Source organism: Leuresthes tenuis, unplaced genomic scaffold, assembly GCF_036924035.1.
Source record: "Leuresthes tenuis unplaced genomic scaffold, fLeuTen1.0.hap1 SCAF_6, whole genome shotgun sequence".
NCBI lineage: Eukaryota > Metazoa > Chordata > Actinopteri > Atheriniformes > Atherinopsidae > Leuresthes > Leuresthes tenuis.
This window is the reverse complement of record NW_027325360.1, coordinates 26,601,043-26,725,796: the sequence shown is the minus strand read 5'-3', so window position 1 is coordinate 26,725,796 and position 124,754 is coordinate 26,601,043. Positions and strand designations below refer to the sequence as shown.

General features: G+C 40.1%; 2 protein-coding genes across 5 annotated transcripts; both read right to left on the bottom strand.

The window, feature by feature from the left end:
• Positions 1 to 13,205: 13,205 nt before the first annotated feature.
• cdca2 (cell division cycle associated 2) lies at positions 13,206 to 25,496 on the bottom strand. 3 transcript variants are annotated; one of them, XM_072388488.1, is made up of 14 exons: positions 25,387 to 25,496; positions 24,721 to 24,955; positions 24,392 to 24,528; positions 20,403 to 20,568; positions 19,881 to 20,032; positions 19,039 to 19,147; positions 18,033 to 18,361; positions 17,690 to 17,741; positions 17,517 to 17,591; positions 16,726 to 16,859; positions 16,524 to 16,586; positions 16,264 to 16,335; positions 14,805 to 14,964; positions 13,206 to 14,680 (listed from the first exon to the last, which is right to left on the bottom strand). In XM_072388488.1, the coding sequence occupies exons 2-14, from the start codon at positions 24,908 to 24,910 to the stop codon at positions 13,776 to 13,778; spliced, it is 2,544 nt and encodes an 847-aa protein (XP_072244589.1). In that variant the 5' UTR covers positions 24,911 to 24,955; positions 25,387 to 25,496; the 3' UTR covers positions 13,206 to 13,775. The 3 variants fall into 3 exon arrangements, with proteins under 3 accessions (XP_072244589.1, XP_072244590.1, XP_072244591.1); XM_072388489.1 differs by having other exon boundaries at positions 16,264 to 16,332; XM_072388490.1 differs by lacking the exons at positions 24,392 to 24,528; positions 24,721 to 24,955; positions 25,387 to 25,496 and adding an exon at positions 20,850 to 21,052.
• A 2,530-nt stretch (positions 25,497 to 28,026) lies between these two features.
• Positions 28,027 to 118,274, bottom strand: sema4c (sema domain, immunoglobulin domain (Ig), transmembrane domain (TM) and short cytoplasmic domain, (semaphorin) 4C). 2 transcript variants are annotated; one of them, XM_072388486.1, is made up of 17 exons: positions 117,710 to 118,274; positions 88,550 to 88,676; positions 70,452 to 70,663; positions 56,626 to 56,780; positions 52,570 to 52,632; positions 49,849 to 49,947; positions 49,421 to 49,517; positions 48,938 to 49,057; positions 44,377 to 44,528; positions 41,141 to 41,316; positions 39,260 to 39,404; positions 38,607 to 38,820; positions 35,584 to 35,699; positions 34,008 to 34,165; positions 33,382 to 33,473; positions 30,644 to 33,121; positions 28,027 to 28,929 (listed from the first exon to the last, which is right to left on the bottom strand). In XM_072388486.1, exons 3-16 carry the CDS (start codon positions 70,561 to 70,563, stop codon positions 32,226 to 32,228), a joined length of 2,595 nt encoding a protein of 864 aa, XP_072244587.1. In that variant the 5' UTR covers positions 70,564 to 70,663; positions 88,550 to 88,676; positions 117,710 to 118,274; the 3' UTR covers positions 28,027 to 28,929; positions 30,644 to 32,225. The 2 variants fall into 2 exon arrangements, with proteins under 2 accessions (XP_072244587.1, XP_072244588.1); XM_072388487.1 differs by lacking the exon at positions 88,550 to 88,676.
• Between the last annotated feature and the right edge of the window lie 6,480 nt (positions 118,275 to 124,754).

The window sequence follows — 124,754 nt, the reverse complement described above, 5'->3', positions numbered from 1 at the left end:
TCTCATAATTTATTACAGGAAAAAAAGACATTTTGCAGCTCTTTGTGCAACATCAATTATGACATCTGGTGACATGGAAGCAACATGATGTAAAGGAACGATATTAATCTTGCTGTGAATGTGCACTTGTTATACTTTGAATCCTTCTGTTTCACAAAATGAAACACTCAAACAGTAAAAAAGAGAGATTGTTATCTATAAACAAAGCTGAGCCATGATTTATGACTCTGACGTTGGGAATTTCTTTGGAAAAGCGTCATTACAACCTTCTATGTATCCAAATAAAAACAATCAATTGAAGAATTTTGCGGCTTCAATTTCACGATGATCCTGGTACAGCGGCACTTTTTTCTTGTCTTTTTTTTCCAAATCTGGCAGCAATCTTCCTTATCTATTACAGCATAATAGCGAAAGCTCCCTGAGTGGAAATTAAATTATCTGGAGGTTTGTGTAAAATGATTTGTACAGCAGTCCTCAGAGACAGATTACAGTGTCTTATAGGGAGCAATTAGACATGATGTTTTCCCATGTTAGGGGTGTCTTATAAGAGGGTGAACTGCTGTCAGCACATTGGTGATCAAATAAAACCAGTAAGGTCACACTTTACTCGCTGTTTATCTTGCACTTCTTCAGGGACAGATAAATCACATTTCACTGACGGGGCACTAATTATAATTAACGGTACTGTTATTACAGGGATAAGTAGTGTGAAGCGTTAACACATGCAGGGCTATTAGTACACCTCCTGAGGACTCATATTACATTAGTGTGTACAGTAGGCTAGCTAACAGATGGACAATACTCAGGAGAAGCGTGCACCACATCTATGGTTACTGGCCATGAATAAATAATGCTGTGTACCATGATCCACAGCAGAGGCCATGTTCACCATGCACAAGAGATGCCCGCTAACCAGGGGGAGGTATGAGGGTTGAGGCGTTTTTGATTTTAATAAGATCATCGGGATTTTCAGATAGGCCTACCTATCCCAAATGAGCACCTGACGTGATGAAAGGCTGGGATGTTGAGGTCCTCAATCCCTGAAATAAGCCAATTCCCATAAAAAGTTGGCATGCTGTGTTAAATGTAAATAACAGAACAACTGATTTGAAAATGATGTGAAATACCTAAGAATAGTAAAAAAGAAAAGGTATCAAGTATTTAAACTGAGAAAATATTTGCTGATTTTTGCAAATTCTAAGCTAATTTCAAATGTCATTCCAGCAACATGTTTTAAAAAGCTGAAAAAGGGACAAATACTGGGGAAAATAAAAACAAAAAAAGCTGTTTTTTGGGCCACGTCTCAAATTATTGGTTTGTTGGTAAATGGTCAGTACAAAATAGGTATCCCCCAGAGGATGACAGTTTTACAGGGAAAAGTGGGAATAGGGTTACCACTCTGCGAGGAAAAGTGTGGGCAAACAGTTCAACAATTAAAGAATAGAGTTTCTCAATCAAAAACAAAGACATCTACAGAGCAGAATTTGTAAGGAGATTCAAGGAATCCTGAGAAATCCCAAAGCTTAACACAATGAAAACCAATAATTAATGAACGTGATCTTTGAGCCCTCACATAGCACTGCGCTGAAAGTAAATACTTCTCTGTATTAGAATTATCTGCATTAGCTCAGGTTTACTCCTGAAAATCGTTGCCAGTGAACATCGTTTTCACAAGAAATGCAGGGAAACTTTTGCATGGACTGAAAAATCCGTTCATCCATTTCCTGTACTTCTGTTCTATCCTTTTTCTCCTGTTCAGGGTTACAGGTCGGACTAGATTCAATCCCAGTTGTCACAGGGTGAGAGGAGGGGTGCAGCTTGGCCCAACTGCCAGTCTATTACAGGTTGAAAAAACAGACAAACGAGCCTATGTCCAATCACACTAACACCTGCGATCAATATTGAATCACCAATGTACCTAGCTTGCGTGTTTTTAGACCATGGCAGGAAGCCAAAGTACCCAGAGAAAATCCACCAAGGCACAGGGAGAACATGCAAACTCCGCACAGAGAGGCCATATCCAGAACCTTGGTGTGAGTGCTGGACTGATATATAAAGGGAACTGATATCCCTTTTCCAAATCATGAACTAAAAGGAGATGGTGCGTCCAGTTTAAAATGAAAACGCATCAGAACATGTGGTGGCGTAGCGGCCCTTAGCGTACATAGCATTGGTAAGGTTCATTACACACGAATATGCAGATTGTCTCCACCTGGGCTGACAGGAACATGGTCAAGCAAGAGGAAAATTTAGAAAAGGTTTTTGGATTTGGGATATATTTCCTACTTTAAGTAGATCATGTAATCTAAACAAGGATAGGTTAACTGATAGTAAAATACATGTTAGTATCACATTTTATTTATGTTTAAACCCACAACATTATTTTTCTATAAAGTTGATGTTAATGTTATATTTTGACTTGTGGCCTGTTTGCTACATTGCATGTAGAAAATTCTAACAAACGTCCATATGAAAGTAATTTTGCCTCCACCACAGAATGGAAACTTATGGGTTGTTTTCATTTTTTGGTGCAGAGAAGGAGACGTGTAAACCTTAGTTTCTTTTCATCTCCTTAATCCTTCTTGAAAAAAAGAAAAAAAACTATTCTCTGAGCATCCACCTGCTAGGAGCCTTGAGCCCCAAGCAAGCCTCACCACTGCCCACCTGCTTCAGGGTTTCCCCTTCACTGCACACACATAAACACACATATCCCATCCACCTGATGCTTAGCAGCACCTTCTGTTTCTTCTTTCCTCCACTGGTTTAAAAGCTGGACTTTTGCCAAGCCAAATAAACTTTCAACATTGTCTTGGTAAGAAAAAAAACCTTCTAATTATTGTGCTTGTTTTATTGTTGTTGCTGTAGTTTTTAATTATGAGTTGGCTGCACTGCCTATGAATAGGGTTTGTTGTTGATTTTACTCCAAGTCCTTTTTAAGAGACATGGCAGAAACCGTACTCTGAATGCACATGAAATTTGGTCTCACTGATTTTCTGTGTAGGCTTAGTAAATGAGAATGTATACACACATTGCTCCCAAATCGACAAGCCACTTGACACATGACTAAATCAATATTAACCCACACTGAATCTATTGCAGTTTTGACAGCTGGCAGTTACCTCTGTATATTGGAAAAGTGTTTAATAGGGTAAATAAATCAGGCCTGAAGAATCAGCCATTATAAAATTATGTCTGGATGTAATCTGACCAAAAGGAAATACATTTTCTCTGTCCTCTCTGTGCGCTTGCCTTCTACTTTGTCATAATAAAAAAAGGGAAATATGAGTTTTGGAGTGCAGCTGTAAGTAAGCAGCAGTCAGTCGGTGACACCAACCGTGGAGCCCACATTTATAAGTTCCTGCTTTTTGGGTGATGACTGGAGTGCGGCTCTCAGATAGCAGGGCAGTGTCCACGGCTACTCTTTTTTCCATGTGAAACAAGCAAAAGTTTCCTGCTGTGACTGGCTGGTTGCCAAGTCCCCAGACCCCAATCCAACTATTCCACCCCCCCACCCCCAAAGAAAACTCCAACCCAAACTCCAAACCCCACCCATCCTGAAAAGAATTGAAATGTACAACGGAAATTTCCATCCCCCTTCCACCCATCCTCTGCGACCACCACCTCCTCCTTCCTCTCTCCCTCCCTCCCTGTGGCCCATTCTCTCCCCCTTCATGAATCTAAAGGGACAGAGAGCAGCTGGGAGGTGAAGTGCAGCTTGTTGGCGTTGAGCTGAAAGTCAAGCCAGACATCCCCTGTCTGAAATTTTCCTGAAAACACCAACTCCTTCTCCCAAACCCAGAGGTCCTTAAGAAAGCTGACGAGTACACTTAACTGCTGGGCCTCAGCAGCAGAGAGACGGGAAGGGAAATGTAGAAGGATACTATCACTGCCAAATCAATTGTTCTCCTGTGGTTCACTGTTGTTTTAAGTGTACACAGATTTGACAACTGGGCCTTGAAAGAAGGCCATTAACACGCTCAGCTCAAATAGCTCTGACTATTAAGTACTGCTGAGGAGGAAACAGTTGTGGTAATAGATAGAACCGACAAAGGAAACATCCCAGACACATCTGCTTCTTACTTTTAGAAGCAGTAGTCATAAGTTAATCTGAACCCTTGTCAGACATGCAATATGAACCATGTGTAGAATTCATGAAATGGTTGTTTTGTGTCAATAAATGATGGATGACACATTTAAACCCAAATCAAAAGTAACATATCTTAAAGTTATATAGCCATAATATGTATATCTAAGGCAAAGTAATCATTAAAAGGTGACCCTTTAGTTACAAGATTTTTGTCAGAAATGTTTGAAAAGTACACCTAATGTGCCAAGTAAACAATGCAATATCTATAATACCTTAATAAAGCAACATAGACAATGTCATGTCTATAAAGAATTAAGTACAACTTTTTGATGCACAGAGCTCATATGTCATACAAAAGGTTGAAATATTATTTTAATTCCATACAGGAGGGCCACTTCTGTTTTCATTCGTTGAGGCACATCAAATTGTATTATTTGTATAAAGATTTTCATTTAATCAAATGTAAATGTAAAAGAAAAAATAAGAAAAAGACAACTAACAGCAAAATATGGGCCGAGAATAGAGCAGAAACAAAGCCCCGTTAGTTACCATCGTTCATACTGAGAGATCGTTTTGGTCTAAAGGTTTATTGTTAAAGGAATAGTCTGACATTTTGGGAGAGTCAGTTTCACTCACATGCTGAGAAAAAGAAGCCGGACAAAGATAAATAATGCATGTTTAATCGAGGTAAATTGAGTTCCGTATCAGTGAATTTAATCCTCCAAATCTGGGTGTGGATTCTTAGACCACAGAGATGCAAACATCAGCTGACTATTCGATCTCATTCAGTGGGTTTCAGCCTTGTGGTGCTAGCTGCCAGCTCAGTTTAGATAGTAACTGATGAAGTTAGCTGCTAGGTTAGACACATGAGTGGTCTCCCTCTCACTCCCACCTTCAGTCTAACATTTACCAGCACCGGCCTGCCGTTGGCCAGATCAGTAGCTGGCATTGCCAAGTCTAGTCTCAACTGTCCCCTCCCAGCTTGTGTTTTTCAGGAAATTCGACATTTGCTAGAGCAACCAGCACTTTGCCAGTATTTTAAGACTATAAATGCAGATAAAAATTTGAATAGAAAATATCTGTAATAAGAGAGCTATTCTGCCTTTTTGTCTGTCCAGATGACTGTTTACTTGCACACGACTAAAGCTCACGCAAACATTGTTGGTCTCTAAAATCCCAAACGATCTGCATGAAAATCAGAAAGCTTTCAGTACCAAAGTTTTTTTTGCATTGTCAGCAAAAAATACATCATCTATATCCAGACATTAAAAGCTGTCACCGGAATCCAGTCAGCTTAACTTAACACAGAAACTGGAAACAGAAGAGAACAGCTAACATAGCTCTGCCCAGTGAAAACACACCATATTCAGCTCGTTAATTATTATATAATCATTTTTTAATACGTTAAAAAAAAAATTACTATAAGCAACAAGTTACATATGGCAAAGATCCACTCAAATATAGAGTGGTATTTTCTTAGCCCTTAGCATAATTCCTCAAATGATAAAAATCAATACCAGTAGATGTTTCCCGTTTTGGAATTCTGGATTACAGGGTTTCAGATTCCTCTCTCTCTCTTTCTGTCTCCAACAACTCCTTCTTCCCTTCCCTTCCCCCCTTTTCTTTTCTTTTTTTTAACAGTCCTGATCACGTCTGCAGTAACATGAGACACTGCTTTGTTATTATTCCCTAATGCTCAGTATGGCAGCCTCATTCACCTTGGTATTTCTTGGCACTGCCAGCAGAAGTTTTGGCAAAATTGCCCACGAACCAGACAAGTCTCGAGGCACAAAGCACAGAGAACACACGCAATCAAAATTAAACATGGAAAGTGGAAAGAAAGACGATAGAAATGAGGGTGGCTAAAAGACAGTGATGGATAGGTTACAGCCTTTCAGTTGGTATTACGTTAAACTTTGTTAGATGACATACAAAACTTTTTTTTCCTTGTTGGGAAGTTCATCTGTTACTAAACAACTGCATCACAGAGGGTTTTCTTTGCTTTCACACAACAAACAGCAGCTATATCACACGATGGCTTGTTTGGTTCTCAAGACCTCCCACATTACAAGCTGCTTCCCAAGTCCGAGCCCCCGAGTCTTGGAATATAGCAGCTCTGCAGTGTTTGCAGAGCAGGATGGACCTCAGACAACAATACAGCCTCCAGGACTCTCTCTCACACACACATTCCTGCAGGCCTGGTGGTGTTTAGTGGTGGTGGTGGCGGTGGTGGGGGTTCTAACCTCTGGAGCTCAGCAGGCTTTGTCTACTTCTCCCCCCACCTTCATGCTACCCCGACCTTTCTGCGCTCATTTACTTAGACAACGAGCCTTTCTCACACCAGAACATCAAGACCTCTTCAATCAGTTCCATTAGTAGTCAGGAACAAGATTTATGTCAAAAAGGATATGTTGGTTAATGGGTGGGTGAAAGCAAACGATGCGTGATTCCTTTATCTAATCAGTGTAATATATATTAAAATCCATTCACTTCACAGTCATTCATATTAATGATACCACTTGCAGATTACTGCTGGGTAATGGGATCAAAAAGTGTACATGCCCATGAATGATGAACCCTGCTTGGTTGTACTAAATTGCATTACAGAGGCAGTAATGATCAGCGTCGTTATTATGTAAACTGTGATAAATAAGACCATTCAATACTGTCCCTAACTGAATAATTAGATTTGTGTGTGTGTGTGTAAAGATTGGTATGTTTGTCTCCCCCTCTGTGCTAAAGTAACAAGAGGCAACAGATGGAGCATCTTATCTAATCATGTTGGTGTAAATGAAAATTGCAGATTATCCAAACAGACATGTAATAAGGTGACATGCTCATACAGATCCTGCTGGAGGCGATAAATACTTCAGGTGCCTCTGGATAACTCTATCTCGTCCAGGTGACAAAGACAGAGGGCTCGCCGTGTGTCATATGGAGAAAAACAACAAAAACCGCTGCGGAGAGAGTGATGATACGATCACATCTCATCCATCCCGGATTTTCAAGCACACATTTGCTGCCTGGAAACAGTACGGAGCACCAGATGAACTCAGCTCGAGGAAGTTTTCAGCTTTTATGTTTGAGGAAAACATTTTAGCCACAGTTTAGTGTGGAGTTGTATGTATGCTTTTAACATGTTTTATTTCCATTTGCATTTCTTCTTCTTCTCCTTTGTGTTGTTAGGCTTATATTACAGATATTTCTGTGCTAGCAAAACGGCCCGGCAGATGGCTTGGCCGATCCACCGTGGTTCCGACTCACATTTTTGACACACAGCAACAAAATCTTGTGCACAGATATGTGGTACCAAGAGGATAAATGATAAATTTGAGTTATTTTCTGGAGTTGCTATGCGTTAGAACACATAAATCTACAACATTTGGTAGTGTTACTCTGTCTCCCTTAATATTAAGTGCACCCTTGCCCCTTAAAAGTGAGTTACTGGGAGAGGTGAATTTTATGATACTTACATGTGCAAGGAACTCCCACACATAAGGTTTGAAAGGGTGGAATAACTTGAACATTTTCTCACATACTCTACAGCTAATCTCTTCTCATTTAGTGCCACCATATGGTGTAAAACTGAGGTTTTTAAATGGAATATCTCACTATATGTATATATTTAATAAAATTGATAATGAACCAGTTTCCTTTTGGAATCCCCCATTTGTGGCAGTGAGTTGAACTTATCAGGAAGATAAATTACGATAAAAATGAGTCAAACCTTTGTTAATCCCCTAATGTTTCCTTCATTGCCATCCTGATCACATTGATTTATGAGGTATAATGTGTCAAATGAGCAGCTTCACCTGTAGTTTGTGATAAGTGGACAGTATGCTTAAATGTTGAACTACAACAAATGACAGCGGATGGGAGACACTGCTCAAAGTTAGCTTGCCAAGATTAGTGTTTATTAGCTGTGTACAGCTTTTGATCGTATCGATTCGCTTCACCTTTGCTTGCTCAAACTTCAAAGGTTCTGTATGCTGTGGTAAATCTAGGGTTCTACAAGACAGCACTGACTTGATTTTTTTTTCAAATGATCTTGACTTGAAACAAGCAGGATTCCTTAAACCCGTGTAGCTCAAAGATAAGATTTTGTTAAAAGATTACGACCAGGCTTCATGACAAGGGCTAATGCTGGAATTCCCTTCAGGAACAAACTTGTTAGGACCAATAAGGAGAATCTCAGATCTGTATGAGTTTGGCTGAAGGAAAGTGAATAATGTTAATCCCCTACTAGCATCCATGTAATTATATTGGGTAGCAGCCCTTTCCCCCACTGTTTCTGGAATTCGATTTTCTGGTGACAGACAATCCTGCAGTCAGATCTGCTGTACTTCACAGTAAGCTAGCTCTATTTCTAAGCATATGGTTAAATAACATGGACAAACTGTGCGTATATCGTCCTTGCTTTGTATTTAACTTTACAGATCTCTTAAGGCATCATTTCACATCATTTGATAGCATATACTTTGCAAGCAAATGATATCTTTGTTTCTTTGATACCAATCAGCACGACTGTAAACACAGCTGAGTCGTAGTATTGTTAGATACTAGTATGATGTAGTATCTAACTTTCTCTGTTGGAAATCATCGCACATGTGTGTACAGCTGAATTCACTGCACAGATGTCGTCTTTCAGCTGCCTGACTGATGACTTTGTCCGGTGATGCTGCAGTTATAAAACCAACATTTTATTAGAGCAGAGTGACAGTCTGGAAATGACTTAATTTTTGTCTTAACAGGGTGATTTTCAGTCAGTTTCCGACGCGTTTATCCGCCTGGCTAACCAAGCATATGTGAAGAAAAATATATGAATGAGAGGAGCTTTACTGAAAATGTGGCCATTTAATATACACTTAAACTTAACTGTTTCTACGAAAAATTACAAAAAGATGGAACTTTTGAGCACATGAGGAGCATTTTGGCCATTTGAGTCTGGTTGAGTGTAGATATGCAAAGTGAGGTATTGAAAAAGCGTAATTTTACGGTGGACTAACACAATAATTCCTTTTTTAATGCAGTCATGTAAACATACTTATTAACATGTGGGCTCACCACATCATTGCTGTTTCTTAAGATTAGAAAGCAGAAAAGGATCTGCCCTAACTATCATGGCAGGATCAGGTCACAGCCAGTCTTCATGGAGGTGATCACAGAGCTCCAGTGCCAGTGAACTTCCTGCTCTGGGGTCATCAGTCTAAGCGAGTCAACTTAACCTCCCAAGGCTGCGGGTCCTTCCCTGACCTACAAAAATCACAACACAACAAACTCTTTTTACTGCAGAAGGGGCCTGGAAGTCTTCACTGATACTGGCAACACTCAGGGAGCTCAGAGGTCATCAATAATGACTCCATTTACTTAACACCGACCCAAACACCTGCTCATTTATCATGGCTGACACATGTCAGCCTGGCTCATTTCTCACACAGGAGCAAGTCTGAAAATGCAGATCTTGATCGGGTCACCTCCAGCACAGAGAGGGCTTCAGCGAGTGGATAAATACACAGAAAATACACAGTTAGAAGCAAGTAACTACACTGTAGTACTTCTGCCACAGCTGGCTTTTTGTTGTGGAATTCCCAAAGTGTGTGCATGGGTGTTAGAAACTCAAAACGTCCTGACCACTTCATTACTCACTGGGATTGCAGCTTGACAGGAAATTTACATACTTGTTACCTGTTTTTAAATTGAAAAAAAGAAAAATGCGCAAAAGAAGCCTTTGTTGTCCTTTGACAGCTTTTGTTCAACATCTGTTGAGATTCCTCTTTCTCTGCCAATTGTCACAAACAGAAGGAAACACTGAATAAATGTTAGAAGAACATTTCAAATTCACAGAGCATGAGGGCTGACTAGCATGAAAGCTATATGCCTTTAGAGTCCAATTCATGACCTCAGAGGGTGAGAATTTGCACTTTCAGACCGCGGCATCATTCTCACAGCTTTTCTGACTTTGACAGATATCACATCTTTTTCACAAGCTAAGGTCAATCGTATGTTTTGGGAAGCTGACCTTTTATAGCTCCTCACTCAGTATAGAATCTCTAAATGCATATATGGGCCAATCAGCCAGTCTTTTCCTAATTGTACTGTCTAACTGAGGCCTGTAGAGTCTGAGATGTAGCTTTATTTTGCAAGGTCTGACCTCAGGTGAACTTGCTGGGACACACACCTGAATGCTCCAGATCAGAAAAGTGCATAAACTGTTACACTCTTAAGTCCAATGGAAGCAGTGAGGGTCTTTTTTTTTTTTTTGTCTTGACACACTTTTTGCATTTTGGCTTTGTTTCTGTTAAATGAACGGTAAGACGGAACGATCCATCATGTCATATGCAGATACTTACAATTGATATACATGACTGTATATTGCGCTACCTCAGCATAAAAAAAAAAAAAAACTACACTTGGTTGAAACATTCATTGAAAAGAATTTAACTTTAGGGGACGTCATTGCATACTCACTCTACTATCCACTGAAAAAAAAAACTTCAGCATGTCACCATCTGTCTCGGGAAAAGATTTCGACTCTACTGTAAATTTATGACGGTTGACTGCAGTGTGGCGCTTTGTTCCGTCTGTGTTTTCCATTTCGGCGTACGATGCTTTTCCCAGCGTGCAACAAGCAGATGGAAGGGAAGCACCATCGGGTCGTGACACTGCTGTGCAATGAAAAGACAAAGATGGATAACTCGTATTCAACGCCCAGAAACTGCTCGTGTCTGCAGCGGGGTGAGGAACTGAGGGTGTGGGTTAGACTGAAATTCAGTGGATTCAAACCAGCAGGACATCTGTGATTTGAGGTAAGTGTTCATCCTGCACTGCACCAACCTGCTATTATGCGTCAGGTTACAGAAACATCTCACCAAATTTGGGGGAAAACTGATGTAAAACAGCCACATCATCACATCTGAAGATGACATTTCCTTTTCATTTAACACTGAAGGTTATATCCAGCAAAGTCACCACTGAAGCTCCCTGATAAGAATTCTGTACTCCTACAAAACAGAGAACAGCCAATAATTCAGTGGATTAGATTTTTTTTCCCCTCCTGCTACTGCTGCTCATCTGTGACAGTCGGGAGCAAAGGGACTCCAGACATGTCCAGACATAAGGCATATTTGTGCTGGTATGCCACTGGTCACTCTGTACTTAACTCAAACCATACGGTTTACGTCCTGGCTTTCAGTATTTCCATCCACAGACTATCTCAATGCATCTTCATATATTCAGTATTAGAAATTTAAGCTCAAGCTCCAAGACATCTTGGCAGCCAACAAAACTGCCAGCTTAACAAAAAAAAAAAAGCTCCAATACAGCGTGAACGTGCCCGGTGGCTTCTGCGAGATACAGACTTCTTTCCCAGTAAACTATGCTGATTTTTGGTTGGTTTAAATATGAGAAAACCCATTGTACACTTTGTTGTCTGAGTGCTGCATGCAGAGGCAGCTGTCTGAAGCAGGTTTGAACCAGTCACAGCTGTAGCATGCAGACGCAGTGTGACAGCAAACCAAACCGAGGAGCTCGAGGGTCTCTTGTTGTTGTGCTGCCTTTGTTTTGTTGCCCTCCTCCTGCTGTCTTACACTCTGTAGGAGAGCTGTGTTGGGCTTAGAGATCCTGCCTCTCAGCATCAATAATAGAAGCTCACAAAACCGAGCACAGAAAGGGCCAAGGCAGCGGGACAACTTAATACCATTCAGCTACTAATTAACTAATTGAAAGACGAAAGTCTCTAAATCTGGAGGTATAAATGACTCATTATGCCTCTTTGTGTCTTTGCAGAAAGTGTTCATCCGTTTTAAAATGAGGCGTAAAATCAAGTGTACAGTGAGTGTGAAATCTGGCGGCTCAGCCCCATATTTGTCAATCGGCTCAATGCTTTCTCATTACTGACAGCAACAAGAGCCTATAAAGAACTGATTTATTGTTGCTTTTTCTTTTTTTTTGCTTTCGTTTTTGTATACAGGAGCCAGAGGTGGAGAGTCAAGTCCATAAGGTCAATCACATGAAGCTGTAAAGAGAGATGTTCCCCACATTCATAAGGGCCAAGTGCAGAGGAGGACAGGAAGAAGAGGCAAAAGATATAGAGCAGGACAGCTTCAGCGGAAAGAAATAGACTCCATTTTTTATAAGTCCTCCCCTCCAGCTGTCACCCCACTCTCCGTCCCATGGGGGGTTGCCACGGTGACAGGAGGCCACATGTCTTGGGGGCGTCGTTTTGGTCAAAGGACCCCATTGTTCTTGTGTTAAGCCGTCTTCACTATGCCCGTCTGCCAGGGACAAGGGCTTCACACCACTTACACACACACACTTTCCCGCGTCTTTTCCCACACACCCAACACCCACTTGTATAGAGGTGCAGCAGTTTGGCTGCCAACTCAAAACAAAAGTACCTAGGCACAGAAGATGGTCCAAGTTTAAAATGAGAATTTGTCAAACAGGGGCACGCAGTCATAACTCCAACAATTATGGAAAAAAAAAGCAAAAAAAAAAAAAAAGTCCGAAAGCAACTTTTACAAAGGAAAAAACACAAAAATATTTTTGCTCAACTCTCAGAACAGTTCCCGTGACTTCTTTCGAATCATCGTTGTTGATATAGTTGACAAACGAGTACCTGGTTACATGCAACTCTTTCAAGCTGCCACCAGATGGCAGCGTATCCCCACTGCTTCAACTCACCACATCACTGGTTATGAGTTTGTCCATCCATCTTGCAGTGAAGATACAGACCTTGGCAGACAGTTGGGAGCCAGAAACCTCTCATGTCCTTCAGCCAAGTGATGGACTTGATGTACCGGGAGGTAGTCAATAATCCAGCGGTGGATAGATTACAGTCATGCATCATTCTGGGAGCCAATTTTCCAATGTGAACTGAATTTGAAACTCAATTTGTTTCTGCTCTCTCTGTTCTGCTCTGACAGACGGATTGAGGAAGTAAAGAGCAGCTGATTTAAATCTATAACTGGTGGAATGAGAGGTTGAAGGTCAATTTACTTGCGTCTGGATGTGCTCAAAATGTAAATCAGAATGGTCATACACACAGCAATTTATTCAGTTAGGTTCTGTGAGAGCTGCTGTACTTGAACTAAAGCGACCACACAGCTGGAACCACATGGAAGGAGAGTGGCCGTTTATTGTTTGGATGAATTCTTTGAAATGAGACTAAATCATCTGGTTAAATGAACACAGTTTGGTTTAATGGGCTGTCTTTACACACACAACCAAAGCATTTAATCACAAGTGGAGCTTAGCAAGGTGCATTTTCACATTTCATTACTCTGAAAATACATTAAGCCACCTGTTCAGACTAGAAAACTAACCACCACAACAATTTGAGTGTATTAAGCAGTACAGCCATCTTTATATATCCACTGAAGTAGATATTGACTTGAAGAAGCTTGATCTTGTGACTTTGGAGGGGAGCGCTGAACATACACTGTGATTTCCAGCCGAGTGGTGGGATATTGATTAGAAGGTGGTCAGCAGAGATGATTGGGCTCTCAGTGTATTGACTGGCAAGGTTTCAAGAGGGAAAATGGTTAGAAATTACTGGTCAGCACCAATAATTCAGTGACCAAAAGCATCAATTTTTTAGCTAATGGAAAACAATTGGTCTCTTTGGAAAATCAAACCATTTGACTTTAGGAAAACAACTCAGGGAAGTGTAGGAGGGGATAAGGAATTATTAGTCATCACCATTTACTATTAGTTCATTTAATGAGGCATCTTGCGTCCCCTCGGGGACAGGCAGAGCAGCACTGAGCCGGCGTCCGCGGGTCCTCCTGCGAGCCTCTTTAATGGACTCAGGGGAGGTGCGAGGCAGCCAGGCGAGTCCCGCACTCTTGCTGGAGTGCTCTGTGTTGCTCCTGTTCCTCAAGCTGCGGCGAACTGAGCGCTGCCCTCTAGTGGCGACAGGTTGGAACACATCCTCAAAATTAAAGTCAGCCTGCCAAGGAGCAAGGTCCACATAGGACACCCCCACTTCTTCCAGGCTGGCAGAACTTGACTGGATTTTCTGGTCCTGGCCATCTGCTTGGTCTCCCGGTCCATTCCCGTCCACATCACAGCTGCTCTGGTGTTCCTCTGTGTACTTTTGCTGCTCATGTAGAGCGGAGCGCCTTCTGCCACGTCCGACTTTCTTCAGCACTGGCTCCGTCTTCCTGGACTCCTCAGCTGCAGGTGGGCAGTCCGAGGTGGATACTTCCAGATTAACACAATCCGATTTCCTTGGTTCGGTGCTGGAGGCGCCTGCAGAAATCTGGATACAAAGTTCTTTAACATCAACTTCTCTGGTCAATGGGTCGCCACTTGAAACCTCAAGGCTGAAAGTGGTTTGATCTTCAAAATGCTCCTCTGTCTGCCCCCCCGCCTGGTCCAGAAGCTCCTCACTGTCAACAGCGCTGACGTTTTTCTTCAGTCCTCTTTTTCGGACCGTTGACCCAAGCAGCCGGTTCCCCTTTGCGTCACTAGAACTGAGAGACGCGACAGGAACTCCTGACGGGTTTTCCGGGGCTTTTGTCACAGCAGGATCACTTGTTGCTCCAGTGTCCTCTGCCATGTCAGCGATGTCGACAGATTCTTGCTTTGGGGCTGATAAGAAAAAAATAAAACAATAAAAATTTGTTTCACAGATGGAAAAATTCTTCAGAAAACGGTTATTTATGGGCCTTAAAAAACCAGCTGGGCTTAGAGCGTTACGGCCAGCACATTTTACCTGTGCAGCTTACAGCCTGGCGTGCTGCTGGAGACTGGCTGCTGAGGCACAGCCGCTCTGTGATGGGGCTCAGCGTTGGATTCTTGGAGGCGTACGCACGTAAGCCGTACAGAGAGCGGTCCACGTCTTTGTTCCATCGTCGATTGGCTGTGGAAGTCCCCTGCAGAGCGCCGCATAAAAGACATTTCAACTGACGCATCACCCCAAATTTCTGTTACTGGCTGGCAATTGTCCATTTATTTATATGGACCATCATTCATTTTAAAAAGGGACGGGAACTAATTCTCATCTACAACTTTGTTTTTGTCCTCAAACACTAAAACATCTACATATAGAGTAAAGAACATTTGCTGTAAAATGTTTAGGTGGACAGCTACTGTCAAAAGCAGTGTTCATTCCCTTTACTTGTCAGTGTTTTTGTGCTTCAGCTGACAATTACTGCAGTGGACATCCACAGCAGGAAAATGGCGAGAGCTTTCATTCAATCTCCATTTAATCTAATATGTGGAAAGGCGCCATTCATTCATTTGAGTTCATAGTTTGCTCACTCAGACCAGAAACACCACGTAAGTCACTTCATTTTTTAATCTTTGCCAAGTCAGACATGATTCACAAAGCTTTTTTCAGTCCCACAAAAAAGGTGCATCAAGAGTTCTTTGAAGCAGACCAAAACCACCTTAAGTGAGCATATAAAATCTTTTTTCTATTAAGGGAGGATTTTTACCATGTCCATTAACCTTTCCCTGTTCACATCATTCAACTGCTCATCAAAAACAGTAAAGGAAACCTGGCTACTAACTGGTGGAAAAGTGAGAATTATGACTACTCAAAGGTCACTCTGAAGTTACGACGCTGAGATTTTGAGAAGTTAAGATGTTTGTGTGATAGGCTTGACATACATCAAGCCATGATATAAACTTCAAAACTTTGAATCTAGAATCGCTCTTGGCAAAATAAATGGTTGATAGGATCTTCAGATGAATGACACTTTGTGCTTCAGACAGGATTATACAGCACTGAGATCCCACTTTTAACACATTTCATCAGCTCTTCTCTCACTCGTTGGATAAGTAGACCAATGAGACATTCAGACAAATACATATTCATGAGGTAAAGCAGTTCTGTGCGAGACCTGCTATAACTTTGATTCTGCAACCTCATTACATTAAAAAGCAGTGTGATTTGTTCACAACAGGCAATTCTATGAATACAATATTATACGACTCAAAGAGAGCACAATCAGAAGGGGTGCATGCATGTCAGATCTGTGTAGGGATGCAATTTAAAACCCCAGGTAGGGGCAACACTTGGGTATATAAAGATATCTTTAACGCATGCAAACGACGTTGTAGTGAGATTGTGCAGACATCAGCTCCAGGACTGCCCTCAACAGACACACGCAGACTCCTCAGTGATGCGATGTAAAGAGAAATCAAATGAGCAGACTCGGCCAACTCACCTTCATCTTCCCACCGGCCGAGCTGGCAGCAGACCGTGTCGACCTCTTCACAGGTTCGCTCTCCTCTGGCTGCTGGAGGAACAGAGAGTTGGCCTGAGCATATATTAAGCAGACTGTCTCTCACATCCAGTGGAATTAAAAAGTAGATTAGATACCAACATGTTATGACCTCTAAATTATTAAAAAAGACCATCTTGTCTGGCAAATGGAGATTTCAACAAGTGAGATCAAGCTGAGAGGAGTCAGTGGTAATAGCAGACCTTTCTCCTCCGCTTGCTGGCGTGTGTTGGAGCCTCTCTGGTGAGTTCCTGTACCGGACTGGTCTGCAATTAGAGAAAGTGTTTGTTAACTTAAAATACTGTAAAAGGATTCTATAAATGACAGTACTAACTGAATGGAGCGAGGTGCTGTACATATCTTCAGAGAAAGTGTGTAAAAGAGAAATTCTTAACATGTGCAGACCTTTCTCTTCCTCCTGCTGCTGGAATGAGCTGAAGCTGGACTCTCAACACCTGCCTCGGGCTGCTCCTCTGGTGCTGATTCACACTCATCCAGGACATCCATCAGAGAGCTTTTACTGGGTTTGGTGTCCGACTCTGAGGAAAAAAAATACAGATTAACACAGGAGTTTATCCGCCTGAAAAGGCCAGTACTGTTTGATGTGTCGGATGTGGTGATGTTTACCAATCAAACAGAACAAAGCCAAGCTCAGTTACAAGTGCCGTAACAAAGGCTCTGAATAATTATATAAATGGGATATTCCATTTCTTATCTATTAGAAATTAAAACACTTTAACTAGTTTTTGAATTATCTTTGTGGAGTACTGTGTGAATATTGATGAGGAAACAACTGAATCCATTTTGAATTGAGCCTGATAACAATAAGTGGAAAAGCTGAAAGACTCCAGAAGCATTTCATATGGACTTTAAGCACCTTGAAATAAGAGACCTGGAGGGACTATTTCTCTAAGGTACAATAAGGGCAAAGCATTGGAAAAGAACACAACAACATTGTATCAAAAGAGCTCCAGTCAAAGCTGAAAACTGTGGAAATTATTTGTAAATACAGATAGAAATATTAAACCTCTGTTTGATTTATCCAACGTTCTTTTATACTGGTTGATAGAGGCAATTTAAACAAGAAAATGATGGTGTTAGTCTCAAATAATCCTAATGAGGCCATAATGTAATTAATTTGACTGAACTACCAACAGCAGAAAGCAGGAAGGAGGCAGAGTATGACAACAATTTACCTGTCAGAACATGACAAAGCGACTCCTCGTGGAAAGCAGAGTTTAAATTCAACGGCTGCATATCAAATAAACACTCTGAAAATGCAACAAATGGAAAGAGCGATTATCATACAGAGTGGGATTGGATTCCAGGGACAATCAACTCTCAGGATCAGTCAAATGTAACGGTCAACCTGCATCACATGTCACTGCAGAGTCAATCTCATCCATCGAGGGGAAAATGATCTAAGACCACAAAATAGAAAAACAATTTAGTCCTTAATAAAATACACAAAGTCTTAATGGTTCTTTCAAGAAACGGTTAATTTCTACTAAAAATTAAACACAAAGCACCAGCACTTTATTCCTTATATAAAGTGTCAGTTAACCTTAACATTTTGTTAGCAATATCAAGGACAAAAAGCTTGGCAGTGTAAACGTTCAGTGTTTTCATCACTTGACATGTGCAGTGTAACCTCCGTACTATTATTACATACACGTTGCCACTCGTAGAATAACCCACGGCCAGTTTTCTACCTCTCCATCCGTTCCTCCACCGTCTTCTCCCTCAGATGGCGTTCTGCGCTTGCAAGGCATCGCAAGCGTCGGGGAGGCACCAAAGTCAGCGGGGCTGCCAAGCTCAGCCTGTGATTGTGGCGTCTTGGATTCACTCCTCTGCGGCGTCTTCAGCACCGAGCGTAGCTGTAAGCTCCCACCTGGGGTGGGTGCTCGTGCCGGGGTGCCCCCCTTCTGTAATGGAGTGTTGGGGGGCAAGTTCTTATCAAAGAACTCAGGGGAGAGGGGACCTCCAAAGCGCACCTGCTTCTTTTTCTTAACCGCTGATGTTGTGGTGGAATCGTCTTCTCCTGCAAGACAGCAAAACCTTACATGCATGAATAAGTCTTTCACCTTTTATAACACAGTGTCGCCTGTCAGAAGCAAAGATATTTCAGTCATTCTTGCTTTTATAAAAACTATTCTTGTAAACTAGACACAAGACGATCTCTTTCACACATAAACAACATTTCAGCACTGGGGTAGCTGAATTTGGCACGCCAAGTTACAGCGATGGTCATTTAAAGCGCTGAAATTCCATTGTTTTTCATTTCATTCATCTTAAACTATCAGTGAAATAAAGACAGATAACGCCTTATTTAGAGGCTGCATCTTTTTTTCGCTGTTCACTCGTTATATGGATCCTAAGTTATCTAAATATCTTCGGAAGGACGCCGACTTTCGTGAAACTGTTCTCAGTGAGTAGATAAGGTCTAGGTTTAAAAATACCGGAGTTCCCCTTTAAGCATGCTGATCAACTGTCTGCTGATACTTTTATGTAGTTAACACCACGCTGCTACACAGAAACATGCATGACGTTCTTTAACAAAGAGAATTCAAATGCACTCGATCATGAGTGTTTTGAGTCCACAACAATGAAGCCTTGCAGTCCAAGTGAAAAAAAGCAGCACCATCAACGAGCCTCAAAGGGAAAGCTAAACCAAGATGAAAGGCCAGCGACCCCAGCAAGGCCACAGTGTGCGTTTACCTGGAGGTTTCATCTCTGCCAGAGGAGCAAGAGAGGGGGAGGACCGCTGGGGTCCTGCAGCATCACCACAGGGCGGGCGGCCGGGGCTTTGAGGTTTACAGATAGCCTCCTGTTTAAGAGAGAATACAGAAGAGGTTTCATTCTGTTGCACTAACATGAAAGCGTCAACATGCTGATCAGAGAGAGCGCTCTGAAGGTCAGCAACGACTGACCTCTATACGTTAACGGTTTAACTTGAATCACAGGTTTTTGAGGAAAAAAACCCACAGAAACCCACAACGGCCAGACATTCGCGTTTAAGTATAATTCAGTTACTGATTAACCTGAAAGGTTTATTAGCGGAAACGTTGTGGCAGCATGGTAACATTACCAAGGTTGCTACACATGTGTGTTTTCAGTATTTAGACCCAACTAGCATTTAATAAGGTGAAGAACACCTCTGCATGGAGCTGGCACCTCTAAGTGTTTGTGTCGTGCAGAAGGAACCAGACCAGAGAGTGACTGTTAAAATAGAACTTTCCTTTTTAAATTTTCTGACCGATGAAACAACAAAGGAACAAAAATGTTATTCGATTAATAAGCACCCATATGTTGGTCTTATTTCAGCACCAGTGGACTTGTTGTGTACTTGCAGAAACAACCCAAACGCAGCTTTGCTGAGTGCATTATTTTCTTGCTTTTTAGAGAGACTTGCAATCTTTCACATGTAGCACAGAGATCTGCCATGTACAGAAGAGTTCAAAGAAAAATGCATGTTTAATGGAAGCAAAGTAGACAGAAGTGAAACCTTTAGTTAAATTATTTACAGCAGTCAAGTAAGTGAGCGAATCTGAGTGACGAACCTCTTGCTCCTTCGAACTGGAGAGAGGGACAGGAAAGCTGGCCTCGCTAATCTCCACACTGCAGCTTTCGAGGGGGCCCATGCGCCTCCTCTTGCTGGGCGTGGGCGTTGTTGGAGGGTTGTTCTCCTTCCCGACACTACAGCTGATCGCATCTGATAGAAAGAAAAAACATCCGTCGAAAAGGGAAAATTCCATAAACATAATAAAAACAAACAAACATCACGGTTAAAGACATTTTAATATATCAAACACATCATAAAACAAACAAAAACAACTTATAAAGCCTTGATCAAAGGCCTGGAGATTAAGTCTCATTTCAGTTTGGAAAGTGGCCCATTTAAGAAGCGGACCAAGCTCAGAAGAAATGACGGCTGTAAGATGTTCTGAGTGAGGCTTATACTGCGAAATGTAATAATCCACTGCTTTTGAACGATGCCTCCAGACATCATAAAGACATCCTACTGGCATAGAGCCTCATGGACAAATTAAACTATTAATCTAGTGGCAATGAGGCTGTCTCACCAGAAAGATAATCTCCTGTCCTGATGCATCCTCCAGTGTTGGAGTCCTTCACTGGCATTGGATCACAGGCATCACTCTCCACAACATCCATCAGGCTCTGGAAAGAGGCCATCTTCTGCCTCAGTGTGGAGGCAACCCGAGGAAAGAAGGGGCTACTTCTAACAAGCTAGGAGTTGAGATGGCAAAAATAAACACATCTACTCAGTGATGCAGCTTGACAGGTCATAAACTTCTGAAATTACAAAAGTGGTATTACTGAAGAGAATCCATCTATCACACACAATTCAGGAGTGTATGGTTTGCTTAGATGAGCATCTTTCACCAGGCAATTTTACATAAAGCCACACGCTCGAGTATTATCATCATTACCTTGTACAAAGCATTAGTAAATAACATACATCATGGAAAATTAGAAAAATGTACTGCTTTATTAGCCGACTCACTCACCCCATGGAGATTTGAGAACTGGTAGATTTCACAGTCAAAAAAAGTACCCAAAGTACAAAGAAACTTCTTTAACCACTTCTCCAGCATGGTGTACTGTCCACTTTATGCCAATGTTCATGTTCCAAACATGCAGAAAGCTGCCAGACAACATTTGAAAAACACAACTTCCATTTCAATGCTTAGCACATAAGAGCTAGTGTGCAGTTTCCTACTGGCCTGTATTTATTTGAGCCCGCCTCCTGGCCCTGATTGGTCAGTAACAAGCAGTCTTCAACAAAGGTTGAGCTGAGACAGGAAACCTAAGCAGGTTCTAAACCGAAGACATTAAGCAACATCTTTTTGTTTAACAAATGTTAGTTAATTAACTTACATTATAACCCTAATTCTAACATTTTTATTATGGGAAATATTAAGACTAATGAAGGACAGTAGAAGACTATCAGTAAGCAGAAGTCTTCAATGATGTTAGTGGACTGTTTTATGTGTTTTATGCTTTGAAAACAACACGCTTGTTCACTACTGTGGACACGGGGAATTAAACTGCAAAGCATTTTGCAAGCCTAGAAGGCAAATATACTGTATTCAACATGTACATCTATTTTGAATAACTATTTTTATAGGACTTATAGAATTATCAAATCATTACAAGGCATGTAGCATAATAGTTAGTATAGTAATGTATGAAAGTCACCGGTGTCGGATCATCCTGTGTACTCCATCACACAAAGCCACAAAGAGAGATGTTATCTTCTTAATAACATTAAGCTTTTCACTGAACAAAAACGTTGTCCCAAACAGAAACGGGGTGTAAATACGACGTGCTGTATTACAGACGATCAACACATCAGGAGCAGCTGGTGCACTTACGGTCGCTACACGTGGATTCAAACTTCATTTCTGTAAACGACAGATTTATTTTACCCATCATGTTGGTCAAAACCCTTCCAAATGAGAGAGATTCCAGTGATGAAGAGTAGATATCATGTTCATGCAATATCACAATATGCATGTAACGATGTAAACACAAAGAAACCGCTTTAATAGATTAGAATTACTATTAAACAGGTTGATGATTAAATTGCTGTTTATTTTCTCAGTTGCTTGATTCAGATTCTCAGAAAATATCTGAGCCCATCGCAACGTTTGCAAAACTGATGAAAGAAATGGCAGCAAGTTGACACGTCAAAATATGGTTCAGCCAAATGTGGATATTTTAAAGAAAAAAATGGACTTCAATGATTACAATTGATTGTTTTTTTTTTTTAAATGTTTGAAGGATTATATTAAAGCACAGGCATTTCTGCCTGTCATAGTTTAGTGCTGTTAAAGTTTGGCATCACATCGTCTATCAGTTTGTTTCCCCCAAAATTAAGCAAAAAAAAAATCCCATTTTAAGCATTTATTTTAGAAAATCTTATTCTCTGGGATAATTCAGATTATCGATTTTGTGCTTCATACTTTGCTGAAACTGTTTGTGGCCACTTACAGGAAAAGAGCTGCACCAATTGCCATTTTACAGAGTGCTCCAATTTTTCTGTGTGCCCGCTTTAAGCACTTCTAGTTTAAACTCCGAACTTTTCACAAAACTGGTGCTTTCACGTTTTTCCTTACCCCCAGGCAATCAATCATATGGGCAGAAACTGTCACACTGCGAACCAGGAAAATGGAAGATAAATTTTTTTTTGCGCCATCCGTCTATCCAAAGTGGTCGGCTATGACATGTCAGGCAGAAATGATCAGAACAAAGGAAGGAAAACCTCATCGTTGGTACCAGATTGGCTGGACACTAAATGATAACTGTAATAATACGATAGCAACAAAGCTAAAACAGTCTGTTAAAGTGAAAATGACATACAGTGTGTCCCACAGGTAACAGCAGATTATACAGAAGCTCTGCAGCTGTAACCCTCTAAAAGGAGTCCTACATAAAACTGTCCCCAGTTTAACTTAAAACTGGCCTGGAACCTGGCTCCCAATAATAGCAGTACTTCCACAAGATAACAATATTCATCGTACTGCTGCCAGAGACGGACAGTGTTAGACACACTGCCAGAGAAAAGTGCTCTGCTAACATGCGGCCAAAAATAAGCTGTACAACCGATATCAAAAGAGGGTAACCCTGTGCAAGAGGGCGGCTGAGTGGAGTCCAGAAGCTCACTCCGCACATGAAAACAGGGATATGAAGCCATGGTTAAAAAGCAAGCTGTTGGGCTCCATTTCTCTAGTATTTTGACCAAAGCACGCCACAGACATTTCATTAATAAGGAAGTTGGGTCATGTTTCTTTTCAGACCACCTAATGGAAACTGAGCCATGTTGATGTTCACAAGAGAGGCAGAGTTGAGGTTTCAGTTGTCGTTATGTTAACATCTTTAGTAAATAACATCAAACTGATGTCAAATCAATCACATATCACAGGCTGCCAAGCTCTCCAGTGCCACAGTAATCCTTTATAAATAATATTCAAAAACCATTTGCCAGCTGTCATTTTGTCATTCATTCTGCACCGTAACAGCAGGTGGTCCAGCAGTTTCTCTTTTGCTCCATACATTAGCTGAATAGAGTTTCGTAGGATGATTATTACCGTACTGCTCACAGCAGCTCTTGTGTGTTTTTTGTTAAACAAGTTGGACATGATAGCACATCTGCCCTCAGGTCACGATATGTTAATTTCACTGAGGATGATGCGCGGTTCCACAACGGCAATGTTTATCATTGCCTCACACCGCAAATTACTGCTTTAATTATTAAATCAGGCATTGCTGATAAAGTGAGGCCAGTGCTAAGTCAACTGAAAAAAAAATTATATACTATATATATATATATATATATATATATATAGGCAGCCAATAATTCATTAAGATTTAAGTAGCTTATGCAATTGAACATTACCGAGTGGCACTGCATGTCAAGCATAAAAGGTCTTTAAAAGTCTGAAAAAGATTCATACTTCTTGTGATTGGGCCTGTCACAGTTCCTGTGTGAGTGGACTGAAAGGCATTATCTTAGAGTGTCACCATTTTTAATGAAATCTATCATCTTTTCCTTTCTCACATATAAAAACAGCAGTGCAAAACTTGGGAGATATTTCCCATTTCTGGCATCTCTTCCACTCCGACTCTGAGCAAACAAATCGATTCACCTAATGTGTATCCAGTGGCGCTAATCTTAAATTACATTTGATGAACATCTATTGACGTTAACATCACAGATAAAACTGCACATCTAAACATTTGGTTTTCAAGCCAAATGCAAAAGAGGAGCCCAACAACAAGGAGTAGGCGATTTGTTAAGTTTGCTGTAAAAGGTGGCACAACTCCATTAATACCAGATGTTAAGAAAACATACAGAAACACAAGAAAGGACAAGTTTGTTAATGTGATTATTTGTATAACAGTCATCAAATAAAATGTCATGACATATCATGGCGATCTTGGTACGGATTACAGAGGCCAAATCAAAAGCCACAGTAATCTAAACATCGCCTCATTGTCTAGTTTGATGCAATGCTGTGCCAGATTTGCAAGTTGAGCAGCCTCTCACCTGTGGAGTTTGTGAAGTTGGTGGGGTTTTCATCCTCTGCTGTGCCATGAAACGGATAAGGGAATTTGTCTCCGGGGATCCCCGGACACCAACGCTGGACCTTCGCCTTGCTTTTATCTGTGCAACCCGAGACTTATCTGCAGCAAGAGGGAACATAAAGCTGCTTTTGAAACACTAGATCTGTACTACATATACAAACTTTCTTAACACTTACTGCATTCGTTTGTCCACTTAAATGGTTTGAAATGCATTTTCAGATATTAAACAATCAATGTTGGCTGAACGAGTAAATACTTTCGTATGCAGGTAATGAGAATCAGTCTACTCACCTTTGGGGTTTGAGGATGATGTTGATGGGGTAAAACTCTCGACAGATATTCCAAACTGACTAGGTGTGAGCTCAGAGAAATTTAGGGGGACTGATGGTTCACTTAGAACAGAGGGTGTGGTATCCTTTGAGGGAGACATATTCACCTGATCTTCTTTAGTGTCACCAGTGAGAGTCTCTACTGTAGCCATCTGTCTTGACAATATGAACGCATCATACAATTCAAGAGCACGTTACTACAGGGAAACATGGATGACAAGAGAGCATTTTCATAAAAATGTACATTGTTCCAAGAAGTACAGACAAGGACAACTGACAGCAAATGTCATTCAACATTTACGTATAAATATAACATCGTGCCAAAGTGCATAAAGCATACAGAGACGTACTTTAGCAGTATGCTAACAAAGCTACTACTTGTAAACATAAGAGGACATTCTACCACTCATGTTACGTTAATGTACTCGAATAGTTCGCCAATGTTTTAGAAGCTGTAGCAACGTGTTTGCCAGAAACATAAAGTAATTACTACACAAAAGGAAAGCAAAATAGTCCTAACCGTTGCTAAATGCTAATGATGGAAGCCTGGGATGACACACGTACCATACTTATTGGCTAACAGTAGCAGCAAGTGTTAAAACTAACAGACATCAAGTTAAATTCTTACCTCGTACACTCGAGTTAAAATATATACACACTATCATAAAAGGCAAAAAGTTTATTTTACAATAAACGTTTGCGCAAAAATAAATATGCTTAAAAAAATAAGACTGGTGGAGTAAGTGATTCAAATCACCCTCCACACTTAAGCAGCAGTGTATATATCACTCCGCCAAAAACTCAGAAATACTTGCTTAAAAAAAACAACAACTTCAAAACTTAAAACGTACCATCTATTTTGCTGTCAATTATCCTCATATAAATTAAACGACAATATTATTTAAATAATGTAAATTAAACATATATATAAAAAAGTAAACTATCATAGGAACTAACTTCTGTTTGTTCAACGGCCTGAACGGAAACGGAACTCGTTTAATATGAATGGGCCAATAGAAATTAAGAGTCATGTACCACCTGACCAACAGTGTGGTCTGGTTCTCATAGACACGTAAATTTTGATATCTTTGTATGTCTTTGCTGGTTCTCGCTGCAGCGCGATCGACTTTTCCAAAGTTCAAATGAGTTTCTCCTACCACCTTTTCTCAACTACATGGCGTTTTCCTACGTAGTGAAGGAAAAATACCTGAAGAAAAGAAGGTAGAGGTTGATTTATGATTAAACCTAACCCCAATAAAAAGAAAAAAATAGATTTATTGACGTATTAAACCAGGAAGTTCCTTTTTCATTTAAGTTGATACAGAGCCAAACTTATACCCCAGAAGCTTGTAAAAACGAATGAATAGATACAGACGTAACATAAAAGCAATCTTTTTACAGTTATCCAGCTAAAATGGACTTGGTTTCCTTTACTCTAGGGCCCCATCTGCTGTGGGGTGTCTTGAATACAACCAGCTGGGGCTTGGTGGTTGATTACGAGCTGTTGTTGAAAGTTAAAGCCTGACAGGTAGCTATCAAACTTTGCATATATGATGTGTGATAGCAGTACACTCACATTATCTTTCTTTATTCTTTGGGGCAAAATGACAGCGGGACATTAAAGTTTTTGATCTCTGCTTTTGATTTTTGATAATGAAATTGCGGCATTAAAAAAAGCTTTAACGTTCAGTTGATTTTTTTTGTTGATTAACAGTAAAATAAGTAATGCATTTGATCATGAATTACAGCACACTTGTGTAAATTATACAATGGTTTCAAAGGAACTTCAGTTAGCCCAAACAAATCTGTGAAGCCAAACAGGTGGATGAACTGTGGCCTAGTCCTCCAAATCTCAGTTAACCCTTACCCACATTTGATCTCAAACAAACACAGACCTCCTCCTTTTGTGAGATCTGGGAGTCTGTTGTGCAGCTGAGTACACTGAGAACAGATGCGGCTGTGAGCCTCTTTCCACAGCTGGGACTGCAGACCACATGAAGCATGTGCCTTCTTGTGTTGAAACCAGGCGAGTTTGTCTTGTAGCACAGGCTGGAGCCATGAAACAGCCTGAAACAAAAAGAAATGAACTAACCCCGTACATGTCTCAGTCCAGATGAGATAAGACTCAAAAATGACAGCTATCATTTATTTGGCAATCATTAGTTGGGCTGAGAGTTATAGTTTATTTCCAGGTGCATGTTGTTGATTATGGTTGAAGTTGACATAAAACATTAATTCAGATGATTTAACAGGGCTGACAGAGTCATATTTTAGGGGCAACAGACATCGAGAAAACAGTGTGTTACTCCAGTGGTTCTGCTCTTCACAATCAATCTGGAGAAAAATTGAATCACTACTCATCTTGTTTGAAAGCCTTATTTAGAATAGTAATTTAATGCATTTCAGTGTCTCATCATGACGATGAAGATAATCAGTGGGCCTGAGTCAGTGTTTGTGCTACCACTTTGAATGGGAACCACTCTGTATTCTGTTCAGATGCTATACTTGTCTCAGGTTTGTTGGTTATTGCAACAGTAAAACTACTTTTTTAATATAGGTCTCAGGCTTGGTGAAAAGATCGATCCACTTTCCCTCTAAACTGTGTAATTACTCTTTGACTGTGGTGGTTGTACACGAGTTTGCAATCACCGGCTTAAAATGAAATGGGGTGAGGTTATTTATGACATATGGTACTGCATGCCCATAAAGTCATTATAACCTTTCTATCATGCAGCTCATGACCATTTTAAATCAGACTCACTGCCTTGTTATATGCCAATAAATGAAAAAGCTGCACAGACACAACAACTCAACTTTACAGATAAAGACGGCTAGAATATGATGAGCCTTATCAGAAGCGTTTTTTTTCTGAGGTGTCTTGGCTTCATTATCATCTATATCTGTAACTCCCCTTTTAAGAAAAAAAACCAAGCTCACACACCATGAATCATATCTCTATTTTTATTTGTGTATATATACACATATAAAAAATAAGGACATATGTACAGTGATAATAAATATCAACATGTTTGTACAAGTGAAATAAGTTACTGAACATATTTTCAAAACCAACAGACCAATAAAACAAAGGCAAAAATGGGGCAAAGTGAAATTAGAATAATACAAATAATAATGCAAGAAAACAGCAGAACTTAAAGCCTTGTGTGAGAGAAAATATTCTGAGCAGACAAAGAAAAAATGCAGAACTACACATAAGAAACATAACACATGCATTTTTCTTCAAGCTTGACACCTGTATTCCTCTAGAAGTTTTTGCAACATGATAAAATAGAAGCAAAGCCTGTTTGCAGAGGGGAGAAATGTTAAGACATAGTCAAGTACCAGTGTAAAGAGCTAATTTGTTTTTACCTTTCTGCCTCAGGGGATTTAAAACTATCAAGTGAACATTTAGTCAACGATCTGCTTCAAATCAGCAGCCATATATTTGGTTTTCAGGGGGTTGGAAAAAAATAAAAAGCATTATTTAGCTTTTTGTAATGTAGGAGGAGAATAAAAGCATGTATATGTAGGATAAGCAGATCACTACTGACATGTAAACAGGGCTGTTTTCGCCTTTTGCTCGAGGGGAAGTTTATCTGCAGATAAAAAATGCAGGAAGTTTGCCGGCATCAGCTCGCTGAAGCAACGTGGACGGATTGCTGAGACTTCAATATCCATTTGGAACCAAAAATAAATTAATTTAAAGAGAGAAAGCAACTGCAGTCGACTTTGGCTTTTCCAAAAGGTGAAGAGGCACAGAAAAAGTAAACAAGTTGAAATGCAGCCATGAAGTCCTGTACAACTTTAGAGCCATAAAATCAGACATCATTTATTTTTTTTGTCTTCTAAGAGAGCATTAGTGTTGCACAACATTAACATCTGAAAAAGTCCAAAAAAGAGCGATCAAAATGTTGCACTCGTACAAGGATGATCATATCAAAGATGTGCAGTCCACTTGCAGAGAGGCTCATGCAACACTAGGATGGAGTGCTGAAGGCTGACCACGTCCTCAGCTTTGTGATCGTTTTGATATTCTACATCTCCCTCAGCGCTCTGTACACAGTGGGAACAAAACAAGTTATTTATGTCACCGCCCTTCCTTCATGCTGTGCTCCTCTGGTCTCCAGAGCCATGTCACCAAAAGGTAAAAGCCTGCCTGATGGACCAAGTCCTGAAAGGGGAGAAAGATGTTTGAAGTTAGTAATAGTAAAAAGCTTAAAAAGCTCAAAAATACATAAAAAAGTTGTTCAGCCTTTTTTCCCCAGGTCAGACTGACCTATTGGAGGATTTTATAATAGGAGCTGCTCTTTGATGCAAAAATGATGATAAAAACAATATGTTTGGGTGACGAGAACTAGCAGACGCTGTACTGATGTTGTTAGATCTGTCACTTCATAGCAGAAGACTGGTATGAATCTTTGAAGTGAAGCACTGTTATTAAACGTTTGCTTCAGTCAGACAGAGGTCCTTTTTGGGTCACCTTATTTTGAAGCTTGTCAGACTGGAACTTTCGTTTTTAATAAAATCCTTTTCTTATCTTTTGCCAGGAAATCCCCTTTTCGGATGCTATAGACTATATACTATCTATGACACTGAGTCTGAAGGTCTTTCAGAGTTTTTCTGTGGAAATTGCCGTTTTTTGAGTTTTCTTCTTTACTGATTTTCAGTCCAGTCCTTGTAAGCTACTTAACACTGATCGATGAATCATTTAAGCATAAAATCTAAATCAAGGGATGAACCACGATAGACGACTTCTCAAAGTACCAGTTTTAAAGTGTGTCTTTAGGCACTTTGTTATGAGAAGCCTGTCACAAAAAACACATAATCTGTTCCCATTTATTTCGTTGCATCTGAAAGAACGCCAAAGATAAGACAGTTTGACAGATGTAAAATACTATTTTTGCACCAACAAGGTGATTCCAAAAGAGCTATTATCTGAAAACTTAACATATTTCAGCATGACAGGCAGTTTGTCCCTAAAACAAGAGGAAACTAGACAGGTGGAGGACAAAAGAAGAAGTGACAGGCCTGAAAAACTACCTACAGCTGACGAATAGGGATGTCCTTAAGAAACGAGGGAAAAAAGAAATCTAGCGATGACTTGACACACAATGTGAGATGAGCTTTTCAAGCTTTGGGAGGATTGAAAGCCAGCCACTATCAGCACAGCTGAGTTGAGCTACAGTTACAGCATGACTTGGCCATTTAACTGGACCTACTAACTAACTGGAAATAAGGAGAATTGACTTTTTTCTCCTTTAGTCTGATGCACATTCAAGGCATTTTGCCACGTCTAACTGGCTCTAGGGTGATGATCGTACATGTAAGTAAAGCTAAATTCACTGCACAGATGTTGCCTTTTAGTTACTCGAATGATAATTTCATCAGATGACACTGCATATAAAACTGGGATTTCATTAGAGCAGAGCAACCGGCCGGGAATGCTGTAAGTGGCACATAGTGTTAATGGGATGATTTTCAGCCATAGTTTCATCGCATTTAGCTATCTGACAAAAGAACGAAAGCACCTATATTGGGAATTTGAAAAGGATGCAAACAGATGGAGGTTCGGGGCGTGTGTGGAGCTCCTTGATCATTTTAATTTTAGGTGAGCATATACCACATTTTAAAAGTCCACTTTTGGTTTTCCTTGCGTTGTGTAAATGTACTTAGTCTTCAGGCTACGCTTAGCTAACCCGCTTTCTGGCTGCACCAACAGATATTGTAATAGTATCAAATTTTTCATCATCAAAAAGCAAACGATAATTTCCCACAGGAAGCTGTAACCTTACGCTGATCTGTAGTGATAGCAAAAAACTCTGTCAGAACAGCTTATAACTTTCCTGATATCTGTTTTCATGCAGTAAATCAAGTGGAAAATATACCTTTCCCCGTTCACGGCTGCTTCTCGCCTGGAGCCAGTCATTTGTCAGCAAGGCAGCAATCAGTCTGTCCGTCAGTTCGTTCTTTCTTCCGTCATCACTGTGTGTTCTTTTTGTGTCGGTGTGTTGTACAGTGCTCTTCCACAGTATATCCGGGTCAGGTTATGGGGTTTAAGGGTGGATCACAATCAGTCCGTAGTCCGGGATGGCTGGGATTCACAAGATTGTGAATGTGTGTGTGTGTGTGTGTGTGCACGCTGGAGTGGTAGTTTCCTTCTTGGCAGTGCAAGTTACCACCCTCACCAAACATAAAATATAAAGCACTTATTGAGACATCCACAGCGGTCACAACAATGAGGGTTCAACTACATTCTCTGTGCCTAATGTCTTTATGTCAGCTTCAATTTGGAATTAACTGTGCAATTATTGTTCTGCTGCCACGAGCTGAATGCAAATAGCCTTTTCTTTTCAAAGGAGATGAACAAGCGTCCAGAAGGTCTAAATCAAAACACCCATCTACTACGCACTCTAATAAATGTCATATGGAGTGCACTTGTAGTGTATTGGACTTGAAGGTCACTGTGCAGGACTGAGCAGGAGTAATGTAATGTTAAACGTGTTGCCCTCACATTGTCTTTCACAGAGGTGAGCCATTAGTCACTTGCTAACCGTTTGAACACTGCTGTAGTCCATAAAAGACAGAAAAAGAGCGTCAAGAAAAATCAAAGCAACCATCACATCAAATTAAAGTGGAAGAGATGGAGAATTTTCTCCAGCGGTAAATATGACACAGGGCAAGGGGAAATATAAATTAAGCAGAAAAAGTCTTGAGAGATTGTCCTTCATTTAGAAACACCCCTCTTGCGCCTTTCACTCCAGTTCACTTCATTTTCCATTTAATTTCCTCTCTTTTAGTCTCTGTCTCTCCTCTCTTTTCAATCCCACACAGAGCTCCTGCCACGGGGACATGATTGTCGTCTTGCTTGGAGATTAATTAGTCTTTTTATACTGTTCTCTCACTCCTGGCTCACAAGTACAAAAAAAGGGAAGACGTGCTTCCAGTTGTTAAGTGCAGTTAGCCGAAAAAGTCTCAAATGAATGCAAGCACAGAATTAGTTCAATATTTCCAGTTAGTTGCCCTTGTCATTGGCTGGTCTCTACATGGGGGCTAACCTCAATGTAACAGAAAAGCTCCCTCTCAGAGCAAATTTCGCCATTGTTGGATTTCCATGCTCGTGGCGGTCTCCTCTGTGTGCATCCTTTTTAAATACAAAATGTACACAAGTGTCAGTTGCACAGTGGAAGCAGAGAAAAGTCACAACCATGGGTGCATGTTGCCAAAAACACAGTAATCAAAGGAGCTCATGTTGGCGAACACGGTGTATGAGTCTGTATATTTAACATGCTGAGTGCTATAAATGTTTAGAGTGAACCAATCAGGCGTAGGCAGAGCAAGAGAGAGAGAGAGTATGGGAGTTAACAGCATGTTGCTGAGAAAGAGAGAGAACAGGCATCCTCAAAAGGAGGGAGGTAGGTTGGTTGTTTTGTTTTTCCACCTCATGGAACGGAGACAGAGGAGACAGGCCTAGACAGATGACTCCTCTGGGTTCGCGTCGGGCAGGACGCTCCTCTGCTGCAGGGTGCGTCTCAGCTCCTCCTTGAAAGGGCTGGAGTAGTCGTTCCCGCCCACGCTCAGGCCTCCCAGCCCACCGCCCCCAGCACCAGCCCCGCTAGCCCTCTCCTCCCCCGCTGTGCTCATGTTGAGGCGGATGTAGCCATTGCTACCAGAGCCTCGGATGTTGGTGAGGCTGAGCCGGCTGGGGGAGTGGATGGGCTGGCCGGGAATGGCGCTGGGTGACGCCGTGCTGCTGACGCTGCTGGGCCCCAGAGCGTGACCGGGAACGATCTTCAGCGAGCCGTCTGAGTAGTAGTAGTTGGCGCCAGTCTCCCAGAATCGGTCTTCATCGCTGGGCATCTTACTGGGCACAAAGGTGGGCGGCTCCTTGGGGAGGGTGATGGGGTAGACCAGAGTGCTCTCGAGAGGCTTCATGTCAGCTCCCTTTCCTAGTGCTAACTTCAGCCTCCTGCGCAGGTAAAGGGCAGCTACAAGGAGCAGCAGGCACGCCGCTCCGAGGGTGATAACGAGCACCCAGAAGAGGCCCATGCTGCTGTCTGGAGCCCGGGCTTCCATGAACACCGGAGCACTCGCAACCACGGCCACCTGGTAGCGCTCCGTCTGAAACTTGACCCCCTGCTCCTCAGAGTAGCAGATGTAGCGGCCCGCCTGCATCTGACTCGTTTCGGGAATGACGAGGGCTTTGAGGGCTCGGTCAAAGCGAGGCCCTCCAGCCTCCGGGTCGCCCAGCTGGAGCTCACGGTCGTTCAGAACCCAGCAAGGCTGAGCCAAGTTGGACACCAGCTGGCACGGCAGCACCATATCAGACCCCACAACCACAGTTACATTTCTCAGACGGGAGTGCTCTGCAGAGGGACAGAAAGGTTGGAGGAGGGGTGGAGAATGTGGAGAAGAGAACACAGGAGTGAGGGTTAAGCGCAGTCCATAAAATATCTAATAGATACTCAGCAATAGCCAGCTCTCTCTACTTAGTTCAGATATTCAGCTCAATCCAGATGTATTTGCCAACTCAACTCAATTGTCTTTTTTTACTACTAACTCACTACTGCACAGAGAGCAAACCCCCACAAGGGGCCACTGGTGAGGTGAGGGGCCCCATACTCACCAGGGCTGGGGATAGAGACTGGCTTATCAAACTTGGTTTTTCCGCGATTAAATCTCTCCAACATGAGGTCCTGCGAGAGGGAGGAGGTGGACCTGGAGACAAGTTGACAGACAGTGGAGAAGATTTAGAATAGTATGAGGATAGAACTGAGTGACATTTCTGTGCCCAGCACTATAATAATACTGGATGCAACCTCTGTTAATGCATTCTGGAGCAGATAGAGGGCGTAAGGTTAATTACACAAAGCAAGCGAATGTGAAAAATATATCAGACCTTATTCAGATTTTGACTTTTCAGTTACAAACTTAGACAGACAGACACAACAAACTTCAAAATAGATTTGTGTAAATGTCCTTCTTTCCTGTATATTGTGTTTAAAATGTGAAACAGGAGGGTTTTCCTCAATAACTTATCTGAAATCTGCCAGAAAACTTCCATAATCCTGCTTTTATGTATTCAACTAAAAGATGAGTATGGATGTCAAACTTTAAAGGGCACATAATACTCAAATGCTGTTTCAGAGCCTTGTCCAGGATCTGTATATCAGGGGCTTCTTTTACAGTAGCAACGCAAAGTCTCATCAAGCACAGAATAGATGCGTGGGGGCAAACCGGCACTCGTCTCACCCTCGGTGGAGGTCGATGCGGACGCAGGCCCGGCCCTCGTTGTCCCAAGCGCAGTAGGGGTCCCTGGCGAGAAGACAGTCTGGCTGAGACTGATAGCGGCTGCAGTTGGCCAACGGCAGCTGGAGAACCTCAGAATGAGAACCGATGTACAAGTACTTCTAGAGAGAGGATAAAGAAAGAAGAGGATAAAGAACAGAGCCAGCCGTACACCCAGAGACAGAAACCAGAGAGAGATCAGAAAGAACAGGAAAGATAAACAGAGAGAAGGGGAGAGTGACTGAGTTATGGGTTAGAGGAGATAATGGAATAATCGCTCTCAATTACAATAACACACGACCCTCTTCCAATCCAATCTGGTTTGTGCCCTTTTCGCAAAAGCTGTTATAAAATATGTCTGGTCGTGGCTAAGCCCGTATTAATGAGATAAGCAGTGGGCATTAGTGGTGAGAAAGCCTCATCAAAAGTGCATTGATTGGTGGACAGGACTTTGTAGATCCACTGGGACACGGTGGCGCACAGGCTCTGTTGATGTTGCGCAGCCTGAAAAAACAGCTGGGGCTGCGCTTCAGTTGTCAGCTGCTGTGGAGCTGTGCAATGACTTTGGATTCATGAGGCGACACCGTATCTCAAAAAGTCTTGATAAAAACATCTGCTTGGTGGTGAAGAATAGCACAGTACTGACCACCAGTCAGTTGTCACTGGATCTATGAATGTAAGCATCTGGCAAAATAAAGGCTTTACAGATGAACAAAAGCAGAGAACCGCTGCAACAAGAGAATACCAATGAGCAACAAATATGATGACAAAGAAAGCCAAAAGAACTCCTAAGCTCCACTCTAAAGGAATATGGTAAGATGACGCACAGCAATGTGCTAAATGTGCTGGCCAAGCAGATTACAGAAACAGCCAAAAGAGTTCATTTTTCACCCCGAGCGACCTTTAAGAAAATACTATTAACTAAGACAATACATCAGAGTCCATGATGACATAATGCACACGCTTCATCTTAGAGCAGCTGGAAGCTCATACTTGATAACATTTCACACACACTTCTGCCTCAGTTTCTGGTCTATTAACATGTTCTTCACAGAAGTGTGCACACATTGATGCTTTTCCTTTGTTGTAAATCACACTCTATTCAGAACTAAATGGATGGGAAGTGTTTCTAAGAGCCCTGCAGTAATTTCATTTGTTTCCAATTGAACAGCATTATAAGGGACAACATCATCAGACCCTGCCCCCTGTGGATGCCAATGAATAGCTCTCTTAAGGTCCCACCACAGCATTTCAGTCAAGTTGAGGTCTGGATCTTTACTGGACCATTGCAACACCTTGATTCTTCTCTTTTTCAGACCTTCTGTTGCAGATTTGCTGCTGTGTTTGGGATCATTGTCCTGTTGATGACCCAGTTTCAGCCCAGCTTTAGCTGTCAGACAGATGGCTTCACATCTGACTCTAGAATACTTTGGTATCCAGAGGAGGTCTTTTTTTTATTGTTCTGATATGTAAAACCTTAGATTTAAAAGTGGGTGTACTCTTATTATTCATATGACTGAATGTGTCAAACTTTTCTTACCTTGGAGTGGGAGATAGTCAGGGTGTCCACAGGCTGGGCTGTCTCAAACAGCTGGATCTCCTCTATCACGTGGGTCTCAGAGCCCAGGATCACCACTCTCTGCAGCCAGCCCTCCGCTGCAGCACAGTGAGGAAGGGGAAAGAGAGAATAAGCTCACTTTATTCCTGCCGTGTTCATTTACATATTAAATCTAAGTTCAAATCAGAACTATATACATTAATCACCCGCCATGGAATGCATTAATATTTCATGATATCCATCGGAATTTCTACGTTCAAGCAGATAGCACAAACCAGATAAACTCCCACCTCCCACAGCCAAACGACTCTTTTAAATATCATTGATATGATATTAGAAAAGATTTACCAACATTCCATACCCATTACAGCAAAGCAGTTAATTTGTATAATAATGATATTCTACAATAAATCTACCTGGCTGCATACCAGTCAGTTTAAATGTTAATCCTCCCTCTACAAACACCAGGAACTGCAAAATATTTCCCTTAAAAATTAATGATATCCTAATAAATTCACAAAGACACACCTGCTGCTGTAAAGGATTTCATTTACATATTAATGGTGAAACATGATTATATACAGACACTTTGCTTTGATGTTGACTCTTTAAATATTAAAGCAAAGGCTGAAAAACATCACCCATGCTTTAGTTACTGCCGCTTCATGAACCATGCTGAGGGCTGGCTGACTGTCTTTCCTCTGCATTTGCTCTTGGCTCATGCTGCTCCTTTCAGAGCCTAAAATTAACCTAAAGCTTTTTGACTTGTCACTGCAGGCAAAGCCCAGGTGAAACTAAACTAATAACATTTATTATATTTGGTAGCAAGGCCCTGAATCTGGAGCAACTAACTTGACTTAATCTTATTAATTATACCTGAAAAATAGGAAGAATAAATAAAAAAATGTCTGCTGAGAAAATCTGTACCAGTGCTATGTTAAATGGAGAGTGAACTTGCAGCCAACTGCAAATAACTGGTGTCATCAAGTTTTCTGTAGCTTTTAAAACTTTAATGTGAATGGTACTAAAATTTTATGCTACTGTGCAACTGTGAAAAAAAGAAAACATCCACTCAGAACATCTAGATTCTACCGAGCTCCTCAACAGCAGACTATATCCAAAGGTCATTGTAAAAGAATGGAGATGCTGTTCGTGGCCCTTAAGTACATTTGGAAGCAGTCATAGTGTGAGAAAAACTTGAAGACTTTTCAAGTGGTGCATAGGGAGGTGATGCTGGAGGCGGAGGAAGAGGAGATTTTTAGCTCCTTTCATGTAAGGCACCGTGAACAAGTTTAGATCCCTGGTGATGAAAGACGTCTCAGGCACAGCTGGTGGGGTGACCTTGGTGTTTGTCCGTGTCTGTGAGAGGAATGGTGTTATGTGCTGACATGCGCTGTCTTGTGTGGTCTTGACGATTAATAGACTGTCACGGAAAATATGAATAGCTAACCCGGCAGCCAAAGGGAGGCTTGAGATAAGCAAATGCACAAAAATGCACGTTGAGGCATAGAAAGCAGCAGGCGTATCATGGCACTTGCTTCTTCCTGCGTCAGGGACCAGTGTCGGCTAATCCCTCAATCCTGTAGCTCAGTTTTTAAAAAAAAAAAACAGTCTTGACAAGTCCTCCCCCCTTCTCTCTTTTCACATCAGCTGTCGCTGTGCTGCAGCTAATAGCTAATCAAGCCCGTGGCCCAACTGGCACTATCAACGCACGTCTGTCAAGGGTCCTGTTGAGTTTGTGCTGTGAAGCACAACTAGCTTGGATGACTGGGCTTGGCTCGGCGAGTGTAAGCGTGCATCTGTGTGTGTCAATTTGTAAGTGTGTTGTAGTGTCCACGTGTGTGCCTGAACCGTCTTCCCTGTTTGCCAGCAGAGAAGCCCAGAGTCCACTGTTGTCACACAGTCAGTGTTGCCCCAGTCACTCTGCCTCTGCAGTGATCTGAATGGTAAGTAGTCGAGCCTCTCCTCATCCATGGACTGCATTTAAATTCCCATTCCTTGCAATCCACCGTCGTAGCTGTGCTGTTCAGGATTAAGTGTCTGGGAGGATGAGCTAATTTCTGATTTATGCCAAAACATGACACCAGCATATGGGCCCTATGGCTACTGACTAGCGATATTAATTAAGTCGCACATACATGGATGCTTCCTTTGATGCATGAAGATAGATCTCGGCATGCTAATGAAGGCCTTAATTGAAACCCCGCTGAAGTCCAACCAGATGGTATGTTGTTTTCATGCCACCGTACCTAATGCCAGTACCTGTCTCTGTCTGCTGCCACGCTCTCATCTCTTTGTGGAATCCCTTAACACACACTGACAGGTGCACACTCATGCACAGGAACGTAATTCATATTACATGCCAAAAGACTGTGAGCTTAGTATGTATTTTCACTGGCATGGTTTAAACACCATAGGAGGTAAGTTAAGTAACGGGAATATTATACACAGTAATGCAATCCAGTATAATAACCACGCATAAAATACAAGCTTTATCCTGTAACATGTAAGGCTTCACTTATTCATTCACGCATTAAGGAGATGATTCAACATTATTGCCTTTTGTTTTTTCAAAGCTGGGGAACAGGATGTTCACTTGGCCTGCACTGCATTGCAAGATTGATTGGTAAATGGAAAAGGCTTATCAGTGTGTGTACCCTATTGCAGATGCAGCTTTAAAAACATGTCAAAATAGGGGAATGGGAGTTGCCTGCCTCTGCTGAGTTACAAATAGGCTTGTCTGACCCGAGAGCAGCTAAAATCAGCTGAGCTATAAAGACTGAAAGTTTGATCTCAAGTTTGAGCTTTGTAGGTATTTGCACTACCGTATGGAAGCAGTACTTAACATCCACAAGTGTAAGAGATCAAATCTGTGACCGCAGTCGAAATGTCATTATATTGTTCTATGAACCAAATGAAAAGTAAGAAATTCAAGGACTTTTTGTTGGCTTCAAAACAAATATCAGCTTTTTGAAATACATAAAATCACTTTTTGCAGTTTCTACCTGTGCCGATGAAGAGCATGTTGTATGCCCGCTGGTCCAGGGCGCTGACCCGGTCCACCGCCAGCCTTGTGAAGTTGACCCCCTTGGTTAGCAGCAGGGGGCGACCTAAAGCTTTGTCCTCCATCAGCGGGTGTTTCTTGGCAAAGTTGAGTGTGGCATCAGGCAGCTGAAGAGAGCTGTTGTAGCCATTCTCCCTGTCTGACTTAGTTATGCACTGCAGTGTAGAGAGACGGAGAGACAGGGGAAGGAAATGGGGCAAAGAAAAGAAGAAAGGAAAGTAAGAAGGGAACAGCGAGAGGGCCAGGAAGGAGAAGGAAGAAGAGGAGGCAACTTCTTAGGTGGAGCTGGTAAAGGTTGGTATGGTTAGTTGGCTTGGATATGGCTGCCCCCCCCCTCTTCCCTTCATTACACTCCTTCCTTTAGTTTCCTTTCTTTTGTTATGTCCTAAGCTTTTTGTGCCGTGCCAGCCTCCATTCTGCTGCACATCACCTACTATTTCTTATTTTACTTCCTCCCACATTGCTGCTCCATCCCACCTCTGCCATCACATCCCTCCCATCATTATGCATACTACTTTCTTGCTCTCTGAAGTTGCCTGAAAATTGCATTTATCAAGCATCACACAAGCCAGCACTGGGTTCTCAATTTCTTACCGATCCAGGCCGAGGGCTGGGGACAGGACCTGTGTAGCGTCCCCATCTCTGGGATACCTCCCTGTACTCCTTGTAGGACCCTTCAAACACCTTTTTCACATCGCTGATCTGGTACTGGCACACAGCTGACACATCGACATCACCCCTGAAACGTGGTAACAAGGTAGGGAGGGAATCAGTGATATGCGGCAGTAATAACTGAGAAATGACTTCCCTGTCTTCCACCTTCCCGTGGAATGTGACCTGAAAATCAACAGGCTAAGGCTGCCACGGTGAACAGATGTGCTTTAAACTGGATTCTCAGCTCAGTAATCTCATCGCTGCAAATACATAGAAATCCTGGAGCCTAAACTCTTCTACTGAGTGAGCTGTATAGACACATTTCTGCTCTTTCTGTAGCAAAAAGAAAAAGCTCATGTTCAAATTCATGTGCATGCAAATACACAAGTGAAAGCAATCAGCTGGTGTCAGGAAATGTATTTCACTTAATGGGAAGGCTGGGGGTGTGCAAGGTGATGACGGTTTTAAAATCCCATTTTCAGACCCAAAGCTGGGCTGAAATTGAGTACTGACACATGACTGAGTCACATTCAGTTATACTTGTAGCCCTCCTCTCACATTTGATTTCCATCCTAGTTTAATAGAAAGAATACAGATTTTTTGATGGAGTCACTGACTTTTATAAGCACGAAATAAAGTTTTTAAAAAGCCAAACGTTTTGTACACTAAGAAGCAAAGTCACAATTTTCAGCTCCTGCTGTTTTTTGCTGGCTCTTAGCTCTAAATGGGTTGCATACTGCTGTACTTTTTGAAAGCTACAAACAGGAAAGAAAAGGTTGATTTCATCAACCCATTTCACCTGATTTATCCAGTGTAGGGAGTACTTTTTTTAGTCTGCAGCAGGGACACAGATTTTATAAATTGAATGTCAAAACTTAAAGACAGCGCTGATGTCCTAACAAGTTGAATAAAACAGCTTATTCACTCACATTGTGGCCTGAACATAATGTCAAATTATTTCAAAGTTAACCCTATCAAAGCCAGGGGACTATAAGGAATCCCCAGCGAGTCCCACAGAGAGGAGGGATTAGGTTTTTCAGCAGCTTCAGGAACCCTGAATGAAGAAACAAAGCTTGAGGTTCAAAGCTGGCTCAGTTTGTGATATGATATCTTATTGAAGAACACAAAAGACTCACATCAAAGGGCACTGCCTGCAGACATAGAACATCTCTAATTCTAAAAAAGAAAACCATCCGCCCTCTCCTACTGCTTTCTTGATAAGTAACTTATTAATACATTACAGATATATAATGGTGCAACAAATGTCAATCTTTGCATACTAATATGTGTTTTCACAAGAGATACACGCAAAGAAAAGCTTTTGGTTATTCAAGCGAATCTCTCATCGATGTTGGCGATGTAACTTAGTGCAGGCCTAAAATTACCGACAGTATGATGAATTTCTGTTGCCAGGAGAAAACGAAAGCAGTTTTTTCAAAAGCTTTGAGTGTGGTGGTGAAAAATAGCCCCCTTCTTTTGTGTTTTGTGGTGGACAATTGAAATTTTGATTCTGTTTAGCAAATAGATTTACTGCCATTTCAAACTACAATAAAACTCTGTTGCATTCAGTCTCTAATAAAAGCAATACAAAACATTTACAGAGGGAAAAAAAAATCAGTTATGTCCACTAGAAATGTATGACATTTGTATCAGTATTAAATCAAAGCTGACAAGTGATTTTATTAAAAGATTCTGTGATGTGACATATAGGTGAGTGACATAGACCTGCTAATGTGCTAACTAACTCACACTGACACTGAAAATGGTGTTGCTTATCTCCAGCCTTTTTGACATGTTGTGGACAGCCCACATCTTACTCACCACTGGGCATGGAAGATGCCGTAGAAGGTGGTGCCCCTCCAGTCCTGCCCCGGCAGGGTGAAGACGGCCCGCAGGTTATTGAAGGAGACATGGCGCTCTGGAAGGGAGCACTCCAGCCGGGCTTTCTGGAAGGTGGTCCACTTCTTCTGCAGGGTCCTTGTACCACCCAGATCCCCCTAAAAGGCAGAAGATCAGATCTGATCAAAATCTGTCATTTTGTCAAAAAAAAAGTTTCACGTTGTTTTTGTGAATTTTAATGCAGTTACTCTTACTTTTTCCAAGCACTTTTTAGTTGAATCAGGGACCGTAATGGCCTGACACCCAGTCCGCAGAGGACACAGCAGACCTCTGCTTTTGTCAGATTGATCAGTGTAAAATCGCTTCTATCTTGTACCTCACATAGATGCGTTACTGTGGTAACCAAAATGGCTCACATTGCTTCTACAGATGGCTTACTTCCAGAAGAGAAGGATTCTGATACTTGTTGTTATGGATGCTGAACTAAATTTTTCAACCCGGTATTCAGTTACTCTTTAAGCTCACCGTGCTCCCTCTTGATCTTTTCATGATAAAAGTTTGCTTCATGTGAAGTGGGTCAAAGAAAGTAGGAATGCTGGGATAAAACAGCCTTCGGATGCATTAAGAAACACTAAATTTTTACAGTTATACAACAAATACATACAAGTAATCTCTTCATGCATTATTGCATGTGCTGAAGTGACCTATCTCTCTCATCCTTTTTACACTTAGTGATTTTAGGAGCTGTGAAAAAGCATATCACAGCAGTGAGACACAGAGATTGTGCTGCTGCTGCAATAGAAATATGTGCTAAATTATTCACTGCTGTGGCACACATCGTGTGTGAGCATCTGTTTCTGATATCATTCAAAGGCTGCACTGATTATCACAGTGTTGTTCTTATATGCCAATTACACCAGTGCATGCAGAATATTGTACTCTTAATTGCACACATCTCAGCTAAGGCTCTAGTGTGTCTACTTTGCCTGCTTTACAGGCTACTGAGATTATATTGTTGAGTATGGAAATGTGACACGACTCTGAACTGTTTGCCATGCTGAGAAGTCATCAAGTGAGGAAAAGACCGGCTGTCTTGATTCTCACTGAGTAATTCTCCTCACAACAAAAAGCACTTCTGATGTGTGGTCATAATGACTGTGATGTGTCAAACCTAATCAGTTACCCAAATGAGGCCATTAATTAAGCAAATGAATCCTTAATTACCAGATATATCTGCGTCATTGTAATTGTTTCTGAAGAATGCAAAGGGAGTAAACTGGCAATGTTCTGAAATTCTATTGTTCTTGCTGCTGTGGGTCAAACTAAATCATAGAGGAGCTAGCAAAATTTTTTTTTCCCTTTATTCTGGTATGAACGTGAACTCTGCCTTGTATTCGTGCTTAAAAGTTTCAATCATCACGGGGAGAGCATTGAAGTTGATATCAAATTTTCATGATGGTTTGATGGGAGTTCTGTGATGACTAAATGCGAAGAATAATCAGCCTACAGAGAAGAAATTAGACTAGAGGATCAATAGTAGTTAATAATGACACAGCCAAGCATGAGTGATCTTTTGAGAATTGAGTTTCAAGTAGAGATCTGTGCTTCCCATATTCGCCATCTTCAAATTAGGGTCTGTCTTCAATGTAAAGCGTCATCGTTTTAACTTTGTTTTGTGAGAGACAGTGTGATACATCACTGTATATATAAAATTTTTTTTTTTCTTGTCACCACCTGGACTTGACAAAGCAAACAGAAGTGCCTCCCACTGGAAATGTACAACAGTGAATAACATGTTTCTGCTGGTAACACGATATTTACCGCTACTGATGCAGTGAGGAGTTTCTCATGCCTCAAACAATCATATTGGAAGACACATCCTGTGGCCGTGGAAAAGATTATACTCTGTTTCAGAAAGACCTGATTATTGGTTTGCAAAAAGCAAATAAAATAACGAAGGAGACTGCTGAAAGTACTAAAATTGTGTGAAGAACCATCTCGTGCATTATTAAAACCTAGAAGGATGAGCCATCATCTCTGAGGAATAAAGGTGATTGCAAGAAAATCTTCAGTAATCATGATCTGAGGTCACTTGACCGTCTGGTGAAATCAACAAGAAGTAGAACACAGCAACACAGGAACATAGGAACACAGGAAGGGAACTCAAAGTATTGGGACTATACAGCTGTGTAACCATCTTATAAACACCTATAACTGAGGCTAATTGAAAAAAAAAGGCTTCAATTTGCCAGGGATCATCAAGACAGGACTCTGGACTAATGGACAAAGGTAACATGGGTTGACGAATCCAGGTTTACTCTGTTTCAAGAACGATGGGTGCATTAGGATAAGAAGAGCTGTGGATCCAGTGCTGCACCATTCATGGATAGAGCCTACTTTAGAAATCTGTAGGGGCAGTGTTAAGATCTGTCTAGATTCAGCTATGCTATAAGCCCACAAAAATGAGGTCATCGACAACCTAAATATACTGAATAACCAACTTTGTCCATCAGTAGGTCTTTTCTTCCCTGATAGCTTTGGCATTTCTAAGATGACACTGCCTGGATTCATTAGGCTCGCATTGTTAAAGAGTGGCTCGAGAAGCTGGAGGCATCATTTTCACCCTGGGGAGCCCAGACCTTAGCCCCGTGGAGAATCTTTGGGATGTGCTCGAGAAGACTTCACTCAGCTGTCCAACTCTCCCATCAACACTACAAGATTATAATGAAAAATGAATTAACCTCCTGATAGAAATAGATGTGACATTACATGAGCTTAGAAGAATGATGCCATTGTGAATGGAGGCTGTAATCAAAGCTGAAGGTGATCCAATATTGTGTGACTTTATTCTTTAGGGGTGGGGGGCAGGCAGCGTATTATTCTATTTATTGACTCTACCAGGTTTGGCAGCAAAAGACCAAACTGCTTGAAAGCGCTGTCGCACATTATTAAGTTCTCAAAAACAGCTGCCAAAACAGCTGGAGAAAGTAGAAAAAAGCCAATTCTCTGCCAAGTATGCATGAAACCATGATTTCACAGTCAAATCCCCCCTGTGCGTTTATAGAAAACTCACAGACTGATTATTGTTTGAATGTGTGCTTTCCTCATTAATGAACTCCAACACTGACACCACACAAGGAGTGGGACGAAAGCAATTCTAGGGGAATGCTGATTGAATCTGTTCTGGGATCAAATCTAATTATTGCTTGGTGTATTACCTTGCAGACGCGGGCCACTCTGGCCACAGTGAGCTCTGTGTCACAGTCCAGCTCCAACGCTCGCTCGCTGAAGAAGAAGTAAATCTTGTCGTCGTCCCCGTCTTTGCTGCCGCTGCTCTCCCTGACAAGGGCTGAGCCCACAAAGTCTGGCTCTGTACGCACACAACATACGCAGAAGGGTTGTCAGGACGTGCACAGTTAAGACATTACCTCTCAACCTGCAGGACTGACGCACACACACACTGACACACATATGCAGAAGCTTGACACTTCCATCTCTTCCTTTGCCTCCCCTTTCTCACCTCTTTGTCTGTTTTCTTTCATCAGTTCACCTCAGCTGTTCTCCAGTCATTTCTCACTCTCTTTCTCTCCAGTGCTAACTATTAGCGTTTCATCTTGCGCTTTCCACTTCCCCCAGTCACTGCTGTCTTTCTCCGATTCTTTCTATATCCAGGCCTCATTAGGTTGCGAATGTTTCTTTTTCAAAAGCCGAATTTGCTATGGGTTTTAAATTCTTTTTGTATGCAAAAGTATCTTTTTACTGCCTCCCCAGATGAACTGGTCTTTTCGGTAAAAAGCACTTCAATGATACAAAGACCAATTTCAATGTTTTTAGACTGGGCAGAAACTACTTAAATTGAAATGAGGCTAGCTTCTTTGCAAGTCTGTTTTTTTTTTTTTTTTACCTTGAAAGCTCCATATCAGCATGAATAATAAACAGACATATCGGTCTAAACCTCTGCCTCATCTGTATGCGCCTCCTTCCTCCCTGTCCCTTCTCTGTTTTTTCATCACCAGTCCTAATGTCTGTTCTTTCATCACCCAATTTTTCCTGCTGAGACTTCATCCTCTTCTCTCCCCTTCATTTCTCTCCAAGTGGCTCACTTTTTCCCCCACATCCTCCCCCCAAAAGATAACAATCCTTCCTTGGAGCTGAGGTCTCCTGCAACATCTCTTTTTTTGGTCTCCTGCTTATTTTCCCTTTAAATTAAACTCTGTTAAAAAAAAGAGACAATATGCCAGTAATCTGTGAGGAAAAAAAGCTAAATTCTGAACTGATGCTGAATATTTTAGACAAATTCTACGCAACTGCAGAAGGCTTTATATGAAAGGATATTTTGAATCTTCTAAATAAAATAAAGGAAAGCAAGTTTACGATGGACAGTTTTCTAAACACAACCGGCATGCCTCAGTCAGACATAATCTATGTAGAACTGTAGTTATAGTCAGACTGGTTATCTTTATATGTCCACTATTGTCTCTTGTTGACAGCACTATAGCTTCAATGCGTACAACACTGGACAATGTTGCCCCTCTGAAAAGGAAGGTAATCAGTCAGAAGAGGTTGGCTTCTTGGTATAATTCACAGCTGCATGTGTTAAAGCAGACTACAAGAAAGCTGGAGAGACAGTGACGTTCCTCTAATTTAGAAGAGTCTCAATTAGTCTGGAAAGATAGTTTAATAACGTATAAGAAAGCACTTCGTAAAGCAAGAACTGCTTATTATTCATCATTGATAGAAGAGAATAAGAATAATCCCAGGTTTCATTTCAGCACTGTTGCCAGGCTGACAAAGAGTCAGAGTCTGTTGAGCCATGTATTCCTTTAACTCTCAGCAGTGATGATTTCATGAGATTCTTTATCAATAAAATTGTTTCTATCAGAGAGAAGATTAATGGAATCCTTCCCACTATTATCACTGATTATTATCACTCATCAAGTAGAGCAGCTTTAGAAGTATCTTTAGAACCTGATTTGTATTTAGACGGCTTCTGCCTAGTTGATCTCTCTGAGCCAACAACAGCAATTGTCTCTTCTAAACCATCAACTTGTATGTTAGACCCAATCCCAACCAGACTGTTCAAGGAGGTTTTCCCCTTAATTGACACTTCCATATTGAATTTGACCAATCGATCTTTGTTGACAGGATATATACCTCAGACTTTTAAGGTTGCTGTAATTAAACCTTTACTTAAAAAACCTACTCTTGATTCAGAAGTGTTGGCTAATCATCGACCTATATCCAATCTCCCTTTTTTGTCTAAAGTTCTTGAAAAAATAGTTGCAGTTCAACTTTGTGATCATTTACATAGAAATAATCTGTTTGAAGAGTTTCAGTCAGGATTCAGAGTGCATCATAGCACAGAAACAGCTCTGGTGAAAGTTACCAATGATCTCCTCTTAGCCTCTGATAGCGGACTTGTTTCTGTGCTTGTCCTGTTGGATCTCAGTGCTGCATTTGATACGATCGATCACAGCATTCTGTTACAGAGACTTGAACTTGTTATTGGGATTAAAGGAACTGCATTAGGCTGGTTTAAGTCATATTTATCTGATAGATTCCAGTTTGTTCTTGTAAATGAAGAATCTTCCTCACACAATGGAGTAAGTCATGCAGTTCCTCAGGGTTCTGTGCTTGGACCAATTCTTTTTACTTTGTACATGCTTCCATTAGGTAACATTATCAGACAGCATGGCATACATTTCCATTGTTATGGTGATGATATTTAGCTGTACTTATCTATGAAACCAGATGAAACCAATAGGTTGGTCAGACTACAAGCCTGTCTTAAAGACACAAAGACCTGGATGACTCAGAACTGTCTGCTTTTAAATTCAGACAAAACTGACATTGTTCTCTTTGGACCTGAGCGCTTCAGGGAGAAATGGTCTAGTCATATAGCTACTCTAGATGGTATTTCCTTGGCTTCTAGTTCTACAGTGAGGAACCTTGGAGTTATTTTTGACCAGAATTTATTATTTGACGCACATATAAAACTGGTTTCTAGGAATGTCTTCTTTCACCTTCGTAATATTGCTAAAATCAGGAACATCCTGTCTCAGGGTTATGCAGAGAAACTAGTTCATGCATTTGTTACTTCAAGATTGAACTACTGTAATTCCTTATTATTGGGCTGTCCCACATATTCTCTGAAAAGCCTCCAGCTGATCAAAAATGCTGCAGCCAGAGTTCTGATGAGAACTAACAGGAGCGATCATGTTTCTCCAGTTTTAGCTTCTCTTCATTGGCTCCCTGTTAGATTCAGAATAGAATTTAAGATTCTTCTCCTCACATATAAAACTCTTAATGACCGATCTCCATCATATCTTAAAGATCTCATTGTAAGGTATTTTCCTAACAGAGCACTTCGCTCCCAAACTGCAGGTTTACTTGTTGTTCCCAGAGTTTCTAAAAGTAGAATGGGAGGCAGAGCCTTCAGTTATCAGGCCCCTCTCTTGTGGAATAAGCTGCCAGTAAATGTCCGGGAAGCAGACACCCTTTCCACTTTTAAGATTAGGCTTAAAACTTTCCTTTTTGATAAAGCTTATATTTAGGGATGGCTCAGGTAATCCTGAAACATCCCATAGTTAAGCTGCTATAGGCTTAGACTGCTGGGGGACCTCATCTGTCACACTTTTCCTCACTTTGCTCTCTTTTTCCCCCTGTTTAATCTCTCAAATGATATTATGTACATGTGACATTATTGTGGTTATTAACTTGTTTCCCTGTTCCAACAGGTATCCTTTGAATGGTGTTATGGCGTCCCCCCCCCCCCCCCCCCCCCCCCCCCCCCCCCCACAGTCGCCACAGGCACGCTCAGGATGGGAGATTGGACTGAAGACAAGTTTCGGTGCAATCTGTTGGTTTCCTTAGCTAGGATATTATTTTTTTAATTGGCTCTATATGAATTAATTGGATTATAATTACAATGAATTGAATTCCAATTGACTTGAATTGGACTATATTATTTAAGTGCCTTGAGATGACAATTATTGTAATTTGGCGCTATATAAATAAAATTGAATTGAATTGAATTGTCCCCCCAAAGCCAGAACACACACAGAGCTAAGCATTAGCAAGAAGCTAGCTTACTTTTAGCCATAGCAGTAAGCTAGCAGTGCAAATACTGTTCCTAATGTAGTCAAAATTGGTAGAGGAGCCTATAATTAGCTGGCTGTTAAGTGAGATGGTGTTTACATGCACAAAATTCCCATAAACCAGAGCTGAATCCTGAGTGACCAAAATGACAGCCCTCAAATTGCCGTGCCACTCCTCCTCCCTCTGAATGTTAGATATTGCGACCCTGAAGGTTGCTTTGTGTATCTAACAAATACTTTTGGGTTTTACAATGTTTAGTAACTGGATGCCCAAGATGAAAACAGGTCAGCCCTTTTCTATTGCTTAAAAATTAAATATGAATAACCCTTTAATGTCTGCACTGAAGAAAGGATTTCCTCGGGGCCATGATAATATTTTTTTCTAACAAATAGCTGTGATGTCACTTCAAAGTAAAAAAATCTAAATTTTAAAAATCAATCACGTGGATGGAGAATACAAAGTTGACATCAAATGTTGGTTTGTTTGGATGATCTGGTGTATTTTCGCTTGCTCTGAGACTGTTTACTGAGACTATTTGTAGTGACCCTGAATTTAAGTTCAACATGGTGTTTCTTTAAAATCACATATCAGTACATTTCTAATTCTCTATTTTCAGGTTTCAAATCAGGTTCTCTATTTTATACATGCTTATACATCTCTCAAGCTTTCTTTTTAACTTACCATTGAGCCAGGCAGGCAAATACTCGCTCTTCATCATGTGGTGCTGTTGGCCCAAGTTCCTTAGAATAACTGGCTCCGTACCCAGGAAGTTGTTGAGTGTTGCTGAGTACAGCTCCTTATCTATATGAAATGCAAGTTTACGTTAATGTTTTTTTTTCTCATTTATTGTCACTCAATTCAGTAACAATACAGTTCAGCAGGAAGACACAAAAGAAGATACAGAATGAGTGTTTGTAGGCACAGTGAAGCTGTCCACAATGAGGTGAACGCAGCGTGAAAGTTAAATTGGAAATTTGGACTCTCATTGCAATTTTATGGCTCGAAAACAGATGAGAATTTCAGTAGGATCTGTTTATGGAGCTGTAACAGCACCACATTGCTCAGTGTGCACAGATGGAACAATTTCAGCTGGCTGATAATGGATGTTTACAGATCTCCTCATAAGGACATCTTTCCCCGGACAAAAGGACCATATATACTTACCCACTATGAGTCCAGTGTGCCCTTTGGCCGGATCATATGGACATTTTCCCTTCCCGTCCTCCAGTGCTGCAGTATCGAGGGTAAAATCTTCTGCATTCTGAAAGCACACAGAGAAAAAAAATGAGTACACAGGTGGTTCATGGTCAGTATGTGTTATAACCCACATGACAAGAGCTGCAAGCTCTTTGTCTGTTGCCAGGAACCCCCTCGCCACGTTGTCCTATTACATCAGTGTCACATCTTTGCCCACACACAGCATCCTTCCCACATTCAGTGGACCACAGTTTGATATACTCATTTTCCATTGCATTTCTTTTCTTTTTATCACACAGTGGTCTTAGCCTCAGGTCAGCTGTATCAGGTTGACACCTGTCAGCACTGGCTCAACATGCCTCTGTCCAGAGAAGCACACACACATGCATACTTACAATGTAGGTGTATTTGGGCTGGAAGGCGTAGGTGCCACAGGTGTAGAGATGTGTGTGGTTGTAGTTCTGCAGAAACCGAATGTAGTTGAAGCACTCCGTCTGTGAAAGAGGGAAAAAGATTTTTAGAACCACGCTGTCCTTGATAGAAGGACAAGAAGAGTTGCTTTGTCATACTTCAATACGAAGTCTATTCCTCCAAGACAACTTTTTGTCTGCTCACACATTCTCTGAGATTTAGTTTTTATCTTGTGCTTCACTTTTATTTCTTCAAACCCTCAGCCGTAGGGAAAACCTTGGTAAACTTATCATCTTTACTGATGATATCCTTATCAGCGTTATAAAGTGTGGAACTATCTTTTATCTTAGTCTGTCAACTCAGACAGAAGTGCTCAGCATCCTATTGAGGACATCACTTAGCAGATGATGTTGTGACAAATTATCTGAATAATCTCTTAACCGAACAAGAAAGTGACAGATCGCTCAAAAGGATAATTAACAGAATAATTGATGCAGTGCTTTTTGATAAGTGCCTTTTCATGTCTGCACTGTGACGAAGAAGGAAGCTGTTTGAATGGAAATGGAAACAGATGCTCAGACATAATGCATACTAGAGGAATGAATAATTCAGTGCATCCAGTTGATATTGGCATTGCAACAACAAAACAGTGTCTGTATCTCAGGGCTGCAATATGAGCAGAGTGATTCTTTAAAATTCTGTTGTACAACTCCCAAAATCACTGCGAGTAATCAGGATGAGGTGTATCTGGCAGACTGTCCAGACAAATCTGCATTACATAAAAAGCCATTTTATGTAATGGCGGGCAATGTAAATACCATATGGCTACACTTGCATAGTAAGTAAGCACCATCTGTAGGCATAGCCATGTGGTTTAAAAATACAGTTTTTGTGATTGGACAAAAGTATGTGTGAAGTACAAGTTATAATAAAAATAAAATAAATGATCCGCACAACTACACAGATGACAGCTTATCACACTATAATTTTCAAAATTACACCAAATTAAAACAGAGGAAGCTGTCAAATTTTCATAAGTTTCCATAAGTTTAAAAAACAAGTTTAAACTTGTAATGAGTATCACCAGAGTCCCCTTATAATTCTTTCACAACGTTTTCACGGCATCACTCTACTTGGAGCCAGTAAAGCTGAGCTGCTGTTACTGCAATCCAATTAACTATTTCCCCCTCTGTTGGAAACTACATTAGCAGCTACTGCTGTGCATACATTTCAGCTCCATTTGCCGAAGCTCTGTGAGTTTATTCAAAATATTAACCTCAACTTCAAGCAAACGCACAATATGCAGGCTAATCAGACAGCAGCTCCAGCTGAGGCTTAACTGCAGAGCTGGTTGGGGTCAATTTGCTGTCTGGCTTTGTAAATGTACCATAACTGATGATGAGACCTGAAGAATGCTAAATCACACATAGCTACTCCTGTGCTGAATATCAGAACGGAATATCTGAGAAGGGTGAAATGTCTTTATGAGATTTTTTTACTTGTTGTTATACTTTTCAGGCTGTATCTCGGCAAAGAAAAAAAAGTGAACATACTGTATTTATAAATTTCTTTTAAGGTACAACATTATTAACGACCTCAATTCTGAGAAAGATGGGACACTGTGTGAATTACCATGATTTGCAAATCTCATAAACCAATAACAAATAAAAAACACCAAATGTTGAAAGTGAGACATTTTATCATTTCATGCAAAATAATGACTCATCTTGAATTTGATGGAAACAACAAGTCCAAAAGCAGTTGGTTAACAAAAGGTTAGAGATGTAAGTGGTAATAAAAAGAAACAGCTGAGGTTAATTGGCAACAGGTCAGTAACATGAACATGGACATAAGAGAAGAGCACCTTAGTAAGACAGAGTATCTCAGAAGTAAAGGTGGGCAAAGGTTCAGTGGTCAGCAGAAAAATATCTACAAATAGTGGAGTAATCTCAGAATTATGTTCCTCAACATAACATTGTGAAGACGTTGAATATTGAATATATCATGTACCAGCACCATCTGGCTTGTTATCATCACTCAGTTCAAAAGCAGGGTCATTAGTGCTGAATGTTACATACAGGTTTTAGATCAACATATGCTCCACTTAAGACAACGCCTTTTTCAGAGAAGGCCTTACATATTTCAGCAACACAATGCTAAAACCACATACTGCCTCTATTACAAAAGCAAGAAAGCAGAAGAAAGTTGGGATGATGGAGTGTTTTACTTGTTCTATTGTGAACAAAATACTGGTTTATGAGATTTGCAATTGATTGCATTCTTTCCTCATCTACATATTACGCACCATCCCAGCTTAAATAGATGCATAAACTGTGTACTTCTTCACAAATTTTTTTGTTTACATGCATTTTCTACCATGTTGTTTTGTGGTGCAGTCAAAGTCTTCTACACATTCATCCCTTTTTTGAGGGTGTGTTCAATTCTTTTTGCTGCTCAAGACTAAACCAATGCTGAATCCAACTGCTTTAAAAGGTGCTGATCTCGACGATGCACTCTTTGTGCTAATGTAATGACTGGAAGGTTTCCAGTCTGAAACCCCAGACAGATTTGACAAAATGTAATTAAGAGAAGAGAGAAATGATACACTCAAAAGCTATTGCTTTAAAAACCACTACAATGCTGCCTATGAACAGGGCGGGTAACCTAAGGAACTGTGGGACTCTGTCAGCTCAGATCCACGTTACCTGGTTATTCTTCCCCTTGGCGACACACTCCCTCTTCTTATCCTGGGGAGCCGGCCAGTCGATCTGGGGAAGAGACAGAGAGAAATGGCAGGTGCTGCAGGAAGGTTCTGTCTTTTACTGATAAATAGTAAGTACTTCTGCACGTGTGTTATGTTGAACAATGTACATACTGGAGGAGATAACAGCATTTGTCTCTAATGAGGTGCACTCTGAGACTCATCACAATAAAAGAAAAAAAAAAATCCAATTTCAGAGAGAATATTCTGCACTGTTAACTGCTGGTTACTGTAACTATAGCAACAACCGTAGATTCACAAAAAAATAACATACTTTTACAAATACTTTTTTCTTGCTGAAAGAGTCAATAATATAACCACGCATTTTCCTCTTCTACATATGTACAAACATAGTTTCAGAAAGATGAGTTACACATGTTCTTACAGATTTAGTCAAAAGAGTCCACAGTGCTTGGGACAAGGAAAAAAACAAGAGACACAGATTCATTCCCTGGTTCTTTTGCTACTACCTTGGCTCCATTAAACACACTGCTACTGGTGGTTAGGACACTGTTAATGCAAATAATTAGCTGGAGATTAAGACACTGCTTTAAAGGATAAAACACAGATGGAGAGGTGTGTACTGAAATACAAAGCTAATAAAATGTGTTTTCTTTCACAAGTTGCAGAGAGAGTGTAAAAAATGGCTGAACTTTGCAATATTGAAGGAGGTCCAAAGAATCGCCTGTGTTTACTGAGACGTTTCCTCACCATTAGAAATAATTATGCTCGCCATTACAGCCTCAGAGCTGCTGCAAATTTAAACTTTACTTCCACAGGATTTAAACCAACTACAATCAAACAATGCACTTTTGCAGTATAATGTAATGGTCGATTAACTTCACTTTAAAATATAGATGGATGTCATATATCACAGCAACTCTAGCTTTTAATGGTCTTAGAAAAAAAAAGCATTTTGGTTCATTAACTGTCTGTCATTTAGCATAGCATATTTTAGCTCTGAGGTATATATCTTACATACAGAATGTGTTGGATGAGCTACAAGAAGTGTATTAACCTTACACCTTCCTACCACTGTCCATTACCATCCACATTTAATTTGTAGAGAGTTCTTCTCATAACTGATGACACGATGCAGTTAATAATGGTTAAAATGTATATATCTGAATGAATTATTCATGGATCAGTGGTTATGAAAAATCACCCGTAGGACCTGTGCTTTTAACTAATGAGTTTAAGTTTTAAAAAAAGATAGACTAAAATAAAGCACATCACCTTTTGCTACTTTAAATTTGTTCCCAAAAGGATTTTGATTAATCACTAGAAACTTGTTGGTCATGTGCTCATTATAGATCATGTTATACTAGAAATGATACCATGAAGCAGTAGTAGCAGGCATCACATGTAGCAAAATAAATGTAATCCATCGTACATCCTATTAATGTACATCACTAACAAATAGCAACAGCTCTTAGGCAACTCTATTCAGACCAGGTATTTACGTACAACTCAAAATATTTGTCATCAAAATAATTGAAAAGTTAAAAATGAAAATTCTGTGAATGATTTGGTTGCAGCATTTTGAAGGGCACATGTGAATCTCTAGCTTTTTAATTTGATTAGCAAGTCACTTAGTTGGAATAAAAACGTGAGTGTGTTGTAAGGGTGGGAGAGGTTTGTTGATCATGTGAAACAAATTTAATTTAAGATAATTCAAAATTTCAGTTTCATTAGGTATTCAAATTAAGAAAGCTTCTGTTGGAGCAGTGATTTTATTTTGTGGGTTAGGGCTCTTCTTGAAATGCTGGAACATGGTGAACTGGTGCATTTCAATGCAAATTTATAATGAAAGTTAATAAGCAAAGTAATAAAAAGCAAACCACAGTGGTGGTGGTGGTGGTGGTGGTGGTGGTGGTGGGGGGGTGGTACTGCTAAATAATGCAGAAGAAAGTACTGCAAACACAAATGGGAGCTGCTTGTCATCAAAATATCTACATCCTGTAGAAAACCATCCCTGGAGATATCCAATGAGGGTAGGTAGTGATGAAAGTAATGAAGACAGCAGAAAAGAAAAGAAAAGAAACAAAAAATAAGCAGTTAAGGAAAGAAAAGAGGAGTAGGAGAGAAAGAAAGATGGACAGATGGTGACAGAGGGGACAGACTATCTCATTGTTGCTCAGTCATTTGTCTTTGTTGACTTCTTCCCTGTATACTACACACTGGGGGCTGACAACAGGTGGTCTTATTATTACTATAAGACTCATAACCCTTACTCATACAGCCAGTGGCTGGGTGGTGTGCTACAGTGTGTGGGTATGTGTAAGTGTGCATCTAATAACTGCTCATTACAGCAGTAAATCGGACAGAAATCCCCAAACCACTGGAGGCTGCTCACTACACCTTCATTGTGTCAGTGTAATTGTATTGATTGCACATATGAACCAGTTATGGAGGGAGCGAATCAAAACTAGACTGAGCCTCTGAGGGTTTAGCATCTCTCTGTTAAGAGTGTGTATCGCAGGTCAAGTCAAGGGTATTAATAGAGAGAAGCAGGTTTTCCCCAGAGTGCTTCACAGAAAAAAAACAAGAAACACAAATTTACAAAAAAGAACTAAATCCACAACTGAATGAGTGTATCATAAACTCTGAGAAACAGGATCAAAGCCTGGGCAAGGGTATGTGTCATAATTGAAATATTGGTTCCAATATTTGCACACTTTTTCATCTTGATATCTGGCACTCGTTATAGAAACAGATAGAAGAAGTAAAAGTTACTTTTACTGTGGAAATATCAGACCTAAATATATTGGTTGAAATATTGCCTCAAGCTTATGAGTAAATATGTCAGTCTGAATATGTTGAATATAGCAAAAGGTTAGGCAAAAGCTCTAAAATACATCTAAATTAGTTTAGTTACTAAAAAAAATAGTGTAAAAAGAAATGTAGAGCTTTAAACTCTTTCTTATCGTTCTTTAGTTAACTAAGAGCAAACATACTTAGCTAGCTTAACGACTGGGTAAACACTCCAACTACTAGCCTTTGCACCAGTATAGCTATTGTGTTTCAACCACACCAGTCAGCACACATTATACTAACTACAGTTCACAGCTTATTGATATAGAATCATGGTGGACAACCCTAGTAACAATTTTTTTTTTCCGAGTAGAAAAGCTAAACCTATTTAGCATATATTTAGCTAAGTTGGCAGCAATGTATTGATGTTTTCTGAAGATTGACAAAAAAAAACAGCATATGACAGCATATTACTTTACCCTTTCAAAAAATAAACAATTGAGCTACAAATACACACGGCTCAAATCAAAAGTAAAGATAGATCTGCTTTGGAAATGTTGCCATATTGGAAGCACAAAGCTCTTACAGTAGCGGTTAATCTGAATGTTATTATGTCACTGACCTTTTCAGAAAGTAACCTTGAGTTGGTATTATTTTGCTTGACAGTATTAGCTTAATGAAGGCCTGCAGAATCAGTTAAATACAGGTCAAACAGACAAAAGTCCCCACAACTAGTATGAGTCAGTTTAAACTAATATTGTACTTTAAGATTCTTTGATTGTCATCCAAATTTTTTTTGTCCGTGTGAGTGTTCTCAAATGTTCAAAAGACAAAAAAGAGGATAAAACAAGGCCATTCTGTAAGTTAATAGGCTGCTAAAAAGTGTGGCAGAGGTAGACATGTTTTATGTCTCCTTTCTTCCTAATCAAACCTTATTATAATAATTCTAACAATACTGATGTCATAATTGAATTTGTTCTTGAACGTTTATCTCTGTGACAAAGCTGTGTTCCTTGTGTTCGGGGAATGTCCATCATAAAGCCCAGTGATACTAAATGTTATGTTATCATTTAATTTGTTACATTTCGACAAAGGAATTTCACAAAGCATGGGTGTCTGCAATAACAGTAATTCATTTTTTTCAAAATCCTTCTTTGTCCAAATTGAATTTGTAGATATTCTAATCACATGCAGTGCCAGAAATAAGGCTTCAAAGTGTCTTGGTGTGTTCGTGTGTGTATGTTACCTGTGGCCGTAGTTGTCTGCTAATGTCGTTGGGGTCCAGGGCGAACAGTGCCTCACGGGCTCCGACGTACAGAACCCTCTCGTGGTCAGACAGAGTCAGCATGCTGTAGTTGAACACTCCCTGCACGCTGAACCTCGCCATGCTGTCCAGCACATCTGGATGAAGACATATTGTTACATCATTACATAACAGCACTGATGGGGACATTTCGGTGACAGAACAAAATGTGAGAGTAATTTTTACCCTCTCTTTGCCTAAATGAGTTGTCTCAGCTTACTGAGACTGCAAAGATTCACCCACTTCACCACATAAAGCCTATTGTCAGCTCACATGATACAGCTATCCCTCGTATCTTCAGTAAGGATTGCTTTTTGTACAGCATACACCTTTGAAATGCTGTCCCAAAGAGTCCCGACCTGTGATAGCCATTGCTATGACAAGCTAATCTGCTTACAAATGTTGGCCATCTCTGTTTTCCCGTTACAGCCCCTGTTGAAGTAATGAAACATACTCCCCAGACTTAATGTTGCAAGCAAAAATCAACATCTGACGAAAAAAAAAAACATTTCTACATTTTGCAGGTTGCAAGCTTTTTGACTGATGTTAGTTCTCTTTGTTTTTCATCATTGCATCAAGACACAACAGACAGCTATATTTAGTGTAAAGGTTTTGATCAGCCTTGGACCCCAGTGATAACAGATAAAGTCTAACAACTGTTACAAAATAAATCCAATATTTCCTTCTGGAGCTGGGGAAAAATCTAAAAACAGCTAAAAAGATCTTTAACACTGCCAACTGTCAAGAGTCTACTGGACAAAGCCTAATCTTACAGAAACGATACTCACCTCATAACAACAGCTTTAAGAGGTGGTAAAGCCTCAATCCGTGCTAAGAAAGCAAACAAGCTTCTAAGATAGTGTGACAAGCCGTCTGATTTTGAATGGCAGAAACTTTTTCTTGGAGGAAATACCCCCTCTTTTCTGTGTATGTAACGCAGAAACCATTATTAGCGTCTTCTTTGGAAACCTCAGAGCAGGTAGTTTCCCAGCATGATTGGACCCTTTTGTGATGTAACTGCTCAGTAATTGGTTTAATGCAGCACAAGCAGAACCTTCTATTACAAAAAACATGTTAACATTAGTAAAGCATAACCGTATAAACAACTGTTCTTAATGTTAGCCTAAGAGAAAATAAAGAAAACACACAGGAATAGGTCACAGTGAAGACAATATGCAACAGAAGAATAATAATGGGATTTTGACTGATCCAGCTGCCGGTTGGCAGTTATGTAAAAAAAAACAAAAAAAACCCTTTAAGATATGTGGTGCTGTGGCGAGCTCCTAGTTTCCCTCAGCAAGTCCCTTACGCCTACAAATAATGGTCCCACACTGGACACAAACTGCTTACTCTTGAGTAAAAGTCAAGTTTGTACCACATTGATGAGTGTAACAGAATATCAAAACATGAAAATGGAAGTTATGAAAAGGTATTTTAAATAAAAGTTCTCCTCTGACAGATAAGAACTTTTCTCATCATCTATCAAGATCTGTGTAAATGACTCATGCAGGACACAGCTCTGCACAGAAAGATTCCCAAGATCTGTATTTACTTTAGAAAATTGGAGCAGAAGTTTGTCTTCAGGGCAGGTTCCAGATCTGCATGACAGACGAGATAAGGTGATTGCGTATTTAGAAATGCTGTGCAAACAAACAAGATGCTCTCTCAGACCAGCCCTTGTTTTGATGAAAAGTGCAATGGTCTGCAGCATTGAAGCTGCCAGTGATGGGCCTGAGAGGAAAAAAAACCAAAAAACCTTGCAATCTAGAGCTTTTAAAGTAAAAATATATTAAGAATTCAGATTATGTCCTCTTTAAAAAGACTGCATGAGTGCACAATCTGCAGTCAGTATGTTCTTATCTATAAAACAAACTAATTGTCAACAGTTTCAAACAGCTTGTGCTTTAATATGTTTTAAAAGTGAGTTAGTTAGTGCCAAAAAGTGTGTGTTTCATATGCTTGTTCAATAAAAGTTCCATTAAGGCTGGTAATGTCCAAATTAAGAAAATCGACTACACTAGAAAACAACATAAATTGTGCTCTTCCTCAATTCAAGGCCACTCATAGAGAACAGATTGTTAAAAAGTCAGCATTGTAACATTAATAGGATTAACCCTATGGAAAAGCAGCAGCTTATACCAGGCTCTATAGAGCACCTGAACACAACACCACATAGATTTGTTGGATCTCATAACATTATTGCCAAAAGAAAATGAGATCCAAGTGATGACATGGGCAGAATGCAGAGGATATGAATGCTTATACATGCTCACTAATAATGGGTGTAAATCTGTGGGGGTGATTAGATTGTTCATTACCTTGGTCTGCACTTCCTTATGAGGGCTGCAATTTCATACAAAGCTTTCAAAGAGGTCTTTTACTAGGTTCAAGCTATCCGTCGGAAAATGAATAGCATGGTGGCTTCCTTGCCAAACCAGTAATTGATTTCTTTTATATTAAAAAATAAGCTAAATTGATGTGATTTGAGAAGATCACAAAATGCTCTCATCTGCAGGAGGAAGACAGAGGCCGACTTTTTCCATCAAAATTTTAAAAAGATGCATCCGCTGTTTTGCTGTTCACTATCACACAAACACCCACAAACCATTCAAATCCCCCTATTAGCATACAGACAAACCAGTGGTGCAGAGCACCAAAGAAAGCGAGTCAGAGAGGGAAAAAATAGAAAAAGGATGGTGTTTAGTTTTCATTCTCCACACTCCTGTTGCTTGTGTCACCTTGTTTGGCTTCTTCCTCCCGCTCTCACGTTATCTAGGCGGACAATGATGACGACACGCTCTGCATATAAAGCTAACCCATAAACTGAATGAGATCATGTCTTATTTTTCTATGCAAAGGATATTTTCAGATTTTCCGTTGTTTTTTTGTTTTTTTTGGTGACTGAAAATAGCAGCTGAATTCTGGGGAGAGACCGGCAGGAACTGGTGTGATTTATGGTGTGACTAACTGCTCATGTGATGCTGTGGCCTAGTTGGGACTGAATAGACTTATAAACATGGAGAGGCCTGGATGAAGGAGCAGTGTGAGTGTTTGTATGTGTGTGTGAGGAGGGAGCAAGGAAAGAAAATGTACGTAAGTATGTACGTTGTAAGCTTGATGATATAAATACTCAACTCTTAACATTGAACTTTTTCTCTCAATACTATATGATAATTATTCAGTTTTTCTCAAACTTAAACTGATCCTTTTTTCAATAGCGCTCATGAGTTATTTTAAATAACATCAGTTTAATCATATACAAATGCACTGACCCTCTTTTATGAAAGGCGACACAGAAGTCCTTGAAAGAATATCCGATCTTTGAGCTAACAGGGACTGACAAGTACTAAAAAATGGCAATGAGGAGCATTTACAATGTCAGAATAACTGTGAAAAGTCATCATGACATCAATGTGACATGCTGAATGTTCCCCAACAAGCGAGTTAGTGGACCAAGAATAGAGAAGGTATTCAAATTCAAGTTGCTCCTGAAAGCATCACTTGTCGTGAAAGACCAACAGTTCTCAGAACTTTGGGTCAGTGAGTTTGAGACCCCTATAAGATTCCGGATCTTTGCAAAAGGCATTGTTGTAAGAATATTCACAAAACTGAATATTTAATTCAAAGTCATGTTCTGTATGCTTTTGTCTTTTTTTCCCCGGTAGTTTTAAATACAAACCCTCTTCTTTTTGCACCTCAAACAGAGGAACAGATTTTATTTTCAAAGACAACCAACATTGCTTTTAACAAAGCCTGACTGTTCTGACAATTTCAGACCCAGTGCAGAACCAAAATGACATTGTCCTTTCAAACGCCTCAGGCCAATGAAACATTTTCATGTTAAATATTTACAGTTACAGATGGTCCACTAAATAAAATTGCTTTTTGTCCCCATTCTGATTTCCCCTGGGGTTATCATACAGTTTTCTAGCAATGCTACAAAACCCTGGCACATAAACATTTCACATGAAATATTAGTAAGCAACCAGGTCTGACCAGGACCATTTTGATATATACTGCACAAATCTCACAATAAAATCCAGCTGAACCCTGAAAGATTTCAGTTCATTCAGCCGCCCCAACGTCAGGAAAAGTTAAGTAAAATCTCATTGTTTTCTCTTGATTTAAGTCTGATATCTGGCTCGGTAGTATGAGCAACCCAGCTCAAGGGTGGAGACTGAACAAAGTAAAATCTGCACTCTGGGTGGTCAAGGCTTCACTTCTTGTCAGTGAATCCTCTTGTTAACAAAGATTTAGAGTACACTATTAGTCTGTCAGATGGGATCTTCACATGGACAGAGCCTACTAGCCAGCTGGAATCACAACGATCTGTTGCAGGTGCACAGACAGAACAGGGATCATTTGATCTTTTAAGAGTAGTGCTCCTTTGTTTTCTTGTTCTGCATCTCTTGGTAAGGAATCTTGAGCTATATCTTAAACAAGCACATATATGTTCCGTCCCAGTCAAGAAAGACACATACCCATTCAGCAAGTACCATATTTGCAAATGATAATCCTATGTGCCAATTAGCAATTATAGAAATAGAAATAGAAAGAAACGTGAAACAACACCCAAAAAAGCAGTGTAAAACAAAAATCTGGTCCAGTTCGGGTGAAATTAAATTCTAAGAGGCAGAGAGGGAGGGAAGAAGAGGTTAGAAGAGAGGAGAAATGAGGAACCAAAGGAAGGAAAGCGGGATAAGTAGTGAAGTCAGCTTATTATCTGAAGAGAAGCAACGTATAAACATTGGAGTGTATGTGCGGATGAGGAAGCAAGATGAGAGTGAGCGAAGAGAGAGGCAACGTCCTCAGGGGGGAACTGAGCACATCTGCTGTGTTCCACACAGCTGCACAAAAAAAACTCCAGAGCTTTAACGCTGAGGCACTCGCACACACAAAAGTGCACGTCTGTACACGTGTACCTACACTGAGTCCACACAGTTAAAAGCTAAAAGTCACACTGGATTTGCACACACACTTGCATGCAGTCCTGAATAGCTCTCCAGAGTACCTGCTCAGTGACTTCAACATCTCTTCACCAGCAGAGGGAAAGTTCTGCTCTGAGTGGCTGTTTTGAAGTGACCAGCCACTCTGTCATTAAGAAGCGATACGTGCGCACACATTTACCAGCTGCCACCACACTGTGGCAGCCCTGAGGCTGTATGCTGTGTAAGTGTGAGTGAAGCTGTGCTCTGTGTGGGTTTGTCTATTTAACAGCTACAAGAATGGCCACAGCTGTAGGCTTTAAAGTTTGTGTGCAGGCTAACAAGTGTGTGTGTATGTATGAGAGAGTTCCTAATAAACTAAATCAGCATCTGCAAGTTTCAGAAATTTGAATTTACGTTGAAGCCAGTCTCTGTTCTGATTAGTGAATGAGTAGAGATGTGAAATAAAATAGTAATATCAAGATCAACAGAGACCAAAACATACTGGACAATAAGGCAGCTGAGAACGCCACCACTACACTCTAATCAGAGAATAATCAGCTCTGACTTTGAGTTGCAGAAAGCTGAGTACCCTTTAAATCTTTATACTAGGAGTATTTTAAGGTTTTTCCATCACATCAAGCCCTAGTGACTGTGTGTCTATGTGCGGTTTGGGTTAAATTACAAGGCCTTTGATGCTTGGCAACAACTCTTTGTATGGAGCAGAAGAAAGGAGAGAATATAAATAAAAGAGTGCGAACAGAAATTGAGGGCAAACACATGGGGAGGTGTAATGAGTCCAACAGAAGATGGAAGAAATACAAACAACCAGGAAACACAGAGAGCAGAATGAAAGGGAAAATACAAAACACAGGACAACTCAGAGGGCTTGACTGGGGTCAGTACCACAGACAACAGAGATGATCAGTGATCCCTGCACAACAGAACCTCTTTTCTGGCACATACTGTGCGTCTGTTTGTGTTTTTCCTTAGAAGTCTGATAAAAAGGCAATAAAGAAGGGCGGCAGATGACAAAAGGGCATTTGGGATTTGTATTTGTGTCGATAAAACACATGCTTGGAGCCACATAAAGAAACTCAACCCCCCAAAAAAACAGACATAAAGCTTTTAACATCTCCTAAGACCTGAGTTCAGAACCTATGAATAATTAATTAAATGCATAATGCAAGCTTGCATCAAAGTATTATAATACTGGAGAATATAAATTTACTATATGTGGCATTTTAAGTGGATCTGATTTAGGCCATTAACTAAAATCTATGTAAGATTCCCATTCATCAACAGAATATGCATCCATCAGCAGCCTAGTTAGCTGCCACAAAACATAGCTGACATAGTAAAGACATTTTTACTACCTATGTGCAGGAGAACTGCAATTCTAACAGATGCTAACTATACACCGATAGCTGTATGGTAAAGGTTTACTTCTTGGTACTTTTGCCACGAACACACACTTTTATTCAACATGGTTGTTTATAGACCTCATGACATCACTAAAAAGTGATAAGAAATTGTGACTTTTGAAAGAAACACAATGAAACATTTCACCCAGTCCCTGAGCAGTAAGCAGGTATTATAACTCATCAATAATGCAGCATCATTAAGAGGATGGCACAGCCCAGCAAGAAAACAGAAAACCTTAATAATATAACAAGTTTTATGTGAATCCTTTCATTTCTTGTTATAAAAGGCAGCAGATCAACTGCCAAATCTGATTGAACCCTTTATGATTTCTTGGAATGCATCATAAAGGGTTGCTTTTGTATACCTATATTTCTATTAAATGAACTGGCACCAAGAGCTGAAGGAATTCACATAGTGATTGAATGTAATTGTGTGGAAAGCTATAGCAGAAGCAAACTACACATTATAGAAATGTATTCTAAATTATGCAACACTAAACAAACTAGATAAAGGTAAAATGATAATGGGATTTGTTCATATTAAAAGTTGCTTTGTTGGTCCTGATTCTAAACTTGCATGACATCAGGTACTTCTGACAACTTCACCATCCTCTCCAGCTGTGACAGAAGCCAAACTAAACCAGACAAAACCAAACTGCTGTGCAAAGCTGGACAGAAGGGAAACAGTGAGCGCCTGTTGCTTCGTGTCCACTCAAAAAATTCTCAATCTGGACCTCCGCTCTGTGATCAGCCTTCCTCTCGCTGTCTGCTATAAATACACCCAGCCTCCTCTTATAGCTGCTAACCGCTGAGCCACTCACACACCAAACTATGATTAAAGGCCTATTTTAGGGAGAGCTTTGAAGCGGCGACAAACGCCGAATGAGAGGCAGGCAGATGGGAGGGAGTAACATTGTGAAGCAGCCGCAAAAACATTCAGATAGAAGTGCAAGCACAGCATCATCAGACCTTCATCTGAGCAGGTACTCTCTTTGAGGCAGAATGCAACACTCGTGTACACAAAGGCAAACACACTCCCACGTGGATGCACAAGATTTGTCTGTTTGAGGAGTTCACAGGAAAGTCAGGTGTACGACAGAATGAGAGCATGGAGACATAAACAAGAAAGAGAAAGATACACAAAACTTTACCAGCAGGCTTTTTGCATGGAGCATCTACAGTATATTTCCTGTCGAGCCTTAAAAGCATTACTGATTGTTTCTTGATGAATCACGGTAATAGAGTCAAATCAGGAGCTGGTTGACGCCACAAGTGAGGCTTTTCCGCCCGAGCGTCATGGTTCAGCTTGTGTTACTGGTGCACCAGCTGGACAGAGTTAGGCCCTTTTGCACAACGTTCTGGTGATAATACACACAAAGAGACATAGGGGGGAGCCTGAAGGGTTCAATGACACTGTAGCAGTTTTGGAATTTGACTCACTTTACATGTAGTGAATGACTGTGATGGTGATTCATACACATTTTTTTTTAAAAACTATGGAATGTAGAACTACACTGAAACCTGGTAAAGTCATGGGAAAAAAACCTTAAACTGCCACTCTCCACCCACTGATGCAACCCAGCAGTCGTTAAAACCGAGACTTTTTTTGTTCTGGTAGAACTGTTAGTGAGTGTTATATATGAGACTAAGATGGCCATGGTGGCCAATAACACAGAGAAGCACGATGAAGGAAAAAAACACAGGAGCATGATGAATTGGTTATAACTCCACAACAGGAAAATCACATTTACTTTTTTAATCAAATCTTGAGGACAGACGACTAAACATCCGTAGCTATGGTTGTGACTTGGTTTTCCAGTTTTCTTCTAGGTTTGCCTGTACAGAAGACTCCCCCCTACAGTGCCAGAAGATGATTTAGTTTGACATTTGTGAACAACCAGATCATACTGGTTTTACTTAGCTTGTTGTTTGCTGCTCTGGTCATCACTGTGTGTCTGTCAAATCCGAATACAGTCTGGAAATGCCAGAAAACTGGCACTCTGATAAGGGTCACAGCGATTCATAAGACCTAATCAGGAAGTGATTGTGGGTATCTGGGTCACTGTTCTAAAAGGTTCTAGTTTTTGCCCGTCTCACAGAGGTCAGCAGCATCCCCCTCGTCTCTGTGGTAGAGATCACAATAATGCGAACACGCTCACCGCATTAATCAGCAAATTGGGACGTAACATAGCGTTGCAACTGTTAATGCCGGAGCTCTCAGCATGCTGCACCTCTTGCAGTTTTCATCTTAAACAGCAGGTGTCCTGTAAGAAAATGCCACTACAACGCGTCATCAACTGCACAAAAAGAAGCTGTGCAGTAAGTCATGTATGGATAAACATGGGTTGAAATTTAAACTGTTTTTCTTTTGAGCAGAATTTGATGCTTTTGGAACATTTACTTGTCATCTTGTGTTTATTAAATGTGGCTCTCAGCACTTTGCATATGATTAACATTTTTTTTTGTTTTAAGGATTTCCAGGATGGACAGCAGATTGTAAGTGTAAAGCCAATAATGGAAAAAGTAGTGCATGAATCCAACTGTAAGACTATCACGACGAGAGGGTGCTTTGGGTAAAAGCAGCCTCAGGATGGCATTTTCATTTTAATCTACATGTCCACCTGCCCACACATGCGCTCTCACAAAGTCAGAATGACAACAGAGAGCACTGCAGGTCCTGACAGCTGGTCCAAGCTGTTAATCTTCACTGACCAATCAGCACTGGGTCAAGGGATGAGCGACACTCATAGCAGATAAAAGTGATGATGAATCTCCTCCTTCCATTGCCTCCCTCCCCCTCCCCCCATCTATCCTCCAAGTCACGCACAGCCTCTCTGCCTCCTCCTCTGCCTCACTCTCAACCACTCATTACTGTAATTGGAGGGTTTGAGGAGATAGGGCAGGGAGGGACAGAAGGAGGGGAAAAAGAAAGATTCAGAAAAGGAGAAAGGTTTCTGGAGGTCAGAGGCCCAGCCCTTTTCCTCTCTCATTCTGAGTTTTTTCTTCTTCTCCAATTCTCATTTTGTCTTAGATTTTCTAAACAAAGAGGCACAAATTTGCCTTGGCTTTTCTTTAAAGATGCAGGGATCGTTTGGTGCATAAAAGCTGGCTAGCTTTTCAGGCAAAGTATCACATGTCTGAGGACTCAATTTCTCCTGCTTGCTTCACTCCACTCCTTCCTTTCTTTCTTTTCTTCACTTCTTTGTTTAACCACAGTCGCTGTGTTTTGTTGTAACGTAGTTTTGGCTTCCACGCCTCTGTCATTGGGCTGGGCATAGGGGTCAAAGTGTGTGTGTGTGTGTGTGTGTTAAACCAACAAGAAAAAGCTAAAAGGAACATTTTTCTTTCCACAATCACTTCGTGTACACTCAAGATTGGATTGAAGAGACGTTTTGGTGCAATCTGTTGGTTTCCTTAGCTAGGCTCCTTCTTTAAATTGACTCATGTGGAATTTAATGAATTGGATTTGATTGGATTACAATTAATTGGATTCTAATTGGCTAGAATTAGATTGTATTTTTTGAAATCCCTTTAAATTAAATATATTGTAATTTGGCGCCATATAAATAAAATTGAAGAAAGAAAGAAAACAAAATTGAGTGAGTCCTCCTCTAACCCCAGCCTCTTTACTGTGGTAGCACATGTGAGTCCTTGTGCACTACGAAGCAGGTGAAATTCCAGATTTCCTCTCAATTGAATAAACATTCCTTATAGAGAAAAAAGACCAAAAAACCCTTACCAGAGGAAGGATACAGCCTGATTCTAAATTGTTTTGTCCTTCCAGGAATGCAGAGACCTAAATGCCTTTGTAAGAGCTATAAGTTAGATTGAATTTTCAGTTTTCGTTCTGCTAGTTTTGGCCAAAAATTCTGCTGAGAACAGAGCACAGAGGCTAATCTTGATGCTTTGTCGATGGCTATAGAATGCCATGAATTCAAGTTAACATTAGCTTTGGCATATTTTACATCCATTAACAACTGATGCTGTCATCTATCTGAGATTGAGAAGCTGTAATATTGCAATATTGTGTCAAAAAACAGTAAGATATCAATAATTAATAGATATTGTCTCAGGCTGTCGTTGCATAGCATAATGTTGTGACTTATCACTTGAATTCTTTTTGTAGTGGGATTTCATACCCAAACGTAAAACTCATTCATAAGTTGAAAAGCAGTGACTTGTCCTGAATCCTGCTTATAAGTTTTTGCTTGTGTTACCAGTTCTTAAGCATATCTTGTGTGAGATGTGGTGTAACTGCATACAAAGTCCTGCTACTGTAAATGCTTAGAATGTAAATTAATCCAGAGTTTAAAACAGACTCCAAGAAAGGCACCATTAGTCCTAATTTTGAAAGTTTGACTAAAAACTACAGTGCCGAAATTATCTGGGAAATTGTGGAAATGATCCATTCATGACTTGCTATTAAAGATTCAGGTCGTTCCAGGAGCCTTGGACTGAACACTACTACAATAGCTATAGCTTTTTCTGGTAGTTTTCAAGGAGAAGATTGTAAAATGTCACTATGTAAAGATAAGAAAAAAGGAAAATCAGCAAAAAAGGATGAATGAGAGACTTGTACATTATGAACATTAATATGAAATAATATCCACATAAAAGTGGAACGAAATCAAGATACATGGTCTTTGTCAGAGATTAGAGTGAGGAAAATATGAAAGAAAAATGAAAAGTATGTAAATTTGCAGCGCTCATTAGCAGCTCTACGAGGGCCATATATACTGTGTGTACATAAAATGTCTCATTAGAGGCTAACAGTGATTTCTTTTCCCTGAAGTAAAGAAGACAAGAAAACAAGGAGCGGCGGATAGATAGTGAGGGAAAGAGAAAGACAGAAGAGAGGATGTTTGTGTTTCTTCTTCTGCAACCCCATGTAAGCCTCATGTAATTGCAGGGTGGGGATAGGGGTTGGAAGTGGTGGGTGGGGGTAAATATTATCTTTTCAACCATCTCTGCCCCAGCATAACCCACCCAATTCTCACACACACACACACACACGCACACACACACGCACACACACACACACACACACACACACACACACACACACACACACACACACACACACACGCACACGCACACGCACACACATACACAACTCCTATACTTCCTGGAGCTCCAAAGCCATCAGACTGCCAGCCTAAGCAATACACACACATACACACTAACATAAACAAAAGAGGATTAGATAGGCAGATTCACAGCTACACATGCACACGGTCGCTGCACCAATAGGTGTAAACACACACACACTCTCTGGCCCCATATTCTCTTTCACTTGTTTTTCATTGCCTATCTTCTTGCTTCAGTCTTACTACATGCACACAGTAAATCACTCACACATACATGTTAGCGTGTATGCTGTGCAGCAACACGGGGTGAACGGCCTTCAGTGCGCTGTGTGTGTGTGTGTTCTGCCTCACTGTCCATAATCTGAAGCTGCTTTCTGTCCTTTTAAGGCATGTAGTTGCTGGTCTTTCTCTTCCAGTCTATCCCTGTGCCTCTCTACTAATCTTTCTATCTTTCCATTAGAAATCATCTCCACTCTCTTTTCATTGTTCTTATCCATTCCTCTCTCTTTCTGCAGACTTTCTCTTATGTCGGTTCCTCATCACGGTTGTGAAAACCCAGCCGTATAAGTTAGTTAACCCAGTATTCGGCCTGAAAATTTCCTTCCTTTTTAACCCAGTGTTGAAGTCTATCAGCAGGTGGGATAATCCTACTTGTTTCCAATATAGATCAGCCTGGGTTAAGAATCTTTCTGAGCTCAAGTGCAACACTCAAATCAAGGATGATAAAGTATAATGACAAGGCTTTTAGTTCTTTAACATGCAAAGCTGCACCAGAAACAAAGGATAACGCCTTGTTTCTGGTGCAGCTTTGCATTGTCTTTGTTCACCGTGTTTCTACTTCTTTGTACATTTGTTTCCGCTCCTTCCATATACAGTACAACACCGTGTGTGTCTCTGTTTGCCCTGTATGGTGTGTGTTTAAAGCAAGTGTATGTTGGCCAAAAAGAAGCACAGATCTCTGCCAACTCAGGCTTTGCCGCACTGGAGCATTTCACCACAAAATATCAACACCCTGTTGATTTTTAATTTTTTTCCCCCATTTTTTCCTCTCACTTTCCACCACAACAGTTCTGAAGAGTGCACTGTGGATTGATGAGAAGAAGGAGAAGAGACAGAGGATTAGAAAAAAAAAAGCAGGAAAGGGATTGGGAGTGGGTGATAGCGACATGAGAAAGCTTTCGAATTGTCCCCACACCCTTCTGAAACTACCATCACTGCCAAAGCCAAGCGCCATTCTCTTCAAGAGCGGCTGAAATCGGAGCTCTTTGTGAAAACGGCACGAGAGCATTTCAGGTTCATACGATGAGCAGCGTGCAAAGCTTAAGAAGAGAGGGGAGGGATAGACAGCATGAAGAAACAGCAGGAAGACACTGGAAAGACAGTATAGATATGGCATGAAAGGTGGGATATGAGCAAGAGAGAGGTGAGAAAATAGCAATTTTTCCTCATATTTTTCTCTCTCTTTAAAGTATCTCCCTAATCCCCAAGAGGGAGACTGCAGCAATTCCCTGTCGAAAGATAAAAAAAATACTTTTTCTCAGGTTATTACAACTGGCATTGTTCACCGAAGAAAGCTGAGTCTGGCTGCAGGGGAAGGCTGAGATAAAGATTGTGAATACAGTTGAGTGAGAGGATTAGACTGATGTATTGTTTTATTTAAGTGGGTCGCTTTGACAAAAGCCTGAAACCATTCACCTCTGATATAAAGAGAAAATCTTGCCTGACTGTTGTAATGGAATACAGTTTTGCGATTACTGGTTTTGAACCAGATGTCTGATTGGATATATTATCCCCGAGGACAAGAGGATTCTGTCAGTCTAATAAATCTGCATTATCCCCAGCACTATTTTCCAGACAAAATAACTTAATTCCAATGGAACGGTTGCTCTCGGTGGATATGATAGCAGGGCTAAGCGAATTCACACATATTTTTCCTGTGAAGTTCAACTTTGATGACCCTTGACTCACAAATTCTCCAAAACTGACTGCTGTTGTCTGGACAGTGCTGACCTATGAATGAATGCTGAAGTCTAAAATGGAGAAACCTTTGATGTCTTGTTAGGTACAAATATGGGTTTTAAATTAGCTTTATTCATGTATTGTCCTGTTAGCAAACAAGCTACAGAGCCTGTGACAAACAACTTCAAAAGCCAGCTTTGAAAACGCAGAGGCAATGCTCACGTGTTTGCATTAGTTTGGACCACAGACTGCAACAAAACGTGGATGCAATGTCCAAACAGAAGTGCATTAAAACTACATTCTTTGTAAATGCGACCCTTAGGTTAAAAGAGACGTTTTTAGCTCTATAAGCTAGGATAAGTTTGCTCACTCACCTTGGTATCTAACAGTCTTTCGTGGGATTGGGTTCCAGTTGAGACCAAGTGACTTCTGCCATCCAACCATCAGCACCAGGAGCAAGATCGTCATCCTGCCGATGGCTCCCATGTCAGCTCCTATTCGTTGGAACTGCCGCAGAGCGATGGATTGAGTGACCAGTCAGTTGATCCGGGAGAACTGGGAGAGCAGCCCAGCTCCTGGCAGCCTGCTGAGTTAGGGCGAGAGAAAAACAACACATCAGCTGGAAGCTGCAATTCATTCCCTTTATTGGCTCGGTTGAATATGAGAAACAATTCTGTCAGAGCAGTATTTACAACATGCCCATTTTTTTTTTAAAAAACACACAAAACTGAAGCTGCAAAAACAATTAAACATGTACATAAAACTGAACACAGTCATCAAATCCATGGTAACATAAAGCAGGAGTTATGCAAACTGTTAAAGCCTTCACAGATAGTTGTAATCAGTGTATGTGCCTATGTATGCATCCGCCAACAAAAACAAAGCAAATATTTTAATGACTTTTGGCCTGGGAGGTCATACAGGAAAGTTTTTCCAGCCACTCCCTGACTTTAAGTGATAATTCAGCTATCGCTGCTCGGAAAAGCTCAGAAATAGCTTATCGCCGCAGTCTTGTCAAGCCAATTCAGCAGCAGTATATTAAGCTGGTGCTGAGTTATCAGAGTTAATTGGCACTGGCAACGCATCAAACACCAGTGTGTTGGGAAATGAATGTCGAGGCAAGGACAATCCAATAGCACAGTGTTGTAAATGAATCGGTTTATACCTAATGAACATGTCAAGCGTGCGGCTAAAACATAGCATTACGGTCCAATGACAGCAAAGGGTGATTGACTTGTTACTGTGCTACACGTGAGACGAACACACAGGGTAACAGATAAAATATCACATTTATATGAGACTCTACAGACTTTGTTTGTGCGTGCCTGTGAGGACCTGCCGGCCCTGAAATCTTTACTCCCAGATGAGTATGCTCAAATTCAAGAAGGTTGTCAGGCATTGAAAAATAAGAGTGAAATCAGTCATAACCAGCCAAATATAATCAAATGAATTTTTGATTAGTACTTTCAACTTCAATGTTGTAATCACAAAAATACACTATTTCTTTAAATCATATTTAACTGCAGGCCTTGATTTAATGTATAGCACAAAAAGCTAATAAACCGCAATAACCAACAGAGCAAGGATGATGAAGTTTTTGTACCAACACAAATTAGAGGTGGAATTAAATGTTAAGTAAAGTGGAGAATTGGTTAAAGGGTCCAAAACCAAATGACAAAAAAACTTTTTTACTGCAACATCTACTCCTAGAAATACTTTTATTTAAAAAAGGACTCATGAGTCTACCCAAAAATAATTTTTTTTTTTACAACATTGTCTATATTGAAAGGTTATAAAAAAAATCTAAAGCTTCCACATCTGGAAGCTGAGTTCAAAGCCTAATGGGAACTTACAAAATGTTCTGTCCACAGTAGCCATTTAGGACCATTTTCCAAGTAGAGAACTGTTCATAGGAGGCCCCACGACTATATGGCATACTCAGTTTTAAATGTAATTTTTAAGTGCCTTATTGTCACATCCAGGAGTCAGTGCACTTTTCTTCCATTTAAACTGGAACAGAAATCTCACAAATAGACACCTCAAATATCACAATCAACTGCAGACTATAGAGCAAAGAAACAAGTGTTTTTTGAGAGCTGAACATTTGACTTCAATTTGACATTTAGCTATGTTAGTACCAATTAAACCTCCATTCAACGATGTTAATGTAGTGTCCAATTATTTGTTCATTAATACTAAAACAGTTACGGAAGTTACACCTTACTCCAATTCCAAAAAGGCAATGATTAGCAAATCTCATAAAGCAGTATTTTATTTACATTAGAAAACAGAACATAGACCAAATAGTGGAAGTGATCATTCAAACATTCAGAGAATCTGGAAACATGAGTGTGTGTGTAAGGGACACAGCTAAAAAAAAACGTTGGATAGTCATTGTGCCCTGAGGCTGCACTGCAGGCATGATTCTGTAATGGAAATCACATCATGGGCTGTTAACACAATTCACTGTGCTAGCCACATATGCAAATGAAAGCTTGGTCATACAAAGAGGCCATATTTCAACATGACTCCAGAAACTCCACTGTCGTCTCTGGGCCAAAGCTAATTTAAAAGTGACCGGAGCAAGGGGTCAAACTGTGGTCAGATTAAATGAAATTGGACGTTATTTGGAAATCATGGATGGCAGATCTTGAATAAAGAGGAGAAGGGGCCTGGTATTTGGGTGCATTAGCGTCTATAGAGCAGGCAGCCTGTAAAAACACCATCAATGCTGAAAGGTATCTGCAGGTCTTAGAGCAAAACATCCTCTCATCCATATGAAATCTTTTTCAGGAAAATACTTGCATATTTCACCAAGAGGATGCTAAACCACATACAGCATCTATTACAACAGCAGAGCTCTGTATAGAAGCGTCCAGGTGCTGGACTGACCTGCCAGACCTTTCACCAGTTCAAAACATTTAAAATACAACAGCTAGAATCCTATGAGACAAGAATGGGACAACATTCCTCTCCCAAAGGTCTAGCAACTGGTCTCCCAGATGTTTAAGGACTAAACATTAAAGAAGAGGGGTTGCTACACAGTGATGTACATGGACTTGTCCAAACTTTTGAGTCATGTCATTGCCATTAAGGTTGAAGATGAGCTGATATTTTTCGTGAAACAGTTAAGCGTTCATGTTCTCACTTTCAACATCGTCTCACATTTGATGTTTCTTATGTTTTATTGTGAATAAATGACTGGTTTATGAGATTTTCAAATCACTGCATTCAGTTTTTATCTATATTTTACACAGCATGGAATTTGAGATGTAACAAAGAAGGGAAGAAGTAGTGATCCCTCTGTATGTTGGTGCTATAATGGAGACAAAACCTCCCCAGAGGAATGGAAATATACACTAAGCACATTGAAACACGCTGTAAGCTTTCCCCTTCTGCATCAGCTGCTGCCGTGTATCAGCGAGTGAAATGATGCCTTTGATGATGCGTGCTCATTGGAGAAGAGAACCCATTAAGTTTTTAGCAGGCACAAAATGTCAACCTTTAACCAAGCACAAAATGATAAAACTACCTCAGTATGTTGAGTGAACATACTGAACTACTCCTTTTCATTCACCTATCTCCAAATGTGAAAAGAAATTCCAGTGCAGAGAAAAAAAACATATTGTCTCTTTGGTAGATTGGCTTGGGAGGTAACTGAGTTTCAGAAACCTGTGTGTGTAAGTTTCTGCATGTTTGTGTGTTCATGTTCAGCCTGTGTGACTGTTATTGATTATATATCTGAGTAGAAAATAAGAAAAAAAACCCAAAACCTTCAACTCCAGATCAGACCACGCTGTTAAAACGCGTGCCTGAATGCTTGGTTTGGTATGAAGCTCTCCAAGCCTCGCAGTGGCAGCCACTGGCTTTATTGGATCAATGAGGAAGGCCTTGCCGGGCCAACACTCGAGTGAGCGGAGAAGAGATTGAGAGGGAGATGGGGAAAGATGAAGGGCCGAAAGGATGTAAAAAAAGAGGGAGAGCCACTGAGAAAAATGAAGAAAAAATAACTCTCCCTCAACAACCACTCTTTCATCTTTGTGCTGAGACATAAAGAAGTAAAATGGGCATCCTGAAGAGCCAGCATGTAAACGCTTCACGGGAGATGAGGAGGATGCAAGTGAGAGGATGAAGAGGGAAGGCAGGACATCAGGCTTCTTTCTTTTCAGTGACTGTTTTTGTGACCAATGTATGGAAGTATGGAACATAAAGGATGAACTGCTTCACATGAGGGCTAATTCGTTTAAAAATACTTAAAAATACAGACTTGTTGGATAAAGTCTACACAAATTTCAGATGTTTCTCTCACATGCAGAAAATGCAGAAAATATCCAGAAAATTTCAGCGGTGATGTGCACGTTTAGTGGCAAACTAACCGTCGACCCCATTCCCTTCAATATTCAAATATAACATTTAGTAATGATTACAATTAAAGTAAGACCTTTAGAGACTTAAAGGTTGACATTTAAGAGATTTTTTTATGATTTATTTCCCTCCAGTCTTGATCTTTTCCTCTTTTAGAAAACACTTATCATCCTTAAGCCTTCTCTTTGAATTTCCATGAGAATAAAAGAGGTCTGTTGATTAATAAATGAGAACACCGATGAAGAGTGAGGTCTTCATTTTCTAAAACTGAATATAAGTAAGAATGTATCAAAAATGATGTGAATGAATAAATCCAGAGTTGGATTTACACCAACAGTTTTTCACAACTATGTTGGGCAGTGACCCAACCCTGTTTGAAGTTCAATGCAAAACCATCCTTGTTTTATTTTCCCACTTTTTATTTTTTTAATGCATTTGATGGAAATGATAGATTATTTTCTAAATTTCGCATAAGTTTTCACTTCTCCAGTATCAAGATCGATTTAAACCAACGAGAATTGGACGTTAGCATTTAGAAACAAAAATCCCTTGTTGTATCCAGTGGCACACTACACATGATGAGTAAACAGACAAGAGGTAAGCCGACTGTAATGTCTGTGACAAAGAGATCTGACACGGATGTAAGTGAACCAAACAGCACTGCAGTTTTGCAGATTATAATGAAATTATCCCAACACCCACCAAAACTTACTGGTTTCCTTCTTGGCCTATATGTTCCAACTCTTCACCATGTTTGATGAAATTCAGTCAGCACATTTTCTTTGGAATGATTTTATTAATCAAACACACAGAGTAAAGGCAACGTTCACATACCTTCACCTTGGCTTTGATTTGGTCTAGGAATAAGAGGATAGTAAAGTCTACCATCAGGAGGCTTCATAAACAGTGGTGAATGACTGAATTAGACTATTTGCCATCTTTGGTTTCAAAGAAAAAGTTGCAAAACTACTATAAAAGTCAAAGTCTCTCACATACATTAATATTAATAAAGTGTACTGAAAGGCAGACTCAGCTCCTTTTCTTTAGGTTTCTGTTAGTTGAAAATGCAGTATTTAAACTTTAATGTCTCCTGATCTCCTGTGATACAAGTGAGAGCAGCAGCTTGTTCAGTAAGAAGATCATGAAAAATGGGTTGCATCGGTAGATTCTGCACTAGCTGCAATAATAGCATATACCAGTACTAATAGAGAAGTTCAGCCATTCCCTATAAGTAAAACCAAATTAGTTACTTAGAGTTGTATTCTTCATTGCTGACTACTTCACTTCATTTGACACGACTCTGCCGCTTAAAATTTTCTACGAATCTTCAAGGCCACTTCTGCAGGGAACTTTACGAGCCACCAGTGAGACAGCTTGTGTCGGCTTATAATGATTTTTTTCTTTTTCTTGCCATCAAACCAGCTCTTATGATCCCTTGCTGTGTCATAAGAAGCGGGATTCAGTATGGCTTTTTCCCTGATGACCAAATTAAGGCAGTTGCTCAGTCTGTCACCGCAGCCTCTTTAAGGTCCTACGGTGTCACATAACTCTGCAGGTGGTATCAAATCTTTTAGCTGCTGGTGTTGGTGTGTCTGGTTTGGCTAATGAGCTGAGACACAACAACCTAATAGTTTCACTGTGCACTCCACAATGAAGGCCTCATTAAAACATGCAGAGAAAAAGGCCACATCTTCTGATTAGGCTGCCTTGCTCCTGTGTGCGTCTGTCAGTTTCTGTCATTGAGTATTTATGTGCGTTTATGGTGTGTATGTGTGTGCTCAGTATACATTTTGAGGAAATTGAGGGATGACATGAGTCCCTGTAGGGAGAAGCAATGCAGGATTGCTTCAAAGTGAAAAGAATGCCAGATAGGAAAAAAGAGGAAAATCATTTTCAACCCCAATCTGTCTGTTCTTTATTCATCTCTGCTGTGTTTCTGGCTTCTGTCGCTCTCTTCCTGTCCTTCATTTTCACCCACCATACATACACATATAGGCACGATGACCTTTGGTGCAGTCCCAAGTGACTGTTAGTTCTTCCAAGCATTATTTGACTTTTAACCTCAACCTATGACCTTTTTGTGAGAGCCTGAGCGTATTGTCTTCCGCCTTCCACTGTGACTATCACACTAGGGCAGACTGAGTGTCCACTAACCAGTAACTGCCCACTACAACACACACACTCAAACACGTATCGACAGGATGGATTTGGACAGCCCCCACCCTTCACCTCCTCTCCATGCAAAACAAACACAGAGGCTACCATCAGCTCTCTTCCTGCCTTCCTTCCTTCCTTCCTTCCTTCCTTCCTTCCTGCAACCCTGCATCCTCCCCCCTTTCCCACCATCTTTTATTGCGCCGGCAGCATTTCAAAACACATCCCAAATGAAAACTGTTTCACACACAAAGGCAGTTTCAGCTAAATGGAATAAGCTGGATCAAACGATTTCACACCTTGTGGACAAAAAGAGTGAGAACAGCTCAAGGACTTTTATGGTGTGTTCTCCTCACTTTGAAATCATCACGGTGGGAAGCAGGAGCAGCATTGCTGCATTAATGGTTCAACATGTACAGGTTTTTGAAAACTGTCAATGCTAATTTTCACCATTCACAAAGGGTGTCTCCTGTCAGAGGACTAGTCCTAGCACTTGGTATCAGACAGGAAAGCTTCCTTAAATCAAGACTAATAACTACTAGTATGGTTTATTGAAATCATCATGAAATAATATAACAACGATAATAATAAAAATAAATCATATTCACACAAATACACAAACGTGGTAAAAAACAACAACAATGATTTGAGTGCAATGCTAGCCGGCTAGACAGGAATATCGCAACTGCTATTCAAAGGATTGCTACGAAATGTTTTTACAGACATTAATAATTCGCAGAGGAAAGACACTAAGGACCAGTAATTTCATCAATTTTTCATCAAGCACCTACAACAAGTTAAAAAAATTAAATCTATTCAAAGCTATTGTTCAATTTTTCATGGAAATTAGTATTCTCCAGAGGATAAAACTAAATGATATAATAACTGCATATATATCTTGATCTCACTGATCACAATTGAATGAGCAGGTGTATGAACACATAACCAGTCACATCCATGTCATCCTCACCTTTAGATTTTGTGGTAACTTTAGCATGTTAACATGCAACCTAAATCATCAGCATGGCAAACATGTGACATGTTAGCATAGTGACATGTTACCATATTGACATGTTAGTATGGTGATGTGTTGACATAGTGAAATGGACAAAAGTAATTATTTAGGAAGATTTGTCTGGTTCTGAATAACTTGAACATTCTTCTCACACAAATTAACTTTTTTGGAAAGGAGTACCAGCATTGAAACAGACAATACAAGAGATGAAAATAGGTATCACAAAGCACCAGAATGACAAAAAATGCTGGGAGAACGTTTCTGTTGTAATAAATTAATATATTTTGATTTGATTCAAATGATAATTACAAAGGCTGTTAGAACTGATTGAAAATACTTTTTTGATGTTGTTGTGGTATTGACACCCTGTTAAAATCTTACATCTGGTAAATGTTACTGACATAAAAATAAAGGAGCCACAAAAGCAAAGTATTTTATTTTGTGCTTTTATAACTCTACTTTCAGGCAAAACACAAACAGATTTACCTAAAATTTTCTTTTCTGCTGCACAAAAAAATCTGCAAAATGATCACTTTTTAAAACTGAGTTATCCAGTTTCATCTTTGTGATTCAAATGTATTCTGAAGGGTTCAAAATGCTATCTGATAGTCTATGAACCAACCAGAAGGCCTTTGAGAAAAGGGATCATATGAAGGTGTCAGCACTTTCAATGAATTTCACAGATGAAAGGTTTTGATCTGAGATCAACTTTTAAAAACATGAAGGTCCATCAAAATACATTTTGAAGATTTGAAGAAAACAGTATGAAAGCTTTGGCTAAATCTCCAAAGCTTTCATACTAAAAATGAGAAAAACATATTGGATGAGAATGCATCACTAAAGTGATTTTGAGGTTGTGGGTTCAAGTCCAAAGCAAAACGACTTTAATATTGTACAACAAAAAATGCATCACAGCACTTCCTGTAAAACTGATGACATGATCTGTGGGACATAATGTGTGTATTTTCTTGCCATTTCCTTTCTCACAGATATTCCTGTCACTCATGTTGGTGAACTATGTGCAGACATGGAGACAGGAGAACAGTGAGTAGAAACATGGAGGCAACAGAGCTGATATAGGGCTTTTTTCATTTAGAGAGTGGAGTTAATGGGCACTCCACTGACAGTGAAACAAGCACACATCTGACATCATGCACACTCAGCGTCTGTGAGTCTTGGCACAAAGAGACAGGTGGACACTTAAAGCACGTATTATGTGTTTGTGTTTGAGGGTCTTGGCAGACAGTTTAAAGCAATATCGAGCCTGAGTGATTCTGCAACTAAGTGATAGCATTAACTAGCATATCTGTGAATACAGGTGGAAATAAAAGGCTTTATGCTGACCAACTGACATTAAAGAGCTTTGTGTTTGTGGCCTTCTGAGTGCGCTGGCAGATTGTGTGGTGTGTTTGTGTTGAGCTGGCACAGATGAAAGGCTGATAATCAAAGAGGGATTTGATCAGCTGCACAGAGTGCATATGACTGCAGAAGATGAATGCAAAGGACCATACGATCCTGACAGATGTTCCGTCCCATTGAAACATTCGATACTTTGCTATTTTTAAAAGAAAACAAACAAAAAAAACAACTTGAAATCCCCTTTAACACCTCTATCATCAATATGTGCACCACCTATCAATTTGAATGCACCTGAGCACATGATTTCCTAGATTTGCTCACACTTAAGTATAGAAAACTAGGTCAGGGTCAATAAGCATTTCAATAAACAATAAGCAGTTAGAATTCACTGCCCATCCTAATTACCTTGATTTGAAGCGGAACTCAGCATGGCATCTGACTTGAAATATCAAAATAAAACAAAAACAAAAAAGAGACACCCATGAGAGCTGGCTGTGTAATATCTTAGCCGCCCTGACCACTACCTCCCTCAGAGCCCTGCTTCTTTCATGTCCCTGCCCTGAGAGACTCTGTAAGCCTTCAAATCTCCATCTTCTCTCCTTTCATCCCCTCTGCACTGTAGCTCTTGCTCACTTGCCCCCATTCCCCACCCCAGAGTCCGCTTCGCCGCCTTGTTCTTGTTGTTATGCTCGGCTGGCCAGGCGTGGCCAGCTTATAATTCTTTGATCAGTGCTCTGATCTCTTCCATCAGTGCCAGGGGCTCCAGCTGATTACAGATGAAATGGATCTGATTTGGGCTCTGACTCCAGGCCAAACACCTGCTCAGACCTGAGGAAGTGATAAAGAGGGGGGTGAGGGTGAGATGAAACTGGACAGACTGACGTCCAGCGAATCGGACGGTGGGACCATCTGTGCTTTTGGTCTGCAGTGAAAGACTCACGTGTGATGGAAGCAGATGGGAGACTGGGCACAACAACTGAACTCAAAAAACATCCTGAAACAATGCCAGAGTTGACTCATGTATTTGTTCTATACTATCCCTATTCCAAAAAAGTTGGTATGATGTGTCAAATGTAAATTAAAAACAGAATAAAATACCAGCTCCATAGACTAATGCAGCCCCATACCATCAGAGATGCAGGCTTTTGAACTGAGCACTGATGACAAACTGAATGGTCCCTTTCCTTTTCAGTCCAGAGGATATAGTGTCCATTTATTTCAAAACAACAGAAATTCAAATTGAAATTATTCTAACCACAGAATAGTTTTCCACTTTGCCTCAGTCCATTTTAAATAAGCTTTGACCCAGAAAAGTGGCATTTCTGAAACATGTTTCTATATGGCTGCTTCTTAGCACGATAAAGAACTATCTGCATTTATGTGTGTGTGAGGGGGGTACGATGAACTGTTTTCACAGACAGTGATTTCTGGTAGTGTCCTCAGCTCATGATGTTATTTCCATGATAGAATCATGTCTGTTTTTTAATGCAGTGCTGCCTGACGGCCAGAGGATCAAAAACATCCATTATTCATTTTCAGCTTGTCCCTTCAGCTTGTCCCTTGTCTCCAGATTCTCTGAATCTCTTGATGATATTATATTTTGTAGATGATGGAATATTCAAAGTCTTTGCAGTTTTACATTGGATAAACGTTATTTTAGACAGTTTTTTGCAGACTGCTGAATCTCGGCCCATCTTTATTTTCTTGAGACTTTTAACCCATATATTTTTGTTCAGACCACTGCTTCCATCCACAGCAGGTGGCTGATTTAAATGAAAAAAATGTTTTAAACTCACTGCACACTAGCTGCACAAAGTGCACACAAAGCCTGAAGAAACGGAAAAGTCTGATATTTCCCCTCTGAAATGCAGAATTAGAGCTAGAAGGAAAGTGATATAGAATGATGGAATGATGCATACATCTTCAAATGAATGGTACTTTTGCTGTTTGTCTGCAGGTTGCGTACATAGACAGCTGAGTGCTAACATAATAGCTTTTTCAATGATATCTGACGGATGTCTGACTGAATATATGAAACTCCTTTGCTGCCATTCTTATAAGCCTCGAGGAGATGACAACCAACCCAAGACAAGACCAAACACTGAGTTATAGAGGAGTTTTCATTGCACATAAACAGCTTTAATCAAGTTGGATCTCAACTCTGTACCCTGGAGCTCTACAGTTTTAATTCCAGCCAATCATTGGAGCAGAGAATTCCATCAGTGCATCAACCTCTGTGATTAAATCTATAATCAGTGAAATGAGCAGATCTTGTCAGAATATTAGATCAGATTAAAAACTCTACAACAAGCTCGGACAACATTATTTCAATGCTTGTTGGTCTCTACTGATTACGCAATTACTAAATCTGAACATTCTGATGAGTTAGTTTAGATATGGTAAAATGAAAGCAGAAAGGTAAACAGAACATGGATGCATTATCATAAAGTTAATCTGATTATCAAAGTGATGTATCAGAATTTTTTGGGGAATTAATCGCAGTTTGAGCATGTCGGAACTGGAGTTTGGGTTGACTGATTGGGTGAACATCTGCTTTGATGTTATCGGTTATTTCAGCACTTCTCAGTATAACTGACATACAGCCAATTGAAAACACCCCGAAGATCTAAACTTCTAACTTTATTGTGACTTTTTTTAGTTTACTTGACATTTGAGAAAGGAAAATACTGCAAAAAGCCTGCAGTAAGCACTTATTTGCAAGCAGACACAAAGTCTGTTTTTTTTTTATCTCTTGTCCTCTCCATCTAGATCCCTTTTTGTCTCTGCTCGACCTTGTGTTGTCAGCATGGCGTCTCTTGTTTCTGACAAGCTCATGAGTGCAGTGAGAAATCATAAAAAGCATGTGCGCCCTGCCCTGCCCTGCCTCGACCTGCCTGTCCTGTGTGCAGACCCGGGGGATGTTGGGATAGTGCTTTGACCTATCATCAATGCACATGCATGAGTGTGTGCACACTAGTCCATGATTACATGTCGATCAGCCTTGCTCAAGGCAACAGCCTAGTTTATGAGCAGAAGGTTAGCACACACACTTACAAAAACACACAAAATTCCATTCAGACAAACGCAGCTTTTTGTTTACATCTACATTCTTTATATAATGTAGATATATAATGGCTTCTCATGTATACGGTCTGCTGCGTGCACACATTTATAATTAATGTGGAAACACCACATGCTCTGTACACAAGAAATAAAAAAACATGAGAGGGATGTTTTATCACGTGTCATATGCACACCCGCAGTCTTTCTCACACATACTCATTTATTTATATTTACTATTCACATATGTTGCAACCTGCCCCTCACACACCAGCACACTAATCAAATCACTCAAATATGCTCCTTTTCCCCACCAGTCAGAGTAAGACAAAGTTTCTCTGTTTTATTTCAAAGCTCATTAAAAAGTATTCACTGCTGTATGATTTAGCACCATAATCAGCTCTGAATAATAGAAATAGTCGTATTGATGCCTAGGGGCACCAGACATACTGTCTCATTTCGGAACAACAACCGCTGGGCGTGTGAATGCAAAACACTACAATCAGCACAACGCACACGCCCCCACACACACCATCTCCCTCTCACTTCGGTTGCTCTAGCTGGCTGCCAGTCTCTGAGATGCTCGTAGTATATCCTGGCTTGGGGAGACCACCTACTGTGCTCCTTGGGGGGCTAATTGTCCGGTAGCGCTTTTGCCTCTTCCTTTCCGCTCTCGCTGCCTTCTCTCCTCAATTCAAACCTTTTCTTTTGGGAGGAGCTCACACTGAGTCCAGAGCACTGGATCCCAGTGAGGGGCCACAGGGCAGAAAGGTTACCCGTAGCTGGACTCCTACAGCCGCAGCCCACGCACCTCTCAGAGGTGGGCAGCCCGGGGAGAGATCCTTATAGAGTGATAGAGGAAAAGCAGTGTGTGTATGTATTTATACAGTATAGCCATACTGTTTTTACAAACTAAATCGGCAAAACGCTAAGCTGTGTGGTCCAGCACTTTAACAAGATAAGCGTTCTTTCAGCAAGCATGACTGCTGACCAGCGCAAAGCTGCTGCAGTTGAATTCAAACTGCTTCTCTCAGTAAGTGTTTGTGTTGATCAGATGTTGTGTACAACCCATAGCAAAAAGTACTTTATCCAAATGTACTACGAGTATACTTGTTTTATACTAAAACTGAGGCAGTATACTTGAAGTTTACTTTTTATACACTATATTTTATATTCTTAAGAATAGTATAGTGAGTATACTTGGCTTATACTGAAAAGTATAAAGACAGGTCCACGAATAAGTACATCAATGCTAAGACTTACACTTTAATACTAAACTTATACTTGTACTTTGGTATACTTTTTACTTCTTTCTTCCTCAAAGTACTAATATTTAGTTTATCTCGATCCAAGTATAGAATAAGGTCAAGTTGTTGACTCAGCAAAGAAGTCTTGCTTTCATAGAGGCTCTTTGTTTTTGAAATACACACCTTTAATGATTTAAGCAGGTATTTGTAAATACACTGTACAGTATCTTTTAAAATGTTAGAAAAATATATCAATCTTGTTCTCAGCATTCTGTCTTGTGATTTTGTAAGTACATTGCTGTCTAGTATATATACTCGTATACATACATAAAGAATAGGGGACTGGATAGTGCAGGGGTAAGATTGCCACCTTTCATGTGGGTAACCTGCGTTCAAATCCCCTGCATGAAAAGTACTACCTCCAGCTGGGGTCCCTAGACAAGACCCCCTTACCCTAACAGTGTAAGTTGCTGTGGATAAAAGCATCTGCCAAATGCATAAATATAAATAGTGTACTGCAAGTAATATGCTAAGTAACTAGCAGAAAATAGCATTTTTTTAGTTTTAGTAATTCTAAGTTCATAAAAGTATACTTAAAGTATACTTCAATAAACTAAAATGTGGACTGGAAGTATATAACTAGTACACTAGTAGTATATAGATGAGTGTACTTGTTGTAAAAGTATACTTTTATAAACTTAAAAAAGTTCAAATTTAGTCCGAAGAAGCATTAAATTAGTATACTTTCTTGTACACTACGAGTACATGGTCCGTAGTATACTTGCTATACTTGTACTTATACTCAAGCTTACTTAATGAAATTAACTTCAAGTATACTACTTTTAGCTTTTTCAGAATTGTTGAAGAGTATCACATATGTACCTGTTTTAGTAGCTGTCAAACTAAAACAGGTTCGGTTGTTTAGATTAATAATGATGAGAGGCGGAAGAAGAAGAACTTTTTTTTTCATAAAAAATCTAAATTTGTGTTTCATGAAACAAGTGTTTCATGCAAAAACGTTAAAAAAATGGGTGGAATTTACTTGAAGGAGATTTTTTTTCATCTTTTATCTCTTTATGATAACCTTGCAAGTCACCAAAGTTTCCTTGCAGCCCTCCTTGGAAGTTCTGAGCCATTTGTTAGGGAACACTGATTGAAATATGTCGCTAAAATGTAAGACCACATGTGTATTTAAGGGACCCTGTGGCTACTGAAGCTAAGTGAACATGCTAAATGCTAATGTTTAGCTAAACTCTTTTCCAGATTTTTGAGAAAAGAGAAAAGAACATGACAAGGCAAAGTGAAAAGGTATTAATGAAATGTGATAAGTATTGTACAAATATATAACCTGTTTGCTAACATTAGCATCGTTAGCTACAAGTAACTTTATAGTGTACTAAATCATTTCTAGTTTTTCTTGTAAAATTGCTTTCACAATAAAGTAAAGATAAGAAAATGTTTTACTTTTATAACCATGCTATCTTTTCTCTCAAATCTATCTGAATTCAGAAAGATTAATACCAGTTTCCTTTTTCTATTTGTTTATCAACCATTCAAGCAATTCAAATCTCTCAAAGGCAAGAAGGAAATTGAGAGGCACTTTCCCCCTGGGTCAACAACATTTATTCTGCCTTGAAGCAAGAAGCGTAACCTACTGTGAGCCTATGAGTTCAGTGACTGAAAGAAGTCTGAACATAATAAAAGACTTGAGTTTTTGGGTACTGGGCAGTTCCCAGAGGCCAAAATTAGCCAACTGTGGTTCTACTGAGCAGCTACCGTGAATGAATGGGCATCACTATGAAAAATGCAAAGCAAGACATTTTTGCAAAAGCCTGTGCAGACTCAGCAGAAGCTAATACCTTCTGGGTGAATAAATGCATGCCCCACCCCCTATCATATCAGTTTGCCAAATCAACAGCCATCAGCAAAAAATCAACTTGGCTGATATACTATACAGTGCAGACAGAAATTTGCTGAAAGGTAAGGAAGTGAAAGGTGAGACCAGTCAGAAGAGAGTGGTGGGCCTTGATGCTGTAAGCCAGGGTCTATTAGAATCTGATTGGACCCATTAAGAGTGAGAGGCGATACAGGAACCGTACGGCAGGCTCCTTCAGCCTGGCTCTACATTAACCACAGCCTGCTCTCTTCTTTGTTGAACACACAGGCTGATCGATAGCAATGAGAAGGGTGGAGAGGAGCGAATGAGGTGGTGAAGCGAGGAGGAGTGAAAAGAGGTCCTGCTTTACGGGAAGATAAGCTGGAATCGATCGAAGAACAAAGACTGCTGCAGCGTGCAGAGACAGGATGGAGCAATGCAAGATGCAGAGCACTCATGCTCGTTCAGCTCATCAAACTCGATGGAGGGAAACCTGAGTGTGTCTGTGTGCTTCGGCACTTTGGCAAGAATTATCTCCTACTTATATAATATGAAGATAACATATGAGAGAAAAACTGCGGTCAGCATTAAGAAACAAAGCCCAAAAACATCAACAGGAACATTTAATTTACTCCAATACATACTGGGGTAAATTCAGGAGAATGTGAACTTCCACAACAGTAACCAAACAAATGGATATACGCTCTAATTTACTTTATTTAGCTGTTTTTTTAAAATTCATCACCAGTTAAACTTAACACTGCTTGCTTCACAAAGCCCAAAGAAAATCCAGTGTAATGAGCTCTTTGAGGAGCTGAAAGGTTTTTAATATTGAACATTTTTTCAGGAAATGTTAAAAGAATGAAACAAACATCAAAGTAGAGGGATTCACAATGAATAAATGAGCATTTGAGTGAACAGTTTGAAACTATGGCACTTTTACATTTTAGAAAATGTCTCAATCACCAGGATGTATATATATATATATACATATTTTTTTTTTTTAATTTTATCATTTTCTTTGTACAAGGACTTGCTGGAAATACTTCCTAGGCAGATGGAGTGAAATTCTAAAAACATGTTAAACAGTGAGCTTTAAAATGCTGGCACTGTAGGTTTTACTAAATTTGAACAAAGCCAGGATTGCTTTGTTTTCAGTCTTTCTGCTCTGCTAAACTAAATTACTTCAGACTTACATCTTCCATCAAGGAAACTTCTTATCAAAAAATCTACAAGGAAGAGGGCTACAGGTCTTTATATGGCAGAGGGGCATCAATGCAAAAACTTTGCTCGATCGATAGAGTGATCGATAAAGCTGCTAATTGGAAACTCCTTGAAACTGTAAAACAAAACAATATTTGTGTAATAGAAGATAAGTTAGTGTAGCATGACTCTTGGTGTACTGATTTAATTAGCTCAGAGGTAATGTGCATTATAAACTGAATTTATCAGCAGAACGGGAAAGCAGAAAGTGCTGGATTTGCGTTAAAAGCACTGAAAATTAAAACAACAGTAGCTTCACTGCAGTAAATGAAGCCCCATTTACTGTTTTGTTTTCATGGCATCAGCTTGTGTTGTAGTTCCATCCACATGCATGGTTGTGTTTGAGTGCCTTAACATTATTTCTCCTGCTTGGCGGATGGGGGTTTGCATTTAAGAGCGCATCCCTGACACCTGTCACTCATGCCGTGATGCAGATAACCGTGTTTCCATCTGTCTTGCGTTTTTCTACCTTTTGCTCCTTCAATCGCTCTCTTGAGCTCTCTGTATTCTCCGTCACCCTTCCCTCGCACACACACTTCACTTTCTCTTTCCACCCCCTCCTTTCCTCCCCTGAGTTCTCCGCTTGCCTGTGATGGCATCCCATCAGAGAGAAGCTATTTATGATTGGCAACCAATATCCTCACTGAGATAAACACACACCGTGAGAGTCACAGATAGCGTGTACGAGAATTATTAGAACGAACAAGGGATCAGTGTGTTGTGCCTGTGCTAGAAAGAGAAATAGATACTTCAAGAAAGAAAACTAAGATTTAGGAACAGAAGAATGTGTCTGACGCCGCAGCGTTGTATCTACATTTGTGCATGGCCTGGTCATTCTCATTATTATGCCATACGTGTGTGTATGTTTGTGTTTGAGTACGTTCTTCCTTTGCTGGTCTCAGTATTCTATCCACAGAAGTTAGGATACAAATGACTTTTCTTTTTTTATCATAGGCTATTTGTTCCAGCCTGCTGGAGCTCCCAGTCGCTCAATCAGGCAGACAACTGATGGCGAGTGAGAGAGTCCTTCATCACACACTTAAAAAAAGTAGTGGCCACCCACAAACTAACACACAGTAACGCATGCATTGACATCGAATATTACATCATGAGAATAAACATAGCTTTGTATCAGATTAGATCTCAGATTACTGATCATAACTCAATTCTTCGTCTACAGCAGCAACCATTATAGCAGAAACATTCCTGAAAATTAAAAAAAAAAGTACACCTAATGTGGCACATAACACATAATCGTTGGGAGTTGAGTCGTAAAACAGTGGAAAACTGCCCCCTGTGTCATGCCTCACGTTGGTTCGAGAGATACCAGAGTGCCATTATTCATTTTTCTCAACTCTTGGCAAAAATGTAACTAGGTGTAAAATGCAGGTTTGCCTGTACGAAGAAACCGAGGGCAAAAACTATAAAACACTCCCTGCTGCTTCTACGGCCTTGCACAAATAAATCTGTGAAGGTGGATCTAAATTTTCATGAGCTTCCCATCAGATTTCAGGAAGCATAAACCTCACTAAAATCTCTTTGTTACAGTTTAAACTGTAAAAAATTATGGAGATTATACCAACATTTATTCACAGTGGCTATTCTGGAACTGACACATTTATCTCTTTCATGTGGAATTCAGTTGAAATACAGTCGCTTTTCTCTTTGACTCAGAAAATACTGCACATGATGTGCATGCACGCACGCGCACACACACACACACACACACACGCTCACACAATAATGCAGATAACCTTCAGCATCATTCCTGACAGACGTCTGAAATCTAAAATCCAATTTCCAACACAAATTTAACTTTTCTCTCATTTTTGTTCTCTTTTTTCTTATCTCATAAATGGTTCACGTATCTTTCCTCTTTCTCTGCCTAACAGGGAGTCATTTATTTCTGGGAGTTCCTGACAATGATTATAATTTCTATGTCTAGGTTTGACAAGTGTTCCCCTCTTGTGTGGTTTTCTTTTCCCTCGTCTGATTCCCTCTTAGGTCTTTAGATTTTTTTAAACCTTTTTTTTCCTCCTCCTGTCTTCTCTTTCATGAGGAAGATTTCAGGAGAGAGTAAAAACAGTGCAGCATTTTTCTTCTCCACCCTTAGTTCTGTTTGTGCTTTCTTACTTGTTTTTCTCCTCCTCCCTTGCGCGCTTGAGTGCTTTCTCCTTAATCTCCCTTTCAGTTTTTCTGCTCCTGACTTCTCCGGGAATGTTCAATAGCGATACTTGATTCAGATGAAGGTCACATTGGCCTAAAGGAGAAAAAGAAGAGAGGGATAATGATTGTTGGTGTGTATGTGTGTGTGTGTGTGTGCACTTGAGAGTAACAATGCAGCTTTAATCATTTTGATGTGTCTATGAATACCTAGCAATCAGTTTTTCCATTCAAGTACACAAATAATATGAGTCAAGATATATGCACATATAAAAGTATATACATGCAAATCCTAAAGAGCAACAGTTAAATTTGAATCCAACGAGCACATGAAGACAGATGCAGAATTTGGTGCAGTGAAACCCCTATGCAGATATTTCTCTAAACTTTATCTGAATATTTATTTTGTTAAGCTGAAAGTCAAGGTTCCTCTTAACCATGACTGTAACTTCAAACTTACAATTGTGACTTTGTCAATGAAGGGACTTTTTAAAAACCAAATGTTGAGCTGCTCTGTGCTATATATTGCACCCACTGGCTGTGTTCAGACGGCAAGAAAGCAAATTATATGCTCATTCGAGCTGTAAGACACATTGAAGTTTTAATGGAAACTGCAGTCTTCTTGAACGTTATAAAACTGGCTGTTGTTTAAAATCACAATGGTTGAAGTTTTATTTAAGTGGCGAATGAGAGGTTGCGCTGATCTGTGGAAGCTTGTGGAACTAAAGTTAGTCCATTAATGACATAATGGCTTCAAGAGAGCTGGCTTTGAAAGTAACAAAATGTATGTGAACACAGAGAGTAGAGGAGACTTCAGCTGAATTCCACCAGAAATGGTTGACAACTGTACTGGCTACAGAAAAATTGGTTTCACTGCTTGCTATTTTGCAAATTTCTGACGATACACCTGCTCAGAATTTGTTCAGCCTTAACTGCCACAGAAAACTGAAGAGCGACATTGTACCATATTTAGGTTTGCAAAGACTTTATCAGTCTTTTTTTCCTGTAAGAATGAGTTAAAGTGCAGTGAAGTTATCCCAAACAAAGAGGGATTCCAGCCATTCATGTTTTGTGATCTAAGAACGTCCACCAAATTTGAAAAAATTCCCACTTTGACTGAAAAATGGCTGCTTTGGCTCTGCAGAAGAAATTACAAAGACCCTTAGAAACTATAGCAAGTATTCTATATTGGCTGGTACTGACCATGTATCTTGTGTGTTTCCAGCTTCCAAAACTCCTCATAAAAGGTAAAAAAAAACGTTTGGGAAAATTGTTTTCATTTTGTCGTTTTCATCACGCTGCTCTAATGTAGGACCTCATAAGATGAAATCATTCTTCATTTGCGAAGACGATTATTTATGAACAAAGTGCATGATGCCATACAACAAACAAGATACGATGTATTCCTGTACAATGGACTCTCCAGCATCTGTGTCCTCAAAGGCATCTATGGCACAAATACAGTACATGCTCATCAAGTTAAGCTGAGCAGTGTGGAATTACTTGACATTTTGCTTTAATTGCAGCTGTGAAGTTAATATAAAAATGAAAGGCACACCCAGATATACAAAGCCATCCATACCTACACACTAGATCTCATAGTTCAAGATTGCATGACTAATTGTAAAGTCCCTGCTCATGTTGCTGTGTAGGGCCTGAGATTCATGTCAACATCAATGGCACACTAATAACAATGAGATCGCTGATGGCTGAGCAGATTCTGTCAGTAGCATATGGGCCGGCTAGAGTTACAAAGAGTGAGCACACAAAGGCAACACTGAAACCTCTGACACCGTCGTAGTTCAATCTCTGCTGTCAATAGACCAGACACTGGAAACTCAGCTCCACTTTATTGACTGGAAAACAGTTTTAATAATCAAACTTTATTGATTTAACCACACGTGTGCCCTAAAATAACACATCACCTTGCACAGAACTCTAACAAAAAAGGAAACAATGAGAAGCTTCTTGAATTCAAACATTCTTAACGTTATTGGAATACTGCAGTGCAAATATGGAAGTGAGTTTTTAGAAAAATAACTCCAAAAGTTAATGAGCCAAAAAAAAAAAATATTTTTAAAATCTTTTGACAAAGACATTTTCAAATAACCCAACAAAATAAAAAAATAAATATTTTCATTCTAATTTAAGACTCTCCTTAACCCATAAAGGTTAATTGGATTTTTCATGGTTTTAAATGGGCAGAGAAGATCTCAAACCTGCTTTTGAAAGGCTTTTTTTAAAGCACTAGAACATTCAAGGACAGGATGAACCCTGATAGCGAAAAGAAAATAACAAGCGTGTCACATAAAATATGAAACTCTATTATACAGTAGTTCTTTCAAAAATAGAGTTAGGTTACGTGCTGGTAAATTAATTTACACTTAATCTGGAACCTCACACTTCTGAGTAAGTCACCATATGAGTGTGTGCTAACTGCTTCTGGTAAAATGTTTAACCCTTCGTTTAGTATCCCCACCTGGGACTAAACCAGCGGCACATCTGCTGAAGCTGTAACAGCAGCAGGGGGTAAAAATACACTAAGAGGGAAAAAAATCTCGACAAAATGAAACATGTCGCTACTCCTGAGGTCACTGGCTTGTTTACCTATATGGCTGGATGAGCTCAAACAGATTCCCATACACATGTGACAGCACAGCAGCAGACTAGCCATCTTTGGTGAATTTTTCCTAAATAAGAAAGTCATCCAGACCTCAGCTTTCCATTGGCTTCATCCTGGACAACACGGCAGCCGAAACCCTGCCAAGCTCCACACAAGCTCACATATAAATACGCATACACGTCCACACGGTCTACACCTAAAATAAAGAAAGCTATAAGCACATGCACATGCGCACTCACACATGAGGCCACAATGAAAGGGGGAGGAGGAGTGAGATGAACAGCAGAGAGATCTGGTTAAAAAGCAGGACACCTGCACACATACATATAAACACGTGCACACACACACCTCCAGCTGCTGGCTGCCTGTGTGTTTGATAGGCAGCGTGGTGAGTGGCTGTGTGGAATCCAGGCAGTCGCTTGTGAATCAGCAATGACTAACTGTTTAAACCTGCACTTTGTAAGCTAATCGCCTGCATGCTTATTGTAAAATATGTGCGCATGTGTGTAGGTGGATATGTTCTATACTCATGTTTGTGGGCAAGGCAGTGTCCACCTGAATCTGTGTTGATGTGTTTGCCTGCGTGTTCCCACTATATGAGCTTTCTCTATCAGGCTCAATTGTGACAGCCCAGGGTTTTAATTGCTTTGCAGCAGATTTGACATTGTCTGAGCTGACAGCACCCTGATGAGCAGAATAAAAGTGGAGCGATGTTGTACTCGTCACTTCCTCCAATCAGCCCAGACAAGAGCCCAACTCCACACTCTGTTTGATCGCTGCACAAGACAACGCAATGGGATGCTAATCACATGCAAAGACTACGGCTTTGAGAATGTGCCAAACTCTGCCTCGTAAGACTGCACGTGAACGTTTGCATGCCAGCAGTGGCAGCTCTAATCAATGGCAGGATTGAATGAGGCGTGTGGCAATAAAGTCCAGCAAAATGCCTGCCAGTGCCTGTTAGAGGCAAGCGATCTCCGAAAACCTGGCTAACAACACAAACACACACATACAGTAGAGCTATATACATGATCTCCTTGGTGGACATCTGGCCAAGGGCAGAACTAGAACTGAGCAGTGAAAGCCAACCGAAAAGCAACTCTCCATCATTGCACCCACCTAAAAGCCCTTCGAAAAGTAAAAAATGATTGAGCTGCAAAACTTGACTTCAAAGGGTTTTGTCTTCCAGAGTGATTTACTTGTGAGTTGTGATGCCTCTAAGTGCCCATTACCCACAGGTTTTGATGTACAAGCTAAAATTAGGGTGGACACCATTAGCTGTGGCCATTATTAGCCTGACTGAATGAAAGAGTCAATTCCTACTAAGATCCCTCATGAGAGCTGTCAACAGTCAGCTGAAGGGTCAGTTATTCAAGTGTAAACTAAACATGACCGATATCCAAAAAAACATTGTCCTCGTGCTTCGCTCCACATGAGAAATATCATGTCTTCTCTATAACCATATGTTACAAGATTTGAGAGATGTGTGATTGTTCATAATGACAGGGCTGATAACCTAACAAAGAAAGATTTTGTCAATTTTTGGAATATAATATTTCAAATTAATTATGTAAACGGAAGCCCCTGGCTTTATAGGTCAGCGATATCATCAGCAACTATTGGATTGCCAAGCTGTGAAAAACCCCTTCGCCTGGATTATGTAGCCACTTGCTTGCAGGTAAAAAGAAGAAGAGACATCTTAAAGTCCAATGATGGATCACCATAATTTGAAATATCCTAAGTACCAAAAATGGCGGAAAAATACCAGGTAAATGAATTTTTCACAACCCAAGAAACTTCGATCTGAAAAAGATCATATATGATGACTTGGCAGGTGTCAGAGAACACTAATGCACTGAAAAGTATTACAAGCCTTTTGTAGCTCAATAAAAATGGTCTAAAACAATCTAAATTGAATTAGCACACATTAGGGATGAAGACACAGGTCTGACATGAAATAAATTTGTTTAGTAGAGTCGATAAAAGTGAGCTTACTCGTTCTCATTGGCCCTGCTTCCGATCAAGTGGGTTAGGAAAATACAAGACCAGATTTCTGGTTTTGATGCTCTTTTTTTCTTGACATTTGTCTATCTAAAATAGTGGTGTATAATTTTAATCAATAAAGTGGGATCTCGAGAGCCCTGGATGACATGGTGATGATAACAGTTCATAATGCTTTTGTTACAGTGTTTTTTCAGTGTTAATACGGTGAATAATTAATGTTATGAATATCTCTCAGATTGTTACGTTATCTAAAAATGAGACACTCGAGAAACCAAATCTGCACAAGGGAAAATCACTTAAGAAAATAAACGATTCAGTAAATTGTAAAGCAGCCTGTCAGTGATGCAAAGCGTCTGACTTCTCTGTAGTGCCTCTCTCAGACAGATTGTTGTTGTTCAGAAGATAGTAAACTTTTTAATGTTTCTATTTTATGACTGCTCACACATTACCAGTATCAAAGGAAAACTCTCACACTGCCAGCTCCAAACTTTGTCACTGCTATCCACAGTGCAGACGCTATCAAAGCCTCTGGCACAGCGGTCAGTCAGAACCTGCCGTCCAAGTTTCTGGAATGTGTGAGCGAACACTTTCAAGCCATATTGTCTCTGCATCGTGAAAAAAGTAAATAAAAACAGTGAGTTGACAGATAAAGTGATAGTCTTTTATATACTTTTTTTGTCAAATAGGACTCTTCCACTATCCTCCACCCATTTTCTGTGTGAAGAGGAGAGTCTGCGTCATTACTTTTGGCATCTGATGCTGGTATGAGCTGAGGAGCTGTGATTATTATTCTCACTGTGCCAGAACCCACAGGAGCCGTGGTGGGCACGAGATACTGAACAGCACCTGGTGTAGGAGCTAAACTGGAGGAGACACACACGAGAAGAAAGATTCTCACATTTTTCCACAACACGAATACGACTGACTTCAAGTTATTTCTCTTGAATTGAAGATTATTTCTGAGGAAAGCTCTAGAAAATGAATGGGTTGGGTACAAGTGTTAAGAGATCTCTGAGTGCATACATGTAGGTATGTGTTGTAGTAAAACATCTGTTTACAAGAAAGGCAGGATGTGATGGTGAAGCACTGGCTTTTCCCCTAGACTTTTTGCAACAAGGCCCAGAGCGATGAGGGCGATGAGGAGATTGGTCCCAATATTTGTCTCATAAAGGAGTAAAGCCAAACAAATCCCTCCTGCTGAGGTGCCCTCTAATAAAAAAACACAATATTCCATACATAGCTTTTCACTGGACAACTTTCTCTCCTGGATCTCGGCTTTTCTCACTGCGTGCACTTCATGGGTGTCAACTCACAAGTCAAATTTTCCATAAAGTGAAAGACCTTGTTTTTGTGAGCGCTGAAATGTGCTGCTGCAAAACAAAGGTCAGCATTTTAACAACTTATCTTCATGCCACAACCCATCCTTAGTACCCACAGTACCTAAATAGCAGCTAAGATTTGGGAAATAATAGAAAAAATGAAGTACTGATAAAGTGTGGTATATTACTGAATGTGAACTTTGTCTTTTTTTATGCCTTTATGCCTATGATCTCTGTCATCACTGAATTCCCACACAGAGGCACTTTGTTCTCTGCTGTGGGTTGTCTCAGTCATTTATGCCACAAATTTTCTTGACCTGGTAGGTTTATTAAAGAAAATCTTCTTTATTGTCAGATATGCTTAGGTGTGCAAAGAGAGAAAAAAAGCATTCATTAAAAGTACTTAGTTTTCCTCTTTGTAATTTCACACTGTTGGTTTTGACAATATATGTGATTGAACACTCCAGAGATGAGAAAGCGGTATGTGTTAACGTCTCCCCGAAGGAGGCCCTCGCCCATTATGGGGGAGTGCAGGGCATTTCAGGTCCTGCGTGGGCCCTGAAGAACAACAGCAACCGCCAGCGAACAAGTAAACTGGATAAACAAGCAGCTGTTCTGGGCACAGTCTATCATTTCATAGACTCATTCAAGGTCAAAGTGAGTCTGATCTTTCTTCATCTGCTGTGAAATAACCAGAGGCAAGGTATACCTGTTTCATTAGCTTTCCTCTCATAGTGCTGCTGCTGTCTGTTCAACAAAATGTAACCAGGCTGAGTTTCGGTGCTGCAGCTGAAATAGCAAAAAGCTGGGCAGCCCAACATGGATGGAAGTTTATTGATAGAGCGGGAGACAGAAGAGTAATGTATGTGAGCGTGGATCAATTCATGCATCTACTCCCCGGAATGTGAGTTATGTGTGTGCGGTCCTATGTGAATCGTATCCATATTCCTGCTGGATGATATGGGTGTGTGTAGCTTGATGCAAATACACGTGCACTGTAACATGTGATGGTGATGTGTGTGTAACAGTGTGAGTTCATTGTGTCTCATTTCGTGACTGTTGCAGGGTGACCCCGTTCGTAAAGGCCACAGTGCTCAGTGTGGCTTGGGAGCCAGCTCCCTCCATGGTAACTCACAGACCCCTGGGGGCCCATTGCTTGCCTGGCTGTCCTCCTCAGGCTCCAGCTCCAGCCCTCAGAGACAGGTAGAGTGGGGAGTTTTCAGTAGCTAAACAAATTAGATCAACCACCTCTACTATCTCAATTACAAACATTTACATGAGCCTCCCCTCACTTATGCGAAATATAATAAAAAAATAAAACTTTTTTTTTCTTCAATATAATATAAGTCGTTCTTTGAGGAGGTCACTAAACTCACTTCATCCAAATGGAGGTTATTCTCATTTGAAAATCGCCACAGTTATGAATAATTACACTTCACAAGTTTCTTTAAACTAGAGGCCCTATTTGAAGTCAAACCATGCAATCATACTGCATCACATCAGCACAGCAAAACACAAATTATCATGTATTCTAAGAAGCCCAATATACAAAGCTGAGTTCAGGCTGTAAAAGTGATTGGTTTGGGTCAGGAAATTGTATTGGTTTGATACAAAATATAGTCCTTCAGACTCATGTTCATGACAAGGTGGGAGAGCCTCAAGGCTGACATTACATTACATATATCACTGATTTGTAGAAACAAACACAGCAAGTTATTTCTATTGGCTATTGGGCTACAGTAACAGTCCTGTGGTATAATTCTACCCTGACCTACATTTTTTTTCAAAAGCATGCAGGTACTAAAGAAAAGGATGTTTTATAGTGGCTGCAAAGGTCTCTGTGTCACTAGATGATAGTGCAAGACCTAAAGCAAGAAGTGACATTAAAAATAAGGATGAGAATAGGTTTAGTTGACGGTCAAAACTCTGCTTTGCTTTGTTATCCAACACAATTCAACTCTTGTGCTTAAAAGAAGGGCTTGGAAACATCCTGCCTGTGTGCATAATCCACATATACACTGGCAAAAATTTTCGCAAAACCTGAAAGAGATATTTCTCCTGTTATCTTTACACTGTCAGACCACAAGATGGGTTGGAAAGATGCGATTTGAGTGTATCAGCTCTGTCGATGAACCAAATTTGTGTTGCAGCAAATGACTCATGATTCTATCCTTTTGAGTTCATCCGTTCTTCCCGACAAAGACAGCAGGGGACTGACTTTGCACACGCAAGAAGAGGACTCAACCTGTTTAGCCTGAAATAATGAAGGACATAATCACATCCACAGACGCTGCGACACAAAGGAATTATATCGTGAAGGATTATCCCTGTTACGCCCACCCACACATAGATAAAGTTGCATTCATGCAAAGAGTGCAGAGAAGCATTACAAATCCACACAGAGTACAACCACCTTTAAATTACAAAGGAAAAAGCTAGAGGAGTGGCTAGTAGAATTTATGAATACTTAAAAACTGAATTCTTTCTCTTGGATAATCAAATAATAATTATTTGGCAAGATCAAAGAGTCAGAGCAAAGAAAGAAGGAGCACAAACCCACACACTAAACCCTCTGGGCAGCACTGGCTGAGGTCATCTTTATTAATAAACCCTCTGACAACAAAAACACTCACATCAAGGCCTTCGCCCTCCCTCCAGCCTTACCCCACGCTCCCTCCCTTCCACAGCTCCTTGAGAAATGGCAACTGCCAGACTGACACAGTGGGGGGGGGGGTGTCTGTGACCACACACACACACCTATGCACTACAGCACAGCCTAGAGACAGCATGTCAGTGATCTGTCAGAGGGTAACGGTGCAGAGCAGGTGCGTGTGTGTGTTTATGCGTGACTTTTTGGGTGGAAGTAACTAGGGAGGGGAAGGCCAGACAGACAGGAAGTTTGGCCCTGCACACTTACGCACACTCACACACTAAGAAGCATGCACCGGCTCATTTGTTCCCACTGACAGGAAAGAAGAGGGATCGTTTTCTACCAGATATGCCTAAGGGAGGAGGACAGGTGTGTGTACGTGAGTGTGTGCGAAGCAGAGGAGGAGAAGCAGAGGAAGAGAGCTAAAATTTGAATCAAAGCTTCAGAATATGTGTTTATGCTAATGTAGGCGCTCATAGCGGTGTCTGTGCGCAATGTTTGCAGTGCTCTGCAGGGTTTCTGATGGAGAATTAAGAACAGGAAACTTTTGGAGCATCAGAGAAGGTAAATATCTTTGTTGCAGGCGGGTGTTTGGTGCACTCTGTTACAAGAGGCTGCGATTCTGTTGACACAGGAATTAGGAAAAAGATGCAAATAAATGAGAAAAGAGATGCAATAAATTAGGGCTGAATTAATTATCAGAGGTGTTTATGGTGCTGCAAGACAACCTGGAAGAGTTATCATGTTTTCATCCAGGTCAGGATAGTGGTGGTGTGTCCTCCATCTCCTATTCTACCCTGGTGGAGTCTGAGGTGTTTCAGAGGACAGTTTCAGCTGATTCTTGATTCAATTCAATTAAATTCAATTCAATTTTATTTATATAGCGCCAGATTACAACAATTGTCATCTCAAGGCACTTAAGTAATATAGTCCAATTCAAGCCAATTGAGACTTGGGGTCTCAACAGTTCTCTATAATGAGGCAAACAGGGAGGCTCCTTATTAGTTTTCCCAAACTACCCCATTTCGACCTTACACATTCAAAGAAGAAGTGATTCAAATCATCCTTTGGTCACGTTTGCCAGCATCCCTATGCACCGTCATATGCAGCCCAAAGTCAATAACAGATCTGCATTTGTTCATTTTGGACTAAATGTGGCCCTTAACACTGATTCCAAATATGAGCGAGGTTGAAGTTTTTTTAGTTTATATTCAATGATAATGTAATTTCCGTTGCCAAGAAAAATTAATTAGCATGGATGAAGTCTGGAACATAGCTCATACTGTAAATCAAGAGTGAAAACTAAGAGGAGGCTGAATGCAGGGAACTGGTGGACTGCTTTGAAGGATGGTGGGTGAACAATCACCTCATCTTGACTGTGAATCAGACAAAGGATATGGTTGTAGATTTTAGAAGTAGAAATAAGCCAATCACTATTTCTGCAGTCTAAGTGTGTGTTCAAGGACAACAGATTGGACTAGAGAAACAGAACTGAGACTATTCAAAAGAAGGAACAGAGCAGACTCTACCTCTTGAGGATATTGGGTCAGCAGCATCTGAGCCAGTGACTAAAAAAAAACAGAAGTTTGACCGAGGAAGAAAGCTGGCTCTGTGCTGGGTACTGCCCTGGAGCCCCTGGCAAATGCTGCACAAGTTACTAGAACTAATGGACAACACTGCACAGCCTCAAAAAACAGAAAGTTATGTTCAGAGTGCCTTCAGTCAGAGGCTTTTACAGCTCAGCTGGACAATGAGGACATTCATTTCCACTGCAATAGCGCTATGCAATGACTGTTAAAATGAATAAGGCTATTATTTGTTTATTTATACTGCAAAGATATACATTTTCTTAATTAATAAAGCATAATTCATGTCCATTCACTTCAGCTGAACTCCACCTTCACCTTGTTTCAGGACCGTTCATCTTTACTGTTGTGAGTGTTTTGCATCCTGTCTTCCACTATATACCAACACAATGTTGCCCTTTTAAATAAATGAGAGGTTTTTGTATTTTTTGAGCGGTGCTCATGTCATTCTGAGGATTGTCTGGGATTATACTTCTTTGCTTGGATGTGAGGGGTCTCAGTAGGTGGCACTCTTCTCCTTTTAAATCCTCAGTGGCTGTCACGCTCATGCTCAACACGATGCATCTTTTTTCTAGTAACTTCAGACAAACTGCTGTTGCCACAGCCAGATACAAGACACAGTGCTTCCCGTGATGCTGCTTGTTCCAGGGGATCTTTCACAGGAATTACTTACATAACACGCAGTGTTTACTACTGCAAAGTGCAAGAAAAACAAACTAATAAAAGCTTTACGAACTCAGTGTATGTTTCATCATCGGAGTGTTGTGAATGTTGAGGGGAAAGAGTTTCTTTTTAAAGTAAATGCAAAGAGTTATATTTTAGGAGACATGCAGTGCAATTTGAAGAAGATAAATCATACGTCAGACCAGAGTGTCAAGGGAGCTTGGGAACAGAGCATGTGACACATTTAAATTTCAGTGGATCGTCCTGCTCTAAATCCAGAACATCTGGTGAATATCACCATTAGCTCTGGTTAGGTCACATTTAACATTTGGTTAAGAAGCAATTTCTTTTTCCACCTCAGCGAGGCTGTTTTTATGGGATTCATGCTTTTGGATGCATTGAAGTGGAGACGTTGCATAGACAGCGAGTGTCCAAACACAAATGCTGCCACCTCAGCTTGTACACACTTTGTTATTGCCACCACTTAGTCCTCTAAAGCCCTCAAACATTCCCATCTCAATCCTGAGCAGCCATTTGTGCTGCATTTTCAAAGGTAGAAAACAGTCATTTTCTTTTGATAAGCAGTAAACAACTCGCAGCACAGACACCATGACCAACTCGGATTATATCATGATCGTCATGAGATCCCGGCAAGCATGAAGCCAACTGTTCGATGTGCTTTAAACTGTCAGGACCGCAGGGAGACGAGTTGAAAGTCTCCACTCACATCCTCGGCTCACTAACATTTTATCCATTTCCAATGTGAGCCTAACTGAAATCAATGGTGCAGTAATGGACAGTTGGAAACCGTGTTAAAGTGTTACGCTACCTATTAAATGCAGCTACTGGCTGCTTGATGGGCAGAAATACTTTCCTTGTATTATTGTTAAGCTAAATCTTCTTTTCCAAGTAGGATTAGGGAACAGAGAGGTAAGGGAAATCTTTGAAGCAATGCAGCAGATTATCAGTGAAAAAGAACAACAGGATTCTTGTCAGAACTGTCAAACGCTGCCTTTTCATCATAATGCAACAACTAAAAAAACAGACAGATTAACCTGTTTAGGGTGGGATAGCCGCTCTTTGAAGCAAGTTTCACAATCACCAGTGCAGTCACAAGAAAATCATCTTAATTTTACCAAATCATACAGATCAGCTTCTAGAACTTGGAATATATTCATGCAAATTGTCATCAGAGGCATCTTTGCTTTTTTTTTTTTTTTTCAGAGTCCGCTTTTTAAACTTCTCATCACAAATTGCAGACCATTTTGAGTAACCTCAACATAAGAGAACCTGCCTGCAAATACATGCAAAGCTCATTGGTAGCTGACACATGCTGTCAGTCCTTGAATCAAAAGCTCAGCAGTCAGTTCAAGATGGAAAATGTCTTCAGTCTGGTAAATGGAAGCCACATCTGCGCACAACCAAAACCAGGGGTGGGCTGACTTTATAGTCAGACTGGCAGCATGCTAATACAAATTGGTGTGCATAAAAGGATGAGTCAAAATCAAGATGCGTCTATCATTCTTTTCTGTCGTCTTATATGGAAATTAAGACACATGCTGAGACATTCAAAGGAAAGCATGGGTTACAATCCTCTTATTTAAAAAGTAGAAGTAACTGTGGTAAGTAATTGCGATAGTACACCAATCAATATCAAACACAGCATGAGAAAATGTTTCAAAAGTTATAGATAAAAACAGATAAAAAATTTACTCAAAAGAAAAACTCAATAAAAGCTTCACAAAGAGTGACAGAGATCTCTCTGGCCCTTTAAGTCAAGGTCAGAGAGAGGAACAATTTTGTTTCTGCTGTGGAAAAACAAAAGCGGCAGGGTGTCTGGGTGGCAAAATGGGAGTGGGGGAAAATGACAGCGCTACAAAGAAATCAAATAAAGACTGACAGTAAATGAAGTGCAGAGGAGGCCTGTGGTCACCACACAGAAGTCAGAAAGCTTCCGGTAAAAAAAAATCACATGCTCTGCCTCTGTGTTTTTGATCTGCAATGTATCCCGATTTCCTATTTATGCCTGCATCAGTCTATCACACTTTTTCTGACTCTCTTTCATCATTGCAGACACTACCAAGGCCCCTGTTGTCACGATAGGTTTTCACCATTCTTTGTTTCATTTCAGGCTCCTTTGTCCTTTTTTCCTCTGCTTCACTCTGACTTCCTGTCTGCCTTCTTGCTACTTACTTTTGTCTATTTAGCTCCCCAGCGGTGCATGTGTCTGTCTCTGATGAGTCACTTTTCTTTGACGGTATAATTCAACACTTTGGGAATCACACTTTGTTGCACGCTTGCCAAGATCAGGGGGTTGCTGCCACTTTCATGTCTGCACAAAATATGAAGCTAAATCCATGTGACAGGAAGCTTAACTTAACATAATGACCAAAAATAGGGCATCAGTTGTCCTTGATCAGAGGTTAAATATACCTATACCTACCAGCATTTGTAATGGAACAAATGAATATGTTTAACACACTAAGTTTGCAGTTTAATGCAAGTGGACATGTACTTCTTGGAATTATTTCCTAAAAATTGTTTTCACTAATACTAAATAATAAATATTCAGTATTACCTGGGATATGTGGTCATTTGCTTCCTTATAATTTAAAAAAATTGTAAACAAAGTTTGTTTTGTATGAAGCTGGAAACAGCTTCAGCCATAGACTCTATATATAAAAATGGACAGCCAACGTGACATAGCCCCCTGACATGTTCACTGCCATTTTAATATTTTCAAACCAGACGTGACAAATCAGCACCGAATCAAGTATATTCTAAGCATACCCCGCGTTATCATGTTTTACTCTCAATGGGGCCATAAACTCTAAATGAGTATCTTAATGTATTGACAAATCAGAGGAAAACTTTTGTTTTGTTAAAGTAAATGTTATATTTTTGATAGAAAAACAGCCTTTTCACTTCTGGCTTGAAATTTACTGAAAAACTTTCTTACCTTCCAGATTAGGTGTAGGCAATAATAATACTCATTGATTCTTGAATTACACCACTATTACTTCAATGGATGTAAATTCATATGCAGTTGCTCTGATGACTGCTGGAGGACACATATTCTTTGAGTATAATTATAAGCTGCTCTTGCATGAATAAACAACCCGGATGTGAAATTTGTACTGCAGGGGTCACCCCTGTTGATCATTTAACATAAAGCAGGTCTACCTACTACTCTGCTTTGTTTTCAGGTTAGGAGGTAATGTTTGTTATCTATATAAAGTATATAGATATATAATATTTTAAATAAAAAAGTGCACTCACTATTTCGTGAAATCAACAAGCTTTGTCATGCTTAATTTGTGGAAATTATGCTTAAAAAGGGAAATTACCAAAATTAGAGACTTTTTGTAAAGTTTTACAACTGTTTCTTTTTTGTGGATGTTGTTATTTGGCACACCAAGACTTTGTGGACTGTGCAAGGGTTTTTGTGAATTGTTTCCCCCTGAAAATAGCAGTTACACCTTGTTCACTGTGAGCTAGTACAACCAAATGCAATTGGAATTAGTATTCAGAAGTATTCATTCCACAATTCCCATTTAACCTTACATGCGGTCCCTCCGTTTAAATCAATTCTACCTTACCCCCGCTAGAAACCCTACGTATATTGACTTATTGGCTGCTACGGCTGCATAATGCAGCAAACCACCTCAAAGACTCACAGTGACAAATGTACACACTGATGTCTTTATAGTTGGGTTACAACACCCGAAGCCCTCTTCCAAAGATCGAAATGATCCCTTTTCTCCAATGTGAGCACATTATACCATGCCTGCTACAGCTACAGGACCAGTGAGAAAACACACGCAAATAAATCATAATTTCCATCGTAATCAAATACAAACTGAAGGTGAATGTGTGTTTTTGTTTGAGATCCCCTGCGAGTGTGGGAGGTGTGACGCAGTATGTGTGACAGAACAATAATATGCGAGAATATGCAAGTGTGAATGCGCTGGAATGCGCATTCACACTTGTGACACACACACAAACACACACACTAAGACACACAAACACTCTCTTTCCCAAAACCACACTGACTTCGTGAGTCACTCTTGTCACTGTATGCGCACATCTTCATCTCCCAGCTTACACAACCTCATCAGAGATTCTGGGAAGCATTGTTAATAAAGTCTAGCGGGAGCTCTGCCCGTCATAAAACACTGGTAACGCACTCTCAAATACACACACAGATGCAATATACATATATATAATTAATAAGACCAAAGCAGATACAGACACAAAGCACTCAGACAAAGACACACCCTCACACGCAGAAATACTCACACAAGAGAAGCAAAGGACACAAACACACAGGTGCTGGAACAAATACACATGCACATCCATTCAGACACAAAGAGCTAAAGATGCACACCAACTGAGAGTCACAATGGTAAAAGCTCACACACACAGACACAAAGGAAGACACAAAAATATTAATCCCGTTAAAACACACACAAACACTCGCAGCACCAGACGGCTTGGGCCTGACAGCACACAGCAGATCGTCCGCCAGTGCCGTAAGGCACTGAGCAATGGCGAACGTGGCTCTGGAGACGATGGTTTAGTGTGTTCAATAATACAAGATGCAACTCTGTGGTGTCCATGTGGCTGCGATAGGGAGAAAACACATACACACACAAGACATATCCACACACAAAGAGCACAGTGGAGTGTTCAGGCACCCCCACAGTGACACAAGAATTAGCTTTCATGTAGGGGGCAGCTTTAGGTCTTTAAGGGGCAATAAAGAGGATTGACAGAGATATTTCTGTTTAACAAACGTTTGCAAATGTTTATTGAGCTATTATACATTTTTTAGCAATTTCTTGGAAGACACATTGCTTGGTACATTTTATCGCTCCTTTATTTAAGAGTGATAAAGGAGATCAGTTAAGAATAACAAGGCTGCACCTCATTAATACCAGTCTTTTAAGCAAGCAAATTCAAAGTTCTTGTGTTGGAGCTGAAGGTTGACAGATGACAGAGGCAGAGGTGGTTGGATGAAGAGCTGTAAAAGCCTGTAATCTTGTTGAGAGAAGCCTTTTATTTCAATTTGATTTATTTATCTATTTATTTTACAAAGGCTCTAAAAACTATTTATCGCTGCAGCTTGGGTGTGCATCTGTTCACAAGCTGTCATAGAGCACTAACTGTTTAACACAAATTAGACAAAAACTTAAGAGCGTTTCTGTCAATATGAGTTTGATGCTTAAACCTAAATGTCTAAATACACCTATATACATTTTAGTAAAAAAGCAAAACCTATCTTTCATCTTAAGGTCCAGTAATATAAAAGGGAAAGCAGAGAGAAGAAAGTTCTCTCTTATATACTTTGTATACAGATAAAATGCTTTGCTGTCATTAAGATAATTTCCATCAATATCAACAATGTACAAGCCACAGATAAGAATATCAAAAGGTCATTTTAACCCACAGCTTCACTACATAACCACATCCACCTTATTGCTTCCAAAAACACATATACCAACAATCAGACAGAAGCACCCACCCACACACACAGCAGCTAACTTAAATCTAAAATCAAATAATTGAAAACATAGTCCTTTCCCAAGAATTTAATGCTGATACCCCAATCAGAGCTGTGCAGTTGCAAAGTAGGAGAGAACAGGATGGATGGAGGGGTGTTGCAGAGATGTTGCAGAGATGAAGGATGGATGGTCAATGAATTTTAAAAAGGGAAGGCTATTAAACTATGCCACTTCTATCTATCTATCTATCTATCTATCTATCTATCTATCTATCTATCTATCTATCTATCTATCTATCTATCTATCTATCTATCTATCTATCTATCTATCTATCTATCTATCTATCTATCTATCTATCTATCTATCTATCTATCTATCTATCTATCTATCTATCTATCTATCTATCTATCTATCTATCTATCTATCTATCTATCTATCTATCTGAATGTAGATGACTGGCAGACAAAGTGAGTATGACAGAAGCAGTGAGCACTGTAGCAAGTGCGCATTGGTGGGGTTCATTGGCATCCCTCTTTCACTCCCTCACTGTCTCTTTGCATTAGTTTTCAGGCTCTTCTAAAAGAGCGATTATTGATTTTTATTTATGCACAGAATTAAATAGTGTTTGCATGTGTGTGGGTGGGTGAGTGTGTGTGCAGCTGGTCCAATCCCATAAAGATTTTGTCGTTCTCTCCTCCTAAAATAAAAAAAGTTTGCCTAATAGGTACAGAAAAAAAAGAGACAAAAATTAACACTGCAACATAAACTATTCCATATGCCTTTGTTATGTGTGTGTGTGTGTTTGTGTGTGTGCAAGCGAGAAGATAGAGACATTAGAGTGTTTCGAGCTTACCGAGGTCAGCATGAAAACACAGACATTTGGCAAGTAACGTGTGAATGTGTTAGTACAGGTGAGAGTGCCTGTGCCAGACGACATGCACCTGGACTTCCATATTGGTCTGATTTTTCTTCCAAGCATGTGAAACAAGTGTAGAGGAGGAAGTTATTCTCTTCAAATAGAAGTATACTGTCATAACAATGAGAGTAGTTTTTCCATGGTCACGTGTAGGGCTATTAGGATGTGTCCCTGCACAGAAACCTCATTTGGGTAAATCCTCAGTTTTTCAAGCTCAAGCCCCAAATTACCCTCAGATAAACCCTCCGGGATGCTAATTGGGTTGCGACATCAAGCATCTATAAAAACACATCTGAATATCTGAAAAATAGACTGTTGAAAAGCTAAGCACTCAAAAACCTGACACTTTTTAGATATATGAAGATTAGAAATACTCTACTAAAAGTCAAAACTGTTTGACATTTTACATAAATAAGAATAAATAAAAAATTATGCTAAAGTATATTTATGTATATCTTAATATTTGAATACATTTATTTGATTTGACTATTATGAATTGTTGAATTAATCAACATATAAGTATTACATTTATGTTACAGCAAAAGTATAGTTCAAATATAAACAGTACGATGAAGAAGTAGAAATGTATGACACTGATAAGTGAAATACAGGTTCCTTCTAACTGTACATACGTGCTGTACTTCACAAAATGTTTATGAAAAGCAACACTTTGTATGTGAGAGCATTGTAGAGATGATATCTACAAGTGTGAGTAACAGGGTGGTTGTGAATGTGTAATACAAGAATACAGTAGGATTGAGGATTAAAGGGAGAGAAAAGAGAAGAAAAGTGAGCACCAACAAGCAAAAAAATGAGAAAGACTGAAAAAGGTAGTGAGCAAAGAAGGCAAAAGTCGGGCTGGAAATTGATGGTGGAATTGTTGACTGCTGGTCAAGCTCTTATCTTGGTTTCTCAGGGTTGTCGTCTGGGCGAGATGACTTCCTCCTTGCTTTCCAATCTCTGTTGCTTTCTCTTTCTAGGTGTGGAACAAACCTGGGAACCTGTGAACATTTCTCTATTTTCTTCTCCTCCTGCAAGCCTTTGAATTCCCCCCCAATAATTGTCCCTCTCCTCTTTTATCTCCTTTCTGTCCCCTTATTGTAGCATCATCTATCTGAGCATCTTTCCTTTTTTCCCTTTTCTTCAATGCCTTTCTTCAGACAAGTCAGACATCATGCAGAGAGCAGTGGACTAGAAAAGAGCGGCAGGAGGTGGGGGTTGGGAGTGTGGGGGTCAAAGGTGAGTCTGCAGCAGGATAGGGGTGGGTGAGTGGTAATATACAGAATCTGAGTCTTTCTTTCACCCCCTCACAGCACACCATCCTGACTAACACCTCAACAACAGGACTATTGTCACTGCAGCTGCTGATACAGCTGGAGTCAAAGGAGGCTATGGTGCTGGATTTGAGGTGAGGCCAATTAGGTGCTAACCAGAGCTAGCGCTAATAAACAAAGAGTGAAAAATGCTAGCAGTGATGCTTTAGTAGGAGTGTGTGGGGGAAGACCTTCAAAAAGGGAAACTTATGCGACCATGTTATTTGTTGTGCGTATGACTGCATGGAATCAAATTAATAACTGAAGTGACAGCCTGATCAGCCTGCTGATGGGACAGCTTGCAGCTTCCATTCAGCAGAGCACATCCGAAGCAACATTTTGAATGATGCTAATGATTCTAACTCAGTAGAAGAAGTAGTTGCTCTCATCGAAAATAAACGTCTCTGTGGTGGACATCCAAATGAGAGGAGTTCGTCTTCAGGAATTACTTTAATCTCTGAGAATATCTGGGATATTATATCATATCTGGGGAGATGCCGCTCAGTCATGGGAGTTTATTGTTTGTCGTCTCTGACTGGAAATAGCTGGTAAACTCATTTTAATCTTTACCAGGTCAGATGCGATTCGCAGAGCTGCTTACATTCTGCCTAAAGCATCAAGACTTTTTCAAAACAGGCAAAACTACCTCAAGCGAGCATCGAAACTATTTGCTCATAGCTTTAAGTTTTTACAATTGTTAGAATTTTCATTTCCCTTTTTTGTTCACATCCTCTTAATGTGAATCAAAAACATAAATTGAAACCCAGCTAGCTGGCTGAGAGAGGCGAGCCAGCTCCCAGTACCTTTAATGACACAATCTCTACAATTTCTTTCAAAAGTACATCAGATGACAAAAAATCAGCAGATCACTCAGCCATAAAGAAGACCACTGACTCTTTAATGTTCTTACTGCTACTTTCGCTATGAACATATCTAGAAGAAATGACCCCAGTGTGCAGGCTGGCTGACTGTGGAGCAATGTCATTTGAAAATAATTTGCAATCAGCTTTCATACCATAAGTTCATTACATAGCATCATTTCCACAAAACTTTCATTTAGAATTTACTCAATATGGTATTCCTATCTCTGGGACCTCATCCCATCTATTATGGCAAACATACAAAGCAGAAAAGTTGTAACTGCTGGTTTAGGATAAGCAGGCATGATACACTACAACCTGTATTTGCATTTTGTTCAAGGACTGTGTTTAAGCGTTTTTTTCTGTGGAGCTGCTGTGAAAATCACAGTATTTTCTCCTTCACCAAAGATAAAAAAAGAAGCATAGATTAATGGGCTCTGAAGTTGTCTCACAGGGTTCTCTCTATTCTCTACAATTCACACTAGCTCTTTACTGAGACATCTCCAATTAGGGCTAAAAAGTCCCCCCTCTACTAAGAAAATATCCAAATAATATGGAACACTTTGAAAAAGCACTCCTTGACATTTAAAGTGCTTAGTTGGTGGTAAAAGGCACATTGGTCCATCACACAGTGCGGTTACATGTGTGCCATCGGATCGGACTAATGGCTAAATTACAATATGGCTTTGTGCCAGTGATTCCATTCAATCACCGCCATATATCCAAGGATAATTAATATATTATTAATTGGGTTATGCTCAGATAAGGAGCATAACCCAACTATAGCTATAATCAAGTTAATCTCATCATGTAGACCCACTGGCAGATTTTTCAACGATCAAGGGAGGTTTTGACTTACCCAGTAATATGCTATTAGGAACACTAAAATAACTTTAAATTTCCAATTAGAGGTGCTACTTTGTGCAAACATCTGTATTTTCATCTAATAGGAGCTAATGACCAACTTTGATTTTCCTACAGGCAAGCAGGAAATAAGCAGTGTAGCTCGCTCCCTTCTAGCGGCTACAAAAACTAAGCTACTCCCACACACCCATTTAGAGGAGATCTCAAAGTGCAGTCATGTAGGGGCCCTCCTGCTGCTGATAAGCCCGCACGGACCTGTCTGTAGTGCCTACCCTGGAGAGAGGCCGTTAGCCCAGCTGCAGCTCCTTCCTGGATAAGCTGGAGCTTACCAGCCTGCGAGCCACAGGGCAACTTTTTTATTGTCCTCTCCAAACTTTATGTGTTAGTGTGGGGCGATAGCTCAGGACAGGCTTTGTTTGTTGGAGTTTGCAATACATACTCCAGCACTCACACTCCCCCTTTGTGTGTGTGTGTGTATGTGTTCAAGTTGTGCACTACCGGCACTTCCTGCCCACTAACGGCTGGTCCCACGGTAGGGAGGGCAAGCTCTATCAGACCAGAACAATGCCAAAAAAAGGGCTGTCATAAAAACAAACTACCACGCTCTGGTTAGCACAGGGAAGAGGAGGGTTGGGGCCTGCTTTCCTTTACACACCCCCTACTGGACTACATCTGCATCATTATTCACATGCACACACAAATACACGCAATCTCAGACATACAGATTGTGAGGAAGTATCTTTTAAGTGTTATCTTTTGGTGCTTTCTTGCACACATTTGCACATCCTGTCCAGGAAACAGTAAATGAACTCAAGATGCAAGAGCTGAATATGCATGATAGACATTCAGTACATTCTAAGCAAGTAAGTTCACACATATAGGCTCACAGAAAAATTTGCTACTGTCAATGAACAACAGAAACCTCCACATTCACTCTGGGTCCAGCAATGATGTGTCAGTGTACAAAAAAAGAGAAACATTCCAATAGTCCGCTGTACACAAAGCACAGTGTGGACAACTGAGCCAGAAAACATCTGCTGAGTCGGGACAAACAAAACAACAAGCACCAGACCAACGTGAGGTTTTGGGGCCTCAGAAAATGTACTAAGTGCCTTACACTGTGCCCCCAAAATACAATTGACAGTGGTTATTTTTTTTCTATATCATTATATCACTTGTTTTCCTCAATATCAGCCACAACTCAATATACTCAGGCTCAGAAAACGACATCAGGACAGAATTCATCTGAAAAGCAGGTTACAGAACAAGTATTAAAGACAATAAAGATTTATTTTCATTAGTCTCTGTTTGACCTAGTTAGAAGTACAGATTTACAGGCCAAAACTGCTTCATATAAAACTGTAATTGCAATGCATTTTAAAGAACCCATATTATGCTCATTTATATGTTCAGTATCATAGTTAGGATGACTCCCTTGATTTTTAAAAAAAAACAAACACATTTTTCTCTGTGTGTGAAACGCTTGGCTTTAACTGTTTATTTGCTTCAAGTGTGCAAGTCCAACAACCAGACAGGCATTATGCAGCCGTTTTACACAGTGATGTTGATAAGTCACAGCATAAAAGCAAAATGTTTCAGTGTTCTCTTTGGGAGAGAATTTGTTAGCTGTGAATTCACATCCAATTTTTCACAATGTGACAAAATATATATGCTGTACATATATATATTTGCAATAAGACAAGACAAAGTGAAAATTACTATTGTATGAGTAGACAGCTGACAGTGATGATGATCAGTAGAGTTTATGAAACAGAAATCAAAGTCAGTAGATATCTAATTAATTGAAGACAGTCAAGCTCTAGGCAGCAGCCTAACATTAAACAAAAGAAAACCCCCAAAATACTTCTCTTTACCCAAACAGGAGACACATTTGGGTCTAATGTGGGCTACTTTTAGCACTTATGGCTCAGTGATGGCATTGACAACTGTAATTTTGGCAAGTTGTAGCCCAAAGGTCATCAACTGGGCTTAAATTGGAATATGTAAACTGTTTTGTATGGGACAGATGTAGCCTTTATTTCATAAGCTAACTTCAACAGAAGGTTATGGAAAGTGTTGTCTGGTGAGTATGTGGCTGAGTTTAGGCAGTCAGACTAACCCTGATTCAATGCTATCATTCAGGGTCCAATGTTGGCCAAAGAAGAATGCAGATTTGGTAATGTTTGGGTCAAGCATTCATTGCTAGCTGAGATAAAACGTTTAAAGCTTAATTCAGTCATTATAATGTATCTTTGTTTATTCTATCCAAAATAAGATGCAAACACTGGGTTATAAGTAGATAAATTAAGCAGATTTTTAAAAAATAATTTGAGTTCCCCAAACTGCTTTCCCTTTTCCATACTTTAGCTAAGCTACAGTTAAGCTACATAGCCTAGCACTTAGCAGAGAGAGAGATATGAGAAAATCTACATTTCAACAACAGAGTAATTGAAAACATTTCCAAATGATCTTATTTGTACAAAAACTGCAGTTTCCTCAACTTCAACCAAAATTTCCAAACTACTCCTTTAATTATCTATAACATTGGAAACATAAATCCCATATTTACTGCTCACTGCAAAACCATCTCCATGTTAATATTTACTGTCATACTAACTTTTTATTACATTGTTTTTAAAGGAAGTACGCTGTGTCAAAGAGGCAGAAATCTATTTACCTTTGTAACTTTGATTAAGCGCCCTGTTTTACATAAAACCTTGGATTGAAACCCAGTTATTGAATGATGGACAAATGCTTACACAGATAACAGAATAGCATAGAGATGGTTAGATAGAGGAGACATTGGAGGGCAACAGATGGCCAGTCATCGTCAGCTAGTAACAAACAAGCAGGTCAGGATCCAGCATCTCCATTCTACCACTCATTAATAATGTAGTTGACCCCAACCACTCAGAGCTCTTCTAAAGGCCTAGGTTCTCTCTACATACTCCAGTTTCTTGTACTTAGGAAAAGTACAAACCTTTGTGTTATGACTGGGAGCTAAGAATAACTGTCCCTCAGTTTGTTCATTGGTTTCAGGCAATGGCATACATTTAGGTGACGTCCCTCACCAATATGATCTGACTTTTTCGAAAAATTGCATTGATCAGCAGGTCAGAGTGAAAAGCTTTGATAAAAACTTCCACAGTGCAAGAATGGAAAAGATTTTGTACATCCAGATATACTGGGCCTACACATTTGCCTCCAGGAACGTCAGTATGCTCCATATTGAATTTTCCACCAGTCTGACTTTCCTGGAAACACTTCCCCTCCCTCAGGGCTTATTTATTTATTGATTTCCTCAAAGGAGGGCTGCATCATTCATAGCTGGTGACAAATATTTATCACTGCGTTCTATTCTGTATTCTAAACCTAGTGCATTTTTTTGTGATATAGTTAATTTTTGACAGTAATGTCAATACAACTTCATTTAATTTGAGCACATTGATTTTCAGAGAAAAAGAGAAGAATCCATCAAGACCATTCTCGGGGCATTCGGTGTACTGGTGCTACTATTTAAACCACCAGAAGGATTATCCTACTCCTCCTGCATCCTAGCACAATTTTTATTCATAATAGGCTGAATTTGCACTTGTTTGTTCAATTAAAGTTGAGCTATATAAGTGGTAAGTGCTTACACTTTGGCATGTAAAAATGACCTCATTATGTTTCCCGAATTGAGCCAAGTTGAGTGAGTGAGCGGAAGAGGAAAAAAAATTGTATGCGTAAGTGTGTGAGAGAGATAGAGGATGAAAGATGAAGAAGAAGCTCAAAGGGAAGGCGAAGTTGCAGAAGAGCAAAAGCTTCACGTTTTGGAACAACTGCAATCAGAGCTGCTGCCAAAACCCCCTGAATCCATCCTCGCTTCTTGACAGAAACTGCTCGGCAGGCCTCACATCCACTGAGACGGAGCTGGATGTTGTGGATATGTGTGCATGTGCTCCGGAATTTGTGTTACACGAATAGCAGTTCAATAGAACTGAAGAATTTGCTGAAACAACCAACATCATGAGGAATTAGTGAGTGTGCATTACAGTGGTCAGAGTTGTGCATATTTAGAAGAAATGCAACATGCTTTCTGCAAATATTACATCCAATATACAAAATAGGGACATAGTGACTGAAAAGCTGAGTTTCTGGGAAGCCTTACATGTAGAATGTTTTGATGCATTTATTTAAAATATATTAATAGTTACTTTGGTGGTTCTGACATACAGTAACTTCAAAATCAGCAAACTGCATATTTCATCAAGTGTGCGCAGCGTTAATGGGACAACACAATGCAAATAACAACAGACATGTTGCTCTGTTGTGTTATAACTCGTTAACTTTGTCTTTTGCATGTGGCAGATGTGGCAGATTAGCTATAAAAATTATGAATGTTTCTTAATCGGCTTAAGTTTTATCCATCAGCGTGTTTTCCTAAATGTACTTAATACAAGATCTTTTATTCTTTTGAGAATAAATGTAGTAGCAAATAACTATTTGGAAGATAAAGATATAATGGATTGATCCATTGATTCCATATATTATATATTCCGTAGAGAATACAGTCATAGTGAATACACACACAATCTGTGTGTGTGTTGTAATCTGAGTTTCTATGTTTTGGTTGCTGGACAAGCCTTGTGTGCATGTGAGTCTCACATCCAGGTGATCTCCCACAGCAATAGCTCAGCAGGAAGTTATTGTCCATCATTAAATTTTCCTCTGCTTTAGAAATATTCTTCAGGTGAAAGGGACTCTGCAATAGAGAAGGTTAAAACCGAATTATGCACCAGTGTGGCCTTCCTGACACAGAAAGCCCTGAGGGCAACTAAAGGGGCTTCAAGTTGACATTTGTTTCGGTTTTGGTTCTGTTAGTTTTGGTTTAGGCTGCCTGGTGCTGCAACATGCTGTAGATGTTCTACATTGTTTCAGTGTTGTAATTTCCTCCTGCATTGATTCACAAATAGTACATTTAAATTTTCATTGCACATTTCCAGTCTTAATGACCACTCAAAGCCACAGTGATTTTTCTCTGTTAAATGTGTGTACTTTAGTGTCTTGCACAAGGAAACTTGGACATGTGGATTGGGAAAGCCAGGAATTGAACCGCCAACAGTCGACTGCTTGGCCTCCTGAGCCGCAGCCTCCCAGGGGGTACAGCACAGACATAAAAAAAAGCACATATTTTCCAAAAATGAACATTTATTTTATCATCTTAAATGCAATAAGGAATTTAGCATATTCAAATCACTGCATCCTTTACACAGCATCCACCTTTTTTTGGAATGAGGGGTTTTAAAGGAGATAAACCTTTTTCCAAATCAGCAGATGGTGAAAAAGGAGAAAGGCCAGTAGATTAACCCAAAAAACAGGCATCCAGCATAAATTATTCATCCTTTTTGGGAAGGGTGAAGAAAAACAAGGCAATATCAGAGAAGGAGCATCGTTTTTTGTTCTTAACTCGAACATAACTAAACTAACTTTGATTGTTGTTAATAACACAGGCTCAGCTTCCATGCTTAATGTGCTAATGATATGCTAATGTGCAACATTCCTTAATGTTTGTTCATGTGTGCGAGTGTGACTTCACATTTCTTTGTCACTGGGATTTAGAGGCAGCTGTGCACACACACATTACCTCGTCTGTATGTAATACTTGAGGATACACGGTAATAACACAGGCTTATGCAAAATAAAAGCCTCTAAGAATAATGTTTGTATCACTTTGTTCCTGGACCAAAGTCCATTTAGCATGATGTTGGTGTAAACAAACCTCCTCCCTCACTTTTGCTCTAAACATCAGTTCAGCCCAGGCCCGTCTCCTGCTGCTCCCCTCAAGCACACACACGACCCATCTGCTTCAGCTGCTCAGACCTTGCATCTGGCCTTCTATAAACTATATCTCTGTTCAACAAACACACACTGAGGAGCATAAAAATGCAGTTTCTATTCTGTTTGAGCAGCAAAAGATCACAGAGGGTGAAGCTAGAGATTTAAACCCCATTCATCTCCGCAGGAAAAAGAGACCAGTTTGAACCAACAAATTTTATAAACCAGATCTGTCTCTGACGGAGAATTACAAAGAATAGACGAGCATCTAGAATTAAATCTGTTGTTGGATGAAAAAGGTTGTTCTGAAAAAGTGCTTCCGGTGAGAGGCTGGCACATCAACTGTTGCTCAACAATGGATGTGAGACAAACTACGTCTTCCATAATCTAAAATACATTATCGTTCGCTGACTGAGTTCCAAGCATTCACTCAAACACTTCATGGAGTGGGAACACAGACGTGAGTTACATAATCAGCAACGATCCTTATCACAGGATTTCACTGTACATTCAGCTGCCCGCCATGTGGGTTACAGAACCCGCTGCAATGACATGATGCATGTGACACATAGATGACAATTAAGCACAGACAGATAGACACACGCAGAGCAGACAGGAGACATCTGGTGCTGTGACGATGTAACAGCTGTGATGCAATGATGACCCCTAGGTTTTTGAACTCATCTCCTCTGCCATGTTAGTGAATACATAAACATACACAGGAAGACACATACAATGATTGTGAAGTAGAGCTAAATACCAAACATTTTTTCCCTTACCACTGCAGGAATCTGAAGCATTCTGGTGGAATATTTAGTAGGAAACAAATCAACAAATTTCAAAACTTTGCCTTGTAATTCATTTACCCCAAAGGTTGTTTTTCTGTTACAAGTATTCTCCCACATCAACCTAATTGCTGATATAAGAGAAGTGCGCTTGGGTGGCACATTTTCTGCAAAGGTTGGCGACATATTTTGCAGGTTTTAGGGGGGAATCTCCAACAAAAGTTAATATCATGTCTCTTTTCCCACACTCTACCTCTCCACCAAGTTTAATGAAAGACTCTAGACTTCTCAGAGGAAGGATTATAAATCACAGCTTTTTCTTGAGGCAGCCAGCAGCATAGACGACACATGACACAACACTCAGATAGGACTTGAGCCTGTATAAATACACTCCTTCTGGAGATAGGATGCAAAAGCTCTGTGACTTTTCAGTCTTTCAAGTCTGTACTCAAGTGCCACTAAAAATATAAGAAAAAAACATTTTTGAAGCTTTGAAGCTGCACATGTGTGTCACCGAAGCAAGGCTGCCTCCATGTGTGCTTTTTGTCTGCAATTTAACTGTGTATGTGTGTGTGTTTGAGTGTATGTGTGTAACAGCACGAGGGGCGCGTGAGGGAAGATGGGAAGGACGCTAGCTGTCAGGATGTGGAGTCTATTGTCTGTCCGACAATGAAGAGATTGAGTCTGCAGGAGTCCTGTGGCTCTCTCAGTGGAGGCATTAACATCTGGGGCCAGCAGGCTGATATGTGTATGTTAAGGAAGAATGTGCGTGTATGTTAGGAGGAATCCTTTAACAACCAAACTGGTTTTAAAGACATGAGTAAGAGTATGTGCTTAGAATTAGGATTTTGTGCATGGTGACATTGTAAATTCCACAAATTAAACAGTAACTTTTGACAGGATCATCCTTATTTTCTTATAATGCAAATTCTAACATACTAACTGAATGCGGGTATTTCTTCGTTTAATCTTTGTAAATGACACGGTTGAACACGCAATTACACATACTCAGATGCATGCCGAACTATCCGTCCACCCACCTTATGAAAATCAAATCCGATAAAATACCTCAGGAGACAATTACACAAATATCCTGATGACGCTCGCATAATGCCTACCTCCATCGACCCATTTGCCAGTAACATGCCTCCACCAACTTCTCCCACAACCCTTAAGGGTCTTTATTGTGTAGAGCAGTGCTGCACACTACACCACCCCCTCCTGCACTGTCTGTTAGTTAACTGGTGCTGGCACCATTGAGCTTGTAAAAGAAAGAAAAAAAAGAGATCCTCCTCCCTTTAAAACACCATCTTTTTACACAAACCCATGCTCACTGTCCAGAGTGGACACTCGCGTCTCCAACCCTCCCCCTCCAGAATAATTACAATAATCACTCAACTGAGGCTAATACTTACTTCATTAAGCCAAAAAGGAGGAAAAAATGGAAGAGAAGTGATGCTCCAATTCTAAAATATTTCCATAATAGTTTAATATCTGATTGTAAGCTGAGGAAGTAGGGAAAACAGTCAGCAATTGACGGGAGGTCGGAAAATGTAAACCTCAGCATCTGTAACCAACATCTGCATAAGTGAAGCATAGCCTACTAATGGATTTGTTGTAACATCTCTGCAAACTACTCCCTTCAGACTGACAGCAGCAGTCTTGATATAAGTTATTATCATATTCTAGTCCACTTTTTAAGTACAAACAGTGCCAAACAACAACAAAAACAATCTTAAAGTTCATTACAGGACACATGGACAAATATCCGGGGGGGGGGGGGGGGGGGGGGGTAATCACACATGATAGGGCAGCAACAGTAAAGCCTGAGCTTTATATTGTAGATTATACAATATAGTTGCATCAGTGTATTGATTATGGACCAGCACATACAGAATATGCGGAGACCACAGTGAAATCCAGGAGTTTATTCCCCTCCAACTGCTCCTGACCGCAGTGCGCTGCTCACTGTGCGCGAGGAGATAAAGTTGCATTGCACCGAGCCCCAAACTGGCAAATTACAACACCTAAAGCAATTATCCAAACAACCCATTGTACTTACAATTGTTTTATTGCTAAGAAAAGAAGGGGGCTTCGTGGCAACAGTTGGAGACCCGGGCGCTCCTGACTTGGGTGTTTTCTACCTCTTATTTCTTCGTTTACTTTTATTTGTCCGCTTCGCAGCGCTAAAAGAGAAATACAGATAAATAATGGTGGCAAACTTACCTTATTATGAGGGTGATGGTGGTGATGATCACAGCCGCCGCGTCCTGCGCTTTGCTCCCCGTCTTCCTTTGCCCACAGTAGACTCCGTTTTTTCTGCCTCTCTTCTCTCTCCGTTATCTCGCGTTTGTTTTTGAATATGAGTTAGAAATTATTCCACATCCTCCTAAATTTTTAGACGAAACGGCCCGCGGTTCCTCTCCTTTTTTGTCTAGTGCCTTTTTATGATTTGAAATATTTGGACTACAAGGCAAATCAAGCCATATGATCCTGTCATTCAGTTTCTACACAGAAGAACTGGCTTTCCACGCAACTCCCTCCCAAGGCTTTGTAACACGAAACCAGAGGAGGAGGAGGAGAAGAAGAAGGAGGAGGAGGAGAAAAATGGGGGAAAAAAAGCAAAGAAAGAAGAGAAAGCGAGACTTTAATCCACTAAGTGGGACGAGCTAGAAGGATCTATCCGCCTCTTTGCCTCAGAAGTTTCAGCAGTCCGCACCAAGAAGACATATGTGAGTGGATGTAGCGCTGCGTCTCTGTGCCAGGCTCCCTTGGAAATGATGCGTGTGTAGTGAGTGGCGCTGCAGCGTGCGTGCGCCCCCAGCCTACTTCTGCAGTACGCATCACAGCAGGGACCTGGAAGGATTTCAAAAAAGGCACACACACAGGACTCCGCCCATTGAGCAAGGGCCCTGACATGTGAAGGCCCCCACAGCAGCCATTACAAGACTTGATTAAAACATTCTCATTGTGTGGAAAGTGAATGACTGTTTCGGCATAGTGCTCCCCAACCTGGAGTCTGACCTCAAACACCCAGAGGTCCCTTTTAATGAGGCTGTTACAACCAAAATCAGCATTTGGATCGGGGCGTCTGCTGGTGGTTAAAGAGTCTAGTATTCACCCCTAATTCCTACACTAATGAGGAGCCAATGAGCAAGGCACCAAACCCTAAAATGTGCTCTGTGGTAGACAGTCTGCACAGGTGGAGAAAATGTCCTACTTGCAGCATTGATCAGGGACAGTTATTAAAATGATTATTCTTGCCTTTGCTGTTATGGCACTGAACTGAGCAAATTTTATGAGGTCAAATATGTTGTTTTCAGATGAAGACCTGACACATAAACCTTAACTAAGTTTTTTCTACTTTAAAGAAGGTTTCCACAGTCCGATTTCTATGTTTTATGTTTTGTGGCCTAAAGTGCCTCCTCTATACAATTTAGTGATAAACGTTTATTGATTTTTTTGGAAACCTAAATTGCTACTCATCAACAGCTGCAACCTGTTCTCCTTCCAGACTCATCACATACTGACACATGGTAAGGGGCCAGCTGGGCAAACCCCAAAGTGTCACTCAGATGTTCAAGGTTTCCTAAGCTAGTATCACAACAGTGTAGGAGAGCAATGCCAATGTGGAAAATATCAGCAAAGTCTTCTACATTGAAATGTATTCTATGATGTATTTTAACCACTGACACAATGTTTTCCTAACCTTGAGCAAATACTTTTATTGTGCAAATAACAGCAGATGAGTAAATACTAAATAAAGAAAAAAAACAAGAAAAGTGAAAAACAGCAGTCTAGAAGTTGGACTCAAACATGCATCATATGGTTGAAAGTTGGATGCTTATTCCCTTCTTACCCTCCAGCCTCCTTAAAACCTGAATTGACGTTTCTCATACGCTCTCTGCTGGGGACTCGCAAACACTTGCAATGTGTTATAGCATTTTGCTGCCACTCACTCAAAAATATGTGGAACGATCTGTGTTGTGTTCTGCTCTTAGTTGTGTCAGCGCTGTTGTTGTTCCTTTAACTTTCCTCTGCTGTGTACCAGACAGAAGTCAAACTGGACAAAGGTCTGCTTTGTGATAGAGTGAAACAAAGTGTTAAGATAAATAAGACTGTCCAGTGCAGCTGTTCTCTGAGCTTCTCACCTGTACTTTTTTTCTGTGTATGGTTTTTTGGCGCTGCATGTTTTCTTTTTTTCATTTGCTGTGAAATCAGTTGTAAGCCTATAAATCTATGTTAGCGTTTTGGAGGACTGCATGTCTCTCTGACTGCAGTGAAATGATGACTATCAAGGGGGGGGGGCTAAGATCACTGTAGAGAGATACCTTTGTGCTGTGATGGACTCTCACCCAATGACTGCTGGGATAGGCTACAGCCCCCTCGCGACCCTGAATTGGATTAAGCGGGTATAGAAAATGGATGGATGGATGGATGGATGGATGGAGATACCTTTGTGAGGGTAAAAAATGGCTCTTATGGGATCTGTGTAACAAGCCAGTCCTGTGGAATGACATTTTCATGTTGAAAATTTCTAGTGGCACACACAACTAGTGACTCACTTAATGCCTCAGAAAGAAAGGTGGCAATACATAGCAGTACAGTTCCCTTTGTGTTTGAAGGAGGTAGCAAAGTGGTATCCTATTCATTAGAACCTAAATAAAAGACTTTTGATCAAGCTGATGTGACGAGTTAGAAAAGAGAATGTGTTGCCTGCGGTTGATAGACATAGAGGTAAAAGCAGCTAAATGAAACAGCTTAAAATCCCATTACAAGTTAAAATCCCTTCTTTCATGTTTTGTTTTTTATGCTCCCCTCCACTTTAAAAGGTTTTGTAATACAGTTGAATGTTGTGGCTGTTTTTGTTCATCGGCATTGAAAACACTTACTGAATATGGTCAATTAAAAAAATCCATTTATGGTGGTTTGGAAGCCAGTCAGTATCCATCTTATACAAGAGAAATGCACCCGGCAGATTGCTGTATCTCAGGTTTTAGAGTTGTTTGTCCACAAATCACAAGGTTGGCGTTTCAAACTCCTGCACCAATGTGCCCCAGGGTAAGACAATTACCCCAATGCTCACTGCATTAGGGACACACATTTTATAGTGTTTTGCAGAACTATCTAAACTAACTGAAGTCTGATTTATGCATGAACATAGACATGGAGCCATTGCTTCTGCATACCCTGACCTTCCCTGCAGCATGCCTAGAATTCATGGTACTGCTTTGATAATGCCTCAGTGAAACAAAAATATATAATGTAACAGCTTGTAATTGTATCAGGCTCGACACATCCACCTACTGAAACGGTCATATCTGTTTTTTGTTCATAACCCGAAAATACGAATCATAATTCCATCCTCTAGCACTGTTCCTACAACCATGAGGAAAATATGCCTTATATAAGTGTTTCCATATCTGAGCTGTCTTAGATTTAGACAAAACATTGCTTTGGTACAATTAGAAAACGATGATTGTTTGAGCTAAAATACACTGTTTTTACAATGCGACCATCATCATCATGGATGCTGTTTTACAAGCTGGAATGGTTACATATGGACACAAGAAATTATGACAAAACTTTGTCCAAAATCTATGTACGTTCTTGATGATTTCCTGTCTTATTTCAGTGCACAAGTACACATACACACAAACACATGTACACAAAGAAAAAAGGTGTGACCCTGGGCACGAATTAACAGGTGGCTTCTCATGACAGTCTCATAAACTTCTGTGAGCCTGTATTGTGTACAAACCATCTCCTCCAACATCTCCACCCATTTCTGTGTAGAATACTCAGAACCAGTTATATCTGGTAACTTCTGTTTTCTGTCCAAATTATTTGAAACAGTCCAGTTTTGTCAGATGGGATAATACAAAATTGGTTAATGATCTGAAATAAAAAAAGTGTTTCTCTAATTTTTCTGACTATAGATAACTGTTTTTTTTATATACCGTAAGTACAATTAGAAAGTAACAGCTTGTTTTTGAAGGACCACTGTGATGCTTTTCTTTCTTTTCTTATCAAAGAGGCTAATGTCCATAAAATAAGGGAGTCTCTTCTGAAAAGAGTTCTCTAAATTAATTCAATAGAACTTCCAGGCTTTCTGTTTAAAATTTGGGTCTTCAGGATGTTTAGATTTCCTCATAGTGGAATACACGGAAGGTTTAGCTAAATAGCAGTGATGAGGTAAATATACATAGAATATATTTAATTAAAGCCGTTGGGAAATACTGAAATACGGCCCGTTGTGTTTTGTTACATTAAAATTAATGTGACTGATCATTATGTCAACTAAAATGATCACCAAGAAGCTAAAATAATTGTCCTATTCCAATCTGGGTTCTGCTGTATTCAGTCCAAGCCTTTCTAGGAAGAAGCAACACTTTATCCAAGAGTGTCTATTTACATTCACTAAGCAGTTTGTCAGGAACACATTTGCAACTGAGTGCAATCCAACTCAACGGTTTTGCCATAAGTTGTACTTCTGAAGAGGAATACGCATGCGTTTCGGTTTTGTTGTCAATGTCAGATTTGTCATGATTAATTCTGAATCGATTGATTTATAACTCATTAATGTTTACACTGAAAAAAAACCCCCACTAAGATAAAAAAAAAAAGACATTAATGTTAAACGCACTTTTCGATATGAAGGAATAGAGCACACGCCATTAGCTTTTCTGATTTGGTAATGGATAGTGGACTGATAATCTAATCTAATTTTGGAAAATTCCGTCATCATAGATAAGAGATAGCAACTGTTCTCACAGTCTGAGCCTGCTGACTGAACTTAATATGTAAAATAAGTGGAGTTTCCCTTTATTAACTGACCGCAACAACAGTGGAATTGTACAGTAGAAACAATGGGAACACTGTAGTATATAATGCTTAGCAGCAGTAACAATGCAGAACCCAAAGAATGATACTCATGTGCTTTGGTATGTTGAATCATGCTAGATCATTGTGACCTGCTGTTGTTTTCATTCTGCTTTTATAATACCACTGGGGTTATCAAGAGGGAATAAGTCTGACATTGAAATATAATCTGGAGCAGTTAGGACAAAAAAACATAAACTAATATGCAAGATTATGGATTACAATCTAAAGATTAAGGGCCCAGATTAGGAGAAAACAGAACAATAATCTTGTGGATAAGCACATAGAATATTACACATTCTGTTTGTTTTATTCAAAGTATGAATGAAGCCATAACCCCCCCCCTTTTTTTTTGCAGGGATACATTCAGAAATTTCCCTTCTGTTTTCTCACATCTGTAAACATCTGGTACCTCACAGTCTCACCTGATGCTCAAAAGTCTGCACCTTCTGAAGTTACAAGCTTCCTGATAGAAAAAGCTGGAAAGATAACTGCCCAAATCCTCTCACAGACAGATTACTAAAAAACAAGACTATCATTTTTTTTAAAAGCCCATAATCTGAAACACACATCCGGTAGCAGACACTCTGACACAGATTTGTTTGGTTTGACAGTTAATGAGTTTGGATTTAGGACACTAATTTGGAGTCAAACTCTACGTTGGCAGAGCAGTAAAAACAGCTCAGCACTAGAAAGGAGAAGTAGCACGGCCTCGGGCCACATCAAGAGAAAATGTGTGGGTTTCTTTTTTTCCCTCTGAAGTTGTTCTTGGTATGGTGAGCATGTCCTTCTAAGAATTTAAATACAAGGGAGAAACACTTTAAAACTAGCAGTCAGCTGTGGACCTCGACCTTCACTTAATCCTTTCAGTTCCTCCACCAGTCAATAACGAGTGAAAATGAAAAAGACAGTTGAAAATGAATTTGCACGGATTATTTGCACCCATGGTTGGCTAAAACACACTTCAGGTGTGTCATGGGAAGAGGCAGTCCTGTCTAAAGGTCTATGCCTGCCCTCAAATTCTATATATAACTATTACAGAGCAAGACTTTATTTTCTAACCTGCAAAAGCCATTCAGATATTCATTTAGAGTTCTGTGTTGGGCCGAAAGTCGTTGAAGCAACTCTATTTTTGTGATCACATGATACCTAATATGTTCACTATTTCTTTTTAGGGAGTTGATCAGAGATGTGTGTTTTAGTTGTCCTATTTGAGTGCAGGCTCAGTCAGATTGGCTGTTTCCTTTAAAAATGTTCCTCATTTCATGCTAAATTTCACTGCAGTTTAATTCCCACCTCCACTCCAACGGGAGCACATTTCTAAGCTTTATTCTTTTTTTGTTCAAACACCTGGGGTGGGCAAAAAGGAGCACTCAAGTTGACAGTGTTTGTTTACTTTTCAGTGTACAACCTTCAAGAGAATGGAAGGAAAAACTTTGTCGTGGCTTTGAGCGTTAGGGCCAGACACTGTGAAAGCACAAATTACCCTCTAATGGCTGACATAGCGGCAAAGAAGGATAGCGCATAATAGCGAGTCAGCATCTCTAAGCTCTCACTTACTGTTTTTCACTGCAGCTGATAAACAACAACAAGGATGCACAACTAATTGGAGCATTTGCTGTTGCATGTGCTTTTTTTAAAGAAATTAAAAGATGATAAAAAAATTGAAATGAGCACTTTGTTTTGCACAAGCTTCAATAGTTCAGCTTCTCACATTACGTCTGTGAAGAAGAAGGTGAATGCAGGACTCTTAAGCTTTAATGTGGACTAAGCAACTAGTTGTATTTATCTTTGCAGGATAAAAACCCTCCTGTGAATGATGATAAAATAGATAAATAACTGTCAACCTGGAGGATATCAGGGCAGCCTATAAGACAGTTAACTTGCTATGAGATGGAAGCAATGCAGAAACTCTACTGAGCAATTTTTTAAAAGAACATTGAAAGAAAGTTTAATTAATTATACATTTCCATCCACATGTGTCATGCAGAAATGAGAAGCTTTGTGCATCCGGATACACAGTCAATGTAGCTAATTCTCATTTAACATTCAACATTTAACCAATCCCAAAGGGGAAAAAAAGGTTAAATCATCAGACCAATGGAACAAAGTTGAAAGAGTGCTCTATATTGCACTTCGCTGCAGACCCCTTTCATTGAATTTACAAGCTCTTCACCACAGTTTATCAAAAAGCAAACGGGCTATTTCATTTTTGCATTTGCATTTTTCAGATCTGTTTACCCACAGATCCATGAGAGAGTATGGGTCAAAGGAACTGAGTCGTAAAAAAAAGATTATTCTCAAACAAATTCTTTGACTGTGTCTCAGTAATCAGAATCAAACCCACACATTTTTTTAAACGATTACATTGGAGAGGGATGTTGAATTA

Coding starts and splice junctions, on each gene's coding strand:
- sema4c (XM_072388486.1), bottom strand. CDS start 70,563: ATGGGAGCCATCGGCAGGATGACGATCTTGCTCCTGGTGCTGATGGTT. Junction 49,948..52,569: donor CCAAGGGGAAGAATAACCAG/GTAACGTGGATC, acceptor CCTCTTTCACAG/ACGGAGTGCTTCAACTACAT. Junction 49,058..49,420: donor GCACACTGGACTCATAGTGG/GTAAGTATATAT, acceptor CATTTCATATAG/ATAAGGAGCTGTACTCAGCA.
- cdca2 (XM_072388488.1), bottom strand. CDS start 24,910: ATGGCTACAGTAGAGACTCTCACTGGTGACACTAAAGAAGATCAGGTG. Junction 20,569..24,391: donor CAACTTCACAAACTCCACAG/GTGAGAGGCTGC, acceptor CTCAACTCCTAG/CTTGTTAGAAGTAGCCCCTT. Junction 16,587..16,725: donor GCAGCAGGAGGAAGAGAAAG/GTCTGCACATGT, acceptor CTCTAATTGCAG/ACCAGTCCGGTACAGGAACT.